Below are 131,820 nucleotides of genomic sequence, written 5' to 3' on the forward strand. Positions count from 1 at the left end.
GGGATGGTTACAGCTAATTTCTCTCAGTTTATTGACTTTCATTTACAAACAATAGTGTTCAATAATAGATTCCATTTGAAGGATACTAAGGACGCTCAATGTTTTATCTACAATTGCAGGTAACTGGGAAGATGGCCTTTTGATGGTTAAAACAGATACTGTATCAGATTGCTATACACCATCATTGACCACCAGGCAGGAATCAAGGCGGTCAGCACATTTTTAGAGAAAACTGGTAAACAAAAAGGATTACAGGAAGTTTTAGTGGATAGTGTTTATTTTATTCTCTCTAACATTTATTTTGTGTTTACATTTTTAGCTCCATAAAGGGCAATGGAAAAATGATTTTGTTTGGAACCAGAACTCCTTCTGAGCAAATCTGGTGTACTGGTCAAGATATATTGATGATGTTTTATTTTTCTGGAGAGGGGGACTTTTAGAAGAAATTTGTATATTTTTAAATAACAACCTTCTGAATATATCATTCAATGTTAGTGAGTCTTTTACATACTTTTTAGACATAACTGTTTTCCATGAGGAAGAATTATGCAGTGACTCTCAGTCCTATATACAGGCCAACAGTTGTCACCATATTAATTGGATCCATTTTATACCCAGTGAACAATTCATGAGACTTAAACACAACTGTACATGTTTATATTATGAACAGATGAAAAAAATGAGAACACATTTTATTTCATGTGATTATGAATCTTTTGTGGTAGATAATGCAGTTTAGATGATGGACAATATAGAAATGTATTACTGAAAAAATAATCCTAAAACTAAAAAACAAAGTGGAATACATACATTTGAATGTGCTTTCACAATAGGGTATAGTGTACAACATAAACATGTGGAAAAAATATTACATAGACATTAAGGGATACTCAAAAATAAGCCATTATAGGAAATAGCATTCCCAATAAACCAATGTGCAAGTACAGAAAAGCAATAAATTTGGGCACTAGTTTATTTACAAATGCTCTCCCCACTAATAAATCAGTCAGTAACATCACTTCCAAAGGTTTTTTTTTATCATAGATCCTGTTTAGGATGTAGAGAAATAAAAAATGGGGGCATAACAAAATAGAGGAGATTATGATTTATGGGAATAAACATACTGTACTATAAGGGCATTTATCATTTGTAACGTGAAAATGTAGTGTATGCAGTTCAAGATGCCTGTTTGCATGTGGGAGGGGTGTCATGTTTAGCCCAGATATTTAAGGATGGACTTCTGGGAGATAGATAATTTGCTATTTTTGCCTTGAAAAAACCCCAGGGTGGATAGAATCACATCGACACGACACAGAGTGAATGATATAGAGTTGGGACAAGCAAAGACTGCAGAGTGTTAAGGCTCAGAGCAAACAGTGGGGGAAACAGTCTTGCACAGCCTTGAGGGCTGGAGTATCTTGGCTAAATGTGGCCGTATAGTGGTTGTGTGACCTTTGGGCAGGTAGCAGCCACTGGGCTGGTTGAGGCCAGTGGGCCAATGAATGGTGATGCGGCTTTTGGGCCGGCCGCAGCCTCTGGGCTGGTTGAGGCCTGATGGCCAATAAGTTGTGGTGCGGCCTTTGGGCCAGTAGCAGCCCCGGGACTGTTGAAGCCTGTAGGCAAATGAGTTGAGGTGCGGACTTTGGGCCAGTAGCAACCTATGGGCTGGTTGAGGCCTGAGGGCCAGTAAGATGTGGTGCAGCCTTTTTGGCCAGTAGCAGCCTGTGGGCTGGTTGAGGCCTGAGGGCCAAAAAGCTGTGGTGCGGCCTTTGGTCCGCCTTTGGGCTGGATACTGCCTTGAGGACAGAATGACTTGGCAAGAGGACGCTGAGGTACGCACAGTGTCACCGGGATGACACCAGCGGAAGGATGGAGAGTTGCGTACAGAGGATGCTACGGTGCACTTAGTGCTGCTGTGATGACACTAGAGGTTGTACACAGGGTGCGTACACAGGATGCTGAGGTGCGTTTAATGCTGCCCAGATGACACCAGCGGTATACACAAGGTTGCGTACTATGATGTGCGGCCTGGCCTGTGTTGCCGTGTTGACACAAGACACTGGGTTGCGCACTCAGAACGCTGAGTGCGGGCTGTGCCGCCTGAATGACACAAATGACAGCTGGAGCAAATGCAGACCATGCTGCCTGGATGACATAAATGGCAGGAACAGAGAAGCAGGCTAGGTGCTGGGAACTGGACTGTGAAACAGGAGACCAAAACAACAACCGGAAACACGTGAATGCAGACAGGCAGTAATTAGTGCAGAGGCTCAGCAGCAACCAAGACTGGAACTGCAACAATATTCTGCTAACCACAGATCCTAACAGGAGGAAGGAGGAGACTTCAGCAAACGCTTGTTCGGCATTCACCCCGCACAGCATTGGCAGCACGGCGGCTTGTGACAGTACCACCCCTTGATGAGGGGTTAAGGAACCCCTAGAGCCTTGGTTGTTTGGAAAGTTCTCAAAGAATCTTCTCTGTAAAGTGGGAGCATGCAGAGATCTTTCTGGAACCCAAGAAAGCTCCTCTGGTCCATACCCTTTACAGTGAACCAGGAACTGAAGATGTCCACGAGAAAATCTAGAGTCCAGAATCCTCTCCACCACAAACTCTTGGCAGCCCTGGATGAGCACTGGTAGAGGTCTGACTGGTCATCTAAGTGAACCTGGAGGAAAAGAACACGGGCTTGAGGAGAGAACAATAAAATGTGTTGTTGATCTTAAGGGTCTTCGGTAACTTCAGCCTGAAGGCTACAGGATTAATCTGGGCAATGATGCGAAATGGCCCGATGAACTTTGGCTCCAATTTCTGTGACCTCTGGTGCAAATCAATGTTCCTGGAAGATAGCCAGACCAGATCACCGACTTTGAAATTACACGGTCTCTGATGCTTGTCTGCCCGTACCTTGGATCGCCCAGATGCTTGAAGGAGAGCATGGTGTACCTTCTTCCATACTGACCATAGCCTTGACACAGAAGAAGAAACATGAGTTCCAGTAGTAGAAGGCTCAAATTAATTACTCCTAGTATGTGTTCCATAGGTGCAATAAAACTGAGTGACGGAGGATGCAGAATGGCAGGAGTTGTTGTATGCAAATTCTGCAAAGGGCAGAAGTGGAACCCAATTGTCTTGACATTTGGAAATGAAGCAGCAGAGGAACTGCTCCAATGACTGATTGGCCGCTCCATCTGACCATTGGACTGTGTATGGTATCCAGGGGATAGGCTGACATTGATACCCAGATTGGCACAGAAGCATCTCCAAAACTGGGCAATGAACTATGTACCATGATCTGAGATGATGTCTGCTGGAAGTCCATGGAGCCTGAAGACATGGTGGGTAAATAGTCTAGACAACTCCTTAGCACATGGTAACTTGCTCAAGAGAACAAAGTGCACCAGTTTAGAGAACTGATCCACAATGGTCCAGATGACAGAGCAACGTGAGGACACTGGCAGGTCGACAACAAAGTCCATAGCAATATGGGACCATGGCTTAGAGGGCATAGGAAGAGGACACAGCAACCCTTGGGGAGTGGTCCAGAGAGTTTTATTTCTCGAGCAGACATCGCATGCCAAGATAAATTCCCAAATGTCCCGCGACATGGACTGCTGCCAGACAGAATGGGACATCAGCTCCAGAGTTCTGGTGATGCCAGAGTGACCGCCCATCTTGGAAGAATGAAAATCCTTCAGCACTTCCTTGCTCAGTCTCTCAGGGACAAAGAGCACTCCAGATGATGTCTCAAGAGGAGCTTCTGACTGACAAGCGCTAAGAGAATCTTCCAAGGTCCTAGTCACAGCAAAATGGATTCTGGAAGTCGGCACAATATTCTCTTCTGAGGCTCTTGGATGATGAGTGGTGGAAAAACTTCGAGTCAGGGCATCCATCTTGACATTCTTAGATCCCGGTCTGAACAAGATCACATAGTTGAATCGAGTAAAGAACAAGGCCCAGCGGGCCTGTCTCGCATTCAGCCTTTTAGCAGTCTCAATATAGGTAAAATTCTTATGGTCAGTGAGAACCGTCACCACATGATTATCCCCCTCTAACCAGTGCCTCCAGTCCTCAAAGGCCCACTTGATGGCCAACAGCTCTCAATTGCCCACGTCATAGTTTCTCTCCACTGAATCAAATTTCCGGGAGAAAACGGCACATGGGTGAAGCTTGCCATCTTTGACATCCTTCTGCGACAGGATAGCACCTACTCCAACTTCCGATGCATCAACCTCGACAATGAAGGGAAACTCAGGATTGGGATGCCAGAGGATAGGAGCTGACACAAATGCCTCCTTCAAGGTTTTAAAGGCCCGAATAGCCTCAAGAGATGAATTTGCAACCTCTGCTGCTTTCTTCATTAAGTCCACAATGGGTGACACAATCGAGGAGAAGGACTTAATGAACCTCCGATAGTAATTAGCAAAGCCCAGGAATCGCTGGATGGCCTTCAGCGTAGTGGGTTGTTCCCAATCCAAGATGGCTTTTACCTTGCCTGGGTCCATAAAGAAGCTTTGCGAAGAGATTATATATCCCAGGAATGACATCTCCTTCATGTCAAATTCTCACTTTTCAAATTTGGCATATAGGTTGTTGGCCAAGAGTCTTTGTAAGTTCTCCCATACGTGCCCCCAGTGTTCCTTTACAGACTTTGAGTAGATGAGGATGTCGTCTAAGTAAACCACTGCAAAGACTCCCAAAAAATCCCTTAGAACCTCATGTGAAATCTTGAAAGATGGCTGGGGCATTGGAGAGGCCGAATGGCATGACGAGATATTCAAAGTGTCCAGAATGTATGTTAAATGCAGTCTTCCACTCATCTCCTTTTCTGATACGAATGTGTCACGGCCAGGGTATTTCAGCATGGCGCTAGGCGAGTGTTACCTGTGAGGTCATTGTGGCGCAGGCTGTCTGGTGGCGGAGCTGGTGTCTGGCGGGGGGCGTTGGCTGCACGCGTTGTTGTGCGGGCCTGTTGTCACTCTGCGCTGGTAAGGCCTGGCGGCGTCTCCATTCCGTTTGGCATGGGCGCTGCCATCTTGCCTTCTGGACATGTGATGCGGCTGGCCAATCCTGGTGAGTCACATGTTCCCTCCAGCCAGTAACAGCACGGCATGGGGTATTTAGGAGGGGTCAGTGCCTTCCTTCTTTGCCAGTGCAACGTGTATCTCAGCCTAGCTGAGAGGGAGTTCTCTGTGCTTTCCTGTTCCTGTGAATCCGCTGTCTGCCAGTCTGCCTGTCAGCTCCTAGTTCCCACTGGACTACCCCGCTACCTCCATCACCCTTGCCCATACCTGAGTGCCTGAGACTACTGACATCCAGCACTTCAGTTCACTGTCTGCAAACCTGGCTTGTTTATTTTCAGTTTCACTATCTGCAAACCTGGCTTGTTTATTTTCAGTTTCACTACCTGCACACCTGGACTGCTCTAATTGTTTCTACCTGGTCATTAACCCTTTTGCTCCCACCACAGAACTCTTGTGCACATTTATATTTTCCTGGACTTTTATTTACTGCCACATTATATGTCCACTCGAGCACTTATTAAAAATCCTAGTTTTATTTACAAATCTGCTTCTGTGATCGCTCCTGCTACCACCCCGGGTCCACAAATAACCCAGAACGTAACAGTTTGCACTGGCCCCATGGAGCCGGCCACGGATCAGGAGTCAGGAGTGGATTTGTTCAAGTGCATTTCTGGTCGATTAGAAAATATGGAAAACATGCAGCATCAGATGGCTAAATTTCTGCAAGAGATGTCCAAGCGACAGGATAGTTTGCAAACTTCCTTTTCTACCCCTGAAATACCAGCAACTACATCCGCATCAGCGTCTGGGAATACAGGAGGCAGATCATCTCCCCGCTTACGTCTTCCTTTACCAAATAAATTTGACGGCAATCCTAAACTCTGCCGAGGATTCCTAAATCAGTGTGACATACATTTTACCCTGCAGCCTGACAACTTTCCAACTGCAAGAACTAAAGTGGCTTATATAGTCTCTATGTTATCCGGCCAGGCCTTGGAATGGGCTTCCCCACTCTGGGAGCGCTCAGATCCACTGCTGGATAATTACGCAGGCTTTGTGTCATCCTTCAGGAGGATTTTTGATGAACCTGGGCGTACTGTATCAGCATCATCAAACATCATGACACTGAGGCAAGGGGTCCGTCCTGTCAGTCAATATGCCGTGCAATTTCAAATTTTAGCATCAGAGCTCAAATGGAACGAGGAAGCCCTCACCTCGGCCTTCTGGCATGGGTTGTCAGACCGACTAAAGGATGATCTAGTCACTCGAGAGCTTCCTACTAATCTGAACGACATGATTTCATTGTGTATCAAAGTTGACCTACGCTTCAGGGAACGTCAGGCTGAAAAAAACAGAACTGACCGGCAAAGGTCATTTACCCCCTCCATTTCTACCCGTCCCATTCCTTCTCCCACTGAAGAGTAGCCTATGCAGGTGAATCATACACACCTCTCCAAAGAAGAACGGCAGAGAAGAATGCAAAAGAACCTCTGTCTGTACTGCGGAGAGTCTGGTCACCTGCTGATCTCCTGACTCCGTAAACCGGGAAATGCCAAATCCTAACTGACCCTGGAGACATCAAGTTAGGAATTATGAACCCGTCTCCAAAAATTAAAGATTTCACGATTACCCTAGCCTTGGATCTTAAACCCAAACCTGTCTTTGCTACTGCTCTAATCGACTCAGGAGCAGCCGGAAATTTCTTAACGTCTAGTTTCATTGATAAATTTCAGATACCTTGTTTGACTCTCAACCATGCTATCTCTCTGACCTCGATAGACGGACGCCCTCTGACTAACGGGATAGTCACCAAAGAGACTCAACCTGTATTGGTCCGAATTGGGGCACTTCATTCTGAGTCCTTAAAATTCCTGGTGATATCAGAGGCCTCTCAAGAAATTGTTCTTGGTCTACCCTGGTTATGTAAACATAATCCCAGGATTGATTGGAGTTCTATGCAGATTCTGTCATGGGGTATGGACTGTTAGAAATCCTGTCTTCCAAAAATTCGACCAGTGAGAAAGACAGTTTCATTAGTTTCTTCGGCCATTCCCAAGGAATATCAGATGTTTGCCGACGTTTTTTCTGAACAACAAGCAAATATCTTACCCCCTCATAGGGAGTGGGACTGTCCAATTGAATTGATACCTGATAAGATGCCACCTCGTGGTCGTACCTATCCGCTGTCCTTGCCTGAGACTCAAGCCATGACCGAGTACATCCGGGACAACCTGGCAAAGGGGTTCATCCGCCCCTCTACTTCACCTGCCGGAGCTGGGTTTTTCTTCGTTGGCAAGAAGGACGGTGGTCTAAGACCATGTATCGATTATCGAGGCCTTAATGACATTACTGTAAAAAATCGATACCCTCTTCCCCTGATTACTGAGTTGTTTGATAGGGTCAAGGGCTTTGTCATTTTTTCTAAATTAGATCTAAGAGGGGCTTACAACCTCATTCGTATCCGAGCTGGCGATGAATGGAAGACCGCTTTTAATACCAGAGATGGACATTTCGAGTATTTAGTAATGCCTTTTGGATTATGTAACGCCCCTGCTGTCTTTCAAAGTTTCGTTAATGAGATTTTCCGGGATCTGTTATATGTTTCGGTTGTTGTCTATCTGGATGACATACTGATTTTTTCACCCTCTGTGGCTAAACATCAAGAACATGTTAAGGAGGTCCTGACCCGTTTGAGAGAAAACCACCTTTACTGCAAACTGGAGAAGTGCGTCTTTGGAGTGCCCAGTGTACCTTTTCTCGGCTATGTAATATCTGGCTCCAGTTTAGAAATGGACCCCAAGAAGGTACAAGCAATTCTGGATTGGACCCGACCTCAGACACTGAAGGCCATCCAGAGATTGTTGGGCTTCGCCAATTATTATAGACGCTTCATTAAGGGATTTTCTACACTGCTGGCTCCCATTACAGCCTTGACCCGCAAAGGTGCTAATCCTGCCCAATGGTCACCTGAGGCAGAGTCTGCCTTTCATCTTCTAAATCAGGCCTTCATCTCAGCACCAGTCCTTCGACAACCAGATCTGGACAGGCCTTTTTTGTTGGAAGTAGATGCATCATCTGAAGCTGTGGGAGCAGTCTTGTCTCAAAGTTATGAGGACAACCGAGTCCATCCGTGTGGGTTCTTTTCTAAAAAATTCTCTCCTGCCGAAAGGAACTACGCCATAGGTGAGCAAGAACTACTAGCTGTAAAGTTGGCGTTGAAAGAATGGAGATATTTGCTAGAAGGCACCAAGTTTCCATTTACTGTATTTACGGACCATAGAAATCTCCTATTTCTCAAAAACCTCCAATGTGTGAGTCCTCGTTTGGCCCGCTGGGCAATATTCTTTGCCAGGTTTCAGTTCACCCTGACCTTTCGGTCTGGAGCACTTAATCAGAAGGCTGATGCCCTATCGAGATCTCTCCTCTGTGATGATCAATCTGAAAATCAAAGCAATACCCCTGTCTTGGAATCAAGAGTTTTTGCCGCATTACAACTTCAGCCTCCTACGGGAAAATCATTTGTGGCCCCGGAATTAAGGAAGCAGCTTCTCACTTGGGCACATTCCTCTTGCTTCGCAGGGCACTCAGGCACTCGGAAGACCTTGGAGTTCCTGAAAAGACACTATTGGTGGCCTTCTATGAAGGCAGACATAATGGAGTTTATCTCTTCCTGCTCCTTCTGTGCCCAGCATAAATCATCACGACAACTCCAGCTGGAGAATTGCTTCCATTACCTACTCCATCATGTCCATGGACGCATCTCTCCATGGATTTCGTCACAGACCTGCCAGTCTCTCAAGGTTTCAACACTATCTGGGTTGTAATAGACCGATTTTCTAAGATGGTCCACTATATACCGTTGAAGAAGTTACCTTCTGCCCCTGACCTAGCACAGTTGTTTGTCCAACACATATTTCGTCTACACGGCCTTCCTGCTGAAATTGTCTCTGACCGTGGTGTGCAGTTTACTGCAAAATTCTGGAGGGCTTTGTGTTCTGTTCTTCAAGTGAAGTTAAACTTTTCCACGGCCTACCATCCGCAAAGCAACGGCTCCACCGAGAGAGTTAATCAAGATCTAGAGACTTTCTTAAGAATTTTTATGTCATCTTCCCAGGACAATTGGGCTGCCTTGCTGACGTGGGCTGAGTTTGCACATAATGCTTCCTACCACTCGTCAACTAACCAAACGCCATTTCAGGTTGTATATGGCCTTCATCCTCGTGTTCCCGAATTCCGAAGCCTGCCTGTTTTCGATGTTCCGGCTGTGGAGGACACGGTGCAGAATTTTGCTGCCATCTGGACTCAAGTACGGTCTGATTTGTTGAAGGCATGCTCTCGCTATAAGACCCAGGCCGATAAGAAGCGTAGAATAGTTCCACGCATGCAAGTTGGAAGCCAGGTCTGGTTATCCACCCGGAATCTTCGTCTGAGGGTTCCTTCCATGAAATTTGCACCACGCTTCATCGGTCCCTTCTCCATAACAGAAGTCATTAATCCAGTGGCCTGTCGTCTACAGTTACCCCCATACCTAAAAATCCCTAATTCCTTCCATATTTCCTTATTGAAGCCCCTGGTCCTGAATAAATTCCATAGTGCTCTACCTGCTTCTCCTCGAGTCCAGACGGAGAGAGGAGTTGAGTTTGAGGTCATCCAGATCTTGGACTCTCATCTACGCAGAGGTCATCTACAGTATTTGCTGGACTGGAAAGGTTACGGTCCAGAGGAACGTTGCTGGACCGATGCTCGTGATGTCCACGCTCCCACGCTCATCAGGAGATTCCATTCTGCCCATCTGGAGAAGCCCGGTGAGTGTCCTGAGGCCACCCCAAAAGGGGGGGGTACTGTCACGGCCAGGGTATTTCAGCATGGCGCTAGGCGAGTGTTACCTGTGAGGTCATTGTGGCGCGGGCTGTCTGGTGGCGGAGCTGGTGTCTGGCGGGGGGCGTTGGCTGCACGCGTTGTTGTGTGGGCCTGTTGTCACTCTGCGCTGGTAAGGCCTGGCGGCATCTCCATTCCGTTTGGCATGGGCGCTGCCATCTTGCCTTCTGGACATGTGATGCGGCTGGCCAATCCTGGTGAGTCACATGTTCCTTCCAGCCAGTAACAGCACGGCATGGGGTATTTAGGAGGGGTCAGTGCCTTCCTTCTTTGCCAGTGCAACGTGTATCTCAGCCTAGCTGAGAGGGAGTTCTCTGTGCTTTCCTGTTCCTGTGAATCCGCTGTCTGCCAGTCTGCCTGTCAGCTCCTAGTTCCCACTGGACTACCCCGCTACCTCCATCACCCTTGCCCATACCTGAGTGCCTGAGCCTGCTGACATCCTGCACTTCAGTTCACTATCTGCAAACCTGGCTTGTTTATTTTCAGTTTCACTATCTGCAAACCTGGCTTGTTTATTTTCAGTTTCACTACCTGCACACCTGGACTGCTCTAATTGTTTCTACCTGGACATTAACCCTTTTGCTCCCACCACAGAACTCTTGTGCACATTTATATTTTCCTGGACTTTTATTTACTGCCACATTATATGTCCACTCGAGCACTTATTAAAAATCCTAGTTTTATTTACAAATCTGCTTCTGTGATCGCTCCTGCTACCACCCCGGGTCCACAAATAACCCAGAACGTAACAGAATGAGGTTGTATGCGCCTCTAAGATCTATTTTAGAAAAGATGGAGCCCTCTCGCAGTTGGTCAAACAGAACGGAGATGAGAGGTAAAGGATACGCATTTTTGACTGTGATCTGATTCAGGCCACGGAAGTCTATACAGGGTCTGAGGAATCCATCTTTTTTCTCCACAAAGAAAAAGACCGTTCCCACTGGGGATTTAGATGGACAAATGAATATAGTCCTGCATGGCTTTGTCCTCTAGTAAGAACAGGGAATATAATCATCCTTTGGGAAGTCTGGCACCTGGCAGCAAATCGATGGCGCAGTCGAAGGAACGATGAGGAGGCAGGACATCGGCTTTTTCCTTCAAAATTTTTTTGGCTAGGTCACGATATGGAGCCGGAATAGAAGGAGTGACTGTGGCAGCAGCTAGCTGGATAGGCCGAGACAGACATTGGGAGAAGCATGATGTACCCCATTCCAGAATTTCACCGGTCTGTCACTGGATCACAGGTTATGCTTCTTCAACCAGGGTAACTCCAAGACCACCAGAGCCAATGGACACTGTAAGAGCAGTAAAGAAAGTTCCTCACGATGGAGAACCCTGACTGACAGCTGCACATGAGGAGTCCGGAACAGAACTGGGGTTTTGGAAAGACTGGATCCATCCAATCCAATTACTGACACAGGAGTGGACAATGACAGCGGAGTCAACCCCAGGGTTTGGAAAAAAAACAAGTCCATAATATTTGTCTGCTGCACCACTGTCGATAAGTGCTGGGATGGAGACGTGTGTTGGAGAGATGAATGACTGCATGGACCAGGACAGAATTCTCTGGGGAGACAGATGCAAGGCCTAGATAAATCTCCCCAACTTCATCTAGACCTTGGCTTTTCCCAACTTCAGAGGGCAAAACTGAGCCAAATGACCTTTACCTCCGCAGTATAGACATAAGCTAAATGAACGTCTCCTGTGTTTTTCCTCAGGAGGAAGGTGAAATGCTCCCAGCTGCATGGGTTCATCAAAGTCGGGTGGCGGGGTCCATAATGGAGACCAAGGTGTTTGAGGAGGTAACTTCTTCTCCATTCTGCGTTCCTGAAGCAGTCGATCTACACGAATGGCCAAGCTCATGATATCGTCCGGAGAACTTGGGGCTGGATACTGGACCAGAATATCTTTGATCTCATCTGACAAGCCCCACTGGAACTGACTGCGCAAAGGCCAGATCGTTCCACCAGAATTAACAGCCCATTTCCAGAATTCCATGCAATAATCTTCCGTAGTCCTATTCTCCTGTTTAAGGGATCTGAGGTTTGCCTCTGGCAAGGCTGCCTTATCTTATTGTAGAGTAAAGAAAAAGAAAGAGAAGAAAACTCTTTAAGTTGGGGGTACAAACTTATTAAATCCGTTAAAAAATATAGTTTATTTAGATTATGATAAGTAGCCTATATAGACCACTAAAACAAGACACCATATATAGACAGACAAATCAAAACAACATACATACAAATTGTCACACTAAATAGAAAGAAATTGTCATAAGGGTAATCTTCACATCTCCTGGTAGGTACTGTCAGGTAATCCAACATGATCCAGAGGATAACCTATAAGTGTGATATACCATAGTATAACATAGGGTGAAAATATTATAAAGCATATGTAGTGAAGTATCTGGTGGGTAAACAGACAGACCTATACCTAATGGTGGTATAATCTTAGAGAGATAAGCAGAAAGAGAAGCATGGCTTAAAATAACTGCTCATATTGAGGAGTGAGATACTGCTGTTAATTCATCTGCTAGAAAGCATCGAATGATTTTACTGAGTGTTCACCTTCTCAGTGGCAGCTATAACAGTTAGAAAAATTGATGACTAGTAGCAATAGTGAAAAGAGAGAATCAATAGAGTCATGCATCTGCTTTCAATTCTCTTTGCTTCAAATACGTTAGGCAGAGAAGATATTGATGAGAGTACATATATACGACAAATATTGATCCACTTTAAATAGTGCTTCTGCTGTCGGCCCAACTGTGCCAGGCTCCTGCAGGCTAGTACCGTTGAGAGTGCGAAGAAAGTATGTAAGGTCTACCTTCAGTCTGTTTTAACCCAATATATTCAATGTAGATCACATGATCATCCATAAAGAGTAATGATACTTCACAAATGGCTTCTTCGTATTACCTGCCAGGTATCTGTGTAGTTTAGGACTAATTGATGTATAAGCATGTGTTGTAAACACACCTAATTGCTTAGGTTGCATATTTAGAATAAACAGGTAAAAATCCAATCAATATCTAATAGTAACAATTACATAATAAGTAATCAACCTCATTCATAATACATCTCAGCATCTGACATAGTCGCAGCAAATACAGTAACACAAATTTGCAATATTATGGTGGTGTCATTTAGGTCAGAAACATAAGTTATAAAGAGGTACCATACACACTAATGTCTCTGATAACTGGCTGTAAGATTTTCAGCAGAAAGTACGACACATCTTATAGTGCTGCCGTAATAATATCTATGTAACATTTTATACTTGACCAATATACACATTGAAATAAGCTAGTATACTGTTGTAATTGAATTGTCAGCTATAATCAGTCCATGTGTCTGTGTACCATATAAGCATGCGAGGCACAGTGTTCCCAAACAGGGCATAACCCTGCGGATCCCACGTGATAATAGATAATATTCTGTGGCAGTTGAAGGCGGCTGCATAAGGTGAAAAAGTAGAGCATTACCTGCTATTGCCGTTTAATAGAAAATTAGTCACCTGGCAAGTAATAGACCAGCTGTGCACACAGCAGGACTGACGAAGTGTCTACCTCTGTCTCCTGACGATATCGTTTCGCCTCTGCTGGCATGTTCACGGTTCAAACTGGGTTTGGAGACTAGAGCCTTCCATATAGTAGTCCATGGACCAATCAGTGGTTGCCGAGTGTGTCCCGCCCTCCACATCATAGTCATGGTCACATGGATCAGTGCGGGCTCTAGGCCTGATTCAGACCCGCTCACGAGCGCTGAGCGCTCGCAAGCGGGTCGATGGTACGCTAGTGCGCATGCGCACGACGGCGGTAGCTCCGTCGTGCGCATGCGCGAGACCCGCATAGCGACGGCCAAGCTGTCGCTATGGGTCTCGCACCAAAGGGGGCGTGCTGTCGATGGTGAGTGACAGCACGACCCCTTTGGTGGGCGTGTCCCATGGGAACGCCTACCGTCTGCGTATGGGAGGGAGGGTTAGGTTTAGGGGTAGGGGTAGGGTTAGGGCACTAACTGCCATGTCTAGGTATCCTAACCCAGTTGGGTTGCCGGCATTAGGATTCAGACTGCCAGGATCCTGAAAACTGGCAATCCATACCCATCCCGGACCTCTACCCTCTACTAGTAGCACCAGTTCCACTGTCATGTGGAGTATGAACTGTCCCTGTACAGGCAGGAGCCAGTGCAATTGCCACCAAACCTGTTCTATTCTAGCACTGGTCCACCTGGATGTGTTTTTGTAGGACAAGTTGTCTACCTGCTCCTATGTCTGGCTCCTGGTTCAGAGGTGCACACTAATGTATGCATGGCTGTGATCCCATACGCAGCATTGTGAGAAAATATGAAAATGCCGCAGCTGTCGTAATTTGTATTGAGACCTTCACCAGCAGTGTTTCATGTACGGCTTGTGTATCAATCGCACATAGGTCACACCATTGATCTTCTAAAAAACCCCATAGCGGCGCAGTATATCCATTGTAAGTATGCCACCAGAGCCTTAACCACTGCGCATGAATTTGCTGTTGCAGACACAGACCCCAGGAAAACAGTTCCAAAATGCGTGTGTTTGCTCACCCCACCATTACCTCCCACAAATGATCCATGTCTGACAATCACACTGTGACCGTTGTCAGTAATAAAACTTCGCACATGCGCATTGTGATTCATGCGCAATATAAAAAAGATTGCTCAACATCGCAAACATCGGCATTGCTTCTGACTCTGAATCACGCCCAATGGCACTACATGTATTAGAGGCAAATATAATGTAGTGTTCACTGAGTCTCCTCCTTGCAGTGAGAAATCCTGCAGTCTGTAGCAGGGAGCCTCTGCTGATGTCCAGTGATGACATTGCAATGGAGATATCAAAAGTAAGGCTGACCTCTAATGAAGTGGGTGACACAGCAGGTGCCCCTACCTACTCTTTTCTTTTCTCTCATGTGTATACACAGATAGGCAGTACATTAACATAACATTTTCACTTTGAGAGCACAAAATGCCTCATGAGTGGCTGCATTGATGCACTTTAAGAAATCTGAACCTTAATGTGATCCTGTGTCACACACCTGACAAACAGGAATGTTTTCTAGTTCATTTCCACCAGACAACACATTGAGGTGAAAGGTTCTGGCTTAGTATAAAAGCTAATGGCTTTCACATTCCGTTTAAGCAGTCACACTTGTATCTCTCCTCAGCAGGAGCTCAGTAAGTACTTTTTATTCCAATGACTGATCACATTTATTTATATACAGTAGTACCAGTATATTCCATAGCTCTATATAATTGTCATGTATTTATAAGGTGCCACAAAGAGTATGCAGGGAACAGTACATTCATTTATAATATCAGAAAGCCTTGAATTGCAGAACATCAGCAATGATCACCTGTCTACGGGGCATATTTATTACAAGTTGTAAGGAAGCAAATCAGCGTGCGTTGTGTCTTTGCTCAAGAGCTTGGTACAAACAAAATCTGATTTGCTAATTATAGGAGACAAGAGAGCTGTAGAGAGCAGTAGCTAAAGGTCCCCATAAATCAGCAATTGATTGCAGCAATTGTGCAATTTGCAAACGATTGTGTATAAAAATCTTTCCCTTTTTCAATTGATTGTGGCAATTCTGCAATCTGCAATCGATTGAAAAAGCAAAGATTTTTATACACAATCGATTGCAAATTCCTGTAATCAATTGCTGATGTACGGGGGCATTAAGAGTCTAAGTAGGGGGTGCAGCTAATAGTTTTGCTGATGACAGATAATAAAGGGAGGAGGACATAAGCAAAAGTGTATATGGGAAAGATTTCTGGACTGCACACCCTGAATATATATATAATGGGAGGTGCTACCTGATGAGACTAATTGCAGGCACAAAAACAGACAAATCTCAAGTGCACAACTCCAAATTATTAATAATATATAAATGCAATAACATTTTGCAATCAATAGAGGTTTTTAGCATAATCTTGGCCAAGGTTATGGGCCTACCCACCATATCCAGGTAACCTCTGTAGGGTAGGTCCCTAACATACTACGATTCAAATCCAGAGCACAGGACACCCCCAAACTAGCCCAGCTAAGCCACCCCAGGGCACTGCCTTAGTAAGAAAAGTGCAGTGTGAAAGAGATAGTTAGGAGCAGCTACTGCTGCATATAAAGAATGAAAATAAGAAGTGAGGTACATATACAGTATAATAAACAAACAGTGAAGGGTTAAAATGTGTTATAAAGGAAAAATGTGTTATAATGCGGTGCCCTGAAACAGATCAACAAAGGCAATCCAGGGGACCCACACCCCAAAAATGAACCAAAGTTGCACTACAGTATATAAAACTTGTAGGACTTACCTAGAATTGTGCCTATTACAAGTGTGCATATTCATTACAGGACTCCATGCTTTTAAACCAATAAGGTAGGGGTGCTAATCCAGACTGAGGGTGTCTCCTTTCCCTCAGGTGTGCAATAAAGCACATTAAATAGAGTATATGGGAAAGATTTCTGGACTGCACACCCTGAATTTATATATAATGGGAGGTGCTACCTGATGAGACAAATTGCAGGCACAAAAACAGACAAATCTCAGGTGCACAACTCCAAATTATTAATAATATAAAATGCAATAAAATTTTGCAATCAATAGAGGTTTTTAGCATAATCTTGGCCAAGGTTATGGGCCTACCCACCATATCCAGGTAACCTCTGTAGGGAAGGCAGTGATATGCATATCGTATCATGTATTGCTACCATCCATGGGTAACAAAGTCACATGTAAGGCTATTGATCAAAAAAAAATAATCCAAACAGAGAATATGTCTAAAGAAAACAGCTCATTTTGAAGTCCTCATTGAGCCCATTAGGTGAGAGACTGTTCAATCGATTAATCCATTGTAGTTCCCTTTGTAGCAGAACTTTCTCTCTATTGCCACCCCTTTGGTGAGGTGGAATGTGGTCAATAATGTGACATTTAAGCTGTCTAACAGAATGTCCTTTGTTTTTAAAATGTCTAGCTACCGGTAAGTTTGACAAATCCTGTCTCTGATCTGCAGTGGATACAGATTTCTTGATAGAAGACTGGTGTTGACTGAGTCTTTCTTTGAGCATTCTGTTAGTTTTTCCAACGTATACAAGGTCACATGGACAAGTGAGAGCATAAACAACATATTTGCTGTTGCAGTCCAAATGATGCCTAATATTATATTTGCTCCTGTCCTGAGGATTGGTGAAGCAACTGCCCATTGCCAAAAAGGGACAGTTGGTACAGCCTGTACATTTAAAGGTTCCTGGTTTTCTGCTTAACCAATGGGCTTGTTGTTTTTTAAATTTTGAACAATCTGTCTGGACTAACAAATCTTCACGTCTATTGGCAAACCATGGTACCCCACTAATTTGTGTAGACAAAGTAGGGTCACTGGTCAATAAATGCCAGTGCTCTAGTACCTTCTTCCGTATAAAGCTGGACGCAGTAGTTTACGTGCTGCAAAAGTTGAACACATTCAACTCTTTATCAGGGTAAGTTTCTTTTTGTTAAAATAAAGTTTGCCTACTTTGGTAAGTGCTTCATCAATATCTTCCTTTGAATATCCTCTTTCGAGGAAGAGTTGTCCCATATCCATCAGAGCTATAGAGGTAGACTTTGGCTCTGAATTGATCCTTACTACTCTTAAAAGTTGTGAGTAAGGTAACCCTCTCTTGAGGGGTGCTGGATGAAAGGTAGTTGCATGTAGCAGCGTATTTTTATCAGTGTCCTTGCTGAAAATTCTGGTAGCCACCTGATTCTTATTCAGTAAGACTGACACATCTAAAAAATTGATGTGCTCTCTGCTAAACGTGAGACTGAGGCCTATTGTGCCAGGAATTGAATTGAGGTAGTCAATGAATTGTAATAATTTTTCTTCGCCCCCCCCCTGCCATATTAGTACCTTACATAAAAAAGTACACTCTTACAATCAGAGCTGCCATACAGATATTTATGTTCATAGGCTGACATGAATATGTTCAGGAGACTGTACATATTAACTGTTGTCTACAGTCCTATTGATAAAACATCAGGGCTCACATTAACAAACACACAGCCGCCAGCAGCGGCTGTGTGTTTATTATAGCAGCCAATGAGAGTCAGACAGACTCTCATTGGCTGCTGTGTCCACGGAGGGAGCCAGCTGGAGCTCACTCATGAGCTCTACCTTCTGGCTCCCCCTGCGGCGGGTTCAGAGAGGAGTGGATGGCTGCAGTCATGGCAGGAGCGGGGATTCAGGTACTTTTTTTTTAATTTGTGTGTAAGGGGGCACTACTGGGGGCACTACTAATGGGGTCATACAACCCTGCGCCAGCTACATAAATTTCCCCTCATCCTGTTTCACTTTAATTATTATAGCAGCCTCAATGTCTAGGTCAGCATCAACAACTTCTTCACTTGTGCTGCTCAGCCCCACACATTAGCAGAAGGTGCAGAAATGGATGAAGGAGGCTTCTCTAAAAGTTTAGAAAGGTCAGGCTTACACATAGCACTGTCCTCTGGGATTTGTGACATTTGTGAACACGCATTTGCTCTACTGCCTTAGTGGTTTTATTTTTTTTTTACACCGATTTTACAGTTTTAATTTTTTGACACCTCTTCTACACTCTGAATGATAACGGCTTGTGCCATAATGAGATATAAAAGATGATACCTCACTGACAGCAGTTGCATAACCATCACTCATAAATAAAGGCCAAGGCCTGAGCCTTTCCTTGCCTCTGTATGTGGTGAATGGCATTTGGGCAATTTTATATTTTTCTGCAATAAACATTTCCTTTATTAGAGGTGTTTTATGCTTTACCTCTGTAACTATTGATTTTTTTTAATTTTAAATACCCTGACACTTTAGAAGATGGTGTTGAAGGACTAGTATCAGATTCAACATGATGACTGGTGGTAGCAACTGCAGCGCTAGTATTTGGTTGCTACTTCTGCTCTTCTCTCAAATTATCATTATCCATATTATTGAGTTATCAAAGAATACACAGATGTAGTACAAACAAGAATAGAAAAAAAATTGTTTACCACTTTTTTATATTCACAGTTCAGCTGACACTGCGTGCAGTCACAGCGCTTATATGTATGTGAACAAAACACACTGGGAGATAGCACACAGATGCAGTACAAACAACAAAAGAAAAAATATTTTTTTTCACTTTTTTAAATTCGCGGCTTAGCTGACACTGCGTGGAGTCACAGTGCTTATATGCACTGGGGGACAGCACACACAGGTTGTTTAAACATTTTTATCTTTAACTTATTGTTTTTTTACTTTTTCTGCAATTGAGAACTGCAGAGTCACACTGCTTATATCGCAGTACCACTGTGTGACAGTTAGACTAGTAATAATAAATAATACTATAATAATTCCTGCACTATAACAATAATAAATAATGATTTGATATCTGCCTGAACTGTAAATCTGTCTCTGCAAATATTAACAGTGTTTAATACTAAGGGGACTGGATGGACACAGCACAGCAGCAGCCACTGGAGGTGGAGAGCATGCACACAGCACATCAGCCACTGGACACAGGGACTGGATGGACACAGCACAGCAGCAGCCAATGGACACAGGGACTGGATAGACACAGCACAGCAGCAGCCAATGGAGGTGGAGAGCATGGACACAGCAGCATGCCAGATACCAGACACAGGGAGTGGATGGACACAGCACATCAGCAGCCACTGGAATTGGAGAGGATGGACACAGCACAGCAGCCACTGGACATGTTAGCCTAGACTGGAGTCAGTGTGAAATGGCGCACAAATCATCATGGGAGGGACTTATTTACAATCCAAAACCTGCAAGATTCTGACTTTGGCATGATGACATTTTGCCTTGATTTGGAATCCGAGCAAGGCGGAATATGCAAGCCGCTGCATGGATTCCCACGGATAGGGGAAGTTCGGGTGGTCTCGGTTTTCAGAAAACCGAGCCCACACATCTCTACTATAAATCTAAAGACACACCCAATCTCTGCCTCCACACAGCTATAGCCTGAAAGCATTGTCACCACACCACAATAACTAAAATGGAATCCACAATGTAAATACATTTTGCAAAAATCAGACCCAGCATTGAGGTTTACAGGCCATCATGCTTTCTTTAGCGCTACATGATGTTTATAGTCAGGTAAAATGTGAAGAGCTCATGCAATCAGTAAGACATTGCTTCACTACATTAGATTTGTAAATAAAATATAAAACAGAATGGAGGTCACTTACAAAGCGCACCTAATGCACACTGCAAATTACTGTGCAGAAGACAACAATGTACATTAATCCACAATCGAAGACACCACTGCATCTAAAAGTGCACCTCAAAGTGCGGAGAGGTGGAGAAATCTGTAGGAGGTGCAGTATGGAGAGGTGTAAACATCAAGTACAACTCATATTTACCTACTTTTTTTAATCTCCTCAACTGGGTACTTTGTGGGGCGGGGCTAGGCTCTCACGTAATTAGGCCCCGCCCCCTTTGCATTAAAATTCAGTTATTCGTGGGGCCATAGTGAGGGGAAGGGCTGAAATTAAGCAATTGCCACATTGTAGCCCCGCCCTACAGACTGTGATTCCCGTTATTATCTCCTTATCCTGCAAACTTAACTAGAAAGTGGATGGGATGCTTCTAAACTAGAAATTATTTTCTCTTCATTTAGGACTTACTGTAAATAAATAGGGATAAATAGGGAAATGTGCCATGTCAATAATTACTCATCATAAACTATAGAAAATTATAATTGTAATGTTTAATGCACACTGCACAGCACAGAGCAAGATACATGATTCCTCTCCGTAATCACAGCTGCCACTGCTAACACCTGGATGTGCAGACCATTGGGAGAATCTCTGGGAGGTGCACTATGGAGAGGTTTTTACATTTTGCCACTAATATACTACTTGTCATTGATCGATTAAATAAATCAGCAGGATAAGGGAAATTACAGTCTATTGTTATTACTTGTGTCATTTTAGTGTGAAATTTAGGGAACTGTGTCATGTCAATAAGTAATAATCATAATCAACTGAAAATGATCATTGGGACTGTTCTTGTATTTATAGGCAGAAGAACCTGAAGAGATACTGCAAATGGCAGGACATCATTGTGCTACATTATATTTGTATGTGAAATTAAATCACAGTGGAGGTTACTTAGGAAGCGCTATACACACTGCAATTACTGCTCAGCGCACAGCAAGGTACGTGACTGCGCTCTATACTAGCAGCTTACAAGGTAAGTTATAGTGCACCCCAATGTGCAGAGAGGCAAAAAGGTCATTGGGAGGGGTATGCAATCGGGAAGCCGACTGCCTAAATACCGGCAGCCGGCTTCCCGACTGTCATAACCCAGCAAGGGTGAAATGCCGGGCGTCTAGATGTAGACGCCCGCATTTCCGCGATGCCGGGAGACCGGCGCCCGACATCACGATCGTAGTGATGCCGGGAGCCGCGAGCGGACAGCCGCGGGGGGGGGAGGGTTAGGTTTAGGGCTCCCGGAGGGAACTTAGGGTTAGGCACCCCCCTGGCAGGGTTAGGGTTAGGCTAGGGGGAGGGAGGGTTAGGGTTAGGCACCCCCGGGGGAGACTTAGGGTTAGGCACCCCCCCGGGGGACTTAGGTTTAGGCAGCGGGGAAGGGGGTGGTTAGGGTTAGGCACTTAGAGGGGGCATTAGGGTTAGGCACTTGGTGGGGAGGTTAGGGTTAGGCACCCCTAAGGAAGGTTAGGGGGGTTAGGTTAGACAATACTTGCCTATCCACGATCGGGATTTCCAGTGCTGTCGGGCTTCCGCTGCCGGGATCTCTGCTGATGTCGGGCTGCCGCTGCCGGGAATTGGTATTTCATACCAATTCCATTGGGAGGTACTGCATAAAAATTCCATCTCCCACACCTCTTATTGTATTAGTTTATTTTGTGTCCCAAAATTACTACTTGTCATTTAACTACAGTATATCAGTAGGATAAAGGGAATTACAGTCTGTTATTACATGTATTTTTTTAATGTGTGAATAGGCCGGGAAATGTGTCATATCAATAAGTAACAGTCATAATCAACTGATATTATTGTTACTGTTTTTGTATTTATAGGCAGAAGAATCTGATGAGATGCGTCTATTGGTAAGACATCATTGTGCTACATTATATTTGTATGTGAAAGTGGAGGTCACTTATGAAGAGCAAGTAACTGTGCAATGTACAGTAAGGTGCTGTACAAGACTCCTGCCCACACTCACAGCTGCCACCCAACTAAGACAGACTTGCTGACCTTTATATATTTACTCCAGGAGAGGGCTGGGCTCTTTATATCATTAAGTCCCACCCCATCATGGCTAAAGCTGTCCATAGGGAGGGGCTAAAATGACAATTCTCTTTACAATACATCATATTGGCCCTATGGACCTCGATTCCCATTATTTTCTCATCCTGTCCATTTCACTAGGAAGTGAGTGGAATGTGGGGGATCCACCCACTATTTTGTGCATCTGGGGACTACTCAAAAATTGGGAGTCTCCCAGACATCCCAGGAGAGATGGTAAGTATGATGGAAAAGTGCATCTTGATGTGCAGAGAGGTGGGAGAATTCCTACACCTTTATTACCACATTTTTAATTGTGTACAAGTTTATGTTTTGCCAATACAATACTAATTGTCATTTAAGACTTAAATAATTCATTAGGATAAGGGACGTACAGTCTATTTTATAACATAAGTAATGCCACGTATCCACTAAACGATTCGCTCCATGAGCGATATCACTTAATGTGTCCCCGGCAGCAGGTTCTGGCGATGAGTGACTTTGTCAACGGCCAGTGGGAGAGCGCATCGCTGGTCGTTCATGGCATATCCACTGGACGATATAGTGAATGACTGAATGATAACAATATCATTATCATTCAAAATATTGTCTAGTGGATAGGATACGCTGCATAATTTTCTGTGTGAATAAGTAATAATGGCATATTAATGAGGGAAAATAATCATCTGAGTATTTTTAAAGGTCAATTTTTTCACTTATAGAAGAATAAACCTACTATCTTGTGCACATCACGTCCACGAAGTGTATGCAACCATCGGTACTTTGGATGCGATCGCAGCACTTGAGGATGACCATACCCTTGCGCAAGCACTGCGAGCACTTCAGTGTAAAAACAAGCCAGGTGACGTGTACTATGATGCTGTCTTATAATTATGCCCACCTCTAAAACGCTGCTGAGACGCTCAGGCACGCCTGCGTTTGCACCGCCACTCCCCCATTTTTAAAGGTCAGCCCCTGTTACCACCTACAAATGGGTTCCCCTGTCACTCACTCTGCTGGGCTGTCTATGTGCAGCGAGCGAATGCTTTGTGAACTTTCAATGCATACACACTGCATACCATCGGCAGCAAGAGTATGTATCTTAGCGAGCGGGTCTGAATGAGCTCTTATATATTTATTTATTAGACAGGTGGTCTTTAATAAAAATTTTTTTATATGTTTTCTTTTTTTTTTTCCTGAGCAAAATCAACCCCACCCCCATATATAACATTGAGATATATGCCTCCTCTCCGCACATAGCTTAACCACTTAACTGGCTACTGTTTTCCCCAAAAAATGCTCAGAAATTATCATGGTTTAGTTTTTCAGTTAATTAAGTTTTGAATTTATTTTTAAAAATGGATTTAAATATTTTATTGCAAAAAAATCTGACTCCATCTTCATTTGCCACTGAGGGCTCTCATTGATACAGTAACTCCAACCCTGAGAGGCAATAGATAACCCAGCGGCAATAGATCTCCACAAGCATTACTCCCCAACCGCTAGTGACAATAGATCCCAGTGGTGTAGATCCCTTCACAACAGTAAGAAAAGGAAAGATGGTGCGCTGTAATTCAAATGTTGTCCAGTATGGGAGCCAGCTGCTGACACCAGAGGGGTCTTACACAAACCCTCATAAAAAAACCGCAAAATGTAAAAGAGGTGCCTGCGCTAGTTCCAATACAAAATAACCCAAGACTGTATAATTATAAAAATGTATTAAACATGTATTGGTTAAACATGCATAAGAGAACTGCAGTTCAAACTAAAAACATATACTACTTATACTCCTATATATTGTCTTCTTATCATAAGGATAGTTTACCACATCTTAGATCAAAGTGGGAGAGAGATATTGGCCTTATAAGTGATACGGAATGGGATAATGCTCTAGAAGCTCCTCGTATTTCCATGACTTCTATAAGATTTCAACAGATTCAACTGTTTATTCTACACCGTACCTATTTAACTCCTGTTCGTTTGCTAAAATTTTGGGGGAGAACATCTGACATATGCCCTAAGTGTAAAATTAGTAGTGGTACTTTCTGGCACCTTCTATGGGATTGTCCGGTGGTTAGCACTTTTTGGAATAAGGTTCTGAGAGTTTTGTTCAATACAGGTATTGCTCCCACTTTAGCTATGCCATTGACGTGGTGTTTAGGCTCTATGGACGATGAGGTAGTGGACAGATATCTTAAACAATACATTGTCAATATGTGTACACTAGCTAAGGTATGTGTGGCTCGGTCATGGATGGCTCCTACAGGACCAGATTATAATGCTTGGCTGTCCTTGGTCCGTACCACTGTTGAACATGAAAAACATGTGTTTATTTGTCGCAAAGCTGAGAAGAAGTATGAACGTATCTGGAGCAGTTGGCTTAAATCCTGTTATGCCCGTGCACTGCCTAATGATTGACCGGTATATTATTGTTAGGATAATGAGGTAGATTATTACTTTGTTGGAGGTAATGTGCTGTGTGATAAGTTGAGAATTTTTTGGGATCTAGTTGATTTTGCCAATTTTTCAGGTGTTATTTTTGACAATATTCCAATATTTGTATAGTGTGTTTTTGTTTTTTTATATGTTTTATGTGTATGTGTATATATATATATATGTATATGTGTATGAAAATATATATATATATATATATATATATATTCTCTATGTTTATTGTTTTGGTATACACATTAATATTATATTTTTTATAAGCAATGGATCTGGGATGCAGTTTGTAGATCTAGGTTTTATATTCCAGATACTGTTATTTGATTATGTATTTATGTGTATATGTGTATATGTGTGTATGTGTGTATGTATGTATGTGTGTGTGTATATATATATGTATATATATATATATATATATATATATATATATATATATATATGTTATTATTATTTTTATTTTTTTTATTATATATTTTTTATTATTTATTTTGTTTGGTTATTTGTTAATGTATTTCTATAAACCAATAAAAATTTACTCAATTTAAAAAAAAAAAACATATACATACATTAAGCATAAATACACAGTATAAATGTGCCTCCAATCAATACGACCTGTTGCAAAAATAACTAACACAATGTTGCTATTATTGAACTACACAATGTGTCTATGAGACGCTTCAATAGAATATTTGAGACCAGTGTAAAATTCAATCTGCTCTATATACCTTATATGGAATTGATCACATATACATAAGGAAAAGAGGCTTTAGATGTGAAACGGTATATTGATGCATAGTCACCATACAAGATTATTTGTGGAATGAGCCACCTGTCCAATGCAAAACCTCATGCATACATTGTATGACCACAATGCGTTAACTCATAAGGAAATCAGGAATCAACCTGACTATTGCACAATCCTGCATCACGTTCTGGATCAAAGAGCTCCAGCTTATGTGTTAAGTTGCTCACAATAGATCCACGTTATGGCGTCTCCTTATGGTGGCACCGCTCCAGCGGCACCCAACCAGGCCAGGGAAATAAAATGTGACTGTGTCCTCGGATTAGCGTCGCTCCAGCGACTCGCAGCCAGGTAATAAAGGTGAATATAGCAATGTCCAGTCTACCATGTGTAGTTGCTGAAAGCAGTATGATTGGTTATAAGTGGAGAAAATGGATACCTGTATGCTGCGACTCCATGTGGTGTGTCGCTTGTCCACTTATAAAAAGACGGCTCTGCCCCTGATGGTGAAAGGCAGTTCTCCAAATTCTGGGATGCCAATAATAGCCACAGAAGTAATGTCCCGTTATTAGGAGGTATACAGGTATGCAGAAAGTATGAGAGCAGTCCACTGTAAAGCCTTGACTAGTTTCTCCCCTTTCTCAGGAATTTTTTCAAAAGGAAATGAAGTCCCCCCTCACAACAGTGCCCATTTACTGTTAGCATTTAGGAACAGAATAATAAACATCCTAGACCCCATGCAGGGTAAGGATACTGAATTTGAACCTCTATACACTCCTACCTATACCTTCTAAAACCTGCCTATAAACCTCTAAAATTGACGTTATTTGCGTACGCAGTCATACAGTAAAATAAAGACTTTAGACTTTGAACATGTGTTTCCAAAGCACAAAGTATTATTCAAGTAAAGTACAGTCAGTTACATGCTGTGATCTAAGTACAATTTAGTGCAAAGAAATTATACAGACCCAAGATACAGTTATACATACGCACGCGCTCTGGACCAGATACCGGCATCAGCAAGAAACCTCCGTCTATCAGCAATCAGCAAGAAGACTCCAGACTGGGGTCACAACACACACATTTATACCCTCACAGAAACAGACAACACAATAGAGAAGTTTGTTGCTGATCCCATTGGTTCCCAGTGCAGGTGCATCTGTTACAGGGCATTTAACAGGTTGATTCAAATGGACACAGAACAGCCTCTAACAGCTTGTTGCCTCCGTTTTCCCTCCTCATGCAAATCTTGCCTGTTGGTTTTAAAAATGTATATTCTGGTGCTTTAAGTCTCTACGGTCCATAAGTTGAGAATGCATGTTGCCATCTTCACGCTGATGATACCGACAAGCTGTTGAGAAAGTGCAGATCAGTACAATACCAAACACGGCTTACTTATCACATATTAAACCTTAGATACCAAAATAGCCTTTATTTCACAGCATTTGTAATAAATGAATAAAACGTGGATCTTATACTTTAAAGCTATGGAACCCTTTAGGTGAGTGTGCATTATGTAAGTATTAGGGGTTTGGGAAAAGACACTAGTTAGGTTTATCTGATTTGGGGCAGATGTGCACGCATGCAGCTAATAAACAGCGTTCGGATATTATGCATTCGCTAATGTGCGTCATGTTAACAGCGCAACTGTGCGTAATGTGCGGTGTTTATGCATGAGATTCTATTTATGATGGATTTAATATATATATATATATATATACACACACATACATATATATCAATCATTTTTAAATTGCAATACAATGTTTTATTAGTAATGAGATTCACTCTCAAACAGGGTGGAGACCCCCAGCTATGTGCTGGTGCCAAACTGTCTGATAGTGAGTTTAAAAGAGCAGATTTCTTACCATTGTTCATTTAGTCAAATTCAAGTGTCTGGGCCATATTACAATTGCCACAGCTATACCTGTCCACATGTGAGGTCTTTCCCTTTACATGCAAAAACACCAACAGTTCCTAGTGTATTATCTATTCTATTTACTTTTCTCAGGAGTCTGTTTTTCTAGTTGTTTTGGTATTTCTCTATGCAAGGTTGTCCCCAGAATGGGCCTGTCATGGCTTCTAAAAAGATTATCAAAAACATTGCCATCTGTACTTCGCTCGTGAGTTGTAACTTAAAACGGCGATGGTCGCAAAATGTCGTCTTGCAGATTCTTATTTTTTAAGATGGAGTCTGGTTGCCATTCGCAAGATGGCATCGCTCCAAGCTAATTTTACACTGATTCTGTCTCAGCCACTAAACCAGCTTCGACAAGGGCATTACCTCACTTCTTGAACCCTGACTAAAAAGGGCAGCTAGTCTACAAATGTAATACAGTCTCAGGGCCTGATTCAGAGCAGGACGCTTTGACCAGATGGCTCGCTCTGAATCAGGGCCCTCCTACCTCAACTTGGAGTGGCCTCTTGGACATTGGCATAGCTGTGGGTTACCACCCACAGCTATAGCGAGCGCCCATGATGATGGTCGCGAAGGTCAAGACCATCGCGACCATCGGGCTTGCGACGAGACCCTGCGGTAGGGTCTCGCTGCCGCAAGCCCCGGAGTGATTTTGGCTCTATCAGAGCCAAAATCACTCCCACTGACATCACTACTGATGTCAGTGGGGCCGGCCCCAGACGGTAGGCGTTCCCATGGGAACGCCTCCGTCTGGCATCCACGCCCCCAGCACGCCCACCAAAAGGGGCGTGCTGTCACTCACCATCGACAGCACGCCCCCTTTGGTGCGAGACCCCTAGTGACGGCTACCCCGTCGCTCGCCGGGTCTCGCGCATGCGCACGACGGAGCTCCCTCCATCGTAAGCATGCACATTAGGGCACCATCGACCCGCTTGCGAGCATCCTGCGCTCGCGAGCGGGTCTGAATCAGGCCCTCAGTCTCTAGTCCTGTCTCTCACAGGTATAGACATGGCCTCGTAGCCTGGCATGACTTCCACAAAGTCTCTTTTGGCCCTCCCTGCTTGAATGCAAGTATGGACACTGGCCTCCTGGCCTTTATGGTTTCAAGGCCCACTGGCCTGGCTTGGCTGCCATATAAACACAGTCTGAGATTTGTGGCCCTCCCTGTCTGACTGCAAGTCTGGATGGGATGTAGCCTTAATCACGACAAGGGAGTTAAGATAGGCATAGAAATACCGACACCTATCTTAATCCCGATGCTGGAATGCCGGAGGACACCACACCGAAAGAGGTAAGTCCACGGCACCCTTCGCATTAGATGCTGGGAGGTAGGGTTAGGTTTAGGGACAGTATTGGAGTTAGGGTTAGGTTTTGGGGTGGAGGTTAGCGTTATGCACCCCTAGGGTTAGGCACCCCCAGGCTGAGGTTGGGGTTAGGCACTAGGGGGGAGATTAGGGTTAGGCACCACTAAGGTAGGGTTAGGGGGGAGAGGGGTAGGGATAGAGTACTTACCTGCCCTGTCGGGATCTTCTCCCTTCGAGCTCCCGGAGTCGGGATATGAACCAGCAGCTATTCAGTCGCCGGGACTTCATACCCATTCTGTCTGGACATGTCCTCCTGGCAATCTGCGCTCTTTGGCTGCCACAGCCCTCCTGGTTCTGTGTCCACATGCAGCTTGACTGGCCTGCCTACGTTCTCCTTGGACTGACTCTACTCAGCAGCACTTAGGTGTGGTCACACCTATTTCTTATTCCCTGTGTGGGTTGATCCCTCAGGCCCCACATAGAATCCATGGCTCACTATTACCCTCTCTGCGAATACTGCTGCAAATCCCCCTTCCCAGCTCACAACCCCTGGGTTGAGCAATTTGGGATGAAGACATTTTATTGTGAAGTCCCTTTTCACTTTTCACATAAGGGCCCTTCACCACATACATGAATATCATCTGTGTGTAAGATTATTGTCACTCTTGTTTTGTTTGTGAACCCGGAGTCTGTGTAAAGTCTATGTGGGTGACTTTATGTGAGCGTGACTGGAGGACTTTATGTGAGGCTGATTGGTCTGAGGAAAACACTAGACATGTAGAAAAGAAGTAGATGCAATCCCTGACCAGGAATGAAACCTGCGTCTCCGCAGAGGGATGCCGGATCATACCCACTAGACCACCAGGGTCTTCGGTGTTGTTGACAGGATGACTTGTGTAGCAGAGACGGGTGTGGCAGTAGATTAACCAGGCATATTACTGGATTGATACTGTAGGTAAGATAAACAACACTCTCCTTACTTGATAACTGTAATCCGGAAATACTGGAGATGCAGGCTTGGTAGGGTATTACAGTAAGCAGGCTAGTATTGGGTTGTCGCTGTAGTCAAAGATCTGGCACACTCAGATGGAAGCAGAGCCGGAATGCAGACAGAACACTGGAATGGATGGTAATGGATAATTAGGAAAGGAAACAGGAAGCAGGAATGGACTGGAATTACCTGTGTAGTCTAAACAGTTAAGGAGCAGAATCAGCTGTTCAGGATGTGCTGTGATGCGGAGCAGAACCAGCTATAAAGGATATACTGGGATGCTGAGCAGAACCAGCTATTCAGGATGTGCTGGGATACGGAGCAAAACCAGCTATAGAGGAAATGCTGGGATGCAGAGCAGAACCAGCTATTCAGGATGTGCTGGAATGCGGAGCAGAACCAGCCATACAGGTTGTGCTGGGACGTGGAGCAGAACCAGCTATTCAGGATATGGTGGGATGCGGAGCAGAACCAGCTATAATGCAGGCGTGTCTGAGCATCAAAACTGCATTTTCTGGGTGTCCATAATTACAAGGCAGCGTCATTGTACATGTCACCTGGCTTTATTAAACACTGAAGTACTCACAGTGCTTGCGGTAAGGTAGGGTGCACCTCAAGCACTGTGTATGCCTCCAATGGTTCCCGGAGTTACTGATTGTTATACACACTTCCTAGGGATGATGAAGGAAAAGGGGTTGTCATTAGACTGGCCTGCATTCGCTCTGCCATCGCTCGCTAAGACATAGTGGGCATACTAATGTCTTGCCGTGTGTGCGCTTCCTATGCATATATTAGCAGCTGACGGCTGCATGCGATTGCAGCTTAGCGAGCAGGGCTGAATCGGGCCCACAGTCTCAAGCAATGCTGAACAGTTGCTAGTAGAGATACTACTACTAGGGAATCTATTACAGGATACAGGAAATCTTCACCCTGTGAAGGTTGCGTTAAACAGTAGCAATACAGCAGGGTAGCAGAACTGCACTGCTCGGGATACTTACTACAAAGAGAAAGTAGTACAAGAGCTCAGGGTAGCATAGGCTCAGTGGGAACTGAGCTTAGACATTGTACTGACAAATTCTGGGTGCCAGAGGCTGGAGGATATACCCCTGGGTTACCTGGGATAGGCTGAGCAGTATCAGGTAATGCAGGGATGCTCATGCTGTCTTACGATTGGCTGTGCTGTAGACATATGATCGAGGATTGTCACAACAGTACTCCAAGTCAGGCTCTGATGTGGTTTGAGGCCTAATAGGCTGGGAATTATGAATCCTATACATCTTGTAGGTGACAGAAGACATGGGCACAATGCCAAGGAAGCAAACAGCAGAAGCAGTATGTGACCCAGCAGCAGGGGAACAGGACCGGGTTGTGACAATTATCAGTACAGTCATTTATTTTATCTTAAGTTATTTTTCCCCTTTTATTTTATTTTTCCCATTTCATAATGTGAGTATTGTGACTAAAAAAAACCCCACGAATGCACTGCTTTATCAATCCAAGTGTACATCAGTACCAACCATTCACTCACATTGCTATGATCACAGTTCTACCATCATTGGTTAATCATTTACTGTTTTAAGAGACTGAGTGTCACAACCTGGCCCTTGAGATTTCCAGTCACGGGACTGGGAGTCGAGCAGACTAGATGGGGAGGCAGCAGTAAACGAGGAGGAAGTACAGGTATATAAGACTTCCTCATTGGCTAATTCCAAGTGTTGACAAGGCGCGGGTCTAACTCGTTAGTCGTTTTCACCAGTGACTCCTCTAAGTGGGATATGGTCTTAACTGTACCCAATGAGCAGGTCACGACACCCTGGTCAGAGACTCAGGAATTATTAGCTGACAGGAAGACAACTGAGTGGTTGGAGATTAGCACTAGAGAATATCGGTAGTAACCAATATTGGATAACACTGAAAAAAGGATAATTCTGGAGAATATTGGTAGTAAACGATGTTGAACAGCACTGGAGAATATCGGTATTGACCGATGTTGAATAACACTGGAGAATATCGGTAGTGACCAATACTAATAACACTGGAGATTATTGGTAGTGACCGATGTAGCACACTGAAGAACATCGGTAATGACCGATGCAGCACACTGGAGAATATCGGTAGTGACCGAAGCAGATAACACTGGAAAATATCAGTAATGACTGATGCTGGTAACACTGGAGAATATCGGTAGTGACAAATGTAGCACACTGGAGAATATCGATGGAAATATCACTGGAGAATATCAACTGAGACTGATGAGAAGCACACTAGAGAATATCAACTGAGACTGATGAAAAACACACTAGAGAATATCAGCTGAGACTGATGAAAAACACACTATAGAATATCAACTAAGACTGATGAAAAGCACACTAGAGAATACAGCAGAGTCTAGTGAAAGAGCACTGGAGAGAAGAACAGCCTGGAACAGCACTTCAGCAAAGCAGCAACTGAAAATAGAAAGTTGTTCAGACAACTTCCTGTTCCTGGAGTCATGCTTTTATACCCTTAGGTAGCTGGTCATTGGATGAGAAAGTAAGCTGAGAGACCGCAAGGCTACCATTGGAGGAAAGTCTGGTCAGGTGAGAAAGACAACATGGCTGTGCCCATGACTGCAGCCATGGGAACTCTGCAATGGAGAATCACATGGAAGTCTTCACCAAGCCCTGGGGAGAATACTCAATGTGTCATCCGCTGCTGCACCTGGTGTCTGACCGCACGGCTGATTAGGAGAAGCTGGCACCACAGTGAGTAACAGTCAATCACAGGCCAAATCCTGACACCAAGCCAACTGTTTGATAGAGCTACAGCCAGAAAGTATATATGTGGACAAACAGAGCACAACCCTGTCCACCACCACCACATAACTGAGCCTAACACAAACAGCTAACAATTTGTTTAATTGAATAATTTTTGCTAAATTTCCCAATAAGAATCTTTTGGCCAAGCGGTGCCGTGGGAAATAGTGATACTCTAGGGTGCCCTGATTCAAGAAAGTTTGGGAACCACTGGCTTAGTTGTTTCTTCTGATTTTAATAATTTTATCAACTGCAGTACTTGATAATGGGAATAAATTTTGCTATATTTTTCTGAAATAAAAAAAACTCATCACAAAGGAATCACATTTATGGTGGAATACAAAAACATTACAATTGTATCTAACCAAGATCCTAATACGCAAAGGACTAAGAATTTAAAAAATGTCCAACATATAACACAGAGAATACATAATTCATAAACAAAAGGGACACTATCATCAATGAATGTTCAAATAATCTCATGAGGCTTTTTATCAACATGCATTTAGCAGAATTCATGACTGTAGAAACAGAAATCAGGACACTCAATAAGAAACTAGACCAGTACAGACATGACAAGGAGATCACACAACTTGAAAACATTGCACTTAACAGACTGAAAACAAAAGCAAAGAAAACATTATAAACAGAAAAAAGTATAAAATCATAAAAGACAAACTAGGCAAAAGATACCCTATATATAAGAAGATAGTTTAAAGCCCATTAACGAAGGGCACAAATACAACAGAGAAATACCACACAAAAAAAACATAAGTAATACCCCTACAAAAAATTTACCTCATCTGCCAGCAATACATGATCAGAATACACAAAAATTAGAACAAGAAACCAAGAGACATATCATTGTATGATACTTCATAAGAACAGGCATCATAATCAGAACAAGAAACCACACTAGACACCTCCTTCCCAACTTATAGTGTAGAAGACACTATACGAACAGTTACTGTAGCTAGACTTTCATTGGAAAAAGATATTCTGATCAAATTACTTGAAGATACAGAAACAACCTCTACAGACCCCCCAGCTTCGTAAGAACCCTTGTGGATCATAGTCCTACACACATCAACATGGGGTACACAGTTTTTAGATCTGAATGCAGGCATTCGGACCTGTGGTCAAGTGAACATCACCCTGAACAAAATAAAGCTGGAATAGTATACAGAGGAGGCAGAAATAAAACTACCGAGAGACAAAAATAAGAGAATGACACCACCGGGATATTCAACCACAGTAACATCGAATTAGAAACAGCACACCTTTCCTTACTAAACAAAGTACTGAAGTTCACACCAATCACTGATTTGAACAAATTTGAGACATACATTGATCCTCACAAATTCATCTGCAAACTAGCACTGGCTAAATCCTATATATGCAATCCACTAACACACCAAGTAAGCAAGAGGAATCCCATAATCCCACAATACTCAAAAACTCAAAGCTAAAACCGAAATCCCAATTCTACCTGCAATACATGATGGGCCACCTTGTTGACACTTTCAAGACACTAGTAATGAGAGACATAGATAACATCAAAGTTAAACAGACTCACAAAGGGATGAACTTAACAATACCGAACAACAAGTACTAAAACAATTAAAGAACAACAAGAACCTGATAATAAAAATGGCAGATAAAGGGGACGGAATAGTCCTTCTTCATAAAGCTGAGTACATGCTAGAATCATCAAGATTACTCAATGACACTAATACAAATGAAATATTACCCACCAATCCAATTGAACACTACCAGATGACAATCAGACCAATGCTCAAAACAGATTGAGAACAAGGAGTACTCACAAACAAAGAGCATGATTTCCTAGACAACCACAACCCCATTTTTCCAGTGTTCTATTACCTCCACAAAATTCATAAAGATCAACAAAAACCACCAGGACACACAAACATTTCAGGGATTCATTCTCTAACCTCAAGTCTTTAATAATATATAGATACCTTCCAACAGCCGTATGTACAAAAACAAAATTCATACATACGCAACACCACTGAAATTATTGGAACTGTCAATATCGTTGGGGAATATGACTTTTGAATCTGCACATGTGAGGTCACATCACTTTTACACTGTAATAGAACACTAGCAATGGCTTCAAGCTGCACAACATTTCCTTGAGGAAGATAAACCTATGACAGATGACAAACAACATTCATAGTCAACTGTTTCAGGTTCATACTGATGCATAATTTCTTTTACTTCAACAACATCTTTGACAGACAAAACATCGGAACAGCCATGGGAACTAGGTTCAGCCCTAGTTATGCAAATTTACCATGTATGCACACAATAGGTAACAATTCAGTTATGCCAACATAAGATTCCAACTATTATTGATATCACACCTGGAAACCTACTGTATTGCATACTGTAAGTGTTGTGGAAGCTGCATCCCTCAGAAACTTATTAATTCCTAATTTCAGAGATCAGTTATGTTTTTGCTGAGAAAACAAGGGGAAATCTTTTTCTTTTTAGAATCAAAATAGGATACAATGTATCCAATATGTTTTAGCACATTCAGACTGATAGACAACACCCACTTAAGATGCCTTTGGATGCATCGCACAAGTTTGCTACATAAAGACCCTTAACCAATATGGCCAACATCTGTACTCCCTGAAGAAGACCCTGATGGGTCAATATGTGTTGAAGCCACCTTTCAGGACCCCACATCAAGGATCATCCACCCTACATCTACCACATAAGTTTCCTCTCTCTGGTACACAGAGTATAGCAGGCAGAAGCTGGCTGACCACTTGATCTCATGATACTCCAGCACCCGGGTTAGTCTTGCTGACACTTGGCACCTCTAAGGACATGCACCAGTGTGTACAACCCATGTACACTGGATGGCACAGTACTACAATGGATCTTGAGCTTTACGGCTGAACAGTTCACATTATTCTGCTTCATATTGGCAAATACATCCCCCAGTGATCTGGGATAAAGAGCAGCATCAGCTGTGAAAAACCTATGAGACAGACTTTAGAAGGCAAGTGATGCATCATGGAGGGATGGGATGCCGACCTTAATGACACCAGATTTTTTCCATGCCTGTTTCCACAATTGACTAACTTTTTTTATTCATTTAGATATACCCCCAATAAATTGGAATTTCAAACTGACAATTCCCATTAAGAGGTTAAGTCACAATTCACACCATTATTGGCACTCAATTCAAATCAGTCGCTCATTTTATCTTGCTATTTATCCTTTTATTTTATATTTCACATTTCATAGTGTGTGCATTGTGACTTAAATATACATATAGAAGCAGATACCCCCTTTTGCCTGACAGCTGATTTGGTGGAATCCCACCTTCCTCAAGGGCAGACAGATTAAAGTGTACAATAAAGCCATTTAAATGGTTAGGGCACCTATCATTATCACTGTGAGTCTGCTCACCTGTGTAACACCACACTCTCAGGTAATCAGTAAGTATGCTGTGTCTCTGCAGAGCTACAGAAAAATGAATGAGGCACAGAAGAACGTGTTATAAGAGACATAGAATAAAGCCCCCATACATCAGCAATCGATTGTGGCAATTCTGCAATTTGCAGATATTTGTATAAAAATATCTGCAATGTATGGGCTTCACAGATCGCAGATTGCAACCACAATTGATTGGAATTGTTAAATCAGATTGTCCAACATGTTAGATTTCACAGATGGATTGGGGCTGTAGATTTCTAGTGTATGGAGGTGATCAGCAGATTTGCAGACCGTTACTAATAAAATGATGGGCCTTTCATGATTAGCAGATCTGTGTTTGCTGAAAATGATCTGCAAATCACTGAAAAAGATCTGTAATGTATGGGCGCAGATTGCTAAATTGGGAAATTCTAAAATCGGACAACAAATCTTCAAATTGTTCAACTGTGGTTTTCTGATTGCTGTTGTATTGGGGCCTTAAGTCCAAGAGTATACAATGTGTGAGTACGAGCAGTAAGCACAGCATGCATGGCCCACATAAGCCTGACAGGCACCCAAATTTTCAACATGGCCTTTTTGATGGAGGAGCGGTGCATGACAATACTCTCCTTTAGCATCCATATCATTTGCCAATATAAATAAATTGGCACAAGCAGATGATCAAATATACAAAAACTTGCTTTCACAGGTCATTTGTTGCCTCAAAATGTGTGTCAAACCTGTTTTAGGGTATGTAAAAAGTCACCTATTGTCTTATGATCACAGTTAACAAAGTTGCTGCAACTAAATGAGCCATTCCTCAAATATAGCCAGTTGTTTTTATTACAAGTTGGACTAATATCTGAGTAGTTGACCATGTCCTTCAGATTACCGCTCTGTTTATAGGCAAACAGTGGTTTGTTCTTACAATGAATACCAATAATCGGGTCAGTCTCCAGTATATGCCAAAGTCTCATGACAGAGTCCTGTATTTTATTTGAAGCTATGGAATGAGTACTACGAAACACCATTTGGTCCAAAGCTGGTCTCTCATTGTTAGCACTAAATAATGTATCCATTTTCTGAATCAAACACTTCTGTACTGACTCCTCAATATCAAGTTCATCATAACCTTGTGGTACAAAATTCTCCCCCACTTTCCTCAGAGCCTGGTCTAATGAGAAATGATCAGAGTTAATCCTGACCACTCGCGGTAGTTGTGAGAAGGGAAGTCCTTGTTTAAGTGATTTAGGGTGGAAACTTTCTGCAAATAAAACCTTGTTTTTATCCATTGGTTTCTTGAAACTTGTAGTGTTGAATTTTTTATTCACAATAGTAATGGAAACATCTAAAAAGTCTATCTTAGAAGGACTGTTTGTGCATTATAACCTGATGGTGCCTGTTAAACTGTTTAACACCTCTATAAATTCCAAAAGGCTGTGATATCATTGATAAAAAGTGCATAAAGCACAATGTATGACAAAAATCTTCTGTTACCAAGTATGTTTATCATTCATAATTATGCATAAATAGGTTAGCATAAGCGGGGGCCATATTTTACCCATTGCTGTCCCCTGGAGTTGTAAAAAAAATTAGTTATCAAACATAAAATAATTATGCTTATTAGCAACAGAAGAAATTTTTTAGGTGGATCAGTATAGTGTGGACTATTAATAATGGCCCTTTTAATTGCCTCCAATCCCCTATATTGGTATAAAGTCTTGTGATATCACAAGTAACCAATTGGAAATTAGGGGGTGGATTTCCAAAATGTTTTAATTTATTAAAAAAATTTGTTGTGTCCTTCATGACAGTGGGAGTATTTAATATGACATCCTGTAAGACAAAATCCACATATTGGTAGAGAATTTGATATAGATCCCTTATAAGATATAATTGGTCTCTATCTTGTGTATTTTTGGAAAGATATACAATACCAGGGTGATAGGATGTTCCTGTATGAAGAATTTTGCTGTCACCTCATCTGTCCACCCATTATTGCAACCTAAATCAATCACAGCATCTATTTCTTTTTTGTAGCCAAAGGTGGGGTCATAGTGTAATGCCTTATAATCTACAGGGTTAGAAAGTTGCCTATTTCAGATGTCATCCCTGTTTAATACGACAACACCTCCCCCTTTATCAGCAGCCTGTATAATAATAGATGGATTCTGTCTCAAATTAGCAATCACCTGCTGTTCTACTTTACCGATATTACTTTACCAATATTAGAATATGACAGTTTTTGTTTTCTCATAAAGGGGATAGTATCCTGTTTGACTAACCTTATAAATGTATCAACAGAAGGTTTATTACATGGTGGATCAAAAGTGCTTTTAGCGTGGAATAGGGTAACAGCATGACTGTGTACTTTTTTTAGAAAAAAAATCTTTTAACTTTAGCTGCCTATGAAATTTATGCAGTTCCATCTCATAATCGAAAACCCTTTATCTGTGCGTTTGCGACAATCCCTTAGATAATACCTTTGTTTCAACATCAATCAAACAGTGATTCGACAGATTAAATACCATTATTTCCTCCAACCTTTGGCTAAGGGTTCCCTCTGGGTACTTGGTTTTGCGTTTTCCCCTCCTGCACCTCCATGATCTTTCTTCTTTCTTGTGCGTGAGGACCCGCTACCACTATTAGATGCAGATTGATCTGAATCAGATGTCTCCGATTCAATATCTGTGCAAAGTTTGTCAAAGCGTCTCCTCCCATTCTGTTTAGGTCTTCACTGCCTTGTGCCACCTTGGTAAAATACCCAGAGCATGTCTCCCCGGTTTACATATATGTGCATCTGAACTCCTAGAACTGCTAAGTATTACCCGTCATGTATTCAATCCAGACGGTTCTTATATCTTGTATGGCTGTATTTTGATATCATTTGAGATGGTTCATTGAATTACCATATTTTGAAACTTGTGGTGTGCTGGTCCTGGTCCCATTTTGCCAATATTTGGGACTATATATATATATTAGGGATGTGCAGGCTCGGTTCTACTCGGTTCCGTTCGGTTCTTTTTACCGGATCTTATTGGGTTTCAGCTGTCACGAGTTTTGGATAGCCAATAAGGTTCGGTAAAAAGAACCGAACGGAACCGAGTAGAACCGAGCCTGCACATCCCTAATATATATATATACACATACATATATATATATATATATATATATATATACACACACACACACACACACAGTCACACAAACAATATATATATATATATATATATATATATTGTATTATATATATATATAGACAAGGGGGGAGTTGATATTAGAGCGACTATTTTGCTAAAAAATTGTGTAAATGTGAATAAATAGTTTGAATAAATATAGTTATAAAATTAATAACAGATTTATTATAGACACAGAGTAAGGGACCTCAAAGATAAAAAAGGTTACCCTTAATCACACATAAATAAACAAGAAAGTATAAAATCCAGAGGCATTTCATACATATATAAATAAAAATATAAATATAAAATCAAGAGGCATTTCATACAATAGTAAACAGATGGAGATAAAAAATTGATTTTAAACTAAATAAATAAGGAATAAATATAGCAGCTTATCTGATACAATGAGAGAGACTGTTTTCACAGTTCATGAGGCATAGGTCAGACACTCCCAAAGCGTTTCGTCTCTAGACTTCATGAAGTCTAGAGACGAAACGCGTTGGGAGTGTCTGACCTATGCCTCATGAACTCTGAAAACAGTCTCTCTCGTTGTATGAAATGCCTCTTGATTTTATATTTATTTATAACACAAGTATTTTTTATGTCGATTCATAGCTGACGGCATAATATTTTAGGTTTTGTTTGCTATATGTACACTATATGCTCACTATATACTGTGTTACTTCACATTGAAAGAGTATTGGCGCCACACCCATCTACTTCTCATATATATATATATATATATATATATATATATATGTGTAACTACACATATCTATACTGAATGTGTGTGTGTATATATATATATATATATATATATATATATGCATGTGTGTACAGCATATGTTTGTTTATATATATATATATATGCATGTGTGTACAGTATATGTTTGTATATATATATATATATATATATTAGGCACACAAATATATACTGTAGATGGCAGCCCCCCAACTGATGTTAAGGAAACATCGGCAGCTGTGGTCTCAATCGATGATTCTATCGATGGCCATTACCACTATATACCTTAAATATTGCCATTTTTATGGTATACAGCTTTTAAAAAATATATATTTTTTTAATAAAATTGTGTTGGATAAGTTTTAAAAATCTGTTAATGACCTAATTCAATAATGAAAATAAACGACAATTTTGGAGCGGTTTTTGGAAAAAAAATTGTCAGATACAATAAGTGGTTAATGAATCAGTATTAGAAAAAAGAATCTTAGTAATTTCCTTGTCTAAAAAAGCTTGTAGTGTCTGCCAGGTCATTTGCATCCAGATCCATGTTGCAAAAAACAATTGTTGTTTACACTCTAAAATAATGAATAGAGCAATCAGTTCAACAAAATATGGTGCTGATTCCACATAAAAATAGTTACGTATGAGTCAGAAGAAACACCGCACACATTTTAAATTGCATTTGGGTGCTGCAATCACATATAAGTAATCTAATCATCCAACTTCCAGCTCACTCAAAGCAGCCAAAAAGAGACCATCACACCACCATATAAAAGTTTAAAAAAGTGCTTATATTGAAAAAGATTACAGCATATTGGCCCTCATTCAGAGCAGGACGCAATTAGTGCTCGCTCGTCCTGAAAATAGGGGTGGCTATTCAAATGAACCGTTCGCTGTTTGCGGTCTGTTCACGCCTCTAGGTATGAACGAGCGAACAAAACTTGCGGTCGTTTTTTAGGAAACTACGCCCCCTGGCCGCTCGCATCCTACGTCATGTCCGCTATTTATTAGATTAATCGAGTACATCGAACAGGGTATGAACTGCTCGCTATTCTTGTGGTCGGTTTTCGCTACCACAATTTTGCGAGCAGTTCTGGCTATAAAATAACCCAGTGACGTGGTCAATGACGCTGCTGTTTTAATTATGCACACCCATAAAACGCCCGTTTTGACCTTTAAGCACGCCTGCGATCGGATCTCCACCTCCCATGATCAAGCACCTTCCCCTGTTACCACCCACATACGCCTCCTCCTGTCACTCAAATTATCAGGCATTCGCTATTTTGCGAGCACATGATTTTCGACCGCACTGACTGGTTCGCGCATGCGTATAACGATCCGTACGCATGCACAGTTGGCCAAACATCGCTCGGAGCGAACGAGCTGCCGCTTACGAGTGGCTCTGAATCAGGCCCATTGTTCACAGCAAGTATGATAACAGAGGATTATCATGATACTCATCATGTCCATAGGGAGGCTTGGTATAGAAGCAGATACCCCCTTCTGCCTGACAACTGTTTCGTTGGATTCCCCGCTATGCTAAGTAAACCTAACACTCCACCCCGCGCGGCTAACTGCTAAGACACCCCCGGCTTACCTCGTTCAGGCTGGTATTTCAATAAGCGGAAATACAGTCTATTGTTATTACATGTGTCATTTTAGTGTGAAATTTAGGGAACCGTGTCATGTCAAAAAGTTATAATCATAATCAACTGAAAACTATAATTGGGACTGTTTTTATATTTATAGGCAGAAGAAACTGAAGAGATTCTGCAAACGGTAGGACATCATTGTGCTACATTATATTTGTATGCAAACTAAAATCACAATGGAGGTCACCTAGGCAGCACTATACACACTGCAGTTACTGCTCAGCGCACAGCAAGGTACTTGACTCCACTCTACACTCGCAGCTTACAAGGTAAGATATAGTGCACCCCAATGTGTGGAGAGGCAAAAAGGTCAATGGGAGGTACTGTATAAAAATTCCAACTCCTACACCTTTAATTGTATTAGTTTATTTTTTTGTCCCAAAACTGCTACTTGTCATTTAACTATATCAGTAGGATAAAGGGAATTACATCTGTTATTACATGTATTTTTTTTTTAGTGTGTGAATAGGCCGGGAAATGTGTCATATCAATAATAGTCATAATCAACTTATATTATTTTAACTGTTTTTGTATTTATAGGCAGAAGAATCTGATGAGATGCATCTATTGGTAAGACATCATTGTGCATTACATTATATTTGTACGTGAAAGTGGAGGTCACTTATGAAGAGCAAGTAACTGTGCAATGTACAGTAAGGTGCTGTACAAGACTCCAGCCCACACTCACAGCTGCCACCCAAGAAAAAACAGACTTGCTGACCTTTATATATTTACTCCAGGAGAGGGCTGGGCTCTTTATATCATTAAGTCCCACCCCATCATGGCTAAATGCTGTGAATCATGGGTCCATAGAGAGGGGCTAAAATATTCTATTTACATTACATTATATTGGCCCCACCCCCTTTCTATCCACTGTCCAATTCACTAGGAAGTGAGTGGAAAGTGGGGGATCCACCCACTCTTCTGTGCATCTGGGGGACTACTCGAAAATCGGGAGTCTCCCAGACATTCCGGGAGAGTAGGTAAGTATGATGGAAAAGTGCATCTTGATGTGCAGAGAGGTGGGAGAATTTCTACACCTTTATTACCACATTTTTAATTGTGTACAAGTTTGTGTTTTGCCAATACAATACTAATTGTCATTTAGGACTTAAATAATTCATTAGGATATGGGACGTACAGTATATTTTAGAACTATTAAAATTATTATTTATTTATATGGCACCACAAGTATTCAGCAGCGCCTTACACAGTACATAAACTAATAAGTGAAGAAGAAACTAGTAATTTACAGTACATTACAGTGCAGGACAAGGACATGGTTTATGTACATTGCTGTAATAGCAATTAAAACGCTCACAATAAGCAGTAGGGAATTAGCAGTCACGTGTTAGGTGCTCTTGTGGGGAGTAAGGCGTAGAAGAATGTGTAATTAGAAGCACATGAGAAAAGAGGTTCCTGCTTGTGAGAGCTTACATTCTAAAGGGGAGGGGCAGACATACAGGCATGACACAGAGTTGGGACATCCAGGAAGAGATAGCAGAGAGACAGTTGGAGACATGGGTGAGGAGAGAGGGGGATAGGTCAGGTAGATTTGAGTATCATTAGAATAGAGATGATATTGGAGGTTAAAAAAGTTGATGAGTTCACCTAAAGAGGACATATATAGGAGAATAGGAGAGGTCCAAGAACAGAACCTTTTGGTATTGCCAACTGTTAGTGGAAGTGGGGGGGAGAGGAGTCATGAGAGGAGACAGAAGGAATGATCAGATAGGTAGGAGGACAGGCAGGATAGGGCCGTGCCATGTACAACAAGAGAGTGAAGGATTTGCAGGAATAGAGGGTGGTCTACAGTGTCAAATGTAGCAAAGCAGTCAAGGAGAATGAGCAGAGAGTAGTGGCCCTTGGATTTGGCAGCAAGTAGGTCATTGCTGACCCTTGTGAGGGCAGTTTCAGTGGAGTGGAGAGAACAGAAGCCAGATTGAAGTGAGTCAAGGAGGGAGTGGGAGGAAAGAAAGGTGGTAAGGCGGTTGTAAACAATATGCTCAAGGAGTTTGGAAGCAAAAGGGAGGAGAGAGATGGGTCAGTAGTTGGAAAGTGTGTTAGGATCAAGGGTAGGTTTTTTAACAAGTGCATGTTTGAATGCAGAAACAGTGCCAGATGATGGGGAGAGATGGAGGAGGTGGGCAAGATGGAAACAGACAGAAGGAGACAGGTAACAGAGGAGATGGGAAGGGATAGGGTCAAGGGGTGAGGTGGAAAGAGGGGAGGATCGGATGAGGGCCATGACTTCCTCTCTAGATACAGGGGGGAAGGATGTCAAAGTTGGTCATAAAGATGGGGAGAGATGGTCAGGGAAAGGAGGGGCAGGAGGGTATGCAGTCGGGAAGCCGGCGGACCTAATCCTGACAGCCGGCTTTCCGACTACTTAATCCTAGTGAGGGTTAAAGGACAGGCATCTAAATCTAGACACCTGTCATTTTACAGACACCGGTAGACCGGTGCCTGGCATTCCGATTGAAGGGACGCCGGGCGCCGAGCGTGGATAGCTGTGTGGGGGGGAGGGTTAGGTTTAGGGTTCCTGAGGGGGAATTAGGGTTAGGCACCCCCCCCAGGAGGTTAGGTTTAGGCTAGGGGAAGGGGGGGGATAGGGTTAGGCACCCCCGGGGGGGACTTAGGGTTAGGTAGTGGGTAAGGGGGGGTTAGGTTTAGGCACTGGGAGGAAGGTTAGGGTTACGCACCCCTAAGGGAGGGTTAGGGTTAGGGGAGGGAATTAGGTTAGTCAATACTTACCAATCAGGATTTTCACTCATGTCGGGCAGCTGCTGTCGGGTGGTAAATCATACCGATTCTGGGCAGGAGTGCCGAGAGTCTGATGGGATAGGATGTCCTCATGTATGAAGTCAATTTTAGATGTAACATAGGTGGCAAAATCAAGGGCAGAGATTGAGGAGGGGAGACAAGGAGGGGAAGGACAGAGGAGGGAGTTGAAAGTGGCAACGAGATCCCGGGGGTTTGATGACTGGGAGATGATGAGAATCTTGAAATATGATTTTTTGTAGAGGGACAGGGCAGCACTGTAGGATGAGAGAATAAATTTGAAATGGAGAAAGTCTGCCTTAGAGCGTGATTTCCCCCACTGACGCTCGGCAATTCGTGAACACTTTTGCAGGTATCTGGTGCATTTGGAATGCCAGGGTTGTGGTGTGGATCTGCGAGGGTGAGTAGTCATTGCCGGAGCAACAGATTCAAGAGCAGAAGTAAGGGAGGCATTGTACAGGGAAGTGGCTTGTTCAGGGCAGGAGAGAGAATGGATAGAGGAAAGAAGAGTCCAGCAGGGAGGAAAAAGCAACAGTGTCAATAGCCTCAATATTACGCTTAGTAATGGTAGCCTTAGGAGGTAGATGAGGGGAAGGAGAGAGGGATAAGTTAAAAGAGAGAAGGTGATGGTCAGACAGGGGGAATGGAGAATTGGAGTAATCAGAAATATCACAATGGTAAGTAAAGACCATGGGAGGGTGAGGAGGTCCATTGGGATAGACCAAATGAAGATGTGAGGGTAAGGAGTTTAAAGGCAGAGGATTCTGTGGGAATGTCAATAGGAATATTAAATTCACCTAGAATAATGTAGGGAAGATCTGAGGAGACAAAGTGAGGGAGCTAGAAAGCAAAGTTGTCAAGGAATTTGGAGGGAGGGCCAGAGGGACAATAGATGACAGCTACTCAGAGTACTGGTTGGAAGAGGTGTATGGCATGAACCTCAAATGTGGATAATATAAGGACTTGTTCAGAGGGTATTAGCTGATAAGAATAACTGTTGGAAAGAAGGACCCCCAACACCACCACCATGGTGACCCCCAGGACGAGGGGTATGAGAGAAGGTGAGGCCCCCAGAGGAGAGAGCAGCACGAGAAGTGGTGTCAGAGGGTGAAAACCAAGTTTCAGTAATGGCTAGGAGATGTAGTGAGTTGGAGATGAAAAGGTCATGGGTGGGGACCAGTTTATTACAGACTGACCTGGTATTCCAGAGGGCACAGGATAGAGGGAAAGCGTTTGTGGGGGAGATGTGAATAAGATTATCAGCGAAGAGGTGAGATTAATTTGGGGGACCGATATGAGTAGAGTGTAGCGAAGGTCGGGCACCTGAGCTAGAAAGGGAACCTGTTGGAGGTGGGCAGAGAGGGAGATGTTGATGTCAGAGGGCTGAAGTGACTGGGAGAGGAGTGCAGGAGGTGGATGAAAGTGGAGTAATGGGAGAGGAGGGGAAAGAAGGCAGACAGAGGAGGGGGGAGAAGGGGAGGAGGAGGTGAAGGAGACAAGGGGGAAAGGATAAAGTCGGAAGCAAGGGGCAGAACAGAGGATTAGGTAGAGACTGAGTGAAGGGGGGAGTTGAAGAAAACATTGTCATGGTGTGGATAAGTAAACTAGAGGGATGAAAATTGGAAATATAAATGAAATATGAATGCAAGAGATTTGCAGAAATGCAAGTGAAAGAACAGTGTTGGTAAATATGTATACAAATTAACACAAGCATGTTATTGAGCAGAATAAAAGTGGGGATATGCATGCAGAAATTTAAAAAAAGTAGACTGTAAGCAGATAAAGCATGTGAGGCTAGGTAAGAGAGATATGGTAAATGACAGTATTTCCAAGTGGAAAGAGGAAAACTGATATAGGCACAAATACAGTATGCATTGAGCTATATGTAAAAATCAGAAGACCAGCATTATTAATAGCAATAGAAGTATTGAGTTCTTGCCGTGACCAGACAGGGAGTCAAGTTGTAACAGTCCTAAATATATATACAGCAAAGGTTTGTCGTGTAGAGATTTTGAACTCACAATTTGTGATGCAAGTTTGTCCTTATATTGTGTGGATTGTTGAAAGATGGAACATAGAGTATTCTCCTTCTCTTTATCTTCAGTTTAACTCTGTCATGATTGGTGCTTGTGAGTTACCTGTCTCAGGTGATGAACTGGATTCTCTGGAGGCCGGCTGGACCGGAACCATGGGCGATGTAGATAGCTCTATTTACAAGACTTGTGTAGCAGTGAAAACTGCCTTTGATGATAAATGACAGGAACTGGAGGAACCGGACTGGGACCGGCAGGGAGACTTGTTGAATTGAACTTATGAACTAAGAACTTGACTCTTGACTGGAACAACGTGGACTGAACTTATGAGCTTGGAACTTGACTCTGGACTGGAATGTGACAATGGCTGAAGGGAAGTCAGGTAATGCTGAGACGAGGGCTAAACAGGGTAATCTGGAATTACTATGACAAAGGCTGGAACTCAGGTGCAGGCTGGAATGGATAATTGGGAATAACAGGTTTCAGGAAGGAATGGGTAGGTTTGGGAATTTTAGGTTCAGGGAGGGAGTAGGTAGGTAAAAGGGGGAGGAGTTGATCCACAGCAGGAAGCAAAGCAGGGTGACACGATGCAGGTTTACAGAGTGCCAGGGACCAACCAGGAGTAGGACTAGCTGCAGAGCACAGGCCAGGTATTGCTGTAACAGGACGTCTGGATGCCAGGTATGACTGTAGCAGGTTTTCGGGATGCACCAGGGGTTGCTGTCAGCAGGCTTACTGGATTGCCAGGTTTAGCTGTAGCATGTTTTCTGGAAGCACCGGGGGTTGCTGCCAGCAGATTTACTGGATTGCCAGGTACAGCTGTAACAGGTTTTCTGGATTGCACCAGGGGTTGCTGTAGCAGGTTTCAGGGATATACTTGAATGCAGAAACAGCATGAACCATACACCACAGGAAGACGAGATGTTCAGGCCCAGAATGCTATCAGGGGAGGATATATATACCCTGGGTCTGGCAGCAAATGGTGGATACGGACAGGTGGTGTGGCAGTAGCATTCTGAGTGGTGGAAGGCACAACATGCAGAGAGATTATTAATCTCTGCAGCTCTGAGAATCAGAACCACGCCTGCAATTCCAATCAGGGCTAGCAGTGCTCACAGACAGAGGAGAGGCCAGGTGCAATAATCAGAGCAAATCCTCCAGGCAAATTACACACACAGATCCATGGGGCCGCTGACAGGGGTAAGTCTCAAGGCAAAAATGGTGACAACTAGACAGGGTCGTGACAAACTCAGGTACAACGCTACAGTTAAACACTAAAAAAAATCTGCACTTTGAAATAATGCACACTCCAGTCAGGCCTCCAGCCTAGATAATAATACTTATACAGAGATGCAGTCAAGTGTGGACACTAATTAATAAAAAATAAACATTGGCCATCCAAAAGAAAGCTAGCAATAAAATGGCTTAAGTAAACAGGCAACACATACCAAACATCTAGGACTAGAAATAAATCATGCCTTCACTCAGTCAATAGACTGGAGAGAATCCTTAAATCAAATTAACTACTATTACAATTCATAAGGTATTAGGAACAATAGCACATGGCATCAGTATAGAAATAACTAGTTACCTGTTAGGATAATTAATAAGCCAGGCACAAGAGGTGGAACACTCTGCAGTATAATACCCCTTTTACACCGGAGCTAAAACCCGGGTTTTTGAAGGGTTAACCCCGGGCAGCTCCCTGGTGTAAAAGGGGAGAGGGTTGGATCACCAGGTCGAGTGACCCGGCAATCCAACCCAGGTAACTAGCAGGGTTTAACACGGCCGTAGCCCGTGAAACCCTTCTGTGAGAACAGCATACTCCGGGTCACGATGACCTGGAGTGCGCTGCTAGCCGGCCGATTGGCCCGGCTTCATTGGCGCTTGGAGATGACGTCATCTCCAAGCGACCACTTTCACTCCTCAAAAGCCGGGTCTATGCAGACCCGACTGCGGTGTGAGCGGCGCTAACTCGGGAATATCCCGAGTCGGCGCCGGCAAAATTCCGGGTCTGATCCGGATAGGAACTTTGTTCCAACTCTGGGTCAGACCCGGAATTTAGGTGGAAAAGGGGTATAATTCAGTATAGAAATAACTAGTTACCTGTTAGGATAATTAATAAGCCAGGCACAAGAGGTGGAGCACTCTGCAGTATAATTTAGTATACAAATAACTGGTTACCTATTAGGATAATTAATAAACCAGGCACAAGAGGTGGAGCACTCTGCAGTATAAATCAGTATATAAATAACTGGTTACCTGTTGGAGAGAAAGGAAAGAGGCAGGGTCAATTAATTCAAGATCAGCAGAAGATATAAGTAATAACTAATAATGCAGGTACAGTATAACGCTACAGTTACACACTTAGAAAAATCTGCACAGTGAAATATTGCACTCTAATAATAATAAGCAATTTTGTGTGGGAATAAATAATATTCAGAGAATTTTTAATGTAATTTTTTTTACTTATAGGAGATTAAACCTACAATTGAAAAGCTGAGACTAACGGTAAGACGACATTATACTACAGTAGATTTGTATGTGAAATTCTAAATACAGTAGAAATCACTTATAGAACATACTTATAGAACTCACAGCAAAATAGTGAAAATCTACCTAGAATTATTTTTGCTCTATTTTAACAGCCATTTTTTATGCTGACTAATATGTTTATTGTAATCTATCTATCTATCTATCTATCTATCTATCTATCTATCTATCTATCTATCTATCTATCTATCTATCTATCTATATATCTATCTATCTCACTGGCATCACTAGGGGGGTGCAGGCTGAACTGGGAGACACCATCCAAAGGGGTGACATCAAAATAGCAGAGCTATTGACACCATCAGATTGTGTCACCGTGAAGCCAGGACATGGAGAGAGGCAGGGGAGAGACTGTGGTCTGCCCCAGCAGCTGCAAGAGTTTTTTCTGTGTGCAGAGCATGGGAGGGAGTAGCGCCTCCAAGATCGGCACACAAGGGGGCGTGGCTTCACAGGATGTGGGCCCCGCCTCCTTTCAGGAGCGCACGTTTATGGCGTGCAAAAGAGCTCAGTCCAGCTGCATCGGGTGTCACCCAGATAAGTGATACTTCTGATCTATCTATCCAAATATTTTAAGGGTGAATTATAATTATATTTCACTTGTGTGTAAGTGTGCCCCAACTAAATAGTTTTTTTTTGTTTCTATGCAATCACCCCTCAGAGGACATATTCAACTCTTGGGAGCACCACCAATGTATTTGTTTACATTTTTAGAACCCTACAAATTTATTTAAAAAATAGTTGGTCCTTAAGAAACTTTTTTTGTATGTTTTTTTTTTCTCTGAGCAAAATCAACCCCACCCCAAAAAATCATCTGAGAATTTTTAAAGGTCAATTTTTTCACTTATAGAAGAATAAACCTTCCTTCTATCTATCTATCTATCTATCTATCTATCTATCTATCTATCTATCTATCTATCTATCTATCTATGGTACAGGTCACAATTGATTTTGCTTACCAAATATTTTAAGGATGAATATTAAAAGTTAAGTTTTTGAAATATAATTATGTCTTTTGTTTGTAAGTGTGCTCCAACAAAATAGTTATTTTTGTTTCTATGCAATCACCCTTCAGAGGATGTATTCAACTCTTGGGAGCACAACCAATGTATTTGTTTACATTTTTAGAACACTATATATTTATATATTAGACAGTTGGTCCTAAATAAACTTTTTTCTGTATGTTTTTGCATTTTTTCTGAGCAAAATCAACCCCACCCCCAAATCTAACATTGAGATATATGCCTCCTCCCCATCCATAACTTGACAACTTAACTGGCTTTTTTCCCCCTAAAAATGCTCAGAAATTATCATATTTCATTTTTCCAGATAATTAAGTTTAGAATTTAAAAATGGATTTAAATATTTTATTGCAAAAAATCTGACTCCATCTTCATACAGTATGCCACTGAGGGCCCTCATTGAAACATTAACTCCCACAAGCATTACTCCCCAAGCTCTGGTAACAAACAATGGGCCTGATTCAGACCCACTCGCGAGCGGCTGTCCGCTCGCAAGTGGGTCGATGTTATGCACTGAGCATGCGCACGATGGAGGGAGCTCCGTCGTGCGCATGTGCCAGACGCGACGAGCGAAGGAAAGTCCTTCGCTCGTTGTGTCCGATCAAAGGGGGCGTGCTGTCAATGTTGATTGACAGCACGCCCCCTTTGGTGGGCGTGCTGGGGGCGTGCCTCCCTGACGGGGGCGTTCCCACGGGAACGCCTCCCGTCAGAAGCCGGCCCACTGACATCACTAGTGATGTCAGTGGGAGTGATTTTGGCTCTGATAGAGCCAAAATCACTCCGGAGCTTGCGGTTGAAAACCTCAACCGCAGGCTCCGGCTCGCAAATTCGATGGTCGCGATGGTCTCGACCATCGCGGCCATCACAAAGCACGCTCGTATAGCCTGTGGGTGGTGACCCACAGCTATACGAGCGTCCAGGAGGACGCTCCATGAAAATGGAGCCCGGCCCTCATTCAGAGCGTGCGCTCTGCTCAGAGCGTACGGCTCTGAATGAGGGCCAATGTCCATTTACTCAGGGCCGGCCCAAGGCTAAATTTTTTGGTAAGCAAATATAGATTTTGGCGCCCCTTATATGTATGATTGTGTGATTTAAATATAGATGAAATAGTGGTCCCTGACTCCAGGCACACTTGAAAATAATTGTATACTGTGTAATAATCTAGTTCTATATGGAATAGAAATAGATTTCTGGGTTCATTTTCAGAAGATTTCCAATAAGGCCAGATGTAGCCTTACCCATTATGGGTAGCAGACAGGTAAAGCTGAGAAACTTTAACTTCATGTAAATAAGCCAAGAGGTGAGAATAAATGATGTAGGGTCTGGTACTACATCCAGTTCTGTAACACATAGCTACAAAAGATGTGAGTAGTGGATAAAAGTGCCCCAGTTATGCCCCAGGTCTGGATAATAATGTGACAATACACAAGGTGAATCTTTAGATCAAAAACCAGATTATATTTAAAAAAAAAAAAAAAACCATGTCATGGACACTCTTAACATTATGGAACTTTGAACTTTTGTTTAAATTTACATAAATTAAGATCGAAACAGCCCCTGTCATATACAAGTAATGTATAACCCCACCCCCTCTACACAAAATGTGACGGCACCCCCTTCCCTTCCATATACAAAATGTGACGGCACCCCCTTCCCTTCCATATACAAAATGTGACGGCACCCACTTCCCTTACATACAAAAAATGTGACGGCACCCACTTCCCTTACATACAAAAAATGTGACGGCACCCACTTCCCTTACATACAAAAAATGTGACAGGGGTAGGAGAGGAGACAGGCTGTCACACACCGGGGTAGGAGAGGAGACAGGCTGTCACACACCGGGGTAGGAGAGGAGACAGGCTGTCACACATCGGGGTAGGAGAGGAGACAGGTTGTCACACACCGGGGTAGGAGAGGAGACAGGCTGTCACACACCGGGGTAGGAGAGGAGACAGGCTGTGACACACAGGGGTAGGAGAGGAGACAGTCTGTCACACATGGGGGGGAGACAGGGTGGGAGAGGAGACAGGCTGTCACACACGGGGGGGGAAACAGGCTGTCACACACAGGGGTAGGAGAGGAGACAGGCTGTCACACACAGGGGTGGGAGAGGAGACAGGCTGTCACACACAGGGGTGGGAGAGGAGACAGGCTGTCACACACAGGGGTGGGAGAGGAGACAGGTTGTCACACACAGGGGGGGAGAGGAGACAGGCTGTCACACACAGGGGGGGAGAGGAGACAGGCTGTCACACACAGGGGGGGGAGAGGAGACAGGCTGTCACACACAGGGGGGGGGGACAGGCTGTCACACACAGGGGTAAGAGAGGAGACAGGCTGTGACACACAGGGGTAGGAGAGGAGACAGTCTGTCACACATGGGGGGGAGACAGGCTGTCACACACAGGGGAGTTAGAGGCTGGCTAACGAGAGAGGGGGAAGCAAGCTATCACTTGCAGAAAGGGAAGGACTAAGCTGTCACACGCAGGTGGAGGGTGAGGGCAAAGGATGTCATGCACAGGAAAGGGTGGAGACTGGAGAGACTTGTCATTTGTAGGAGTAGCACCCCTGGGTCCAGTGCCCATGAACCCCTGAGCCGTTACCTGGTTCTAGCTGGGTGTGAGGGCTGTCCTGCAAGCGCTGCTCCGTGTGTGCAGAGAAGAGTACCAGCAGCCAATCCATTCCTTTGCCTCTTCCACTCTCTGGAGCAGCTGAGACTCACTGAAAGCCTTACTATGCTAAGAGCTCCTCCGCGGGCCGCTCTGCCAAGTGCAGGCAAGCTGCCTGTCATGCATTGGGGCGGGACCAAAAAAAAAATCCCCCGGCCGATAGTCGAGTAGGCCCCACAGTGTGTCTGCCAGCCTTGAATATGCCCGCTAAATTCAATTGCCAATCCGCCCCTGCCGCCGCTCCCATTCATAAAACGCCCTTACTTCAGGTGGACTCAGCAGCAGCCTCTTCCCCAGGAAGGTGTCTAGTCCCCATTATAGCGCGCTTAGCTTTTCCGAGTTCAGCTGGATATCCTCCGCACGCCCCCCAGCCGTCAGGCAGCTGCGCACGTATCTTCTCCGCCAAACGCGGGCCGTGGCTCCCGTCCCATCCCTCCACCACCGCGCTCCCGTCCTAGCCATTACCACGATGTGCCTGCGTCCTTCGACGTGACGTCATGACGTCACGTTGCACCAATACAAGGAATCGGACGGCTGCCCATTAACAGCTGCTGGCTGTATTTAATTAAATTAGAAATCAGCATGGTCGCGGCCGTGGCGCCTTTCACTCTGTGGCACCCTACGCGGCCGCGTACCATGCGTAATTATAGAACCGGCCCTGCATTTACTGTTAGTATTTAGAAACAGAATAATAAACATCCTAGCCGCCATGCAGGGCACTACCTCACTTCTTGAACCTTGACTAAAAAGGCCTCCTGACCTGGTATGACTTCCACAAAGTCTCTTTGGTCTTCCCTGCCTGCATGCAAGTATGGACACTGGCCTCCTGGCCTTTATAACTTAAAGGTCTACTGGACTGGCTTGGCTGCCACCTCATCACATACACACTCAGACATTTGTGGTCCTCATGTCTGACTGCAGGTCTGGACTTGTCACTGGACTCTTTGGCTGCCACAGCCCTCTTTGGAATGTCTCCACATGCAGCCTGATTGGTCTGCTTAAGTTCTCCTTGGACTGACTCTACTCAGCACACCTTAGGTGTTGTCACACCTATTTTTTTGTTCACTGTGTGGGTGGATCCCTTCAGTCTCACATATAATTCATGGCTCACTATTGCCCTCTATGCTGATACTGCCACACATCCCCCTCCCCAGCTCACAACCCCTGGGTTGAGCGATTTGGGACGAGGTAAGTTTATTATGCAGTCCCTTTTCACATCAGGGCCCTTCACCGCATCCCTGAATATCATCTGTGTGTAAGATTATTGTCACGCTTGTTTTGTTTGTGAACCTGAGTTTGTGTAAACTCTATATGGGTGACTGGAGGACTTTATGTGAGGCTGGCTGGTCTGAGAAAAACACTAGACATGTAGAAAAGAGGTAGATGCTATCCCTGACCAGGAATCAAACCTGGGTCTCGGCAGAGGGATGCCGGATCATACCCACTAGACCACCAGGGACTTTGGTGTTGGTGACAGAATGATATGTGTAGCAGAAAAGAGTGTGGCAGTAGACTAACCAGGCTGATTACTGGATTGATACTGTAGGTAAGATACCTTACTTGATAACTGTAATCCGGAAATACTGGAGAGGTAGGCTTGGCAGGGTATTACAGTATGCAGGCTAGTACTGGATTGTCGCTGTAGTTCAAGATCTGGTGCACTCAGATGGAAGCAGAGCTGGAATGCAGACAGAACACTGGAATGGATGGTAGTGGATAACCAGGAATGGAACCAGGAACCAGGAAGCAGTAATGCACTGGAATTACCTGTGTAGTCTAAATAGGTAAGGAGCAGAATCAGTTGTTCAGGATGTGCTGGGATGTGAAACAGAACCAGCTATACAGGATATGCTTGGATGCAGAGCAGAAGCAGATATTCAAGATGTGCTGGAATGTGGAGCAGAACCAGCTATTTAGGATGTGCTGGGATGTGGAGCAGAAGCAGCTATACAGGTTGTACTGGGATGTGGAGCAGACCCAGCTATTCAGGATATGCTGGTATGCAGAGCAGAACCAGCTATACAGGATATGCTGGGATGTGGAGCATAACCAGCTATTTGGGATGTGCTGGGATGCAGAGCAGAATCAGCTATACAGGTTGTGCAGGGATGCAGAGCAGAACCAGCTATTCCGGATATGGTGGGTGTGGAGCAGAACCTGCTATTCGGGATGTGCTGCCAGGAAATGATGAGCACTTGCTTGTACAGTAGCAGAATCAGGGACCAGGTGCAGACAAACTACCTGTGCAGCCAGACGAATGGTAGGCACAGGTCTGGAGAGGATGCAGGAGTCTGTATAGTACTTAGGGACAAAACTGCACAGTCAGGTCACAGATGAATGCAATACTAAAACATAACTGGGAGTGGTTTCAGGATTCTTAGTAGAAGAGTGAAAGTGCAAGTGAACCACATAGTTGGTGATTAGACTCAGAGCAGGCAAACACAGTCTCAAGCAATGGTTAGCAGTTGCTAGGAGAGATACCAATAGGCAGGGGTGTAACTAGACCTAGGGGAGCCCCATAGCAAAATTTTCACAGGCTCCCCTCGGCCCCTGCCCCCCCACACTCCCCCCTGCTCGTTTCCCGGGTTGAAATGCCAGGTCGCTCGACCCGGGTTATTTCAACTGGGCCCTTTCACACTGAGCAATAACTTGGGTTGCTAAGCATTCACGTGAAATAACCAATGTTATTGCTGGCAGTGTGGAGGTGACACAGCTGTAAGGCTGTTTTGCTGTATGCATTTACTAAGTCAGCATTCACATTTACAGTGTGAACATGATGACATTATGTCAGTGTCAGCATTGACATCAGTGGAGTAACTAAGGGGGGTTGAGCAGGGCGTGTGCCCTAGGCACCGTAGGACTGGCGGTGTGGGGGGGCACCACCAGCCACGGTCCGGCCCGCCCTAGTTAGGCAGTGTAGCGCCAACCACAGTGAGTGTGGTCAGTGCTACACATTTACACAGGACCGGCGCTAGGCTTCCAGCGCCGGTCCTGTGCTGCACAGCTGAGCCCCTTCCCTCCCCCTGAGCGCTTGCCCAATAGCACCAGGAGGAGGGTGGGAGGCAGGCTCAGGCTGTTCTAACACACACATCACCGCCGCATGGCGGCGATGTGTGTGTTAATCAGCAGCCAATGAGAGTCAGACAGACTCTCATTGGCGGCTGCTGCTGCTGCACACACATCTCCGCCAGTGCTGGCGGAGATATGTGTGTTAAACAGCAGCCAAAGAGAGTCAGATAGACTCTCATTGGTTACTGCAGCGCCCACTGCAAGAGTGGGCTCCCTTCCGGCTCCTGCAGTGGGTAATAGGAGAGACGTCATGACGTCTCTCCCATAATGCAGAGCGCGCCAGCCCCGGAGGGCGGACGCCGCAGCGGTGGCGGGAGCCGGAGCGTGGATGCAGGTAAGTTTTATTTTTATTTTATTTTTTTGCTATGAATTTGGGGGGGACACCTCTACTGGGGGCAGTAATCAGGGGGACTACTACTGGGGGCAGTAATCGGGGGGACTACTACTGGGGGCAGAAATTGGGGGCACCATTGGGGGGAACCTTTACTGGGGGCACCACATGGGGGACTACTACTGGAGGCACCACTGGGGGGACCTCTACTGGGGGCGCTAATTGGGGGGACTACTACTGGAGGCACCACTGGGAAGACTACTACTGGAGGCACCACTGGGGGGACCTCTACTGTGGGCACTAATTGGGGGGACTACTACTGGGGCACTCCATCAGGGACCACTACTGGGGAGACTACTCTTGGGGGCACTATATAAAGGGCACTGCATAGGGGGGGACTACTACTTGGGGCACTATATAAAGGGCACTGCATAGGGGGGACTTCTACTGGGGGCACTATATAAAGGGCACTGCATAGGGGGACCACAACTGGGGGCACTGCATGGGGGGGACTGCTACTGGAGGCACTATATAAGCGGCACTGCATAAGGGGGGTCTACCACTGGGGGCACTATATAAGGGGCTTACTACTGGAGGCACAAGGGACAATGCACTGGGGGCACTAAATAGGGAGGACTACTACAAGGGGCACTGGATAGTGGGGACCACTACTGGGGGGCTGCATAAAGGGGATTACTACTGGGGGCACTGTATCAGAGGCACAACTGGGGGCCTGCATAATGGGGACCACTACTGGGGGCACTGTATAAGGGGAACTAATGGGGAGCTGCACAAGGGGAACCACTACTGGGGGTACTGTACAAGGGGCACTACTGGGGGCCTGCATAAGAGGGACCACTACTGGGGGCACTGCATAGGGCAGACTGTATAAAGAGCACTACAGGGGTTAAGGTGCATATGGAAAGGAATGTTAAGAGTGACGAGAAAGGGGAATATGTGTCCTGTTGACACACCCCATTGTTAAGTGACCCCGCCCCTTGTGACCACGCCCATTTTTTTGCCGTGCGCGCATACGGGGGTGAGGCTCCATTCTAAAATTTGCCCTTGGCTCCAAATACCCTAGTTGCGCCACTAATTGACATACAGTTCATATGTCGATATTATGTACTGTAGTCGACAGTGTATGTTGACATTATGACCACTGACACCTGCAATTAATTTACATACCTGCTGCATTCTGCAGTATTTATAATAGAATCATACATGCATGTGGGGTAATTGCAGTGAGCTGTGCAGCAGGTGTCACTGCCCAGTGCCTGCTCTGATACATTATACAATCTGTAACTATAGCCATGTCACAGTGTCACCATGCTTTGCTGCTCAATGCATTGCGCAATTACTATATAAAATAAATATACATTTACCGCCAATGACATCAAGCACACCAAGTTGCAGTGACCTGACCTCTGCCCAGGGCTCACCCTACTGACCACAACAAAAACTGAGCAGCACTAACCTGACCTTAGGCCCCCATATAAAAACTCACCACCGACACAGACAAAGGAACTTCAGCTGGTCATGTTGTCACCCACAGCTATACGAGCGTCCAGGAGGACGCTCCATTTTCATGGAGGAGGACCCTGATTCAGAGCGAGCGCTCTGGTCAGAGCGTCCGGCTCTGAATCAGGCCCTTAGTCTCTACACCAGCAGCTCCTAACACATGGTTACATTAGATATGAGAACAAATAGGACCACTAGAGCGGATATAGGGCCTGATTCAGAGCCGCTCGCTCTGAATCAGGGCCGGGCTTTTTTTTTTTGGAGCGGCTTCTTGGCCGCTTGCATATTGCGAGCGGCCATGATGATGGTTGCGATGGTCAAGACCATCGCGACCATCGGGCTTGCGACAAGACCCTTGTGGTAGGGTCTCGTTCATCGCAAGCCCCAGAGAGCTTTCGGCCACGAGTGATGTCAGTGGGGCCGCCCCCAAACGGCCCCCAAACAGCAAGCATTCCCTCCGTTTGGGCAGCCACCCCCCCGGCCCGCCCACCAAAGGGGGCGAGCTGTCACTCAACATGGACAGCTCGCCCCCTTTGGTGCAAGACCCGCAGCGACGGATTGCCCATCGCTAGCCGGGTCTCGCGCATGCGCACAACGGAGCCGGCTCCGTCATGCACATGCGCTGTGGGCCACCATCGACCAGGTTGCGAGCGCTCAGCACTTGCAACTGGGTCTGAATCAGGCCTATAGTTTTGTTCACAACTGCACTACATAAACTCATCACAAAGGAATCACGTTTATGGTGGAATACAAAAACATTACAATAGTATCTAACCAAGAACCTAATACACAAAGGACTAAGAATTAAAAAAATGTCCAACATATAACACAGAGAATACATCGTTCATAAACAAATCTGACACTATCATCCATGAATGTTCAAATAATCTCATGAGGCTTTTTATCAACATGCATTTAGCAGAAAGCACGACTATAGAAACAGAGGGCCTGATTCAGATCCGGTCGCAAGCGCTGAGCGCTCGCAAATGGGTTGATGGTGACCCAGAGCGCATGCGCACAATGGAGCTGGCTCCATCGTGCTCTTGCGCGAGACCTGGATAGCGATGGGCACTCCGTCACTCTGGGTCTCGCAACAAAGGGGGCGAGCTGTCGATATTGAGTGACAGCTCGCCCCCTTGGTGGGCGGGCCAGGGGGTGGCTGCCCAAACGGAGGTGTTCCCATGAGAACGCCTCTCATTTGGGGGCGGCCCCACTGACATCACTTGTGAGAGCCAAAAGCAATCTGGGGCTTGCAGCCATGAGACCCTACCACAAGGGTCTCGTCGCAAGCCCGATGGTCGCGATGGTCTTGACCATCGCGACCATCATCATGGCCGCTCGCTATAGTTGTGGGTGGTCGCCAACAGCTATGCGAGCGGCCAGGAGGCCGTTCAAAAAAAAATAGCCCGGCCCTGATTCAGAGCAAGCGCTCTGTCAGAGCGAGCGGCTGAATCAGGCCCTATATCCGCTCTAGTGGTCCTATTTGTTCTCATATCTAATGTACCCATGTGGTAGGAGCTGCTGGTGTAGAGACGAAATTAACACAGTTGATAAAATTAGAAGAAAAAATGAAACGCTTGCTACCTATATATATATGCTTTCTGGCTGCAGCTCTATCAAAGCTTGGTGGTCTATTTACTAAGCAGTGTTAGGAGACAGAGTGAAAAGTGATAAGAAAATGATAAGGTGCCAGCCAATCAGCTCCCAACTGTCATCTCACAGGCTGTGTTTGAAAAATGACAGTTGGGAGCTGATTGGCTGGCAGAGGTCCTGATTCAGAGACAGACGCTCTGAAAGAGCACTCGCTCTGAATCTGGGTGTTTTTTTTTTGTGCGGCCTCCTGGCCGCTCTCATAGCTGTGGGTGACCACCCACAGCTATTGCAAGCGGCCAGGTTGATGGTCGCGATGGTCAAGACCTTTGTGACCATCGGGCTTGCGATGAGACCCTTGTGGTGGGGTCTCGTGGCCGCAAGCCCCAGAAAGCTTCTGGCTCTAATAGAGCCGGAAGCTCTCCCACTGACATCACTGGTGATGTCAGTGGGGCTCCCCTTCTAACGGCAGGCGTTCCTTTGGGAATGCCTCCGTTTGGCCAGCCACCCCCACTGCCCGCCTACCAAATGGGACGAGCTGTCAATCACCATCGACAGCTCGCCCCCTTTGGTGCGGGACCCGGAGCGACGGAGCACCCATCACTAGCCGGGTCTTGCGCATGCGCACGACGGAGCCGGCTCCGTCGTGCACATGCCCAATGGGCAAACATCGACCCGGTTGCGAGCGCTCAGCGCTTGCGACCGGGTCTGAATCAGGCCCAGAAATCAGGACACTCAATAAGGAACTAGACCAGTACAGACATGACAAAGAAATCACACAACTTGAAAACATTGCACTTAACAGACTGAAAACAAAAAAAACATTATAAACAGAAAAAAATCATAAGAGACAAACTAGGAAAAAGAGCAGGTAGACACCCTATATATTAGAAGATCATTTAAAGCCCAATAAAGAAGGTCACAAATAGGGGATGCAGTTTATAGACCAGCGGACTAAATGCCGCCGATCTATATGCCGTCAGGAGAAGCCCGACGGGTAATTTAGATAGGCATCAAAATACCAACGCTTATCTTAATCCCGATTCCGGAACACCTTAGCATTAGCCGCAGATGGGAGGGTTAGGTTTAGGGAGTGTAGCATGGTTAGGTTTTGGGGGGGGAGGTTAGGGTTAGGCACCCCTAGGGGGAAAGGTTAAGGTTAGGTGCCCCTGGGGGAGGTTAGGGTTAGACACCCCTAAGGGAAGGTTAGGGTTAGGGGGGGGAGAGGGGAGGGTTAGGGTGCTTACCAGCCAGCATCGGGATCTCCTGTCGGACTTCTCCTGTTGGGATTTGAACCGGCGGCTAAACAGCTGCTGGTACTTCATACCGATCCCACAAATATAACAAACACCACACAAATAAACCATAAGTAAGAACCCTACAAAAAAATTAGACCTCAAATAACAGCAATATATGACCAGAATACACAATAATCAGATCAAAGAACCAAGACACATACCATTGTATGATACTACACAAGATCAGGCATCATAATCAGAACAAGAAACCACACTAGACACCTCCTTCTCCACTTGTAGTGTAGAAGACATTTGTGAATATGAACAGATAGACTCTCATTGGAAAAAGTTATTCAGATAAAATTACCTAAAGATACAGAAACAACCTCTACAGATGCCCCAGCTTACCAAGAACCCTTGGGGAACATAGTCATACATACGTCAACATGGGGTACACATTTTTTAGATCTTAATGCAGTCATTCGGGTCTGTGGTCAAATGAACATCACCCTAAACAAAAGAAAGCTGGAACCACTAGAAGAAGATGCAGAGAAGGCAAATATAGAACCACCAAGAGACAAAAACAAGAGAATGACACCACCGGGATATTCAACCTTAGTAACATGTACCTACTAAACAAAGTACTTAAGTTCGTACCAAACACTGGTTTGAACAAATTTGATCCATACATTGATCTTCACAAATTAATCCGCAAACTAGAGCTGCATACGCACGGGACAATTTTACTAAATGATGTGAATGATAACGATATCGTTCAATGATAAATTGTTCATATCATTCATTTTTATGCAGTGAACGATCGACCAACAATGCACATTCCTGCATGAACGATATCTATGGTCGACTGTACATGCAGGCTAACTTGGATGATATTGTAAAGATTTGCAGGTAAAGAGATGACTTCACTAAAATATCTATCGTAGATATCTATCAGTGTGTACACCCAAAATCGTTTGCCCTGCACTACAGAAAGTTGGATGGAAATCTATCAGCGATATCTTTGGTTGTGCAGGTTGTACCATGTGTATGCAGCATAACACTGGCTAAATCCTATATACACAATCTACTAACACACCAAGTAAGCAAGAGGAATCCTACAATACTCAAAAACTCTAAGCTAAAACCTAAATCCCAATTTAACCTGCAACACATGAAGGGGCACCTCATAGACACTTTCAAGACACTAGTAATGAGAGACATAGATAACATCAAAGTTAAACAGACTCACAAAGGGATGAACTTAACAAATCTGAACAACAAACACTAAAAGAATTAAAGAACAACAAGAACCTGATAATGAAAATGGCAGATAAACGGGACGGGATAGTCCTTCTTGATAAAGCTGAGTACATGCTAGAATCATCAAGATTACTCAATGACACTAATACAAATGAAATATAACCCACCAATCCAACTAAACACTACCAGATGACAATCAGACCAATGCTCAAAACAGATTGAGAACAAGAAGTACTCACAGACAAAGAGCATGATTTCCTAGACAACCACAACCCAATTTTTCCAGTGTTCTATTACCTCCCCAAAATTCATAAAGATCAACAAAAACCACCAGGGCACCCAATCATTTAAGGGATTAATTCACTAACCATAAATCTGTCACAATATATAGATACCTTCCTACAGCCATATGTACAAATACAAAATTCATACATACGCAACACCACTGACATAATTAGGACTGTCAAAGAAGGGAATATGACTTTTGGATCTGCACATATGATGTCTCATCACTTTACACTGTAACAGAACATGAGCAATGGCTTGAAGCCCCTCAACATTACCTTGAGGAAGACAAAACTATGACAGATGACAAACGACATTCATAGTCAACTGTTTCAAGTTGATACTGACGCATAATTTATTTTAGTTCAACAACATCTTTTACAGGCAAAACACCAGAACAGCCATGGGAAGTAGGTTCGCCCCTAGCTATGCAAATTTACCATGTATGCACACAAAAGTTAACAATTCAGTTACATCAACATAAGATTCCAACCATTATTTATATCATACTCGGTGACCTACTATATTGCATAATTGTTGTGGAAGCTGCATTCCTCAGATACTTATGCACTCCTAATTTCAGAGATCAGTTATGTTTTTGCTGAGAAAACAAAAGGAAAATCTTTTTCTTTATAGATTGTATCCTATTTTACCAATGTATCCAATCCAGACTTGTAAACAGCACCATCGGCCTACACTACGCAACTGATAGACAACACCTACTTATGATGCCTTTGGATGCATCACACACATTTGCTACATGAAGACCCTTAACCAATATGGCCAACACCTTCACTCCCTGAAAAAGACCCTGATGTGTTGATATGTGTTTGAGCCACCTTCCGGGACACCACATCAAAGAGCATCCACCCTCCATCCACCACCTAAAGGCTCATATCCACTACATGATAAAAATGAAGCTGCATTCCTCAGATACTTATGCACTCCTAATTTCAGAGATCAGTTTTGTTTTTGCTGAGAAAACAAAGGGAAAATCATTTTCTTTGTAGATTGTATCCTATTTTACCAATGTATCCAATCCAGACTTGTAAACAGCACCACCAAAGAGCATCCACCCTCCATCCACCACCTAAAGGCGCATATCCACTACACGATAAAAATGAACATTTACAACATCATTATTGTTTGTTAATCGTGCAGTAAATATGCTAGAATGCGTGCTCCTGCTGGTCGTTGTCGGCATCTGTCATCACATGAACATGCAGGCCAACCTGCTGATATCGACAGGTTGTGTATGTTCAGGGATGAGGGAGGGTGTCTGCACTGAATGACATACCATTCAGTTTGGGCAAAATATCCACTGCACATTATGATGAACGATTACGATGTTGTAATCATACAGTCGTTCTACACTCGTGTAGTGGATATGCACCTTAAGTCTCCTCTCTATTGCACACAGAGTAGAGCATGCAGGAACTGGCTTACCACGTGATCTCAAGATACAATGCCACCCGGTTAGTCTCGCTGACACTTGCCACCTCTGAGGGCATACACCAGTGTATACTGTCACAGTCCAGCAGACCAACCCTCAAGATACACCAATCTGAAAATTGCTGCCCATGACTTTTACAGGTTACCTCAGCATGTGTGGTTAACTAAACCTGGTAACTTCCACCAGCAAAGGGGAACTTTAGTTTTAAAACACAGGGTAAGCCTTTGCCCTTACCTGCCCTACAATTATGCACACTTAGTAAAAATAGGTAACAGGAGCCACATGAGGCCTTGGTTCATAAAAACACAGATCCAGAACTAGAATTAATGTTTAATTCAAGAATATCTTCAAAGCTTATGTACAAAAAGTTACAAAGAATATAATAATGTTAAAAATAATCACCCAGTTACTTAAATTTCCAGAATATAGATCATCTGTATCCTTCGATAACCTCTTGCTGATGAATATTGGGCCAGGGTTGAGTCACATTTTTATGCCTGCTTTTCCAGGAACCCCCTTACCCCTCTCCCTGGGGTGATCTTAATCCTTTTCAGCTCAGAGTGGATTGTCCAGCTGGCTGAAGCTTCAGAGTTTCATGGCCACATGAGCAGGGATTCTTTAAGTAAACATTCAGCTCTTTTTGAAGTTGGGAAGCAGGCTGCAACTAGGTGCCGAAATTCACACCTGCTAAGATCAGTGCCTTGTGTAAACAACTATTTTTGATTGCTGTTCCCAAACAGGACACAGGGCTCTTAATGACTGGTTGATCAAGGGTCTGGCCAGCTGTCCTACAATTTCCACGGACATATTTCTTTATGCCCTATACATTGCGACAGGTTTATGGCTGACACAGGAAGACAGACCTTCCTATAACCTCTCTTGCCCAACAAAAAAGGCTTGTCATCTTTCCACACACAAATGATGCTACATACAAATATACAAGGGAAAATTTAAAGTTTTTACCAACCCAATATCATGTGCAGTTATGCCCATGCTGCTGTGAAATTAGCTTTTCTACTACACCTTCCCCTTTAAGATCAGCATGGGAGCAGTGACACATCATGCCACAGTCTCCCATGCTGTATTCTGACAGCTGTCATTACCTTGCTTGAATGGGTTGATCTAACATTTCATCCATCCTAGGCAGGAGAAAGGCATCAAACAATATGGACTTACTTAGTCTCCTCTAGCCCACCCAGAACTTGGTGCCTATGTTGCTCTGTCCTGTCTCCACAAGACTGGGGCTTACAGCTTCCATATATAGCACCTGAGAATAAATATTTTTCCATGTCTAGTACCCTGGGACCTACATCAGGTTAGAGAGCACACCCAGAGACCATATTTTTAAAAATGTGGTCATAACTCTTCTGGCTTGCTTGCTTTGGGGAATGGGGGCTTCAGAAGTGTAGACTGAGACTCTGACACACCATTCTTTTTGCAGTGTTAGCTAAGGCATTATCATCTAGCAGTACCTTCATGCTCTTATGTAGCAGCTCCAGAAGGCTGGGCAAGTCTCCTCCCTCAGATGCCATCTCCGGACAAGGCAACATTTGACAACCTGCTGTTTCTGATACTCCAGAAATCCTACATGCCCCAGCAGAAACATATGGGGAACATAGCTTGTTCACCATAGGGTTAGACATTATGTCTTGGGGACCAGACTCTTATGTTTCTATTTTTAGACTATCAATCTCCATAGTATCAAAAGTAGATTCTAGCACAGGACTGACCATACCAGGCCCCACATTACCCAGGGAAACCAGTTTAATGAGTTCAGCTTTGGTGGGACGAAACCCGAGACACTACCTGCTGTGTTTCAGTAGCCACAAATTTTGGTACACCCATGGCTGCTAACAAACCCCTGTTCATTCCTTTAGGCATAGCTGCAGCACTGGTGAGAGAAGGTTCAGTATTATCACATACAGTGGGACATACAGCAACATCCTTTCACACCCAATCCTATCCTGTCCTTGTGCTGTGTGGGAAATAGACCTCTCCCTATACAAATAATCATCCTCCCAGTACACCCTGTGTGTGTGGTTTGCAGTGTCAGGTTCATCAGCTGCTGCCCTGAGGGTATGGAGGGGTCAGTCCTCTGCTCTGCTTGGAATGCTAAGCTCCCTAATGGTGCGTACACACTGGGCGATAAAGTGGACGACTGAACGATAATGATATATTTTTAACCCCAAAACAATGAACGATAACGATGACGCGTGTTTCCGCGGGTCGTTCGCCATCATCGTTCATCGGGCTGACATGCAGGCCAACCTGACGATCTCATCAGGTTGCTGCATGTTGGGGAATGGGGGAGAGAGCCCGGCGTTGAATGATATCGTTAATGATATCATTCAGCGGCTGTGCTCAATGTCATGAACAACATTGAGCACAGCCTGCCGGGGACACACTACACGATATCACTCAGGGAGCATATCGTGTAGTGTGTACGCACCATTATTCACTCTCAGTGGGTGGGTGTTGTTCCTGTGTGTGTGGACTGCTTTCACAGGGGGAGTCAGGGGGGAGAAATGCTGCAGCATGTCTCAGCTCTCCCCCGGACATGTAGTGACAGCACACACACATATGGCACCTGTTATGGATAAAGATACCTCCACAAATTTGTCCCACAACAGCCTTTAGGGCTGAAATACTTGGCTAGGTGTGGCTGTGCAGTAGCCTTGAGGTCTCTTTAACCTTGACTGGTTGTGGCCTGTTGGCCATAAAACAAGATGCGGCCTTTGGGCCATGAAGCAGCCTTGTGGGCTAAAAGTCTTGGCTAGTTGTCGCTGATGTGTGACTTGTGCCACTGGGTTGACACAAGCGGCTGTATGCTTGAGTGCGTACTCTGGACGCTGGAGTGTGGCCTGTGCCACCGGGTTGACACAAGCATCTGGACGCTGGTGTGCGGCCTGTACCACCAGGTTGACACAAGCGGCTGGACACTGGATTGCGCACTATGGACACTGGAGTGCAATCCATGCTGCCTAGATGACACAAATGGCAGAAAGTTGGTATGCGGATTATGCCACCTGGATGACACAAATGGCAGGAATAACAAAGCTGACAGGAGAACTGGGTACTCGACTTAAAACAGGAGACTGAGCCAGAACCGGAAACACGTGACAAAGCTATCACCGGCATCAGAGCAGCCTATGCACCAGCAAGAAATAGCCACAGGAGCCAATCCAGATTGGACCAGAGATGATGGACAAATGGTAGGAGGAGTTCAATGACTGATCACCTGGTGTTTGCCTCACCCTGCATTCACGGTGCAGTGGCTTATGACAGTACCCCTTCCATGACGAGGAGTTAAAGAACACCTAGATCCTGGTTTGTCAGGAAAGTTCTCAAAAAAATTTTCTTCAGAGTAGGAGCATGCAAAGACCTCTCGGGAACACAGGAGCTCTCCTCCGGTCAATACCCTTTCCAGTGGACCAGAAACAGAAGGCAACCTCGTGGAATTCTGGAGTGAAGGATTTTTTCTGCAACAAACTCCTGGCAACCCTGAACGAGCACCAGTGGAGGCCTGACTGGACGTCTAGGAGTAAACCTGGAGGAAAGAAAACCGGTTTCAGAAGTGAACATTGGAATATGTTGTTAATCCTGAGAGACATGGGTAGTTTCATTCAAAGGGCAACAGGATTAACTTGAGAAATTATTCTAAATGGGCCAATGAACTTGGGACCCAACTTCTGCGATCTCTGGTGCTGTTTAATTTTCCTAGAGGATAGCCAAACAAAGTCTCCCATATTGAAGTTACAGAGCCTATGATGTTCGTAAGCCCAAACTTTGGAACGACCAGATGCATGGAGAAGAAAATGGTGCACTCTCCTCCAGACTGACCATAACCTTGAAATGGATGAAGATGAAGGAGTTCTGGTTGATGTGGTCTCAAAGGAATTACTCCTAGGATGAGTCCCAAAATTGCAGAAAAAAGGAGAAATTTAACAAGCAGAATAGCAAGAGTTGTATGCAAATTCAGCAAAGGCAGAAGAGGAACCCAGTTGTTTTGACACTTGGAGACGAAACAGCGGAAGAGCTGCTCCAAGGACTGATTGGCCTGCTCTATCTGTCCGTTGGACTGTTGATGATAACCTGATGACAGGCTGACATTGATAACCAGATCAGCACAAAAACACCTCCAAAAACGAAAAACAAATTGGGTCCCTCAATCTGAGACAATATCTGACAAAAGCCCACAAAGACTAAAAACATGTTGAAAAAAGAGTACTGCCAACTGTTTAGCTGAAGGCAACTTGATGAGGGGAACAAAATGAACCATCTTAGAGAATCAGTCCACAATGGTCAAGATGACTGAACAGCGAGAAGATGATGGAAGATCTACAATGAAATACATAGCAATATGGGTCCAAGAATTAGAAGGAGTAGGCAGTGGACATAACATACCTGAAGGAGTAGTCTGGAGAGTTTTGTTCCTGGAACAGACATCACAAGCCGCTACAAATTCACAAACATCCCGAGACATGGACTACCACCAAACTGAACGGGCAAGAAGTTCAAGAGTCCTAGCAATGCCTGGATGACCAATAGCTTTGGATGAGTGGAAGTTGTTCAGAACTGCCTTATGAGATTTCTAAGGGACAAACAGCAATCCTGGAGGCTTTTCAAGGGGAGCTTCAGACTGACATTGCTTGAGGGAATCACCCAAGGTTCTAGTCCAGGCTAGATGAATCCGGGAAGCTGGACTGATGGTTTCTTCTGCAACACTAGGAGAATGAACGATGGGAAAACTAAGTGAAAAGGCATACGCCTTCAAATTCTTGGAACCCGGTCGAAAGGAGATGACACAAAATTGAAGTGGGTGAAAAACAGGGCCCATCATACTTGTCTAGCATTCAGCCTTTTGGCAGTTTCAATATAGGCCAGATTCTTATGGTCTGTCAGAACAGAAAACACATGGTTAGCCCTCTCTAACCAGTGTCTCCAGTCCATTAAAGCCCATTTAATGGCCAAAAGCTCTCGGTTGCCCACATCATAATTCTTCTGTGCTGAATCAAATTTCCGAGAGAAGAAAGCGTATGGATGCAGCTTGTCATCTTTGATATCTTTTTGAGAAAGAATGGTGCCAACTCCGATCACCTCAACCACGATTGGAAGATCCGGATTGGAATGTCGAAGGACAGGAGCAGCCATGAAAGTCATTTTGAAAGGTTGAAAGCTTGAATTGTGCTGGAGGACCAATTAGCTACATCAGCCCCCTTTTTCATCAATTCGACGATGGGTGAAACAATTGAAGAGAAGGACTTAATAAACCTTCGATAACAATTTGCAAACCCCAGAATATGCTGAATGGCCTTCAGCGATGTGGGTTGCTTCCAATCTAAGATAGCCTTCACCTTGTTTGGATCCATGGAGAACCCATGGGAGGAAATGATGTAACCCAAGAAGGAGACCTCTTCCACCTCAAATTCACATTTCTCCAAAAGAAGTCTCTGCAACACCAGTGTCACATGCTGACAACGCTGTTTCAAGAATTTGGAATAAATGAGGATATCATCTAGGTAGACTACTGCAAAGACTCCAAGAAAATCTCTTAAGACCTCATTGATAAAGTCCTGGAAGACAGCTGGGGCATTGGAAAGACCAAAAGGCATGACAAGGTATTTGAAATGCCCGAATGAGTGTTGAATGTCATCTTCCACTCATCTCCATCTCTGATGCGGATAAGGTTATATGCGCCCGAAGGTTGATCTTAAAAAAAAGCAGAAGCCTCTCACAGTTGATCGAAGAGAACAGAGATGAGCGGCAAGGGATACGCGTTCTTGACGATGATCTTGTTTAATCCTCAGAAATCAATGCAAGGTCGGAGTGATCCATCTTTTATCTGAACGAAAAAGAAACCTGTTCCTACTGGGGACTTGGATGGTCGAATAAATCCCTTTTCCAGAGCCTCTTGGATATACTCCTGCATGGCTTTACTCTCAGGGACAGACAAAGCGTATAACCTGTCTTTGGAAAGTCTGGTACAGGTAAAATATCAATAGCACAATCGATGAGGTGGCAGAATGTCTGATTTTTTCTAAGAGAATTCCTTGGTCAGATCATGATAGGGAGCGGAAATAGACAAGACTCTGATGGAATGGCTGCTGCTAGATGAATGGGATGAGAAAGACAATGCGAAAAACAAGAGGACCCCCACTGAAGTATTTCACCAGTTTGCCACTGGATCACCGGGTTATGTCCCTTAAGCCAAGGTAAACCCAGTACCACAGGAGCAAGTGGACATTGAAGTAGAAGAAATGACAATTCTTTGAGATGCAGAGCTCTGATAGCTAATTGTAACGGAGGAGTCTGGAAAGCAATCGGAACCTTGGAGAGATTTCTGCCATCCAGACCAATGAATGCAACAGGACTAGATAAGGATTCAGGAGTAAGTCCCAATGTTTTAAAAAATGCCAGGTCCATGATATTATCCGCAGCTCCACTATCCATTAAGGCTGAAACAGGAACTTGAGCACTTGGTGACTTGATTACTGGGGGGAAAAGGACTGAATTTTCAGGAGAGATGCTGTAGATGCAAGGCCTAGATGCAACTCTCCACTAACACCTAGACCTTGCCTTTTCCTGACTTAACAGGACAAAGTTGAGCTATATGTCCTTAACCACTGCAGTACAGACAAAGGCCCAATGTGTGTCTCCTGCGCTTCTCCTCTGTAGGAAGATGGAAAGCCCCCAATTGCATTGGCTCTTCTTGTTCAGCTGGAGACATACAAACAGGAGATTGTGGAGCCAGAGAGGGCAAGTTTTTTCTACCCTGCATTCCCAGAGCCACCAGTGGATGCGAATGGCCAGACTCATCAAATCATCCAGGCTCTCTGCAGAAGGATGTTGAACCAAGATGTCCTTTATCTGATCTGAAAGTCCCCATCAAAACTAACTCCGGAGAGCTGAGTCATTCCACCCAGAGTCGACGGCCCACTTACGGAACTCCGTACAGTAATCCTCTGCAACCCTGTTCTCCTGCTTCAAAGACTGGACGCTAGCCTCAGCCATGGCTGCTTTGTCCAGATCATCATAAAGCAGACCCAGAGCTGTGAAGAAGGAGTCCACAGTCTGTAGCGCAGTCGAGGTGGAAGGAAGACCAAAAGCCCAAGTTTGGGTGTCTCCCTGTAAGAGGGAAATTACAATCCCTACTCGTCGGACCTCCAACCCCGAGGATATGGGTATGAGCTTAAAATAGAGTTTGCAACTCTCTTGAAGTTTAGGAAATCCTTGCGGTTCCCCGAAAACCGGTCGGGCATATTCAATTTAGGCACCACTACTGTAGAATAAGCAGGAGTAGCCCGAGTCTACTGAACACGGAGAGAAATTTTTTGCAACTTTTGGGTCAGAACCTGAGCCTGGGCTGCAAGTATCTGTGCAGGATTCTGAGTGGGCTACATGACTAATAAGAAGAAGAGTAAGTATGAATACCCCTATAGTCGTAGGAAAAAAGGCTTTTTTTGTGTGTGTGTGGCCGGTGATAATGTTATGGATAGAGGTACCTCCACAAATTAGTCCCACAACAGCCTTTAGGGCTGGAATACTTGGCTAGCTGCGGCCATGTAGCAGCCTTGAGGGCTGGTTAACCATGACTGGTTGTGGCCTGTGGGCCGTAGAACAAGATGCGGCCTTTGGACCATGAAGCAGCCTTGTGGGCTGGTAAGCCTTGGCTAGCTGTGGCCTGTGGGCTGTAGAACAAGATGCATCCTTTGAGCCATTAAGCAGCCTTGTGGGCTGGTAAGCCTAGTCTACTTGTGCTGTGTGCCGTAGAACAAAATGCGGCCTTTGGGCCATGAAGCAGCCTTGTGGGCTGGTAACCATTGGCTAGTTGTCGCTGATGTGTGACTTGTGCTGCTGGGTTGACACACCATCGGCAGTAAGCTTGATTGTGTACTCTGGACGCTGGAGTGCGGCCTATGCCGCTGGGTTGACACATGCGGCAGTACGCTTGATTCTGTACTCTGGATGCTGGAGTGCGGCCTGTGCTGCCGGGTTGACACAAGCGGCTGGATGCTGGATTGCGCACTCTGGACACTGGAGTGCGGTCCATGCTGTCTAGATGACACAAACAGCAGGAAGTTGGTGTGTGGACCGTGTCACCTGGATGACACAAACAGCGAGACTAACAAAGCTGACAGGAGAACTGGGTACTCGACTGAAAACAGGATACTAAGCCAGAACCGGAAACACGTGACAACGCTATCACCGGCATCAGAGCAGCCTATGTACCAACAAGAAATATCCACTGAAGCCAATCCAGTTTGGACAAGGGATGATGGACAACTGGTAGGCGTTCACAGTGCGGCGGCTCATGACATCACCATCCTCAGCAGACATATTATTAACACATATAGCCTTCCCCTGGTCACTCCCACACATAGGCACATTATCCCCAACAGTGTTGCATGCATTGGCAGAATTACTGGCTACAGTGGCACAAGACAATACATTATTAGCATTAACTACATTAACCCGACCTGGTGCATTCTCCTTGGGTACCTGCAAATCAACACAAGCATTTTCTTCACTACATGGCATTATTTTCCCCCTCTTACACATAGACATTGGTACTTTATCAGGATCACTGGCTACCTGGGGAGGAATGAGGTTAGTGGGAGAAACTGTCAACATGATTTTAGAGACATCAGGTTTTGTCACATAGGTAGCCCTCAAACAACCTAGGTCAGTACCAAGCAACACATTTGTGGGTAAATGGGGCAACACACCCACCTCCTGGAAACCTCTGCCTATCCCCCAGTCCAGATATACCCAGGCCATGGCTACTTCAGAGTGGATTCCCCCAATACCACATATGGCAATTGTCTTTCTGGGAATAAAGTTATCCAGGTCCACTAATGTGGGATGCACTAATGTAAATTCTGCCCTGGTGTAACATAGCCCAACAGTTACCTGCTTTCCTATGACCACGGCTTGCAGGTTCTTGCTGGCACCCTTCTGAGACCCACGTGTGTACAAAATGGCATGCACGAGTTTCGCTGGTGAGGCCCCTGCAGGAGAGGGTGTCATCTTTACTGGTCAACTAGCACTGAGGTGCCCGGGATTATCACATACAAAACACCAGAGGCTCGTGGCCCAAATTGGTTTTCCCCCCACCCGCTTTACTGGTGCTCACACAGGAGTTGCAGCTGCAGTGGAAGGTAATGGGATGGCTCCTCCAGGTCACTTCTCTTTCCAGGAGGGATGCCCTGGTGATTCCCAAGCTTTTCTTTGCTGTGGTGGTCTCGGTAGCAGCGTACTTATCTGCCAGGCTGGCAGCTTCCTTTGTTGTCCTGGATTCACGATCCAGGACCCACTCCTTGACTCACTCTGCTGGGCACACAAAGGAAGATGAATTGCTCCTGCAGAATGATGTCCTTTAACGCCTCAAAGTCTGTCACCTGCACTCCATCCAGCCATTGCTGCAAGAAGGTTGTTAGCTGTGTGGACAGTCCTGTATAAGTATCAGAGGCACTGCATGTTAGACCTCTGAACTTCTGCCTATAAGCTTCTGGGGTAATGTTAAATTGTACCAACGATGCCTTTTTGATTTCAGCATAATTCCCTTCCATCTCCCGTGGAAGGTCGGCAAACGCATCCAGCAATCTCCCTCTTAGGCCTGGGGTTAAATAATTGGCCCACAGATTCGAGTCCAATTGAAATTGATGGCAAGTCTTTTCAAAAGTCCTGAAAATGGTGTCCAGGTCACCATTGTTTTTCACCAGTGGAAATTTATCTCGACGCGGTTGATGGGTACTCGCATCGCCATCCACAGGCTGGTGGGCGAGTTTAGCTAACTTCAATTGGAGCCTGCGATCAACCTCATTTTCTTCTTGGTCCATAGCAGCTCTGCTTTCAGCAGCCTCTCTTGCCATGGCAGCCGCTTCCAGGTCCATAGCTGCCTTACGCTCTGCAGCCTCTTTAGTACTGTACTGCTCCATAGCTGCAGCACCATAGCCGGGTTGGGCTCTTTCACATACTTAAGAGCCGACTGCAGATACAGATCCAAGGCAGAGTTCCCACTGGAGGTGTTAGAGGAGTCCAATCTACGATGAGTGGGCCCCATAACGTTCAGTGCCATCTGTTCCTCAACAACACACATGGAATCCAAATGATCCCCTCCAGCTCCTTGCTGCAGGTCTGCATCTATTAGGGCTTTGATCATCTTTTGCCTGGTTTGGTCCTCACTGACCAGACCCTTCTGCCTGCACCATGCCTCAAGCTCTTCCTTCCTTAGGTCTTTGTAATTTATAGCCATCATTCGCCAAAATAAGTGAACAGGGGTGGGGAAACAGAAATTGCTTTTACAGTGTGACCTTTTACTAATATAAGCTTTGAGTTCTAGTAACTGCTGAAATTGGGTTCCTCTCTCGGAGTACTCCCTCCTTCACTTAATTTTTTTTTTCAATAAAAACTTATTATCCCACTGCTGTGAACCAATTGTCAATGTCCTGTGGACCGACCCTCAAGATACACCAATCTGAGAATCGCCTCAGCACATGTGGTTAACTAAACCTGGGAACTGCCACCAGCAAAGGGGAACTTTAGTGTTAAAACACAGGGTAAGCCTTCGCCCTTACCTGCCATACAATTATGCACACTTAGTAAAAATAGGTAACATGAACCACATGAGGCCTTGGTTCATAAAAGCACAGATCCAGAACTAGAATTAATGTTTAATTCAAGAATATCTTCAAAGCTTATGTACAAAAAGTTACAAAGAATATAATAATTAGGGGTGAGCGGGTTCGGATTTCTGAAATCCGAACCCCCCCGAGCCCCCCCGATCCGAGTCCGATCCGAGTCAGGCTCGACTTTTTCCACCTGACTCGGATCTGAAATCGAGGCAAAACGTCATCATCCCGCCTTCCGGGTCTCGCGGGTTTTGGATCCTATATAAGGTACCTGCGTCGGCGCCATTTTCTCACTCGGCTGTGGACAGTGAAGAGGGAGGGTGGGAGTTAGGGCTGGCTGGGCTGTGTAGTGTAATGTAGTGAAGTGCAGAGTAGTGTTGTGCTGTGCTGCGCTGTGCTGCTGTTGTCCACTACTTCAAAGTCCATAGGGGCTGGCTGTGTTGTGCTGTGCTGCTGTTGTTAATAGGGGCTGTGTCCGCTACTTCAAAGTCCATAGGGGCTGGCTGGACTGTGTTGTGCAGTCAGTTCTCCATAGGGGCTGTGTCCACTCCAAAGTCCTGTGCAGTGTCCCAGTCCTAAAGGGGTGCTGTAGTGTTGTCCAGGGGGAGCTCTGTCCATTCAGGGGTGCTCCCCCCAAGTGCTAAAAAAATTATATTTTTTGTGTGTTTGTGAATTGTGTGCGCAGTAGCCGCACGTGCATCAACAAAGTAGTGCCAAGCGTGCGCCTGTGTCATAAGAAAAGGGCCGGCTGGCTTGACCGTTAAAGGGTGCTGTAACCCCCAAAGTACACTCCAGTCCAAACCAAAAAAAAATATATTTTCTGTGTTTGTGAATTGTGTGCGCAGTAGCCGCACGTGCATCAACAAAGTAGTGCCAAGCGTGCGCCTGTGTCATAAGTAAAGGGCCGGCTGGCTTAACCGTTAAAGGGTGCTGTAACCCCCAAAGTACACTCCCAACCAAAAAAATATATATTTTCTGTGTTTGTGAATTGTGTGCACAGTAGCTGCACGTGCATCAACAAAGTAGTGCCAAGCGTGCGCCTGTGTCATAAGTAAAGGGCCGGCTGGCTTGACCGTTAAAGGGTGCTGTAACCCCCAAAGTACACTCCAGTCCAAACCAAAAAAAAAAATATTTTCTGTGTTTGTGACTTGTGTGCACTGTGGCTGCACGTGCATCAACAAAGGAGCAGCGCCAAGCGTGCGCCTGTGTCCCATAAGTAAAGAGCCGGCTGGCTCATTTCTTAAAGGGTGGTGTAACCCACAAAGTGCACTACTCTCCTGCAAAAATAAAAAAATATTTTCTGTGTTTGTGTGCGCTTTAGCCGCACGTATATATCAATATAACATAAATGGAGGACCAAACTTTCTCCGATAATAATAAAATAGGGAAAGAACAAGAACCACTTCCTCCTAGTGCTGTTGCTGCTGCTGGGAGCTGTTCATCATCCCAGAGAGGAAGTAGGAACATCACTACTTTTACTAAACAATTGACCCTCCAACAGTAGCGATGAGGATGAAGTACGACAGCAGTCATCCTGAAGCAAAACGTATAACTGAGGCCTTGACTGCTATGTTGGTGTTAGACGTGCGTCCGGTATCCGCCATTAGTGCAGTGGGATTTAGACAATTGATGGAGGTAGTGTGTCCCCGGTTCCAAATCCCGTCTAGATTCCACCTGCATCCTCAAAGCAGCAGCGACAAGCGTGCGTCTGTCTGTTAAAGGGTGGTGACACCCTCAAAGTGTGCTACACAAACAATAAAAATATTCTTCTTTTTTCTGTCTTTGTGAATTGTGTGGGCTGTAGCCGCACTTGCATCCTCAAAGCAGCAGCGACAAGCATGCGTCTGTCTGTTAAAGGGTGGTGTAACCCTCAAAGTGCTCCAAAAAATAAAAAACTATTTTTTTAATGTGTTTGTGACTTGTGTGCGATGTAGCCGCACGTGCATCAACATAGTAGCAGCGCCAAGCGTGCGCCTGTGTCATAAGTCAAGGGCTGGTTTGGACATCTGGTCCGGACTGAAGGACGTGCCAACAATTTCTGACAAGTCTACTGTCACTGCATATGATACTGTCCTCAAAGCAGCAGCGACATTTGTGCGTCTGTCTGTTAAAGGGTGGTGACACCCTCAAAGTGTGCTACACAAACAATAAAAATATTGTTCTTTTTTATCTGTCTTTGTGAATTGTGTGGGCTGTAGCCGCACTTGCATCCTCAAAGCAGCTGTGACAAGCGTGCGTCTGTCTGTTAAAGGGTGGTGACACCCTCAAAGTGTGCTACACAAACAATAAAAATATTCTTCTTTTTTCTGTCTTTGTGAATTGTGTGGGCTGTAGCCGCACTTGCATCCTCAAAGCAGCAGCGACAAGCGTGCGTCTGTCTGTTAAAGGGTGGTGTAACCCTCAAAGTGCGCTCCACAAACAATAAAAATATTCTTCTTTTTTTTTCTGTCTTTGTGAATTGTGTGGGCTGTAGCCGCACTTGCATCCTCAAAGCAGCAGCGACAAGCGTGCGTCTGTCTGTTAAAGGATTACATCGGTGACAGCATCCAAGTAGGCATGTCAGACAGTCCGTACCTGTACTGGCAGGAAAAAGAAGCAATTTGGAGGTCCCTGTACAAAATGGCTCTATTTTACCTGAGTTGCCCCCCCTCCAGTGTGTACTCCGAAAGAGTGTTTAGTGCAGCCGGGAACCTTGTCAGCGAAAGGCGTAGGAGGTTGCTTCCACAAAATGTGGAGAAGATGATGTTCATAAAATGAATTATCAACTCTTCCAGGGAGACCAGCCTCCAGAACGTACAGAGGGACCTGTGGTTGTGGATTCCAGCGGGGACGAATTAATACTCTGTGAGGATGAGGATGCACACACTGAAGAGGGTGAGGAATCGGTGGATGAGGAGGATGAGGATGACATCTTGCCTCCGTAGAGCCAGTTTGTGCAGGGACAGATTAATTGCCAGCTTGTTTTGTGGGGGCCCAAACGAACCAATCATTTCAGCCACAGTTGTGTGGCAGACCCTGGCGCTGAAATGATTGGTTTGTTAAAGTGTGCATGTCTTGTTTATACAACATAAGGGTGGGTGGGAGGGCCCAAGGACAATTCCATCTTGCACCTCTTTTTTTTCTTTGCATTATGTACAGTTTGGGGCCTAGTTTTTCAAACTGCCATCCTGTCTGCCACTGCAGTTTTACGCCTAGATGGGTCATGTGTTTGTGCCGCCCACTCGTGTCGCTTAGCATAGTCATCCAGCTACCTCGGTGCAACCTTTTGGACATAAAAACACTATTGTGAGGTGTTCAGAATAGACTGGAAATGAGTGGAAATTAAGGTTATTGAGGTTAATAATAGCATAGGAGCAGAAAAACCTACAAATTCTGTGATTTTAGCTGTTTTTATGCTTTTTTTCAAAAAAATACAGATCCAAAACACAAAACCCAGAACCCAAAACACGGAAGGGTGGTTTTGGCAAAACCAATCCAGATCCAAAACACGAAGAAAGATCCAGATCCAAAACCAAAACACGAAAAGTGGCCGGTGCACACCCCTAATAATAATGTTAATAAATAATCACAGTTACTTACAATTTCCAGAAAATTAATACTATATCATTTAGTGACCCTCACTAATTCCTTAAACATAACCTTTAATAATTCCCTAAAATAACATCAGCAAAATATTTTTATTCAATTTTTCATCATATTATATAAAACAAGTGTATAAAGCTGGCCACACACTAGACCAACTTACATCCAACCAGCCAACTTGTTGATTGGTTGAAATGAAACTCTGGTAACATATGGGAGTAACTGATATCAGCAATTTGCTGCTAAATGCCAGAAAACAGATGAAAATGGTTGTTCAGACAAGTTTGCTAAATGTGTGATCTAAACAATTTGTTCAAACAACAGTTTTGGTAAAATTTTCCAGCATTTGGGAGCAAATTGCTGATTGTCATTTGCTTTCATACCTTACCAGATTTTCATTCCAACCAATCAACTAGTTGGATGGTTGGACAGAAAACCTTTATGTGTGTATGCACCTTAAGTCCCCCCTGGACTAAATCTACTGGGCAGCCCTTAGGTGTGGTCATACCTCCTTCTTGTTCCATGTGTTGGTGGATTCCCCCAGCCTCATACAGAATCCATGGCTCACTATCACCCTCCATGCTGATACTGCATATATATATATATATATGTATATATATATACAGAATAGAGTGCCTAATACAGCCATGCCATAGAGCAAGAGGTTCTGTACTTAGTCCTGTCTTAGATCCTTAGAAATTCATATACAAAGATCTTTCTTAAAACATAAAAGATTCAGCTCAATAATGCATAGAGTCAAAAAAGTTAACACATATAGCAAAATACTTTTTAATTTGCAAGAAAATACAGATTTGTATTCACAATATGCATAAAAACAGAGATTGTTTAAAACTGTAAAGAAAGTCATTAATTTTCAAGTAGTAAAAGAAATACCTAATCTGTTAGATCATGAGGTCAATTGTTAACTCACAATATGTTTCATCTGTCTATAGACTTCATTAAAGGGGATATGTTACTCTGGGACAGCCCTATATTTATATCAACCTAGTACTACCCTTTAACAATCAATTGTAACATCACTTACCAGTCTGGAGTTATCCAAGGTAGATTTCTGCATAAAACACCCACTAACATGGCACCAGCCTTGTCCTTATGTGTCACATATATATAACTATCAATCTGCATTTAATATTCATGAAAAAATGTCCAGAATAGGGGATTCAGGATAACTTCCTGTCCCCTGGTCATAACATCACTTCCGCTCCATTTCCACTCCATGCTTCTCCTCCTGTGCATTTGTGAGGATAATTTCCACCCTCACTGGGCATCTTCTGCACATGCACCGACCGTTATAGCTGTAACCCAAATTTGGACCACATGCCTTCATCCTCATTCATATTTTATGGCACCTGCAATTGTGAGGCATGTATAAATCTGTGAGACACAGGTGCAACCCACAGCTGCTTAATTTGACAATTATCCAAGGTACAAAATCACAGAAAGCCATGGGACTAAACAAGCAGGAATCTGCTGGAGAGGCACTACATGGAAGAGCAGCACCACTGGTAGGAGATTGATACTGCAATGGATTGTGACATCTACAATTTATGATCTGATCTGTCAAGCAGCACCCTTGATCTCTACTTTTTTGTTTTGGTATTTAGGAGCACATGGCAAATAAATTGACATGTGGAGGGCTGTGATGGCTTATAAAGGTTCATGTGAAGTAAATGGCTTATAAAGGTGCATGAGTGGGGCTCTGATGGCATATAAGGTAGATGTGGGGGCTCTGATGGCATATTAATTTATTACGAGTTATTTATATAGCACGCACATATTCTGCTGCACTTTACAAATAATATATTAAGGGGCATGAGGAGCAGATGGCATATAAAGGGGCATATGGAGGGAACAGATGTCTTTATTGGAGTGGTAAGAAAATGGACTTAAATCTGGCAAACAAAATGGTTGTAAGCATACTGCAGTTTTAGCCACTCTCATCGTCATCGGAAAAAAAAGTGGTAACTCTAGATTCCATGGAATTTGTGTCTATTTCTGTTACTTGTGCTTCATTTGTTTGTAAATATGGTGGTTTTAGTAACAATCATAAACATTTCTAATGACTGTGTTCAATATGCGATCCATATACCATGCCACACTTCCAGAAATAGACACAGATTAAAGATGTAACACACTTGAACTGGTATGCACGTGTTCCTCGATTGACTTGTTGTTTACTCACTGTCATTTCATTCTTCTTACTGTACTACTTAGAGCACTCTCCTTTTTCTAACAGTTCAATAACATACTGTACAACACTCACAGAGCTATTCGCTCAATGGGCCTGATCCATTACAGATCACTATTGCGATCACAGCTCCGTAATCGCACGCATGTCTGCTGCGAAAATATGCTAATGAATGCTGTCGCAATGCTGACTCACTGCCAGCTTAGAGACGCCCACTGCCTCCCACTACTGCTATCTCACATCTGTAATACCTGGCAGTCCTGTGTATACAGTACATCGGGAACATCAAGTACCATCATCCCCTCACGCATAATTACAGCAGGTCATGCCTTACTCGGAAATTGCTAACCTCGTTGCATGCAGTGAGGACACAAGCTGCATATGTCATTGCAGTGGCTAATTTATGCATATCCATGTAATGTCATTGAAACAGACAGGCACGTCTGCGTTTCTCCAACCACTCCCTCGTCCCCACCCCCAAATGCTGACATCCTATCCCTCAGTCTGTGATGGCTTTTTATCTGTGTAAGTGATCACAGTGCAAATGCAATGCTAACTCACGTGCGTGCACTTCGAAGCATCATCATGCGCAGTAAGCAATAATCATCCAACTGTGTACACTGTTGTAGTTGTAATCAGTAATTAATCAGGCCATATCTATATATCCTAATAGCTGTTGACCGTGACTTCTGCTACAAAAATTTTATTTGAGGTGTTCTAGTTGTATTGCTCTGCATAGGGGTCTTGTCGCGGGAGTGGCCCACGTGACCAGGAGTGCTATAAGGACTGATGGCAGTAATGCCTTCACCTACCACTCACACCAATGTCACTGTGTGCTCTGTGCACAGACTGCTATGTAGCCTATCCTATTTTAGTGAGCGTGGGCCCAAAGCACCTCTCCCCCACCCCTTACCGGTTGCGCATGGTGCCACACCTCTCTCTAGCATTGATGATGTCAATATATTATGTTTTGGTTATTTGCTCAGTTTTACCTTATTGATTCCTAGAAGTCGCTATTTAGCGCTGCAAGTCGCATAAGAAAGAATTGCTTTCCAGTCCAATCGTGTGGTTCCAAAGCACAAAAAGTTATTTATGTAAAAAGGGGTAACATGATGTAAGATTTAACAATTAGAGTAAAAAGCAATGAAAATAGTACAGCCCAATACATATGCGTGCGCACTGGTCCAGTATACAGTCATCAATCCAGACATCTATGGTCAGAAGAGGAAAACCGTACACTGAGATAAGACCACAGCTTATATACCTTACAGATTTCAGAGTTAACATTGGGACAAATTGACATGTTCTCATTGGTTCTTGCTTCTGGTCAATCTGGTCATTGGTCAGTTCAAACGGTGTCATCAGGGGTATGGCTCAGTCTTCCAACAGTCACATTGTGTAGCTTCCCGCCAAACAACTGGTAAAAACTGGCTACAACACCGCATACAAATTCTAACATTTTATTCAATAACTCCGTATCATCCATAACTAGCGGACGCATGATGTGACTCCTTTGCCGATAGAAACGAATGTCTGCAAATAAACAGGTATTTATTATGATACCAAACATGACATGACCACTGTATTATGAACCTTAGATCTCTTTTAAGTACATATTACACATCATAATCATCAATACCTTTAATAATTCTGGTTATTAACTATAATGTGTGGGAACCATTTTATATGTATGCGTACATGTATGTGGGTCTGTGTATTGAAATAGCAAATATGTGTTTGTATGTATGTGAATATGCATATGAGCATCTATGTGTGTGTGTGTGTGTATGTATATATATATATATATATATATATATATATATATATATATAATGTGTTTGTTATGTGCATCAGTGTATGTGTATTGTGAATTCGCACCTGTGCACATTGGATTGCACCGATGCAAAGTAGCGTCCTAGTAACACGTCATCTGACCATAGACGACTATTTCGTCAGATAAAAAACTGCAAAGTGCTCATATCCAATTATTTGACTTTGACAGTCCACCCTTTGATAGCAAACATAAAACTATCACATTATATTCTTAACCTTTTTAGTCATGCATTATAAAGTATTATCTAATGTTCTATACGGTATGACACAATTTGGTAATTGAACCATCAATAGTGCGCCTAAGGAAAGGATAAAACAACCTTTATATGCACTCAGTGGATCTATAGGGGACCATTGGTAGGATGTGGGACCTCATCGAACCTATAAAGGAAGTTTGGGGCAATTGAGACTACATTATCTATGATGTTTAACGGAACATTTACAATATATTTTACTATACATGTCCAAGCCTATTTAAATGCTATTATCTGATAGTACATTCAATTTCAGGATTGTAATGCAGTTCTTTATCAACCTTAGTACCTATACCACCCCCACCATTAGGATTTCACTTTCACGATATACCTTGGTGGTACATTTTCCACACTTTAATACAGTAGGAACACATCTGACACATAAACCAATTACTAAAATGACAAGTATAAGAATAAGGACCTTACCTACACTAGCAATCATTTCCTGGGCCCACTGCCCTAGACTGGAGAACAATTTTACAGGGTTTAGCCATGAGAACCATTCCACTACCTTTACCTCAGTCTCGTGCAAGGAAGTATTATGGTCCTTCCTAAATTCCCACTTCAGTTGTAGTATTTCATCCATTCTCCGGTCAATCACCTCTTTGGGGACATTAGTATTATTGGTGATGTACGTGCAACACTTGACACCAAATTGGGTGGCCAAAGTCACACAGTATCCACCAGTAATAGCTGTCAGGTAGTTTAACACTAGCCTATGTTGTACCAATTCCTTTTTATAAGTCTGTAGCTCCTTACCCGTATACCTGAAGGTGTCATCTTCCATCTCGGTTATGTTGTCTATTAATTTAGCCAGGTCTTGAATGTATCTTGTCACAATCGTGGGATTCAGGAGCTGTGTTCCCGGACTGGGCCTTGGATCTGTATTACTTGGCGCAGACGCTCGCTGGAGGAGACTTGGCTTAATGAAGTTTCTCCGCATGAGAGGGTGCAGCGAACTGACAGGAGTTTGAGGAATGCGGCAGTAGCGTGGTAGCTAGGAAGCTACGTGGAGCGGCTGGATAGCCGTGGGTAGATGTTGGTAGCTGAGTGGCTAAGTGGAGCGGCTGGATAGCCGAGGGTAGACGTTGGTAGCTGAGTGGCTACGTGGAGTGGCTGGATAGCCGAGGGTAGACGTTAGAAGCTGAGTGGCTACGTGGAGCGACTGGATAGCCGTGGGTAGATGTTGGTAGCTGAGTGGCTACGTGGAGCGGCTGGATAGCCGTGGGTAGACGTTGGTAGCTGAGTGGCTACGTGGAGCGGCTGGATAGCCGAGGGTAGACGTTGGTAGCTGAGTGGCTACGTGGAGCGGCTGGATAGCCGTGAGTAGACATTGGTAGCTGAGTGGCTACGTGGAGCGGCTGGATAGCTGAGGGTAGACGTTGGTAGCTGAGTGGCTACGTGGAGCGGCTGGATAGCCGAGGGTAGACGTTGGTAGCTGAGTGGCTACGTGGAGCGGCTGGATAGCTGAGGATAGACGTTGGTAGCTGAGTGGCTACGTGGAGCGGCTGGATAGCCGTGGGTAGACGTTGGTAGCTGAGTGGCTACGTGGAGCGGCTGGAGCGCAGTGGGAAGGCTTGCTTTGTTAAACTAAGAAACTAGTTGCACTGGCAACTTGTATGAGCATTGGGGATCCTTTGTAGTGGACACTGGGAGCTGACAGGCTGAGAGAGAAGGAGAAGGCTCCTCATTGGTGGTAGTGGGGTCACATGGGCAATCCAAGATGGCCGCGCCCATGGACCAGAGGACAGCGCTTCCTGGAGGTAGTCAGCGGGGACCAGCGGTCAGAAGGAGCCGGCGTGGGAGCAGCACAGCAGCGGGACCCTCCAGAGGACAACAGCGGAGACTGCCTTGAGAGATGAGGAAGGAGCGTACAGCGCTGGAGCCGGAAGACAGTGTGGGTCAGCGCCTGCACAGGTAAGCGACGGGGTCTGATTCTGGGGTCTCCAGGCCGGCGTGTGACATATCTAGAATTAATGTTCCCCGAGTGATCCTGGTGAGATCTAATGCTACCAAAATTTGGAAGCCAGTTGTTTCACTAATCAACTGCGTGGCTGTATGTTCTTCACCAGGGATCATATTTCTTTTGTGATGATGTTCATACTGCGTGTGTATGTATGGGGGTGGTGCAGTTTTGTGGATACCAATCATTTCATCATGTGTAAGGGTCTTTACCACTGGGACCAATTTACCTATAAAACATAAACCCTTGGAACTAGGAGATAACCAAGAATAAGCTCTTCTTCCACAAACATAGTATACATTATCTGGGAGGACATAATGTATATTACTATCTTGCACAATATCACAAAGTTTTAACAAAACTACTTGTGCCTATTGTCCTCATCTGTTCAAGACACATTTCAGCCTGAATAAAATTTTTACAATAACCCATAGGAACTTTTCCAATAGATTCCACATTCGGTTTGTTCCTACGTCCTCATCTCTGGGGTTCATCACTACTGGTGTGGTGAGCCATTATCTGATCCAATAAGTCTGCTTCCCAATTCTCCAGTCTGTCTATGTATGAAATGTTCAGACACAGCAAAGACCGATCTATGGAGTATTGGCACAGCTTTAAATTAGGGGACCTGGTAATGTTATACTTCCAGTCTATGGACCGCCCTCGTAATTCAAGGACCTCAGAGAACTTTAATGGGAATGATACTAATCCTACATTATGTTGTCCCTGAGGCACGTGAGTGCACACCCAACATTCAGTCTGGTTTAAGACCTTACCCACTAAGGAATAGTAATCCTCTAAAGGATGCCCGCCCAAATACAGATTACTCTTGGACTGGCACCGTTGGATGCATTTCTCATCAACTAGGGATCCACAGTACTCACAAATACAATACTCCTCAGACAATAGCCCCTCACACTGTCTCCGAGTTCCATGGCTAGCAGATCTCTTAACAATCCCTGAACTGAGTTTGACCATAGGTTGCCCTGATTGTTCTATTGCTCTCTCCTCCGACTCCACTCTATCAACATCACTATCAGCCTCCCTCTCCGTCATCTGTCCTCCGTTACAGAAATAGGGAATCCTGAAACAAATAAGAATGAGAAGAACCCTGGAACAAGAAGAAGACACAGAAACAGATCACCACTCCATTGCTGGAATATAAATCTGTACACGCCTCTAGCTCAGGTGTTTTCATTGCAGTCTCTAGTTCTCCCGGAATAGGCTCGCAATCGACAGGTCCACGCCATCTGTCTCGATTTCGCCTTGTATCTCCTTCAGGTGGCTGACCTTTCTGCAGTAAGTGGAATGCACCCAGATATCTCTTTCTGCTACCTTCAAAGACGTGGTACTTGTCATCAACACCTGATAAGGACCTTCCCACCAGTCTGTCACACAACCCGAGCATAAGAAATTTCATATCATAACATATTCTCCAGGTTCAACATCATGACAGTTTGTTTCTGGCATATAAGGTAACAACATTTTCAGTTTATGTTGCTGTTGTTTCAACTGTCTACTCATTTTTATAAGATATTTCACAGTAACCTCATTATTACTCTTCAAATCATCCTGTGAACTTATAATCAAATGAGGTTGCCTTCCAAACAGTATCTCAAAGGGGGACAGATTAAGAGGAGGTCTGGGAGAGGTTCTGATGCTATGGAGGACGAGCGGTAAGGCTTCTGGCCATCCTAATCCAGTTTCAGCCATGATCTTACTCAGTTTATTCTTAATAGTACCGTTCTTCTCTACACCTTCGCACTGGCTTGCAGTCGGTAGGGGCTGTGAAGTCTACTATTAATTCCTATAAGCTTACACATGTTTTGGAAAACATCACCAGTTAAATGAGTACCCTTATCACTTTCTATGATTCTAGAGATACCGTATCTGCATACAAACTCCTGAACAATCTTTTTAGCAGTAAAAACAGCAGTATTAGTGGCAGCTGGATATGTTTCTACCCAATTAGAGAATACATCAGTACAAACTAATACATACTTGAGATTCCTGCAAGGTGGTAATTGAATGAAGTCAATTTGTATTACCTGAAAAGGACCATCTGTCGGAGGGATATGGGATGGCTCGGTTGGTATTGTCTTCCTGACATTTTTCCTCAAACAAGTCAGACAGGACATTGCTTTCTTTCCAGCTTGAGAAGAAAAGCCTGGTGCACACCAATATGCTTTGACCAACTTGCACATACCTTCATTTCCCAGGTGAGTCAGACCATGTGCTGCCTCAGCCAGGCTTGGGTAGTATGCCCTGGGAGCAACAGGCCTACCATGTCCATCTCTCCAGACTCCTGAGGACTCCTGACCACATCCCTTCGATCTCCAGACCGCCTTTTCCTGTAGGGAACACAAATCTTGCATTTCAATTAATTTCTGTGTCTATTGTCTGGAAGACCATCACTTTGTTAGTTTTTATGTTTGTGTGCAACCCTGCTGCCCATTTGGCAGCTTCATCTGCTCTGTTATTGCCCATTGACACCGGGTCTTCTGTGGGCTTTGCATTTGATGACAGCTACTGCCTTTCGTAACTGAATTTCTGTCAGAAGTCCTTTAATGTGTTGTGAATGTGTGACTGGTGTGCCTGCTGCTGTCATAAAGTTCCTAAGATGCCAAAGAGCCCCAAAATCATGTACTACCATGAAGGAGTACCTAGAGTCAGTGTATATGTTAGCTGATTTACCTTCTGCCAACTCACATGCTCTCCTTAATGCCACCAGTTCACCTGGGCTGAGTGAGGTGGACCAAGTGGTTCTGCTTCTACAACATCCTCGTCATCTACAACAGCATAACCTGTGCATAATTCTCCTGTGTCTGTCTGTCTATGACAACTCCCATCTGTGTAAAACATAAAATCTACATCTTCTAATGGCGTGTCACATATATCTGGTCTTGCAGTAAAGGTCTGATTCAAATATTCCATATAATCATGTTTGTCAGTATACCTGCAAAACTCACCTTCAACCAGAAACTCACCTCCTTCCACCCTTTGTGCATCTCGAGGCACATATGGTAAGTACATTGCTGGATTTAACGTATTGCACCGTTTAATGGTGATATTTGCAGGTGCCATCAGAGCTAGTTCCAATTTTGTGAACCTTGCTGACAAGACGTGTCTGGTTTGGGCAGAATTCAACAAAGCAGATAATGCATGTGGTGTATAGACAGTTGTATCATGCCCTAATACTACATCCTCGCTCTTGTTTACCAGAAGAGCAGTTGCAGCTACACTTCTTAAACACGTAGGGAGTGATCTTGCCACAGTGTCCAATTGTGCATTGTAGTATGCTACAGGTCTGCTAGCATCACCATGTTTCTGTGTGAGGACACCTGCTGCGCAGCCATCAGCTTCCGTACAAAATAACTCAAAGGGTTTTTCATAATTTGGTATTTCCAAGGCAGGTGCTCTCGTCAGACTATCCTTAAGGTTAAGGAAAGCCTGCTCTGTCTCCTCAGTGTGTGTGACACGGTTAAGTTTCGAGGATGAAACTAAGTCCTGCAATGGTAATGCCACAATAGAAAAACCTGGGATCCACGTCCTGCAGTATCCACACATGCCGAAGAAGGTACGGATTTGCTGCTGGTTTTGCGGCAGTGTCATGGTCTATATGGCCTGAATTCTGTCCGCTGTCAAGTATCTTAGCCCCTGGGTTAGACAGTGTCCCAAGTATTTGACCTTAGTCTGTAATTTGTCCTTTGCAACCTTGTGCCCTGTTTGTGAATGATGAAGCAACAACAGCTTAGTATCATTTAAACATGACATAAATGAATCAGAGCACAACAAGAAATCATCTACATATTGAATGAGGATAGACCCATTGCTTGGTTGAAAATATTGTAAACAGTTGTGTAAAGCCTGAGAGAAAATACTGGGGCTATCTATGAAACCCTGGGGCAATCGTGTCCATGTGTATTGTACCCCTCTGTAGGAAAATGCAAATAGATATTGACAGTCAGGGTGAAGAGGAACAGAGTAGAATGCAAAACATAAATCAATGACAGTAAAATGGGTAGCAGGCGGTGGAATCTGCATGAGGATGATAGCTGGATTGGGTACTACAGGGAATTGTTTTTCAACAACTTTGTTAACCCCCCTAAGATCCTGTACTAATCTTTAGCCCCTCCCCCCAGCCTTCTTCACTTTAAAAATGGGACTGTTGGCTGGACTAGCTGTACAAATTAAAATCCCTAGTTGCAATGACCTCGCAATTATGGGATACACCCCTAGTTCCACCTCAGGCTTTAATGGGTACTGAGGGATTTTTGGAGCCTGCCTACCACTCTTCAAGTTAACCATTACAGGGGCTACATTTGCTATCAATCCAGTGTCCTGTCCATCTTTGTTCCAGAGGGAACCCGATATTTGCAATAACATCTCTTTTACCTGAGATGGACTTTGTTCTAGAATGGCAGAGTGCAACATTAACCTGTGCGGTGTGTCCAATATGTCCTGTACCTCATGCTCAACCTTTTCCAGTATATCTAGGAATATACCATCAGGGGTACAGTATATGACACATCCCATTTTACACAGCAAATCCCTTCCCAGCAGGTTAGTAGGAGCTACCGCTGCAGGGAGAAAGGAATGCTTGGTTTGCAGAGGCCCAATAGTAACATCTGCAGATCTGGTTAAAGGGTAATGCTGTACCCTCCCCGTTACTCCCATGGCTGGTATGGTCTTGTTGGTAACCTGTAAATTAAATGAAGACGTTATCATGAATCTGGTCGCCCCTGTATCTACAAGAAAAGTGTGTTTAGTACCAGATATATCAACTGTCATTGTAGGTTCTTCCCTAGTATTCTCAGTTAACCTGACTGGCTGTAGACTACATCTGGGACGCTTTGGCTACTTTCACTAGAGATTCTGACCAGTGAACAAATTAAACAAGTTGTGTCCACTCACTTCCACCCGTTGTGCACAGCCAACCGCTAAGCGTTTTTTTTGTTAGCTTGCACAACGAGGTAACAGAAAGCAGCCTATGCAATTACTCTGCTTTCCGGACAAATTAACCAAGCTTTGTCCAACCGCTTCCTACTTTGAGTTACTCCCCACTGGTAACCTTGCCAGTGATTTCCTCCACCACAACCAATTCACAATCACGGTTCACACAACCATGCGGTCCGATCGCATTGCCCAGAGACACTAACCTATCAATGGACTTTTGCGATTACAATTGGAAGTTGACCGAGAAACAACCTCTAGTTTCTCACCCAGTTATACCTGCTATGTATACTGCCACGGCTGTACTACCCGCCTCTTGGATACCTTGCCGGCCCTGTCTATTTTCAACAGTTCAAAAAGCAAAAACCTTTTCCGTTTTTCTTTTTCCTTTTCACATCAACAGCACACATTCACATTCATATACCTTTGTTTTCTGGCCAGAAAAATGCTTTCCCCAGCGACAATACCTATTCAGAGGTTTTAACAAGTGATACAAGACTATCTATCAAAATGAATGCTTAAACATGTGGCAGTACTACAAGGAAGACGCATACGCTATTTGCAAATCGCCTATTGCAGCGCAAAAGTGACAATAAAAGATATAGACTTTTCTCTCTTGTCCCTGGATTCTAATCAGCGCTCCTTAGAGAACACAAAAACAGATATTCGATTTCACAACATAAAGTACAAAACAGGCTTTAAACACATTGTGTTCTTACCCGTGCATGACGCGTCCACCCTTTGTTGAAGAACCGAAATCCGTACAATATGCGTGATCTCCGGTAGCGAGATAGAGGTAGATCAGTCACGAGCCCCCATCTATTGATTCCTATAAGTCGCTTAAGAAAGAATTGCTTTCCAGTCCAATTGTGTGGTTCCAAAGCACAAAAAGTTATTTATGTAAAAAGGGGTAACACGATGTAAGATTTAACAATTAGAGTAAAAAGCAATGAAAATAGTACAGCCCAATACATACACGTGCGCACTTGTCCCAGTATACAGTCATCAATCCAGACGGCTGTGGTCGCAAGAAGATGCCCGTACACTGAGATCAGCCCACAGCTTATATACCTTACAGGTTTCAGAGTTAACAATGGGACAAATTGACAGGTTCTCATTGGTTCTTGCTTCTGGTCAATCTGGTCATTGGTCAGTTCATATGGTGTCATCAGGGGTATGGCTCAGTCCTCAAAGGGTCACATTGTGTAGCTTCCCGCCGAACTGGTTAAAACTGGCTACAACACTGCATACAAGTTATAACATTTTATTCAATAACTCCCTATCATCCATAACTAGTGGATGCATGATGCGACTCCTTTGCTGATAGAAACGGATGTCTGCAAATAAACAGGTATTTATTATGATACCAAACATGACATGTCCACTGTATTGTGAACCTTAGATCTCTTTTAAGTACTTATTACACATCATAATTATTAATACCTTTAATAACTCTGGTTATTAACTATAATGTGTGGGAACCATGTTATATGTATGTGTTCGCATATGTGCCTCTGTGTATTGAAATAGCAAATATGTGTATGTATGTATGTGAATACGCATACATACAGACACAGCGTCATATATATATATATATAAATATATATATGTCTGTGTGCGTTATGTGCATCAGTGTACTGTATTTCTATTGTGGATTCGCACCTGTGCACATTGGATTGCACTGACGCAAAGTAGTGTCCTAGTAACACGTCATCCGACCATTGACGACTATACCGTCAGATAATAACTGCAAAGCAATCATATCCAATTATTTGACTATGACAACCTTGATGGATCGAGATGAAACACAGTGCAGGTTATTTCTAGGTGTTTCCACTACAAAATGATGCAGTTTTCGTTAAAATAATTTCAGTCATTTTTGCACCAACTTGGAACAAACAGATAGACACAACGTTCCTATTAGTATATAGATATACACAAATACCTGTTACATAACTCCCAACTCGCGACAGTCCCTAGTCAGTCCCTCTTTTGTGGCACTGTCCTACCTGGAATTGGTATGATTTACCGCTGGACCCCTGCACAGTGGTTGGGATCCCGACACCAGGAGGCCGGCAGAGGAGGAAATCCCGATCGTCGAAGGTAAGTATTAGCTAACCTATTTCTAACCCCCTAACCCTAACACTCCTTTAGGGTGCCTAACCCTAACCTTCCCCCCAAAGTGCCTAACCCTAATCCCCCTCTAAGTGCCTAAACCTAACCCGCCTTCCCCGCCGCCTAAACCTAAGTCCCCCAGGCGAGTGCCTAACCCTAAATCCCCCCCCAGGGGTGCCTAACCCTAAACCTCCCTCCCCCTAGCCTAACCCTAAACTCCCAGGGGGGTGCCTAACCCTAAGTCCCTCTCGGGAGCCCTAAACCTGTCCGCAGCGGCGCCCGGCATCACTTCAATCGGGATGCCGGGCGCCGGTCTCCCGGCGTCAGTAAAATGACAGGCACCTAGATTTAGACGCCTGTCATTTAACCCTCGCCGGGATTAAGCAGTCAGGAAGCCGGCTGTCGGGATTAGGTCCGCTGGCTTCCCGACTGCATACCGTCCTACCCTATCCGGAAAGTTCTGCTTTTCAAAGCTTGATACATATGGGGATTGCTGCAAACCTCAGAAAACTGTAGTTTTTTTAGGTTTGACAGCATTTTACATCCAGTCAGATAAAAAAATTCCTATATACAGTATTCTATTAACAACAAAAGACCCAGTAGTAGAATAGCTTTCCATATAGGCTTACTGACATTCAGAGTGCCCCTTACGGTAGGTGCAGGTGGCATGGTGCCATGATCATGTCATCATGGCTTGTAAGAGACTTACTTACTATTTTGGGGTTCTGGGAGAGCCCCCCGAGAATTTAGGAGTTTCCCAGATGTTCAAGTAGAGCAGGTAAGTGTGATTCAGCATTCTAGAATATTCAGAAATAAAATTCTACATAGCAGCATTTCTTGTGGCCACCATCAGTCCGGAAATTGCTTCCATTGTTTTTCAGGTCTTTGTCTCATCAGGGTACAGAGGGCCCGATTGAGATCCGGTCGCAATGCAGCGATCGCATGATATGCCGATTGTCGCCCATCTGCGCATGCGTATGAGTCAATGTGTGCATGCACGAACCAGTCTTTGTGATCGGGAAGCGATCGTCCAGAACACACAGACAGCCCACTAGTTTGAGTGACAGAAAGTGCCATTTGTGGGTGGTAACGGGTAGGTGCTGCGAATGCAGGTGTGTCTGACCGTCAAAATGACATTTAAAGGGCGTGCATAATTACAGTGGAGCGCCATTGTACTCATCACCTGGCTCTTTTTTTGACTCCAGCACTCGCAGTGCTTGTGGTAGAACTGCGAGTATGCCTCTGATGGTTCTCGATGTTACTGATTGTTTTATACACTTCCTGGAGATGACGTGTGCTGTGAAGGGAAAGTGGGCATCATTAGACCAGCTTGCAATCGTTTTTTTTGGCTCACGCTAAGACACAGAGGGCGTCCTTAAGCCAGGCCATGCGATCGCAGGATTTGCATACTCAGCCCCTGACGGCTGCGTGCGATCGCTGCATTGCGACCAGGTCTGAATTGGGACCAGAGATTCTCTGAACAGCTGGGAGGGAATGGCTTCTAAATCAATTACTGGAGTGACTGGATGGTGGCACTTACAAGATATTTTACCACTGCCAACATGAAGTATCATAGGGATGACTCTTTCACACACATTTAATTTTAGTGCTTGGTAACCTTTATGCTCTATTGAGCCCTGATGAGTGAGAAATTTCTTTTTATTTTTTTTAATAATTATTTAGTTTGTGGTTCCTATTATACTAATTTAAAAAAGTTATATTTTAACTACTTTGCATAAATCCAAGAGTGCACCAATAAGGAGCTTTCTTTTTTGACTCTGTGAATCAACCGACTGAGGGCCTGATTTAGTACGGACTGCTATTGCCATCGCAGCTCTGTAATCGCACGTAGTGCTGCTGCGAAAATATGCTAATGTTTGCAACTGCTGAACCAGCAGAGACACACACTATCGCTTTCTCACATCCATAATATCTCGCTGTCCTGCGTACACATCGGTAACATCGAGGAACATCGGCCTGCCATACACAATTACAGCAGCTCTGACCTGTCTCAGAAATTGAAACTTTCTGTGCAAGACGTATGCAATTGCAGTGACTAATTTATGAACGCCCATGTAACGGCATTCAAATGGGCAGACAGGCCTGCGTTTCTCCAACCACTCCCCCGTCACCACCCCCAAACGCTGACGTCCCATCACTCACTCTGCCAGGGACGGATCTCCCACTAGGCAACCTAGTCGTTCGCCTAGCCCCCGTTTACGGACACCTTTGTGCGTGCAGCCAGTGAGCAGTGAAAAAAGGGTGACAGTGACACCCACACACAACACACAGGCTCACCGTCACAGAGTCCGCGGCCCGCCGCCGCCCTGTCCCAGCTGCTCCACCTAGCTTTGGCCGCGGACCACTCCAGCAGCCACTCTGCCAGGCCCACCGGCCACCAGCAGCAGCACCCAGCAATGCCAGGCAGGTAGGTTATTAGTCTGATGAGGTGCCTGCAACTGGATGGGAGAAAGGTACTGTGTGTTTGATGGGAGGTGGATCTGTGCTGTGAAGGCAAAGGTGGGGTTCTCTGCTGTGACGACAGGGGGGGGGGGTTCTGTGCTGTGAGGGCAGGGGGGGGAGTCTGTGCTGAGAGGGCAGAGAGGGGAACTTTGCTGAAAGGGCAGAGGGGGGAACTGGGCTGTGAGGGACAAGGAGTCTGTGCTGCGAGGGGAGAGGGGGCCTGTGCTGTGAGGAGAGAGGGGTGCTTAAAGGGGAGAGACTGTGCTGTGTGGGTGGAAGGTTTTGTACTGAGTGGGATCTGTGCTTTCAGGAGAGAAGGCTTCTGTGCTGTGAGGGTAGAGGGGTCTGTGCTGTGAGGGGAGAGGGTCCTGTGCTGAGAGGGGAGAGCTGTTTGTACTGTGAGTAGAGAGGGGTGCTCAGAGGGGTCTGTGCTGTAAGTAGAGGGGTGCTGTGATGGTAGAGGGGTGGGGAGAATGGTTCATTAATTAGGAATGAAAGTATAGTGCTATGGATTGTTTGAGGGAGGGGGGCCCCAAAACCAGTATCTTGCCTAGGGCCCCATGAGGTCTAAATCCGGCTCTGCACTCTGCAATGGCTTCCTGTGTACATGCATGATCGCAGTGCTATCTCAATTCTATCCTGCGCACGTGCACTGCAGTGCCTATGCATGCACAGTATGCACTGCCGGCTGATCTGAGTACGCGGTTACAATTGCAATCCATGCGGACTCAGGCCCAGTGTACGTTGTTATTCTTAACTCCATGATGCACCACTAACACAGATAATATACAGTAGCTATCACTTTATGTGAATTATTACAACTATAGTTGGTTTTTCAAATGACATAATTACACTCCTGTGCAGAATCAGATCCATTTAACCTTGTTAACATTTAGAACCTGTCGACATTCTGACTGTTAACAAATTCTATCACACCCGTACATAAAGCTGAATATTAATCAGTGAAACAAGTATTAATTGATGGACAGTTGGGTGTTTTAGCAATTCTTTTCTATTGTTTATCACTGAGGGCCTCATTTATAGATGCATGTAAATTAGATATTTACACAAATATCTGATGTTTGCAGATTTGCGTATGTGCAGGAGCCGCAATATGAACGTGCAGATCTGTTTCTACGATGTCGGTTGCAGTGCCGCTAAGCCTAAGCATGATTGACATGTCTTTGGTATTTGGGGCGGTGATGGGGTGGCTACAGTAAGCGTTCCAGATAACAGTGCATTGTTGGGCCATGTTTTCTGAGCATGCCAAAGCCATTGGCTGCATCCTTGGACGAGGCTTCAGTGGTCCCGGCAGTATGATTTGCTGGACACCCTGAGTAACCTGATCTTGCTTTTATCAGGTGCATTTTAATTTGAACCAGAGGTTCTCAAACTCGGTCCTCAGGACCCCACACAGTTCATGTTTTCCAGGTCACCCAGCAGGTGCACATGTATAGTCATTACTCACTAACACATTTTAAAAGATCCACAGGTGGAGCTAATTATGTCACTTGTGATTCTGAGAGGAGACCTGGAAAACATGCACTGTTTGGGGTCCTGAGGAACAAGTTTGAGAACCTGTGGTCTACAATATACAATTTTGGACGCTTGCAGTAGAGTATTGTGAGAGAGAATATGGGTGTGAATTGGGTGATTTAAACCAATCTGAACATAAAAAAAATAGCTTTTTTTATTTTTCTGATCATTTGATAGGTATAAGAAGCATTGCGGCATACTGCTTATCATCCATTCATATTTCTTCTGCTGCATTTTATTAATGCCACCAAACAAGTAGAACCCTTTTAACATCTTATAATTATATTGATTATTTTCTTAGAAATCCACTGTAATTAAATATCTTCTGATGTGTTATATAGACCGTTAATCAAGCACGCTTATGTTTACTAAACAATCTTATTTTTTATTATTTATTATGAACAGATAATGGGACATGTTGACGAGCTTAACAATGAATTTCCAATAGTGGTGGAAGAGCTAGAAAATTGCAAGAAAGAGTTGCTGATTATCGCTGATGACATAGACAAGTTCCATAAAGGAGCCACCATTGCCAGTGTGACAGGAAGTTCCTTTGGAATAGCGGGTGTGATCACCTCCATTGTAGGCCTAGCCCTGGCCCCTGTAACGCTGGGTTCGTCTCTGATTGTCAGTGCGGTTGGCATTGCTGTGGCTGTGGCTGGAGGGGTCACAAGTGCAGCAGCTTCTATAGCTGATACTGTAAATATTAAAAAGAAATGTAACAGAGTAGAAGAGATCATTAAGGGAATTAATAGGAAGTTGGCTATACTAGAAGAGATTAAGCAAAAAATTGAATGTACATTAGAAGTTCTTATGACAGTACTGGGTGTGGAACAAATGGAAAGTATGGGCAAAATTGGGGGGAGATCGGCATTCCTGGCAGTAGAAATGGGGCGATTGATACAGCTGGGCAGAATAACTGCTGTAGCCGTGCGAGGCACCCAGATAGTAGCAGAGGGGGCTCAGGCACTTAGAGTTGTGTCTGGAGTGTTTGCTGCACTCTTCATATTGGTTGACACTTATTTTATTGTAAAAGGAGCAAAAGATCTGTACAATGGGGGTAAAACAGAGGCAGCTGCTCAGATACGAGAGATTGCTAACAACCTACAAGGAACCATTGATGATCTGAAAGAACAATATAAGGAGCTAAGAAGGGAAAATAATAAACTGCTAAAAATGGTATAAAATGTGACCCAAGCTGTATTCAAGCACGGATAGTTCACTTATAATCCATATATTATGCTTAATGTATGTTAATATTTCTGAGCTTTGCACCACTGACAATTTAATAATCATGGAACTAATTTATTTTATTCCTACTGTGCTACAGAGAATGTGGGTAAAGATTCTATTTAACACTGCAGTTCAAAACTAATAAGTTTTCTGAAACTCAGTAACAGATTGTTTTTACATGTCTCACAATACAGAATGTTTTAATTTGTGCATAATAATCCTGTATATACTGTACAGTGGCCAATAAACGGTTTTGTCATCCCATGCTGGCCTTCCATTGAAAGCTGTATTCGCTTTTCTTTATTTGATTTGATATTTATGTTTGAAGTTAGATTGAACTGATATTTGGCTGGACAGACTGGTAAGCTTATAGGTACCCATACACGGTGCGATATGCACCTTACAACGTGACAGGGAATCCGATGGCCGACATATTGGGAGGTCCTCACACAGGGAGCGATGATATGTCGGCACCCCCCTAACCCACCCGCTGATATGTCGGCACCCCCTCCCCCACCCGCATAGCGCTGTATGGGATAGTACATCGCATCCCCAGAACAAGTGAACATGCACATGCACGTGAAGATTTGGAGGTGCGATGTACGACCCCACGGGAGCGCACACTGGCTGATATCATGCCCATATGCCCATATAGCTATACGATATAGCAGAGATATTGTACCAATCCATCAGATCGGCTGCTTTATTGCACCGTGTATGGGGGCCTTATGACTTCATATTTGTTTATTTTTCTTTTACTTGTTATTTACATTGTTACTAACTGTATAAAAAGTCAGAGAGAATGTATACAGCCAGAAAATTGATTGTGGAAGAAGCCACCTAGTCAAAGGGCCTGATTCAGACCCACTCGCGAGCGGCTGTCCGCTCGCAAGTGGGTCGATGTTATGCACTGAGCATGCGCACGACGGAGGGAGCTCCGTCGTGCGCATGCGCCAGACGCGACGAGCGAAGGAAAGTCCTTCGCTCGTTGTGTCCGATCAAAGGGGGCGTGCTGTCAATGTTGATTGACAGCACGCCCTCTTTGGTGGGCGTGCCGGGGGCATGCCTCCCTGACGGGGGCGTTCCCACGGGAACGCCTCCCGTCAGAAGCCGGCCCACTGACATCACTAGTGATGTCAGTGGGAGTGATTTTGGCTCTGATAGAGCCAAAATCACTCCGGAGCTTGCGGTTGAAAACCTCAACCGCAGGCTCCGGCTCGCAATTTCGATGGTCGCGATGGTCTCGACCATCGCGGCCATCACAAAGCACGCTCGTATAGCCTGTGGGTGGTGACCCACAGCTATACGAGCGTCCAGGAGGACGCTCCATGAAAATGGAGCCCGGCCCTCATTCAGAGCGTGCGCTCTGCTCAGAGCGTACGGCTCTGAATGAGGGCCAAAGTCTGTGATACGGACAAATAATACAATTATTAGTTTAGTTTATTGGGTATACTTGGTGCTTTACATGTAATTGATTGCTTGATCACTGACAGCATCATATAGGAATGCAATGCAGGGGCACAATTAGAGGGTTACTTGTTGCTCAGAAATTATATTTGTGTCAATTAATGTGAATGAGCCATTGATTCATTATGCTGAATGTAATTATGATGATGTTGAAGAACTTAATGATTTTAGAGGAGGGGTTAATTAATGATGAAGAGATAGTATTGTGTGTCAAAAACTAGAATGTTCTCTATTGTGTTCAGCTCCCTGTATTGTGGTCTCTTGGTATTCCACCATATTGTATGGTGGTCGCTAGGATGTTACTTATTATGCTGTTATGCTTATTGTGCTGTTCCTGCAGCTGCAGAGATCCTCGCATTAGTTGAACAGTATCTTACATTAGCATAAGGTAATAAATCTGACTTCTGTGGCTGCTCTCAAATCCAACCACTTTGCATCCAACTCATAATTAGCCCCCGTGTCTCCAGTCACCAATGTGGCTAAACATAACTATGTTTGAATCTCCTATTTTTGTGCCTGCACCATCTACAACTCATTATGCCTCACCTATGGGAGGCCACTTTAATAATTTTTCCCAAGGTCACTTTCATTTTACAAACTGCTCCGCTTTGCATGCTTACCAAGTAGAAATTTCACTGGGGCTTGTGGTGGATGAGACCCTAACACAAGGGTCTCGTCGCAAGCCCAATGGTCGCGATAATCGCGACCATCGCTAAGCCCCTCGCTAACGCTGTGGGTGGTCACCCACAGCTTAGTGAGCGACCTGGAGGCCAGTGAATAAAAAACGGCCCGCCTCTGAATCAGGGCCAGAGCCCAGTGCTGGTTGCGCTAAATATAGGGGATGCCTACGTCTTTTGTTCCCTGTATTTACCACAACCAATACTGGGTCTCTAAAGCCCAGTGCTGGTTGTTCTTTTGGGGGTGGGGGGGCATGACGTTTTTTTTTTTTTTATTTCTACACAGGTTTTAATTTTTTTAAACACAGAAGCACAGACAGATCTCACTGATCTGTTTGTGCTTCGGTGTTTATTTTCTTACACACAGATGCATGTATCACGGATCTTCCTGATCCATGCATGCATCTGTTCGTTTGAGTTAGTCAAAACCGAATGCTAAATAGAAATGAATAATACGAATGATATCAAATGATTACACCATTGAACAACATGAATAACAGCAACTCGGCAGCTTAGTAAATTCAGTAACCTGTTCGAAAAATGAAACACATGAAGCCGAATTATGTCACATGATATTGATCACGGATGAAATCGAATAGAGATCGTCAGCTTAGTAAATTAACTAAGCATCTAAATGCTCATAGGCAAAACTGGGTTTTTGATCCGGGGGGTACACCGGACCACCAATTAGCCATCTTCCACCATATAACATGAAGGCAGAGGTGCCTATTATAGCCAGGCCACCTGCTGCCGCCGGGCACGGTGAAACAGCACCGACCGTGAGCCAATCACAGCTCGCAGAATGGCAGCCTACCATGAGCAGCCGCTCCTGAATTGCCGCTCCTGAATGGCTGCCGTTTCACGAGCTAAGATTGTCTCGCAGCCAGTGTCATGTTTGAAATGCCACCAGTGCTACCGCTGTTTCACTATGCCTGACTTGTTGCACTGCATGGAGCACCTGTCAGGCCAGCTGCACGGATGGAGAACAGCACACACACCTGCATGTTGGAGAAAAGGTAGCTCATGCCATGGCATTTTGACCCCATCCCACTGGAAGACACACACATTAGTAATTACTAGGAGTGACTAAGAAAGTGAATATTTTATGGGTTTTTACTCCTAACTTTTCCACAGCACATCAGTTTTCATTGAACAACTAGTTGAAGTACCCTGTGTTGCCCGGGTTTAAATCTTTAAGTTATTAAGTTTAATTTTGTGATGTCATCCAAATCCATCCAGTGGAAGGCCTTTAACAGGCTCTCTGGGTCAAAGTTCTGCCTTGCGTACACCAACTGGAGATCCAACCAGGACCTTAACCCCCTAGTATGTCTTCTGGGATCCAATGTTACCACTCTGTGAAGTTTTCATCCAAACACATCCAGTGAAGGCTCAGAACAAGTTCCCTGGGTCCGAACAAGCTCCCTGGGTCAAAGTTCTGTCCGGCACACTCTGCCGTGAGGTCCAACTGAGACCCCAACCACTCCATTAGGCATTCCAGACCAATTGACACCCCTCTGTCAAATTTTCATCCAAATCCATCTAGTGGAAGGCCCAGAACAGACTCCCCGGGTCAATTCAGCCCAGTGTCCCAGGATCAAAGTTTTGCCCAGTGTACACCAATGGAAAGATCGACCAGGACCTCAACCCCATAATATGTCTTCTGGGACCCAATGTTACCACTCTGTAAAGTTTTCATCCAAATCCATCCAGTGGAAGGCCCAGAATAGGCTCTACTGGTCAAAGTCCTGCCCAGTTTACACCAAGGGTAGATCCGACTGGGACTGTAACCCCCTAAAACCTTGCCAGGATCCAACTGGACCACCTCACGTTGGTTTCATCCCAATCAGTGCAGGGGTGTCCAAATGCATAACTGGACAGACAAACAAAGAAACTGATAGACAATGCATTTTATATATATGATGAAAGTCAGAAACAGTTTTCTTTGTATTTATGAAATTATTAAGAACCTGTTCATTACTAGTTTCATATTATAATTTGGTTTCTTATTTAGACTTTTATTTTAAAATTCATAGTGTAACACCCTTGTTGATTTTCACTGAATATAATATACTAAATTAAGAAGGGAAAGCTATAACAATGTGATTTATGTTGTGTAAAGGTGCGTACACACTGGGCGATAGAAGAACGACTGTACGATTATGAAATTGTAATCGCACAATCGTTCATCTTCCAGTGCAGTGGGATAATGTGCCTACACTGAACAATATGTCGTTCAGTGAAGGCACCCTCCCTCATCCCCAAACATGCCCAACCTGTCATTATCAGCAGGTTGGCCTGCATGTTCAGGCGATGATTGTTGTTGAAAACAACCAGCGGGAGCGCGCATCGCTGGCCGTTTTCGACATTATACTGCACGATAACTAAACGATTATTGAGCAATTGAACGATTACGATGTTGTAATCGTTTAATTGCTAATTTTAATCACCCAGTGTGTATGCACCTTTAGAGCATGTTTTGTTTACAATATAGATGTATTTGTCCATATGTATTTTGAGGTACAAAGGTACCATTTTAAAATGTATTCTAAATATGTATATTATAATACATATGTTTAGAACTATTGGGGTAGAGGGTGATTTTTGTGTTAGGATTTATGGTTTATGTATATGTGGAGATATTATATGTACAATTGTACTATTATATCTGATGTGGATTGTGTTTCAAATAGTGAGGTAAAAGGCATGAGCCATTCTGGACACTGCTAGAAGCTTCTGAATGGCATGTGCCAGGGGGCACAAGCGGTGAGCGGGAAAAGGGGGTCACGTGGCAGTTAAGGTGGGACTATATAAAGGAAGAACGGCAGCACAGCCAGACAGTCTGTAGATCCCCTCTCTTGTGCCCACTTCTCAGACTTACCGGCGATGCTTTGCATAATGGTGCATACACACGGGACGATCGTCAGCAATAACGATATCACTGAACGATCTCCCTGCACTTTCCCGGTGTGCTGGATTATCGATATCAATCATCCAGCACACCACCAATGACAGGCCAGCGACCCATAATAAATTATCTCGGGTCCCTATGTAAACTAGTCGATATCGACCAGGCTGGCCTGTATGCATGGCCGATTGGTGATATCGTTATCGTCCATACGTGCCCGCGCATCGCAGGTCATTGTTGGGTTGGAAGGCACCAAAAAATGCACTATATGAACAATAACGATATGATCAATATAGTTATCGTTCATATCGTGCATTTTTATCGTACCGCGTGAACACACCATAAGAGCTACAGCGCATTTCAGCAGTATTTGAGAGTCTGACAAGGAGTGTGACCAGCGGGAGGCAGCCTGTCATTAGTCCAGTGAAAGGCCCATGACAGGCAGCTGATTTAAGCCTCCCAGGTGACAGAGCAGCACCATATATTATCACAGCAGCAGCAGAAGATCAGCTTACTGGCAGCTGTTGAACTGTAGTGGCTTCAGTAGTCAGAGAGCCAGCGAACATAGGATCTGTCAGGTATGTCAGCTGTCTCCTGTCAGGACTGGCAACAGAAGTTTTGGGGCCCAGTACAGTGATATCTCTGGGGGACCCCTCAAACATAACATCTTGACCCCCAATACACACATACATACACACATACATACACACAGACAAGGGGTGCACCTGAAAAATTAAGGGGGCATGGTCTCGTGGGAAAAGTTGTACCGACACCCCATTTTTGTCATGCTGGATGCCCGCTGTTGTTCATGCCCCCAGTCCCTCTCTCCTGTGAATAGATGTGCACGGCATTTATTCTATTCACTGCTTGCTCAAAGCAGCTACCTGCCTTTTTCTTTTACTGAGGCTAGATATGGATACTATGCAGATGTATGAAAGTCACCCATTGTCATAAAAATAAAAAACACACACACACATACACTGCAGTCAATAATTGTCTCACATACCCACAGCAGTAAAACATGGTCACACATCAGTCACCCATTGTCTCACATACAGCAGGCAGACGTAACATCGGGGTAATATATATAAGTAAAACCACCCCATTAGCATTATAAGCACAGCGCCTGTGCGTCAGACTCAGACATGTCTTTTACTGCCACACACTGTCAGTCTGTCAGTGACTGTATGTGTTAACACTTACCAGCAGGCCAGCCAACCCAGGGCCAGGAGGCACTTGATCATTGACAGCGATGGGCAGGTGGTTCTGCCAGGTGCCGTTTCAGCCCACAGTTCTGGCAACATGAAGATGGCTGTCAGCACCAATGATTATTCCTCAAACGTGGGCCATGGCTCCTGTCCTCTCTCCCACCACGGTGTCCAGCGCCAGCACTGCTTGCACGCTGAGCCTGCAACATGACGGTATGACGTCACGTCGCTCCTTACAAGCGGTGCAGCTGTGTCACAATGAATAAATTTCCATGGTCTTGGGCCCCTCTGATCCTCGGGCCCCAGGATTAGGGTGCCCTTTGTACCCCCCTGTCACTGGGCCTGTCTCTTGTAAATAGAGTGCTAGTGGCTGAATAGACTGAGCTGAAATACCACCAGCTGGGAACCACCCTGGACATAAGTGTATATAGGCTGGTAGTGCAGTAGTGCCTACCAGTATTTGTGAGTAGTGGTTTCACTGAACACTCACTGTGACAGGATGTAGTTAACATACCTACACCCGGCATCCGACCAGACGAAATCCCGGCACCGAAATGGCACTACCTGGCCAGAAGATCGGCGCCTAATAGCGACAGTAGTGGACAACAGCTGGGATGCCCATTGTAAGTATAGCGGGCTTGTTGGGTGTTGGCTGCAGGGGGGAGGGTTAGGTTTAGGCATCACTTTAGAGTTAGGCTGGGGAGGGGGAGATTAGGCACCACTGGGAGGGGTTAGGGTTATGCGCTAAGGGGGAAGGTTAGATTTAGGCACCAAGGAGGGAGGGTTAGGTTTAGGCACCAACGGGGAGGGTTAGGGTGAGGGGTTAGTGTTAGGATACAGAAAAGGAGGTTCAGGGGGAGAAGGGGGAGTACTTACCAAACCCTTGTTGGGATCCTGAGCATCAGGATGCCACTGTCGGTATATTGACAGCTGACATCCCGAGTGCCGGGATTTCATACCGATTCCACTGTAACTATGAGCATCCATCAGCATAGTACTTTCAGATACAGTAGGTATATATAATAAAGATAGCAGTTACCTATAGAAGCGCAGGAGGGAGATTAAATAACAATATCGTTTAATCGCTCAATTTAAATGCCTAGTGGGTGGGCAGCTTTGCTTTCAGTAAATTATATACAGTGTAGCTAGTTTTTTGCAGTTAAGCAGCATCATATTTCAGTTCCTAGGTCAGCTCAGAACTGGCTTCACCCCTGCATATCTGCCATAGTAACAGTCAAGTGTTCAATATTTATGAGTGAAGGAAAAAGTTATGTTCATTTGTGACTGATGCTGAAATATTGGATATAGGATTTATAACTTTGTCAGAGGAGCAGCACAAGTTACCTTCTCAGCCGGAGACTCAATACTATAACTTTGTGGCAACAAGGCTAAAGTGGTTGCCCTGGAAAACAGTTATGCACGAGCTTCAGTTCATTTACCAAACAGTATAACAATGGTCATTGGAGTCATAGTTTAACACAGACAACGTATATTATAGCAGTATAATTGGAAGGGATATAAATATATATTTTGGATTCCAACTACTAACCTTTGAGTTACCGTATATACTCGAGTGTAAGTCGACCCGAATATAAGCAGAGGTACCTAATTTTATCACAAAAAACTGGGAAAACTTATTGACTCGAGTATAAGCCTAGGGTGGGAAATGCAGCAGCTACTGGTAGTAATCCCTCCCCTGGTACTGCCTCCAGTAGTAATATTCCCCCTCTGGTAGTGCCTCCAGTAGTAATACCCCCCTGGTAGTGCCCCCAGTAGTAATACCCCCCCTGATAGTGCCCCCAGTAGTAATATTCCCCCTCTGGCAGTGCCCCCAGTAGTAATATCCCCCCTCTGGCAGTGCCCCCAGTAGTAATATTCCCCCTCTGGTAGTGCCCCCCAGTAGTAATATCCCCCCTGGTAATGCCCCCAGTAGTAGTAGCCCCCCTGATAGTGCCCCCAGTAGCAATATCCCCCCCTGGTAGTGCCCCCAGTATTAATCCCCCCTGGTACTGCCCCAGTAGTAATCCCCCCCTGGTAGTGCCCCCAGTAGTAATACCCCCCTCTGGTAGTGCCCCCAGTAGTAATACCCCCCTCTAGTAGTGCTCCCAGTAGCCCCCCCAGTAGAGAGAGATATAATAATTTAAAAAAAAAACCACTTACCTGAAACCCCGCTCCTGGTCCCGACGCTGCTACTGACAGACTCTCATCGGCTGCTGAGTACAACAAACACAGCTGCCATCTCCGGCGGCTGTGTGTTTGGCAGTGTGTAGTGCTGACCGAACTCTGTCCGGTCAGCGCTACACACGCGGTGCAGCTGTGTCACAGAGACACAGTCTGCACCGCGGCCCGCATGGTACGCTACTCAGCTGTGTACCATGCGGGCATGACTCGAGTATAAGCCGAGGGGGTGCTTTTTCAGCACTAAAAATGTGCTGAAAAACTCGGCTTATACTTGAGTATATACGGTATATAGGATTTGGGACTGGAATGTACACTGTACTACTTTTGGAAACCACACAAACTGTATAAACCTATGGAAGCTACAGATACTATAGATTATACTTTTGAGTGGTAAAGAGTACTGTTATTTAAAATGTTCATTTATTTACTACTGTGCATATGTATAAACATAAATGTTCATGAAACCATGTATGGCAAAGCAAATATTTATGGAGACAGTATATGTTAATAATTTTATGTAAGATAAAACATAGGATAGTATCTATATCCAACGTGAGTTTATTTACCTGAAGGATATAGAAGATATCCAGTTTCCCCAGAATCTGGGGAAAAACTAATCAGGTGGTGTATTCCAGTACATTTAAGAAAAGGAAAGGTATATACAGTATCTGCGCACTGAGGGTATTTAAATCACGCACACGACCCCATATAATTGTTTACTAAATAGTACTTGTTCATAGGGGTGCAGCTATAAACTGTAATGAAAAGGAAAGAGCTAGGGGTTGTACTTAGTGGGCGCACAAAAGAAACATAACTTTTATTCCTAATGGTATAAAATTGTCCCATTTTTTGGGAATACATACAGTAAAATATAGAGGTTAAAATTGTAGACTAACTAACATACAAACATAAATTGTGCAAATAAGTCAAAAAGTGTGAAGAAGTAATACTTAAAAAGCTGGGTCCATTAGTCAGTATCTGATATTTGATGCTGCACTGCACCTAGATAATACAGATGCCTAGAATGCAAGTAAAGCCTGATATGTATAGCAGCATATAAATACACACTCCGTGGAAGACTATTGTATGTCTCACCTTGACGTGTAAATAGCAATAAATGTGTGTGGCAGGCTTTACATATGAACCTTGAAGAGTACCAATGTATATTCCATGAAAGATGGTATCAAATTATCATAAGTGGCAGTATCATGGAAATTCCAGTGATATACATGGTATTAATGCTTGCTCCAAAACATAAATTCGCCTTATAATACAAATCCCATTCAGGAATAGTGTTTCCTTATTACTGCATTGTATCCAAAACCATGCATAGAATGTAACACATTCTATATAGAGGCAATTGAAAGTACTTAAGTACCCCAAATAGCTCCAGGGGGGCTAATCAGGGAAATCTATACTGATCCCCAATGTTAGTGCATCTTTTAGGGGGTGTCAGGCTGATTTCACCAAAACTGACAGCACTTTTCGCCTGTTTGAGTTTCGCCGGGATGCGTTTTTGCGTCCTTTGGAATTGAATACGGCGAATAGCGGGGGCATGCACAATAAGTTTCCGCTGCTAAAACATGCAAAGTCGTCAAAAAGTGCGGCATGTGAAACATATGGGACTTTTCGCACCTGATTGAATGTGCCGCTTAGAGTGGCTATTATTGACAGATGGCAACAGTGTTTCTATTATTGTTGCTGGCAGTCTGTGGTTTACATAGCCTGTATAATATTACATATAGTTCACATTAGCTTTATAGATTGAGCCTTAGATAGCAACACAGATTTAGGTTATATAATTACATTTTCTGTAGAATATATTCGCAGTTGTTCCAGTGGTTACTCATCGTATAAACAAACTTCGATGTGAAATATAACCTTTCAAGGAGCACTTATTATAACTGACACTACATTATTTATTCCGGACTCAAATATCTACATGTGTGATTTCACCGTGTTCCTATACTGTAACACCTAAAATTTGTTACTAATTATCAAGGGATTAGTACTCTCAAAGTGGCTGTTATTGGCAGATGGCAACAAAACTATTTTTTTTTTTTGGTTGCTAATAGTCTGTGACGTTATGTGACTGAATCCCTACAGCATGTATTTTCAGTTGTACCTTCATATGTAACCTTCCATATATATATATATATATATATATATATATATATATTGTAGATGACACTGTAGTGTTTTCCATATTAAAATATCCACATATGCATTTTTACAGTGTCCATAAATTATTGTATCCCCATCTATTAGTGGTTAAATTGGGATTATTCAGTAAAATATACAATTCATAAAAGGTACCACTTGTCCATATACTGCCAAAGGATGGTGATGTCACTGACTCTAAAGGCGCTTAATAGCTAATTCGCAAGTAGCTCATGCCACCTCGCTCAGAACTGCCTGAGATTGTAAGCACAAATGAACGTTAATGTCTCCCAATGTATTATCCCGCTAACAGTTCGAACCACCCCTCTTTATTTATTGTAGTTCTACTACTGAACTAGTACAGGCAATTTTACACATAAATCATGAGTACGTTCAGTGGATCAGCTGAAACACCAACGTGCGCATTTCACTGTGTATACAGCTTTATCAAAGCTGAACCAGAGTGTCCGTCTCAAGTAAATATTTAGCAGGTACGAACCACCAATCAAAATGCTGCTTCATGTCATGTGATATTAACAGCCAATAAGATCCGTAGTGTAACACTATCGCATCACAAGTCGTGGTCTCCCTCATTATGCAGCCCATTCCGTTAGCATGTAAACAGACATCCCAACCATGTGATCGGATCCCCTCTGATCCTGGCTACAGTGTATCAGAGTGCTATTGTTACAATACGCTCCCGACCACATCATTGGATCCCCTCCGATCCTGGTTATAGTGTATCACGATGTTACTGTTGCAATAAGACACAAAGTATTGCCATAGCGTATGTTTTGAATCGGCATGATAAGATAAGTATGATTAATAAATCTTCATGGGGGAGATCAGCTTAATTAATTACAAACTATTTGAGAAGCCTCTCCAAAGAATATAAACCAGTCCGTTATAATGAATAAGAAGAAACTTTATATAAAAAGGTGATGTACATAGAAAATCCAAAAAAGTTGAAATATATAGGTTATTCTGTAATGCACACTAAAATATCATTCCTATACTTTAAAAAAATCTAGTATAGAATCAACAGAGAGATTAATATAAATATTAAAAACATAAATCTCTATCTTGTTATCTCCAATAATGCTCTATCTTGTTGTCTCCAATAATGGTAAAAGTTAGTGTTAGAATGCCAAATCAAATGTGTAAAAGGAAAGTGAAAAAAGAATGTATACAAGAAGCCTCCTGGTAAAAGAACACTTAAGGTGCATATACACGGGACGATCTGTACCACCAATGACATGAAAGATATCTTTGAAATATATATTTCATTGAGTCATCCTGCCACATCTCTGAACATGCAAAGTTGACGATATCGTCCAGATTGGCCTGTATGTACGGACGATCATAGATATCGTTATCGTTCATGCAGGAATGTGCATAGTTGGTCATAAAGATGAACGATATGAATGATATATCGTTGAACGATATAATTATCGTTCATATCGTAACGATATATCTGTCCGTACCTTAAGGGGCATGATCAATTTGGAGCAAAAAGTCCATTGTCGGACTATTTGCCATCATTGGAGGTTTTCCCGTCGAAAAGTTATCGCGCTCATCCCCGCTGTCAATTCCAAATCTGCGAAAACGGGACCCGGTGAAAACGAAATTGTCGAAAAGTCCTGTCATTTTTGGGGAAATCAGCCTGACAACCCCCAAAAGATGCTCTGACATGGGAGTTCACTATGGGTACCCCCGAATAGCCCTGCAAAAAGTATTTGGGGTCTTTGAATGGTCTCAATAGGTGCTATGTAGCGTCTTCGGGACAGTGGTGAAAAATAGCATTTAGCTACTTTTTTGGGGGAAAATAAGTAGTCCCATCAAATTTGGGGTACCTGAAAATGGGTGCAAGCATATTTTAAAGTGGCTACAGTGAACTTGTAAAAATCATGAAAAATCACCTGCCGCATGAACCTGCAATCAAAAGAACACCTGGGGCATACTTGGGGACCCCACCTGAGTCTATTTAGCTAGTTTAAAAGTTTGTTCCAACTTTTTTTTGGGAACTACAACAATAACCTTTTCCAGACAAATGGGATGTGAAACATCAATATATAATTATCTACCTCAAATAGTAGCTGATACTCATTACTGTGGTGACCTAAACGAATCAATAATTTTCTACCTTTTCATGTTCCAATATTTCCTATTTATTGATTGATACCAATTGGTCATTTTTTGATATATTTTTTGCTATTTGCTGCTATTTTAATATTTTATATTATATATGTGTATTCTCATTAGCAAATGATGTCTGCTATATATTGAATTTTATAATTTACGGTGTATTATTAAATTGATCTAATTGTGACTGACAGTTGTTCTATTTTTATTTTCTTTATTTTTATAAATTTTTCACTTCATCTCATTATTCAACATTCTTTCACTATATTTATTAGGTTTCAGGTGTTTCACAGTGCTGTTATATTCTTTCTCTTGTTTGTTTTTTCTATGGTTAGCAACCTTTAAGAGCAGCTTGAAACACCTGTATTATCAACATCAATTGGTGTGAGTGTGTGAATAATAATTATATATATATATATATATATATATATATATATAATGTGATGTTGTGGGGTAATTAGCTTGGTAGATTAGGGTCAGTGGTGCTGTGATTAGGTGCAGAATTAGAGTCCACACATTGTGTTCCAGTAAAAATAAATGAAAATGGTGCTTTACTTCCAGCATGGAAACTAGTAAACAGAATAGAAAATAATAAACAACCTAGCCCTCCCTTAGGGCACTAGCTCACTTCTTGAACCTCTCTATAGAAGCAGCTAATCTGCATGAAAGTCTCTCACAGTCTCTGAGATTGGTGGTCCTTCCTGCCACCTGCAGGACTGGACACTGGCCTCCTGGCCTGATATAGCTTTCTGAACTTGTTGGCTGCCACCTCTCACAAGGACTGTGTCAGAGTTCTAGGTATCTCCCTGCCTCCTTGCAGGTATGATCCTGACCACCTGGTCTGCTTCACGCACACTGCAGCCCCATCTGGACTTTCTGACCACCGGCAGCCTCACCTGGGCTCTGTGGGAAGTTGCCTAATGGCTGCCATATGACCAATGCTTTTCTACTCTGTGTGGGTGGATCTGTCCTTCCCCACACAGAATCTGCTGCTCACCAGCACCACCTCTGGTGATATTGCCACAATATACTATATATATATATATATTGTTATTTGCTGCGTCGGTGGTTTTCATTTCTTTATCTTGGGCTTTGAAAGTACCCACCAGTATAATTGGTTCCTTGTTATGATGTATCAAGAAGAAGAGAGTCCCTGGAGTATGTTTTCACTTCCCGAACCATCTTTCTGATGAAATCCCTGCTGTACCCTCTATTCACAAACCTCTCACTCAGTTCCTCCTGTCTGGTGTTAAAAATTTCTGGGTCCAAACAATTCCTTTTTGTTTGTAAAAGTTCACCCTTTGGCACAGCCTTTATCGTGGCAGGAAGGATGTGAGCTGTTCGAGTGAAGGATGCTATTGGAGAAGTCTTGGATTGGAAAGAAAGAACCGAGAGAGAGGCGATACAGAAAACATTATTAATTGAACCCCTTGAAACACAGACATCAGAGTATCTTTTAAGAGTTATTAATTTAACCGATAATAAAATATAATATAATGAAAATTCTCCTTAAAAAAATATTTTTGAATCAGACCTCCTCAAAAGATCCACAGAATCAAATTGACTTGCAAGGCTCAGCCCTTAAGACAATATATCTCACTGTTATACACTTACTAGAAGAATTGGAACAAGAAGGAGAGAAACGGATCCTTGCACCCCAACCTTTTTATAAAAGTAAAATTAAGAAATCTTTTTTTTCCTCGACATTGGAATTTGTCACCCAGCGCGGGTATACCAGGATTAAGTGTCCAAAGATTTAAACCATCTATTTCTACACAATAGAAGATATCCTGATAATATAGTAAAGGAGAAATAGCAGATTTCTGAGTGGGATGACATTGTGGAACCCTCTGATAAATGGGGGAATGTGGTTCTTTAGCCTAGGGACATGTACATTGAAGAGTTTGATAAACAACTCAGCTATAGCAAATGTTACAAGAAATTGATCTTCAACTCCACAGAATTATCTCAAACAATATAACATCTTGATTCAGACTGCATACAATAATAGAGTAATTAGTAAACAAGATTTTGAATTTCTAAGGACTGAGAAGCTCAAGACCATGACCCTGTACCATCTTCCCAAGGTGCATAAGAATGAGATGAAGCCTCCTGGAAGACCAATCATCTCGGGTGTGGGAAGTTTGAGAGAAAAAGCCAGTATCTATATAGAAAAAAATATACAAAAACAAGTGCTAAAGAATGAATATGTCCAACTCAAACCAAGCAAGTAGATAGTCGTGTTATTGCTCCTGCAGCTCACCTAAAATCAAGAGGGAGCTGTACCCCTCAAAAGAAACATACAAATACAGAAAAAGGAAAGCGCTGAAGCAAATCACAATATAAAAATGTATTAATACATCCAATAAAATTAATCCATATACCAGAAAGAGCTGAGAATTGATGTTTAAATGCATTTAAACATCAATGGTCACTTGCTGATTTTAATTATTGGAAATAATATTTATGGCTGCCTCAGCATCTGCAATATAGCCCTGAATTGGAGTTTTCTCCGGTCTGAGAATAATAAGATCTAATTATATTGTGTGGCAGTGGTATCTATTTGTATTTATTGTTCCTATTCTGTGTGCATGCAGATTTAGTTATTTTTTTCTACCATTGTCTATGAAATTACCAATTCTAAGCTCTTTCTGGTATATGGATTAATTTTATTGGATGTATTAATATATTTTAATATTGTGATTTGCTGCAGCACTTTCTTTTTTCTGTATTTGTAAGTATGTATATAGACCAAACATCTGCGCAAACATGTCACTTAACTTGCTTCCTACACCTGAGACACGATGGACGTATTGACCAAATTACAAAATCTTAGTGTCAACCCAGGTGTTTGGCTTGTATCCTGTGATGTGGAGAGCCTATAAACCAGCATAGGTCACATCATGGGTTTAAAAGCAGCCAAATACTTCTTGGATATGGAAGCGCACTGCGACCACAATACATTTTTGATACACATAAAACAAATAGTAGATAGTGTTTCAGGAGCGCTTCCTATTACTTATAGTATACTTATTCAACAGTCCTTAAGTGGCTTGTCACTTTCTTCCAAGATTCCTCTTCAAAACCCAATGTACAAAAACGAGAAGAGAAAAAAGCCACATATGTGTAGAATTGTTTGTCAGCTAATCAAGAAGACATAATTTCTTTAGAGACAGTCCTATGAGGAATGGATCTTTATCTTCTTAATTTACAAAGTGCAATAATGTACCATACTCACTTCTAGTTTGTATGGTTTAAAACATAACGGTTTCTTTCTTAAACAGATTTTCCTTAATAATCTATGTAGCACAACTAGAGTCTACACGCACCCTACATAAAACAGAGTGGGGTAAATCATGTAATGGTATCTTTTTTTTCCTCAGGATAATCACGTACCAAACTCACTTTCAATAAATGCAGCTCAAACACATCAAGGTTTCTTTGGTCCAGTTCTTCCAATCGCATCCAAAAAGAAAATTACTGGCTAGATAATTCTCAGTATTTATTTAGTAAATTTATAAAAATCACAAAATATATAAAATACAACTTTCAATCTTATAAAGGGAGAATCCAGAATAGGGGAAAAGTCACAAAAACATCCAGGTAGAGTTGTTTAGAGGTGTATGATCCCAGAGACCATCTCGACCAGTCTCTAAGAAAACATCCTAGTACTTTAATGGAGATGTAATATCCACAATCCAAATGATCTCCAAATGATGCACAATACCTCCTCTGACCAACGCGTTTTGATATCTAATCTTTCTTAAGGTCTCCTGAGAAATGCATCTTTAATGTCTTATCTACCTAAGGCAATCTAAAAGTACGGTCACATGATCACGACCGGAAGTAACATTAGCTCAGTTATAAAAATAGTTTATTATACTATACCTATATCCAATGGACACGCAGCTTCCCTTACAGATCTCCTTATCAGGTCCAAAAATGGTAGTCTGGCACGTGAGGGCTGCAAGGAAGCCCCAATGTTTTCTCTCGGCTTGCCAGAAGCGCATCACACCCCGGAACTTCTGGCATGCGCTACACACAAGTGGAACGCAAGCTTAATACTTAGGATACAAACCAGAAGTTTAAGTCTGGTGTGCGCTTCACACAGGTGGAACGCAAGCCGGAAACTCAGATCAGCACTTCATAAACCATCTTTTTACCATTCAAATAGATTTGATGCATTTAGAGAAAGACAATATTTGGACGATACTTCCAATCAGTCACCTTTTATAGAAAAGAGATACCTGTCAAACTTTCGTCCGATACGGTGAAAATCAATCAAACAAAGAGGTACTAAGGGAGGAAAGAGGAAAAAAAAGAATGAGTAAAAAAGAAAGAAAAAACTGGGGAGGAAAAAGGAGAAGATGTAAAAATCTTTAATCTTAGTAAAACATTTTTAACCAATGAAGAAGAAAGTGTTCTCAAGAAGGGTCTAAAATTTGCCCTGAGTAACCATATGAATGAGTTTAATACCTTTGTAGATAAATTCTCTAGAAAATTAACGGTAAAAAAATTCTTCAAGATAAAAGAAAGAAAAAGAAGATGAAAATATTGAAACTGTATTTAAGAAAAAAAAAATCAATTTTTAAACCTATACGTAAGAGGTAGTATGATCAATTACTTCACTAAATCGGTTTTAGACGATTTAAAAAAGTTAAATAACTCTAAACAAAAGAAACAACTTGGAAGTTTAACAAAAGGAAGAGAAACAGGCCATAAAAGATTTAAAGAGGACAAATCTATTGTCATTAAACCCTGCGACAAGGTAGGAGCAGTGGCAATTCTAGACAAACAATATTATATAAAGGAAATTGAAGATCAGCTTAATAAAGAGAATACATATCAGAAATTAAAAACTGATCCAACTATTAGCATTAAAAACAACTTGAAAAATTCTTAAAGAAGTTCCTGGATAAAGGAACCATTAATAAAAAAAGAATATGAATATCTTAATATTGCGAATCCTAAAACCCCAGGGATTTCCACATTACCTAAGGTGCGTAAAGATCCAACTGCTCCTCCGGGAAGACCAATTATCGCAGGAACAGTAAGTCTGACGACTAACTTGTCAGAAATGATTATTACCTTCAACCAATTGTACAAAAAAGTAAATCTTATTTGAGATGTAGAGATTTATGAAGATATGTATTTGGCAACAGTGGATGTAGCATCTCTCTACACCTGTATCAACCATACAGATGGAATAGAGGCTGTTAGATGGCATCTATCTCAAACTGAAATATCAATAGACAAGATTGATTTTACTTTAGAAGGTACTGAATTTATTTTAAGTAATAATTACTTCTTTTTTGAGGGAAGCTACTACCTTCAACGGGTGAGGACTGCTATGGGTACCAAGTTTGAGCCTGCCTATGCCAACCTATTCATGTCCCGATGGGAGCATGATGCGGTATGGGGGGTAGGTGCGGACTTGGTATCCTGGATTAGATTTATTGATGATATTATGTTTATATGGAAGAGGAATGAAGTAGACCTGAAATCTTTTTGTGAAAAATTAAATCAGAATGAGAAAAACATTAAGTTATATTTTGACATTAGTAAGACACATGTCAATTTCTTAGATCTCACAATTTATCTAAAAGACAAAAGAATTCACACTAAAAGGTTACATTAAGCCCACCGACTCTAATAGTTATATCCCCCAGACCAGTAATCATCACCCTAACTGGCTAAAGGGGATTCCAAAGGGTCAATTTCTGCATTTAAAAAGAAATTGTAGTGAAGAACACCTCAAAACACAGTTAACAACTATGAGCAATAGATTCATCAAAAAAGGTTATACATTAGAATCCATTAAAGAAGCAGAGAAGGAAGTTTTATCAATGAATAGAGAGAGTATTATACAAAAAAATGGAAAGGAAAAAAAAAAAAATATTGAATGGGCATTTATTACAGGTTTTAGTTCAGATTACAGAAATATGGAAAAAATTATTAAAAAACATTGGGGGATTTTTTAAAAGATCCAGTATTGAGAGACACTATTCCATCAAAACCTATGTTTATTTACCGTAAAGCACCCCATTTAAAAGATACTTTGGTAAGAAGTGTGCTCCCTAATACAACATTGAATCCTATCCGTACAAAAGGGTTCCACAGATGTGGGGATTGTGTGGCATGTAGGACTATTCCCTCGTCAGTAAGTAAGATAATAAAATTTACAGTAAAAGGAAGAGTATGAGATAGATGGATTAATTACTTGCCACACAACGAATGTTATAAATCTTGTTGAATGCAAATGTGGTCTTTGCTACATAGGACGAACATCGAGAGCGTTAAAAACAAGACTCAAACATCTATGTAACATTAAAAAATGATTAGATACGCACACATTATCCAATTATTTTAAAACCACCCATAAATGCTCAAACAAAGATTTAGTGAAATTTATCGGTATACAGAATATAAAAAGTAACTGGAAAGAGGGATCTAGAAGAAAACCTTGCTAGGGCAGAGACAAGGTGGATTTTTAAACTGGATACATTAATACCTGGGGGTCTTAACGCTGATTTTGAGTTATATTGGTTTATACAATGATATTTTAAGAATTTATATTAATATGAATTCATACATGCTTTTTATGTGATTATGTTTTAGGATATGGAATGCCATTATGATATAATATGGTATCTTATAGTTTTATTATGAATTATATCCGCAGATCATTGGTGTCATTTAAATGGCATAGATAATATAAGTTTGCGTTCCATTGTTATGAAGCGCTGATCTGAGTTTCTGGCTTGCATTCCACCTGTGTGAAGCACACACCGGACTTAAACATCCGGGTTTGTATCCTAAGCATTAAGCTTGCATTCCACTTGTGTGGAGCACATGCCGGAAGTTCCGGGATGTGCTTGCCGGAAGTGTGACGCACTTCCGGCAAGCCAAGAGCAACATTGGGGCTTCCTTGCAGCCCTCACGCATCAGACTACTGTTTTTGGAGCCGACGAGGAGATCTGTAAGGAAAGCTGCGTGTCCATTGGATATAGGTATAGTGTAATAAACTATTTTTATAACTGAGCTAATGTTACTTCCGGTCACGATCATGTGACCGGACTTTTAGATGCCTTAGGTATACAAGATACGAAAGATGCACTTCTCAGGAGACCTTGAGAAAGATTAGCTATCGAAACGCGTTGGTCAGAGGAGGTATTGTGCATCATTTGGAGATCATTTGGATTCATCTTTGTAACATCATGAAATGAAAGCTCAAAATACAACTTATTCAATACAAACTCCGGATGTCAGCATTGCCAGGACATTAATCACTGGATTCTGCTTGCTCATTGTAAGAACTTAACACTATACTTGCTAAACTTTGTCCTAGCTCTCTGATTACACATACCTCAAAGCTCACTGTATTCTGTACCAATGTCAGTTTTCTTCTTAGAAATAATGTCTTGTTACCTAAGTCCTATGCCCTGCCACATGTAATCTAGCTTCTAACAGTCTACTTTCACATTCATTTTCTCCACCTATTAAATCTCCACTTTTACTCCCTCAATTATAAACGTTTGTTATTGTGCAGACACCTTTTATCCATTTTTAACTTATCCCTCTCCTTCCCCACCTCTACCTCCTAAGGCCACTATCACTAGGCGTAACATTGAGGCTATCGACACCGTATCCTTTTCTTCCCTACTTGACTCACTTCTCTCTCCTTTGCTCTCTCTCTCCTTCCCTGAACAAGCTGCTTCCCTATACCACACCTCCCTTACTTCTGCTCTTGACTCTGTTGCTCCGGCTAGCACTACTCACCCTCGCAGATCCACACTTCAACCCTGACATTCCAAATGCACCAGATATCTGCAAAAGTGTTCCTGAACCGCCGAGTGACAGTCACGCTCTAAGACAGACTTTCTCCATTTCAAATTTATGCTCTCATCTAAACATTCATACCTCATCTCCTCCCAGTCCTCAAATCCGCAGTGTCTCTTCACCACCCTGAACTCCCTCATCTGCCCACCCCCTCCTTGCCTTCCCTTCTTGCTCTCTGCCCTTGACTTTGCTTCCTACTGCACATCTAAAATTGACTCCATACATCAGGATATCATATCCCACCAGTCCCCCAGCACTACACCTCCTCCTTTCCCAGGTCATCCCTCCCCTTCCATTTTACCTACACTAACATCCTTCTCCCTTATCTTCCACTCCAAATGCTCTACATCTGCCTCCCCTCTCCTACAAGCACTCCAGTGGCTCCTCTTCCCCTTCAGAACCCAATTCAAGGCTCTCACACTCGCTTGCAAAGCCCTCACACACCCCTCTCCTATTTACATCTCTGACCTCATCTCCCTTCACTCTCCTGTCCGCCCTCTTCGTTCAACAAATGCACACCGACTCTCATGCCAACTGATTACTTCCTCCCACTCCCGCCTCCAAGACTTTGTCCATGCTGCTCCCCACCTCCGGAACTCTCTCCCTCTCCCCATCAGACTCTCCACATCTCTACAATCCTTCAAACGGGCTCTCAAGACCCACTACTTCATCAATGCTTTCCAGCTCTCATCCTAACTTGCTACTACATGCTCCCTCCTCCCTGTCTTCCCCATCTGTGTCATGCCCGTCTGTCTGCCCCTCCCCTTGAGAATGTAAGCTCTTGCGAGCAGGGCCCTCTACCCTCTTGTGCTTCTCCTTACTTTATCTTCATCTGCTTCTTATTCACCACTAGGACACCTAACACTTGGTGCCTATGCTTTGTTGCTTAATTGGGTGTTATGATCAACTATGCATCAATGTATATTATCCATGTCCTTGCCCTTCATTGTATTGTATTTTACTGTAAGTCACTTTTTTGCTTATGTACCTTGTAAGGTGCTGCGGAACACTTGCGGCACCATATAAATAAACGATAATAATAATAATAACAACAACTGTACCTGGATGTTTTTGTGACTTTTCCCCTATTCTGGATGCTCCCTTTATAAGATTGAAAGATTGTATTTTATATATTTTGTGATTTTTATAAATTTACTAAATAAATACTGAGAATTATCTAGCCAGTCGTTTTTTTTGGATGTGATTGGAAGAACTGGACCAAAGAAACCTTGATGTGTTTGAGTTGCATTTATTTAAAGTGAGTTTGGTACGTGATTATCCTGAGAAAAAAAAGATACCATTACATGATTTACCCCACTCTGTTTTATGTGAGTAGGGTGCATGTAGACTCTATTTATTCTATGTTGTGCTACATAGATTATTAAGGAAAATCTGTTTAAGAAAGAGTTATATGTTTTAAATCATAAAAACTACAAGTGAGTATGGTACATTATTGCACTTTGTAAATTAAGAAGATAGAGATCCATTCCTCATAGGACTGTCTCTATAAAGAAATTATGTCTGCATGATTAGCTGAAAAACAATTCTACACATAGTGGCTTTTTTCTCTTCTCGCTTTATACATCAGGTTTTGAAGAGGAATCTTGGAAAAAAGTGACAAGCCACTTAAGGACTGTTGAAATAGTATACTATAAGTAATAGGAAGCGCTTCTGAAACACTACTATTTGTTTTAGGTGTTGAATTCTCTCTTGTATTGGGCAAGATAAGATAGAGTTTTGGAGCTGCTATTCTTTTTTGCGCCATGAGTATTCCAATATATATTATTTTCTGTTTACATTTTTGATACAGTTGCTGTAGTTTGTTCTTACTAAAAACTACTTTACCTGCAATGAATCTCACTACCTCCAGGTTAGAGGGACAGCAATAGGCACAGCTTGTGCCCGTGCCTATGCAAACCTCTAACTGAGATGGTGAAAGAAGGAGGTGGTATTTCATGAGTCATTGGACAGGTACACGGATAATATTTTATTATATTTCCGATACATAGATGACATCCTGAGGGAGGGTCAACTGGATGACCTGAATGAATTCATCTCTATTCTCAATACCAATGGCTTCAACTTGAGATTAATGTATGAGACCAGTCAGCATGTAATCTATTTTTTAGATCTGACGATACTTATCGATGATGAAGGCAAAATCACCAGATATTTATAGAAAACCTACAGCCACCAATAGCATCCTTCACTTGGCCAGCTCACATCTTCCTGACATGATCAAGGCTTTGATCATGTCAGGAAGATGTGAGCTGGCCGAGTGAAAAGGATTTGTTCAGGCCCAGAATTTTTTAACACCAGACAGGAGGAACTGAGTGAGAGGTTTGTGAATAGAGGGTACAGCAGGAATTTCATCAGAAAGACGGTTCGGGAAGTAAAATCTTACTCCAAGGACTCTCTTCTTAAGCCGAAATTTAAACATCATAACAAGGAAGCAATTAGATTTGTGGGTACTTTCAATGCCCACTGGAAAAGTATCAAGAATATCCTTCAAAAACATTGTCCAGTCCTATAAACGGACCATGATCTCAATAGAATTCTACCCACGAGGGTTCAAATAAGCTGGAGGAGGTCTCAAAATATTAAGGATCAATTGGTACGTAGTCACCTTTTCAAAATATAGAAGTTTAAATCCAGTAAGAAAAGTTTCTCATCCTGTGGACATTGTAAAGCATGCAAGTACATGGTTTCCAAACAATGGTTCTACAATAAATACAACAATAAATGATCCATATCCACACCTATAACGTGTACTACAGTTGGCATGGTCTATCATATGGAGTGACCATGCCATAAGATATACAGTACATTGGCAAAACTTCTAGACTTTTAAAGGTTCGGGTATTAGAACATGTGGGTAATATTCGTAATGCTAACAAAGATCAGACCAGATTCACAAACTTGACATCGGTAGCCAGGCATTTTCAGAAATTCCATAACTGTGACCCCTCAGGTCTTCAAGTTTTTGGTATAAGATATATTCAATTAGGGATCCGAGGAGGGGACCTGTATCACAAACTCTTAAAATTTGAAACCAAGATGATATTCCTCATAAATAGCCAACATCCGGGAGGCCTAAATGAGGTAAATAGCTATACCGCATTTCTGTACTCATAAGTTGGGTACATGAATGTATGCACACCATCTTGGCCTGTATGAACAATGTATTATTGTATCACCAATTAATTAACTAAATATTGATGAGCACAATTGGTATTAATAAGACAAATCTACAACATCATGACATACATTATGTGGAATAATTAATTAACCTATGATGATTTAGGATATAGCCTATATATCTAAGCTATTTTGTTATGATTAGTAAGTGTGTATTATCTATGTCCCCCCTTTTTTTAGGGGGAGGGGCATTGATGTGTGTGTGTGTATGTATACTGATAGGAGTCAGGGTTTACCCTAGGATCGGTTATCTCTTACCTCTGTGTCGGCTTCCCCTGACTTCCTTGTGGTCAGACATCTGGTGCAGTGATCGGCGAGATGCTGAGTATTCTGCCTTAGGTGCTTTCTGCGGATTTTCATGGTCGGCTATGTGTTGGGGATCGGAGTTCCCATCATGGGTGCCGCCATGACAGTTCTTCTCATGTGACAGTCCTCCAAACCAATGGTAGCATGATCTCAGTCAGCTGATGCTGTGCTCCAATTATCTGCTACCCATGGGTATAAATCCGCCCCCAAAACTCCAGGAAGTTACCTGATCAACAGTTGTCACTCTTAGTGTGCTAGTTGAGTCTGTTCCAGGTTCCCTTGACTTCCACGTCTAGTTCCTTGGGCTTTCCAGTGAGCAGCAGTGCGACCCAACATCTCTGCCTGTGTGCCTAAGTCTCCAGTGTTATTCCTGTGAGCAGCAGTGTGACCTCCATCTCTGCCCGTGTTTCTAAGACTCCAGTGTTATTCCTGTGAGCAGCAGTGCGACCTCCATCTCTGCCTGTGTGCCTAAGTCTCCAGTGTTCCCTTGTACAACAGTGCTTTAACATCCCTGCTTGTGTATTACTACCTGTGTCTCCCGCAGCAGCAGTGCTAATTACACCTTTCCTGAGTGCTTTATTCCCAGTGACAGAGCTACTACATCCTTGCCTGTGCATGCTGTTCCTGTGTCTGCAAACTGCAAGATTATCCGGTGTGTCTCACAGCTGCACTATGGTGCAATTATCTCCTCGTTTACTAGCTACAAGTGTAACCTGTGAGCAGCAGTGCTGATTACATCCCTGTCTGTGTGCCTAGTTACCAGTGTCTCCTGTGAGCTACAGTGCAACTTACATCTCTGCCAGTGTATTTGTTCCAGTGCACCCCATGGTGCAAAAGTGCGTCAGCACATCAAATACCAGTGTATCTCTCGTGTGTTACCCTGCGGCGCTAGAGTGCATCAGCACGCCATCTTCCTGTGTATCTCCTGTGAGTTTACCTGTGCCATCTCATTGTGCAAAAGTGCGACCACAAGTCTTTATCTGTGTCTCCTTCCTCATTGTGCAAAAGGGCGTCTTCATGTCATTACCTGTATCTCCCTCGAGTGCTACCCCGTGGTGCAAATGTGCGTTCACACGCAATGTTGCCTGTGTCTCCCTCGAGTGTCAACTTCAGTGTACCTCAAGTGCTAATTACAAGTACTCCACAAGTATAATGTCTTGGTGGATCTCCGGGTGTAATAGTGCCTTTGTTAGGCACTTCCCTTGGGCCACTGATTTTCGAGTCTCTATTCCCACAGGGCTTGGATACCTGGTCAAAAGACAGTGACCTGCCTGCAGGGTGCAGCTAAGCCCATATCCAGCTTGGAGGGGTCACTGGCGAACACCTCCCTGCAGGTTAGACTCCGCACCTTTGACCAGGTCTCGTCAACATCCAAGACCTGTGGATGAGGAGTCCTGATATCCAGGCCAGTTACCCGAATTCTTCCAACAACACCATCACAACACCTAACTAGGGGATTCAAGTACGTCAAACCTGACAATATGCACATGTATATATGCTATTTATGAAAACTAGTATGTAAATTATTAACAGTTTGTTATATGCGGTTGTTTTATTCAATTATTATTCATTCATAGATTATTTTTAGAGATGAGAGTTTTGGATTTTACTTATACTATTTTCTCATTGTATAGAACACTATATTTACACACTATATTAGCAATATGAATTCTGTAATTGTTATTCAGGCACTACGGTGATATGAATTTTGTGATTTTTCTGTCATTATTTATTTGGGTTTTAATCACAATTAAGAGGGTTATAATCACAATTCACACATTAGGTTCTTTGAGCGGTCCTATACGATTTCCAATATTATTCTTTTATTTTTACACGTAATATAATTTTTATTCACACATGATTTTATATCGATAATTTTTTGGGATATCTTATACATCTTGTCATGATTTTTAATCATGTTTCCTCTTCTCCACACCACTAGGTCTCTTCCACACCTTCTCAAATTTGTTACACTGTTGATTTGTAACTTTGGTCACCATCCCTCCTTAGTATTTAGTGTTCTTTTCCAGGAGGCTTCTTGTATACACTATTTTTTCACTTTCCTTTACACATCTGATTTGGCATTCTAACACTAACTTTTACCATTAAAGGGACAACAAGATGGAGATTTATGTTTTCAAAATATTTATATTAATCTCTCTGTTGATTATATACTGGATTTTTTAAGGTATAGGAATGATATTTTAGTGTGCATTACAGAATAACCTATATATATTTCTACTTTTTGGATTTTCTATGTACATCACCTTTTTTTTATCAAGTTTCTTCTTATTCATTATAACAGACTGGTTTATATTCTTTAGAGCGTCTTCTTTAATAGTTTTTAATTAATTAAGCTGATCTCCCCAACGAAGATTTATTAATCATACTTACCTTATCATGCCGATTCAAAATATATAGTATAGCAATACTTTGGGCGAATTTAATTAGGTGCGATGCTTTCGCCATCATCGGAGAAATCCCTTTTTCGCCATCATCGCGTCATTCTAAAAGGTTCTGCCTGTTCAGTTTCCACCCAATTAAATTAGATTATAGCGAGACTACCACACAGGCAGAATCCGAACAATGACGCGAATCAGGAGGCGTGGATTTTTTTACGGGGGCGGAAACTTATCTGCGGAATGGAGCTCTTTTCTCCAGGGTCTATAAGGCTCTGATTGGGCGTTGGTCATCCACCATTTTGATCAGGCTGCAGCGTGGATAGAGTGCAGTGTCCCTGATCATTTTGGCTGGTTAGCAAGGGCACCTTTTTGATGAACAAGGTCAGCAAGAGAGGCAGCAGCAGCATGCAGTGTGACCAGCAATCCAGGATCCAGTGGAGAGAAGACAGTGTCTGGGAGCAGAGGAGCCAGCCTGTGGAGGAAGATATCTGGTCCTTTTTATTTCATTACAGGTAAATGCAATATGTCCCTATACCCTAGAGACTCTATCCTCATCCAGACCCATACACCACCTGCACTATTATAGCAGCCCCCTTCCTGCCCCCCATCCCACCCTGTTAGCAATTGCACATAAACACCACCTTGACCGATGCACTCACAAAACCAACGCTAAAACACAAATAGTGACCCCTCCCCAGGAAGCCCATGCTGCCCCTTGCACAGTCTGAACAACTATAGTGCCCTTTTATCCTTGTAAGTACATGCACACTAACACCAACCTGCCCCATGCACTCACCTAGCAATTGAATAACACCTATACTGCCCTCTTCCCTATAAGCACATGCACTGTTACACAAACCAGCCACATGCACTCACCTAACAGGTGATATAGGTGTTCACCACTGGCTAACACATGCACACTAACAGCATCATGATCCCAAAGCATCTATTCACACAGGCAAAATTACAATATTTTATATTTTTTCCCCTTTGTAAAATACAATTATATAATTAGGTTGGGATGTAGTAAGCATTGCTTCCATCATGCGGGACATCTTGCTAGACTTTGGGTACTTAGGCCCATATTCAATTGCAAGAGTAAAGCTGAGATTGGCGGAAAACTTTTGCCGATCGTGTCATTTCGCCAGGCGGAAACTCTCCGCCGTATTCAATTGCAAAGACTTTTCGCGTACTTGGAAATTCAAAGCAATGTAATAGGCGAATAAGATCAACCTAAGAAAGCAGGCAGAAAAAAAGAGCAGTTTTAGTGTTTTGGGGTGCAAAGTTGGGGTAACCCCCCTGCATCCTTGGGACAGTGCGCCAAAGGCAAACTGCATCAAAAAAACTTTAAAAAAAAAAAAGTATTTAGATCACCCCAAAAAAGGCACTTTTGTTTTGTCGGTGAAAAAGTCCAAAGTTGGGTGACAAACTTAAAAATTAAAAAAAATAAACTCCAGAAGGGTCCCAAAGTATGCCTCAGGTCTTAAGTTAGCAGGAGCATGTGGCAGGTGGGTTTTTCATGTTTATTTCAACTTCATTTTACCATCTCTAAAAAATGCTAGCACCATTTTTATGTACCCCAAATTTGCTGGGACTACTTATTTTCAACCCAAAAATATTGCATAACAACATTCAGCGCCATTTGTGTAAAGACGTGAATTATAAGGTATTGTCACAACTTAAGTACCCGAAATAGCTTTAGCGGGGCTATTCTGGGGAATCTATAGTGTTCCCAAAATGTTAGTGTTTATTTTTTTTTTGGGGGGGGGGGGGGGGGTGTCAGACTGATTTCCCCAAAACAGACAGTACTTTTTGCCTGTTCAAGCTTCAGCATCCTTTGGAATTAAATAAGGTGAAAAGCAGGCGTGCGCGCGGAAAAAGGATTTCTCCAAAAACACATGATGTAGCTTGAAAGTCTGGCAAGGCGAAACTTGCGCGACTTTTCATCTGCAATTGAATACGGGCCTTAGCACAGTTCATTAACGCAATATCAACCAAATTTTTTTTAAATTACAGCTCTCCCAACAAGTGCATTCCTGTGTGACGCTGTAGGGAGCAGACACTTCCGGGTTTAACACGCAGAAGTCCCTCTTTCCACAGCAGCTCAAGGGAGGGATCCGATTGGATCTATCCCAGTCAGGAGCGTCCTGATAAAAAGCCCATAGGCTTCTATTGGGTAACACCACCTAAATGTGGCGTTACTTAACGGGATGAAGCACTGGTGCATAGTACATTCTGGGAATGTGGAAAAACTCTTGAAAACTGGATTTTCAGCATTTTTACCTTTAGTACATCCCACACTTAATACCCTGCCCAATGCTATCAAAAATGGAGTTATGCATCCGTATAGGTCCATTTACATTTTTTATTTTCACACGCTAAGAGCACCTTTACAAACGTACTCACATATGCAACACAACTCAAATTTGTTTATTTAAAAAAAATTCATAATGTTTTTTCTTTTTAGGTGTAATAAATAAAAATGCAAAGGGAGAAGAGACCCCAACCAACCCTCCCGTCCTCATCCTCTGATCTGTCTCCAGAGACCGGTGACGAGTGGCAGCTGTCACTGGAAGAGGTATCACGATGGAGGGAGAGGAGTGCGGCGGGGACCACTACAAGACAGGACCGTGGAGATCAACCATCAGAGGTAATTTAAACACACACAAATACTTTAACAAAATACATTAGTCTCACTACACATAACTAAGCCACGGGAGCTTTCTAATAATTAGGGGATGGGGACATCAAAAAGAAGCAAGTCCCCTACAGGATATTTCAAAATGGGAGGTGGAGTTTTGGGATTAGGGTATAGTTCTTCAGCAGTGCTACTGTTTGTGCCCCTTTAAACATTATTTCCTTTCGTCGGGGTCCCTAAATAAAAATATATACTCGTTAGAGCCCTTATACAGTGTCCCCAGTAGTGGAGGACATTTAAATAATGTGCCCAGTAGGGTATCATCCCTTAGATGTTCATATGGTAGTGGTCTATATAAATTCACAGTCCCTTAGATAGAGTCGCAAATAGGGAGGTCTATTATTCAGTGTCTGTATCAGAGGTTTCCCTTGAAAAAGTTCTCCGAGTAAAAAAACATATATGTGCTCTTTTTCGAGTTGTGTATATAATTTTTACAAGAGGATGCAGTTAGGTAGTTGGCGGCAAAATTGCCGACCGCCCGCTTCTCGACTGCGAAATCCTGGCAGGGGAGTAACGATAGGTCCAGTGGAGGTTAGGTTTATGATTTGGTGAGAGGGCTTAGGTTTAGGCACTTAGTTAGGTGGCACTTTGTTGTGAATTATGCGTTGGCTTATGACACACAAAAATGCAATAAGCTACAAAATGACACACAAAAAATGATTTGATGTCTCTCCTGGGCTGCATTGCCCTTGCAGTCTTAAAGAATGGCATCTCTGTCGCTGTTATTACATGTTTATATATATTAAGACTGGGCATATTTAATTCGCAGTGAAAAGTAGTTTTAGGCAAAAAGATTTTGCTGATGATGTCATTTCGACAGGTGGAAACATATCCCCGTATTCAATTGCAAAGAGTTTAGCATGTAAGGAAAGTCGATTCAATGAATTAGAGGAAAAATATTCATCTCTGATTATAGGCGAAATTGAGGTTTTGTGGTGCAAGGTGGTGGGAACCCCTCTGCAGCCTTTGGAACAGCCCCCAAAGGTAATCTGCGGACTTTTTTTTTTTTTAAAAAACAACTTTCGTTTACGGCGTAAAATAATCTACATTTGGGGTACAAAATTAAAAATTAGCAAAATAGACTCTAGTGGGGTCCCTAATTATGCCCCTGGTATTTTTAACTTTGCAGGTGTTTGCAGCAAGTGGATCTTTCACGTTTTTTAAAACTTCTCATTAACTTTAAAGTATTATAGCCCTCATTTTCATATACCCAAATATTGTTTGGACTACTTATTTTCTAAAAAAAAAACCAAACAAACAAAAAACTTTTAAATGCTAATCTTCATCACTTACGCATAGAGGCAAAATAGCACATAATGAGACATTTAAAGTAGCCCAAATACCTTCAGCAGGGCTATTCTTGGGTTATCCATAGTGTTCCCCCATATCAGTGCATCTTTAGGTTGATTTCCCCAAAACTGACAGTAGTTTTCGCCTATTTGAGTTTTGCCAGGTCCCGTTTTCTTGTCCATTTGCAATATATTTGGCTGAAAAACGGTGACGGGCATGATACCTTTCCCGAGGCAAATCCAGCGATGCCGGCCAAAAGTGCAGCATGCGAAAAGTCTGGGATTTTTCTAGTCAGATTGTATATGACGTGAGTCTTTTTATAAATTATTTTGAAATAAGTTCAAATCTGCATTTGCTGTCTCATAGGTTACAATTTCATAACAATGAAAAATTATAGCAAGTAGTTCATATAAAGTGGTGATGCAAAAACTATTTACAGTAACCCTTATTTTTGTGTGATTTTTTCATTTTGTTTAGTACATTATTGTGTCCTAATGTGGCCACGCAGGGTATATAATGTGTGGCATAATACATATAAGTCCTGTCGCTCATGCTATTTTGGGCTAAGGTTGTTAGCCTTTGCCCAAAGTGCCAGACAATAAAACACTCATATGTATTATATCACACAACATGGCCAATGTTGGCTAATTTTTCATACTTATAATTGGTTTAACCACTTAACTCACAAATTCTTTTTCCAAAAACCGCTCCAAAAATGTCGGTTTCTGTTATGATTGAATTAGGTCAAGAACACAATTTTAAACTTATCCATCACTATTTTATTTGCAAAATTTTTTTTTTAAAACACAGTATACCATAAAAATAGCGACTTTTATGTTATACTGTAGTGATAGCCATTGACAACTGTACCATCGATGGTTCAACAATCGTTAAAAACCATCAATTGTTTAGCGATTGGTCGAGGAGATCTGTGTAGACCACATCTGTAGATGTTTCCTAAATATCGATTGAGGGTTGCCATCGATGGTGCAACATTGATGGCCACCAAAAATGGCAAACCACTTGTTTTCAGTCATCCCATCGATTGTTTGCAAACCATCGATGGTCGGTTGCCATCCCTAATCAGAGGCTCTGCTATATATTATATATACACACACATATATATATATATATTATATACACACACACACATATATACTTATATGCGTATATACACACACACACACACACACACACAAACTTCATGGGGGACGAGGAAGAGGAGCTGAGGCCAGTGTGGGAGTGTGCGGGGGGCTGCCTGGGTAAATAGAAGCAGCAGCCAGAGTCGCGGCTGCTGCTTCCTGTACATTGTAGTTCCGGAGCCACAGTGGGAGCGTGTCCCGGATACATAGCAGCAGTGGCGGCTACCAGAGCCGCTGCTGCTGCTCCTCCACCACAGTGATCACCTAGTGATCACTGTAGTGCCGGTGCCGCAGCGGGAGGGTCTCCCGCTGGCTGCCCGGGTACAGAGCAGCAGCGGCGGCTACCAGAGCCGCGGCTGCTGGGGCCAGCTGCCCGATCACTGCTGGCCACAACAACAGCTGCGGCTACATGAGCCGTGGCTGCTGCTTCGATGGCAGTGCGCCAGGAGGGGGTTGCCGACGGTGCCCGATCACTGTGGCCAGCAGTGATCGGGACACACTGACAAGGCAGCCATGCTTGCAGAGGGACCAGAACGTCCCTCTGATGTAGGCGGCTGCGGGAAGATTAGCTTCCCACAGCCGCCTAGTGAGCATTTCTGACTGGTCGTATCAGATACGACCATGTCAGGGAAAGTCCAGCCTGGTGCGGTCATATCTGATACAACCGTGCCAGGCAAGTGGTTAAGCAATTATTGTGTTTTAAAATGACTAATAATGTCTTTTTTTTCTGCAATGTCATGAAACAAATTATGCAATTTCTGTGCATTGTTGTGTCACATAATTTATGTTGACTAATATTTGTGTGGTATTTTGGGAGTAAGGGACATCCACTAGATCAGGGGTCTTCAACTTTTTAAGGCAGTTTAGGGACACTGTGTGGACAAAACTTCAAAGAATCTAAGGGTCACTAAGCTATACTGCGGTATTTAAACTCTGCCCCCTCACACAATTATGACCTATAACTGCCCACTCCTACAATTTTGTTGAAGTTCCATCACTACCCCCACTGCAGTAGTGCCCCTTATACAGTACCCCCAGTAGTGCCCCTTATCCAGTGCCCCCTGTAGTGGTCCCCCTTATGCAGGCCACCAGTAGTAATCCCCCCCTATGCAGTGCCCCTTTTATAATGCACTCAGTAATAGTCCCACCTATACAGTGCCCCCAGTAGAGCTCCCCATTAAGCAGTCCCCCTGTAGTGGTCTCCCATATCCAGGCTCCCATTAGTGCCCCTTATACAGTGTTCCCAGTAGTGATTCCCCCTAGTAGTGCCCTTTATATAGTGCCCTCAGTAGTATTCCCTCCCTATACAGTGCCCCTATTAGTGGTCCCCCAATGCAGTGACCCCAGTAGTAGTGCTCCCACTAGTTAATCCCCCCAGTAGTGGTCCCCCCAATTCAGTGCCCCGTAGTAGTGGTACCATGATGCAGTGCCCACAGTAGTGTTCCCCCCCCCCAAGCAGTGCAAAGAGGGACATGTACAAAAAATGAAATAAAAACTTATCAGAATCCGCGTTCTTGATCCCGCTGCTGTTCGCTCCTCCGTCCTCCTGGGCCGGCTTGCGTAGGAATTTATAAAAATAACCAATAAGATTACAAAATAGGCCAAAATAAAAGCTTGGGACTGCCTGAGCAGTCCCGTTACAAAGGTGATTCTGAATCCTGCTGCACGAAACAAACTGAATGTCTGTGGCAGGGGTATATGTGGAGGAGGACCTGAGGCAACCTGGGAGTTGAAAGCTTAACTGTTTTGTTCCTGTATCACTCCAATCAGATTATCCCCATGGTATCCCTGTGGACCCTGAAGAAATATGCAGATTTTTCTTATTATTTCTTCTTATAAATCTACTTCTACAAGGTGGAGCACAAAGCAGAATTGGATAGAAACTTTCACCATAACTAGCATTACATAGTAAAAGTGCCCTCTATGAGGACTTGCCTCTTTTGAGCGCATACAGGCTTTTGGGGAGAAGGCTCTTTATCCATGTTGCTAGACACAGGATCACTCCAGGTCAGACTTTTGTGGAGGGCAAAGCAACTTCATTACACTAGGCACTCAGACCTGAGACAGACGCATGTTCAGACCGTTCACGCACAGAACTCTGGGAATGGCTGCATCAGACACTTCCGCCCTCACAACAATCTTGCGCTTCCGCCCACCAAACCGCATGGGGAGACAGGACGGCTGCTGGGACCAGGAAACACAGAGTAGCGCTAACGGCACAATGAAGTCGGGCGCAACACAGGGGCCCATAATTCTGCATCACACATCAGCCTTTCCCCTTCCAGATCACGGCTCCAAGAGGCATATTTACTGGGTAATCACTGAGGTAAATCCTCTGCATTGATAAAATAACAAACTACACTACACTGTCTATTCTAGGAGACAAGCCGCCCAAAAACTAAAATAAAACCCCTCACCTAATTGAATAGCAATAGTTCCACACCTGCAGGAAAAACCTTGCAGGTGAGGGATTACCCCCCAATTGACTACAGTATGTCCCTAAGAGTTTATCTAATACGGTTTATCAGTGAATAGTGGTAGTTCGATCAAGAGCGTGACAGACTGTCCTACCGGACCGTTTCTCGGTCTCATCGGAAAAGGTTTTCTGCGATTATCGAACACAGGGAAATAATAATAGATAGTTTCATTTTTCTGTAGCATTATTATTACAGTGCACTAGTAAATGTTGATACAAGCAACAAATATTTGAAGTGCACATTTTTCAATATAATGGTAGGCAACATTACAAGCTGGCGACAAATCAAATATTGTTATAAATTAAAAGTTCAATTATGTTTAAAACAGGTTTGTGAACATACTGGTTTTACTAAACAGCCACATTATGTTCCAAGCCTTGATATTATTTGAAAAATATCGTTACACATCAATAACATGTCTTTCATCTTCAGGTCCATTGAAATTGCCAACCCGTAACCCAGAAAACCACTATCCCATCCTGTGGAATTTCTGATTTTTCCATCTCTAAAGACACTTATGTACAGTAGGGTCATTCCATGAAATATAGGACAAAATACATGATAATTAAATTGCATCACAGCAGATGCTAAGACATTTTCAACTTCATTTATTTCTACTGATGAACTTATTGTAACCGTCACAGTTACTTCATATGATGTAGTTAATGTTGGTGACTGATTCTATGTTAAATACTGTATGATGGAAATAGTTACCCAGGTGAGATCAAGGACATCAGAGATTGTGAATACTTAGTGATCACAATGGAGCAAACTGGCAGCAACTGAAAATGTCCATCATCACCAGATGAAATAATTTTATACATCTTCACAGTTTATCAAGATGATAAAACAGGCTTACATTGATTAATTCACATGGCTTGAGTAATTTGTATCAGAGCCCTGGGGATAGAAATGTAACGCAAGTCACATGTCAAAATTTATTTTAAGTATAGTTTGTTTAACATTCAGTTTTGTGTGTGTCAATCATGAGTTTAGGGTCTAAAAGTGTATAGTATAACAATCATATTGCAAAAATAATTAGGAGAGCAGGTTTAAATAAATATACAAGTCCCATCAGTTCCTATGTCCATTCTGTTGTAACATGAATCAAGCATATAAATAAAATGTAACTACTAATATAATGCTTAGAAGCAGAAAAAAATGTATACTGACTACCTACCCCATATATTAGTCATATTTTTAAAATGTTACATTTCAGCTTAATTTGTGTAAGGTGCATTATACTAAAAATTACATGAAATTTAGCGCAAGTCACATGGAATGAGTCACATGTGATATGAAGAATGCTGAAAAAAAATCAAAAACAGTAACTAAACAAGTTGACATTTGTTTTGCTGAAATTAAAGATTGGCTGATACCAAATTAAATTATTTGATGCTAATCTATTGCAAGAAGCAGATTTTAGGTTTCATACATGAAAAACCACGTTCTGCATCATCTGATCTGATATTTGCTACAGCAATATTGACTAACATTACAAAGTAGGGGAATTCCTGTATGTATTAAAATATCAGGATTTTGTAAAACCTTACATAGGTTTTCCCCAAAAGAAATGCATAAATTGCAAGAAGCTGCTATACAAGTCTTGCTCATTAATAAGCATAGTTACACCAGTAGCAAAGTACTGAATTAAAACTTACAGTTCTTAATTTCCATAGCCATTTAAATCAGCAGGTAAAGCTGGATCATGTCTGAGATTTAGAAC

General features: G+C 43.3%; 1 protein-coding gene across 2 annotated transcripts; it reads left to right on the forward strand.

Annotated features, from left to right (window-relative positions):
* Nucleotides 1-21,062: 21,062 nt before the first annotated feature.
* LOC148534438 (apolipoprotein L3-like) lies at nt 21,063-96,087 on the forward strand. 2 transcript variants are annotated; one of them, XM_088466859.1, is made up of 6 exons: nt 21,063-21,108; nt 21,994-22,023; nt 41,523-41,552; nt 41,966-41,995; nt 48,715-48,750; nt 95,175-96,087. In XM_088466859.1, exons 2-6 carry the CDS (start codon nt 22,012-22,014, stop codon nt 95,952-95,954), a joined length of 888 nt encoding a protein of 295 aa, XP_088322985.1. In that variant the 5' UTR covers nt 21,063-21,108; nt 21,994-22,011; the 3' UTR covers nt 95,955-96,087. The 2 variants fall into 2 exon arrangements, with proteins under 2 accessions (XP_088322985.1, XP_088322987.1); XM_088466861.1 differs by lacking the exons at nt 21,063-21,108; nt 21,994-22,023; nt 41,523-41,552; nt 41,966-41,995 and adding an exon at nt 46,563-46,621.
* Nucleotides 96,088-131,820: the final 35,733 nt, after the last annotated feature.

Source organism: Taudactylus pleione, unplaced genomic scaffold (genome assembly GCF_031769625.1).
Source record: "Taudactylus pleione unplaced genomic scaffold, aTauple2 ptg000066l, whole genome shotgun sequence".
Classification (NCBI taxonomy): Eukaryota; Metazoa; Chordata; class Amphibia; order Anura; family Myobatrachidae; genus Taudactylus; species Taudactylus pleione.

Excerpts from the sequence above, each read along its gene's own strand:
- LOC148534438 (XM_088466859.1), top strand. Across the intron at positions 41,553-41,965 it reads CTGAAGAGATTCTGCAAACG|GCAGAAGAATCTGATGAGAT; the intron begins GTAGGACATCAT and ends TTGTATTTATAG. Across the intron at positions 48,751-95,174 it reads TTGAAAAGCTGAGACTAACG|ATAATGGGACATGTTGACGA; the intron begins GTAAGACGACAT and ends TATTATGAACAG.